Below are 144,179 nucleotides of genomic sequence, written 5' to 3' on the forward strand. Positions count from 1 at the left end.
TGTATGTATTTTCATATTCCTATAGCAGCGTTCCACAACTTTTAGTGCATGTACTTAAAAATCATTTAGGAGGCATATTTAAGCTGCTGATTCCAGGCTTCTATCCCCCATTAGTTGTTGATTCTTCACTAAGGTTCAGTTAGGATTTGGGAATACTTTTAGCAAGTCCAGGCTCCAATTCCTCCACCCCCAGGTCATAATAATTCATGGTGGATTGCTTGAGAAACACTGGTTCTAGAGCAAAAAAAATAAATAATAAATAAAAAGCTTGGGTATTTTTAAAAACTGAAGCACATTTCAGTGAGATTAAAATTTTAAAATTGGAAGTGAAAGCAAATATGAATCAGAGGCAGAGACCAAGAAAAGAGAGACCTTTTTCTTGCAATGCACCTGGACTCATTCTGTGGTTATTGCACCAGGACCTGAGAGGACAGACTATGCCAATCTGCTTCCACATGGCCCAGGAAAAACTGCTGGGCACCCGGGGCACCCAGCTAACCAGGGACACAGCCTGCTCTCTTTCCCCGAGGAACACAGCCTTTACTGGTGAGAAGGATGGAAACAGAAGGCTCCTCGCTGGTTCTAGATCAAGGAAGGGTCCCAGTCTGCCTGCTTGTCCAGCACAGGGCCACCAGAGCAGAGACCACTGCATCTGCAGTGTCACTCACTCTATCATTTTGACTAAAACCTCAGGGGCAGACAAAGCCAACAGTGGACAAAGAAATGGTCTTAGGCAACCTAGCAGGAAAAAAAGAATGAATAGCAACCAGAACACCCAGAATTGGGTTAGCTTCTATAGTAGTAATTGCTAGAGGAGACAGAAGACAATATAAATTTAATAATAAATCAGCACTCAAAGAGATTCTATTACACCATCAAGGGGACTTTCTGGGCCTAAAAGGGATTATTTTGAAGCTCAGTAATTCAGTGAAAAAATGGAAAAAGAGGAAAGGTGAAACTGATCATCTAATTAATGGTATGATAGTCAAGCAGAAGAGGCATCTCAAATCAAAGGACAACAGTCTGGTTTAAATAAAGACTGAAGTCATCACCTTGAAAAGGTGTACTGAGTTCCAGGCCATCTTAGAAAAATAAGTACTATGCCTATTTCTAGGCATATCTCAAAAACAGGAATTGGGAGAGGGTGGGAGATAAGAAAGGTAATTGCATTCTAAAGCTGTCATTTAGAGAGTGAGGAAATAAAAACGTCACCAGGTTAAATAGAAAGGCAATAATAACCCTTTGTACCTTGTTTTAAATAATAATACAAAAATATCTATTTTATTAGAAGTAGGAGAAGTTCGAAAATTACCATGAGCGGAATGGAAAAATAAGAACTTTTAAAATAAGGGCCATTTGCCAGGGGAATTTGGAGTCTCAGCTTTATGCCCAAGGGCTCAGTTTGCTGGCTCTCAGCATCAGAACAGATCAGCCTGAAGTCAGGCTACTCATCTGGTCTGCTCAAGTGTGAGAAAAACCTGCTGGAGAGGCAGGGCACACACTATGGAGTCAGGCAGAACTTGCTTCCAATCAGAAGTCTGCCACTTTGCAGTTTGCTCTGGGCCTTTGATATCTTTAGCTGTAAAATGAGGATTAAAAACACAACCTTACAAGGTTGTTGTGAAATGGGGTGAAATAATATGTGACCATGCCCTAGAGCCTGGCATAAGTAGCGGTGCCAGGGACTAGCTGGGCTCAGCTGGTCAGCCAGGGGCTTTGGTTTCCATCCCTTGGTCCCTCTTTTAGCTGTTCCCTATAGGACTTGGGTCTGCAATTCCAAAACCACCCTCTTATGCTGAGACTTTCCTGGAATTTCACCTCCTGCCTGGAGAGAGACTGGACTGGCTTCTCGGACTTCTTTTACTTGAATCTTTAAAATAGCCGTAGATAAATTTATTCATCAGTTTCTTCGCATTGTGTGAAGTGAAGAGAGGGTAAAGGAACCAAAATGAGATCATTTTATGACTATTCTGAAAAAGTATGTGAAAATTATAAAGTGAAAGAGTCCTACATTTCCAACCTGCAGACAGGCTGGAGCATAGAGAAGGAACTCAGAGATGCCAGTGAAATTGCTCTAGCAGTGGAGTGAAGTGCTTCATATGGAAAAACTTTGTACCTATAATAATAAAAGCATAATATGAAAATCAACCAAATGGCTGAACAGCTGAACGACCATCTGGACGACCTTCCAGATGACCTTCTGGATGAAGCCAGGGTTGCAAAGGCCTACTTTTGCATGATTTTCATGCATTGGGCCTCTAGTTGTCTTTAATGTCTTTAAACAATGTATTTTTTGCCAATACTTTATTATGAAAAATTTCAAACATATAGCCTAAAACAATTCAGTCTGTTTATGATTAATTAGAATTCAATGTTTGCTTACATCTATTTTTTTGAGATAAAATACAAAATGTATTTATATTAGTACAAGGTTGGTGGGTTTTTTTGTATTGAGATAACACTATGCTCAAGAGATTTAAGGACAGTAGCTTTATCCTTGCTTAGACCGAAGTGTTGCAGAAGGAGCAGCATTTCCTGGGGCCAGGCTGAGTGATGGTAGCAGGAAGTGGAGTGGAAGAGTCTCACGAGAAAGTAGGACGGATTCGGGGCACAGAATGAGAGCTGCTTGGCCTGGTCTCCTGCCATCTCACCTGGAGATACTGCCTATAATAAATCCAAATAACTTCTCACCAGCCTGCAGCTGTAATCTTAGATGACCACATTTCTATTAAATACCTTCATGATGAAGTTCCAGACCCCACTAGTAAGATTTTGGACCCCAGTCCTTGCAAAGAAACCCCTAGGTATTTTTGAGAACATGCAGGATACTGTCTTCTGTGGGTACAGCAAGTCCCCTTGGTTCTTCTTCGCTGCCTAGCCTAATGCTGCTGACCATGATTCTTGGAGATTACTGGCCCTTGGCCCCATCACTGCATCCCCAACTCTGACCTCAGGGAGAGGACTCCACAGCCTCTTTGCAAGCCCAACTCAAACCTTCCCTTGATCCCTCACAGCCCTGCAAAAACTAAGTGGAAATGAACAAGACATCACCGAGGGTTTGGGCACAGTGAAATAGACTTTACATGGTAAGGGCCTCATCGTACTGCTGCATGTGGCTCCCCTGAAACTCCAAACTCAGACCTGCTCTGAGGTCCCTTAGGCTGCCTCCTGCTTCCACCTGGAGGGAGGAAGCAGCCCTCTTCCCTACAGAAATGCTCAGACGTGCTCCGCATTTTATGCCCTTCTGCTGGGGAAGAAGAGATTTTTCACCCCCTTCTAGTCTATGCCCCACCTTGTCTTTCCCTCAGCTACAACCTGCCTCTTCTCAGAGTGACTGAGAGGAAACATACAGTCCCTTCAGCGAAAGCCTGCTGACCCCATCCCTCCCTCTATCTCCTGATGTGATCTGGCCTCTGGCTCCAGCAAGACACACAAAGAAACACAGTCCACCTGCATTACCAGAAGCGTGGCATACTCTGTCTTGAACAAGACCGAGAGAAAAATGCCTACAAAGTCGTGTCAAGCCAGGCCAGTTACCTCCCACCCTTTCTTCTACAGAGGGAGGTGACTGTGAGGCTGTCTTGTCTCTCCTATAGGCTCTGTAGCTAGTCTCCCATGGGCCCCAGCTTGACCATGCACGCCATCTATCCAGAGAAAAGATCCATTTATTCCAAAGAAACAACAAAATCTGCAGAGACATAAAATCAATTTTCATGATCACCCAGAGCATTTAGCTTATTTATCTCAACATCTGTATAGAAATAAATGATAGCATCCCAGTTTTCCCAAAAGCAGGGGGGGGGGGGGGTCCCTTGATTGTCACTTATGTTATTAAAAGACTGTCTGAAAATATTTTCCAAAATAAAGTTATTTTTTTTTGCAAAAGTAAATTCACAAAGTGCCTACATTTAAAAAAAATCATATTATTTTCTCATTTTTTAAAACGTCATCAAAGTTTCTAAAAACACCAAGGCATCCCATAACACTTACTCATCTCCTTACCTGACAAAGATTTGAAGGCTTCTATATTTAACATATGTTTACAGGAGGTATACAACTACTATATTTGTTGATGACGGTGTAAAATTTGAACCTCTGATAAGTGTCTATTGCCTGCCAGGGACCAAAAATGACTATTTTGTAAGCTGCCATAATGCAGAAGTGCACATTTTCAGAAGAAGGCAAGGCAAAGTGCAGCTCTCAGCTCCATAGCCTGCAGGGGCTCAGCTAACTCCTGGATGACATCATCCTCTGTTTTTATATTATTTGTCTGTGCTCTTGCTCACAATTCAAACCTTTTTGAGTTAGAAACCCAGTTGCTCCCAGCAGATTCTTACCCTGTGGTTCAGTGGAGTGTAAGTCTATGAATCGGAACTAAGCTTGAAAGAAAATCCCTTTTGAATCAACACAACAGCCGGGATCTTATGAAAGATTGGAAGCTGTATTATTTTATTTCTCTGTGAACCAGATTAATTCCAAGTCTTGGCTAATACCCTACCTGGTGGGAAACTCAATGTTAGTCTTTATTGGAGGGGCTTTCTTCCCACTCTCAGGGTTACACAAATGTCCGAGAAGCTTATGTGATGCTGAGGAAGTAAATGCCTCTAGGTCAGTTCACCTTGTAGACACAGATAAGCTTGTTGCTTAAGTCTGCGTGGTCCTTGGAAAGATCCTGCTTTGTGCCAAAGCTGACACCAGTTCTCAGTACAGCCCTCCGAGGTGTACCACAAGTTCACTCTTTTCCAAATACTTCCAGGTCCTTTCCATTCAGCTACCATCCACAAAGGCATCTAGGAGCCTGCCTCCCACCCTACCCAACCCCTGAACACCTACTATAATCTCTTCCTTTTAAGCTTTTGAAAAGAACAAAACAAGGGGAGTTGGGGTAGAAGAGATTGTTCAGAAGCCCCTGAAATCAGACAGGGAAATATAATCAGAAAAATTTTTTTTTCAATGGCCAGTATTCTTTTTGATTTCTCTAAAGTAGCAAAAGAAAAAAAAAAAGACACAAATTAGTACTCTTTAAAAAGATGTCTTGCTACAACACAATACAACAAGAATTAGCTGTGGCCCATTGAATGGGCTCTGTTTTGGGGCTGCCCAGCATCTGGGGCATCTGTTATATCAGCAGTTCTCAACCTGTGGATTGCGACCCCTTTGGGGGTCGAATGACCCTTTCACAGGGGTCGCCTAAGACCATCGGAAAACACATATATAATTACATATTGTTTTTTTGATTAATCACTATGCTTTAATTATGTTCAATTTGTAACAATGAAAATACATCCTGCCTATCAGATATTTACCTTATGACTCATAACAGTAGTAAAATTACAGTTATGAAGTAGCAACGAAAATAATTTTATGGTTGGGGGTCACCACAACATGAGGAACTATATTAAAGGGTCGCGGCATTAGGAAGGTTGAGAATCACTGTGTTATATGGTGGTAGATCAAACACAAATTTCTGTAACCTAGAGCAGAAAGTGGCAAGTGCTACAAGAAAGTTAAATTTCATGGAAGCCCCAAAATGAAGAGATTCCCTCCCACTGGGAACACTTCTGAAAGGATTTTTTTTTTAAAATATATTTTATTGATTTTTTACAGAGAAGAAGGGAGAGGGATAGAGAGTTAGAAACATCGATCAGCTGCCTCCTGCACGCCCCCCAGTGGGGATGTGCCCGCAACCAAGGCACATGCCCTTGACCGGAATCGAACCTGGGACCCTTGAGTCCGCAGGCCGATGCTCTATCCACTGAGCCAAACCGGTTTGGCAAGAAAGGATTTTTGAGCTGGGCCTGAGAGAGGAGTTGCTATTACCCTCAGAAGGCAGGGTACTGGGGCAGAGTGTATTTTAGGCAGGAGACAGGAGAACAAAACTAGTGAAGTGGGAAAGTGTTATTTGGCCAAAGCACCGGGAGGCCTAAGATCTGAATGGAAAATCTGGCTCAGCTGGGGAGGGGGAGGGAGGATTGGATTGAGGGGTGGGGGGTGGAGAGGGGCAGTGGGCAGGAGACATAAGAGGTGTGGTCATAGCAGGAGCTGGAATGTGATTCTAACAGGCTAAATGCAGTCATATAGATTCAGGAGAGGGATTTGAGTAACTCACAATGGCAATGCAAACTCCAACTCCTCAGCCCTATCTTATGCAGGCTGGGGAAGAGTGATGGGATAGGGTTGCTACTAGGACAACAGGTCTGCCAGCTCCTAATAAACCCTGAAGGGAAATTCTTACTCCAATCTCTTAGAGACTATGTCTATTCTCTTTAGAATATGGGAGTATTTGACATCTTTTATTTTTAACCTTATGATTTAGCTAGATTCTGGGGCAATGGGAAAGCCTCACTTGCCTCCTATTGCACAGAGCTATAATTCTAGTGGAAGAATCTTGACATGGGTTAGAACTGATGGTGGTTTCCTTGGGTGTGTAAAGTCCTCTGTTTTTTGGAGTGATGGGGTGTTTTGTAAGTTTCACCAGTAAGAGAAAGAAAAACTGCCCTTGAATTGTTTGAAATAGTGTTATTAGGAATAAAAAGGTGATTTCGTTTCTATGATCTTTGATTCATTTCTTCACTCATTAACTTAACAAATATCTATTGAGCTATTCAGTTCCTATGTAGTAGAAATCTATTGATTTTGTCTGCCTAGCATCTAATCTGCCCCTCCCTATTTCTTCTTATAAGAGAATTCTGATTTTCCTTGGTGACACCTCACACCAAACCATCTGATTTGGTAGGCTGTTTCCACTCCTGACTCCAGAGGCAAGCACATGACTTGGGCCAGGGCAAAGATCATACCCTGTTGGCCATAGTGAGTGCATCAGGGATGGGAATGTGATACAATCAGAGCCCTTATTGCTAAATTCCTAACTTCTATGAAAACACTGTGAAGATATAGCCCCTTATTGCACCCAAATTGAAACTAAAATTGTAAGCCTGAAGATATTGGGAGTCATCTTAACACCACAAGGGTAGACTTTAGAGTCAAGAAAGGTGGAGAGCAAGACAGAGTCCTAAAAAGATGTTTGAACCCCTCAAGCCACCCTTGCCTGAGAATCTACTGAACTTTATAGTTATATGAACTTGTTTTGGTCAAGCTAGTTTGAGTCACATTTTGTACTTGCAATTGAGTGAGTCCTAATCAAAACAATAATGAACTGGTGCCATGGGGTAGATCTATGAACATAGTCCCTAAGTTTATAACCTGTGCCCTGTCAAATAAGTAGGAATAAAAGCACAGGCCAGACCCAAGCTCTGCTATGACATAATAATTAATTGGATTCACTCAGGAAAAATAAGACTCTTCACTATTCCATTCAGCCTAAGTACTTCTTGAGGAATTTTTTAAACTATGAAGTCAGGAACCAAATGATGGATTTTAGATAGAAAAGCCATAGAGGTACCATTGCACTGGTAACATTGTTGACTTTCTGTTCCTACTTAATAATTTTTTCTCTTTTGCCAAAGGTACAGTGTGTCCTGGGCAGAACCAACATTTATTTGGGTTTTTCCATTACCTACTTGTGTGTCCCAGGGTAAAATATGTCATCTACATGTGCCTAAATGTTCTCATCTCTGAAATGAGGCAGGGAGAAATAATATCCCTGTCTTACCTCAAAGGATTTCTCTGAGGTGACAATAATGTATATCCATATATACGAAAGTAACTTAAAAATTCAGAAGTCCAATAAAAATTAAAAAATAAAAATGTATATTTAAATAGACCAGGCAAACCTTGTCTTTATTTTTTTTTAATGCATTTTATTGATTTTTTTTTACAGAGAGGCAGGGAGAGGGATAGAGAGTTAGAAACATCGATCATGATCAGCTGCCTCCTGCACACCCCTTACTGGGGATGTGCCCACAACCAAGGTACATGCCTTGACAGGAATCGAACCTGGGACTCTTCAGTCCACAGGCCGGCACTCTATCCACTGAGCCAAACCGGTTAGGGCACCTTGTCTTTATTTTGAATTGGTTGAATAGCCTTAGATAAAATGGTATGCTGGCAAATGTTTGACAACAGACTCCCTGGGGAAAGAGAATTACCCTGATCTATAGCAATGATAGTTTCCCACAGTGTAAGCCCTCCCAATAGGGCCAATTTTAACCTGCCAATCAGCTTGCAACATTCCTGAACATCACCTCCCATGGGGTTGTATGAACCTGCACTAGCACAACGTTGCTCAGGTATGTTGGTTTACCTTAACCTTACCTGCCTCAATTTCTTTTTTTTTTTTTTTTCATTATTCATTCATTCATTCATTTATTCATTAGACACTTATTGAGAAACATTTTTTTGTGTCAGATTCTGGAATTGCAATAATGTACAAAATAGTGTTCCTCCTCTTATACTCTTAGAGAACTTACAGCTAGTGCAACTTAAATAAGCAGACAAATAAGCAAGTAATTACATGTTGAGGAATCCTATGTAATAAAAGCCTAATATGCTAAGTGTCTGACCATTTGTTCAACCGTTCGACCAGTTGCTGTGATGCACACTGACCACCAGGGGAGCAGACGCTCTGACTGGTAGGTTAGCTTGCTGCTGGGGTCCGGCTGATCGGGACTGGATGAGACAGGCCAGAGATGCCCTGGATAAATCCGTGCACTGGGCCTGTTTTGGCTGATCCCTGCAGGCCAGGCCAAGGGACAGATTTGTGCACTGGGCCTCTAGTGCTTGCTATAAAAGAAAATATATTAGAATGTTAGGAGAGTATAATGAGCAACTTAACTTAGAATTGAGGGCCAAGGAAAGTTCTCTTTATAAAGGGGAGTTACGACTGGAACATGGAGGTTGATGAAGACTTAGGTAGGTAAAGAGCAGCCCTACACAGAAGCTCTAAGAGGGACAGCTTTTGGACCACTGGAGGACGTAAAGGAGGCCAGTATGGCTGAGCAAATTAGGTGAGGGCAAGAGTGGAACAAGACAAGGTAAAGAGGCAGGTGTGGCTTGATCACTAAATGTCTCAAAGGCAATGTCAAGGAGCTTAGATGTGATCCAAGATCAATGAGAATGTATTTAGGAGTTAGAGTAGGAGGGGGATAGTATATTTAAAGATGACTGTAATAGTTATGGAGAATAGATTGGAAGTGGACAAAAACAGTATTATGTAGACCTGTTAATGAGGCTAGTATGAGTCCAGATTAATGGTGAGGTAGACGAGGATGGTGGTAGTGGAAGTGAAGAGAACTGGGTGGAGTTAAGATTAGTTTGAGTATGCAATTGGCATAACTTGCTCTGGAGCTTCATGTACCTTATGGGGAATGAAGATATTTTTACAAATAAAAATAACTTAATCTTTTTTTTAGTTAAAACAGTGCCTTCCTTGTAAATAATTAGTGTCACTTGGATAAAGTTAAAGTTCACACATATTGAGGGGTGTTTCTTTCTAAGGGAAACTTCCTTTTCTGGCTTCTTGATCTTTGACCTTCTCTAGGACTCTGATTGTCCTTGAGCCTCCCTGCCCCATTCAAAGCTATTACTTCTGCATCACTATGGAGTTTCAAGGTCCTTCCAGGCTTACCCTCCTAAGCAGCTCCCTCATTTATTTGTGTGTTGTTGTTTTTTTAAATTTATCTTTAATGCTGAAAGTATTACAGATGGTTTCTTATGCCCCCCTTCATATAACCCTCTCCACTCTATACCCTCTTCACCCTTCCCCCTTCCAGGCCTTCACCACACTATTGTCTGTGTCCATGGGTTATGCATATATGCACGTAAGTTCTTTGGTTAATCATGAACCCCTCTTCCCCACCTCCACTTTCCCTCTGAGATTCGTCCGTCTGTTCTATACTTCTATGTCTCTGGATCTATTTTGTTCATTAGTTTTTTTGCTCATTATATTCCACATATGAGTGAGATCATGTGATACTTGTCTTTATCTGACTGGCTTATTTTGCTTAGCATCATACCTCATTTCTTTGTAACTCACCACCTGCTGCCACGTTGTCAATTTCTTCATTTATCAAAAGGCTTGTTTGGCTAAATGCTCACTCAAGTACATTTCATCTTCATGATTCCATAATATGATTATTTTCTATTTATCAGTTAGACGAATCCTGCATAAACTCATGATTATCCTACAGCTTTCGCTGAAAGGTACATCACAGTGATCTATTTTTGTAATGACAATTCTTCTTGCTATGATATGCCTAGGAGGGATCTTGGCATTGAAGGCTAATCAATCTTCAGTTTCATTAGATCATTTCCTAGTTCTATAATATTTCTACCTGTCATGTGCAAGGAATTTTTCTGGTTGTGCTTTTAGGTAAACATTATACATAGCACTATAGTGTATAGATATAAGTATTTTAAGTAGATGACCATTTCCTTGAGCTTATATATAGATACAGTGGGGCCTTGACTTACGAGTGTCCAGACTAACGAGTTTTTCAAGATACGAGCCATCTCTCGGCCAATTTTTTGCTTTGAGTTGCGAGCTAAAATTTGGGTTACGAGCCAGCTTCAGACACCCCACTGCTAGTTGGCGCAGCGAATGTCACAGTGAACGCCACAACATCAGCCCAGCATTACGTGTCTCACTTGTTCACTTTTGATTTGACATACGAGTAATTTGAGTTACGAGCTCCATCACGGAACGAATGAATTAAACTCGTAAGTCAAGGCCCCACTGTATCTCTCAGACTGATACAGGCTTAAATCAGTGCTCAGAACCATATTCAGTAGATCTCTGTGTCTCACAGCTTCTTTATTGTCTCTGTGTGAATTATTAAAAAAAATAAACAAATGCCCCTCATTAAGCAACCTCTGAGGCATTCTTTCAAATAGCACATGAAGCTGTCTGCCACATCTTCAACCACCCAAAAAGCTCAGTGATGAAAACAAAAACAGGAACGCATAACTTTTCTACTGAGCACGGGCAGAACTGCAAAGTGACCATGACTACATCATTAGTTTTGTCACAAACACATGGACTTTCCCTGGGCTTTCTTGCAAGCAATAACTAATCTCTGTGAGTATTAAGCTTCTGGCAGCCTTGGAGGGCTCACACAAACACACTTAATTAAGTAATAAGCAGAGTGGAAATGGTTGAATTTAATGAGAGATGACATCAGGTGATAGATTCTGCACAGAAGGGTTACTCTTCAGCCAGGATGGCTTGCCATGACCTTCTCCCATTACCTCATTTCCTGGGGCTTAGTTATCTTAGTGGTTTCATAATAAAGAAATGATCAACTGACATTTGTGAAATGACATTATGTATGTGGTTATTCATTGCAGAATTGTTTGCAATTGGAAAAGGTTGGAAATCACATCAAAGTCCATCAGTAGAGGACTGGTGAACCGAACTATGGTACGTTCATACCACACAGCCAGCAGTACACAAGAATGCAAAAACTGTTTGTATTCTGATATGGAAAGGTCTCCTTATAAGCATGAAGTTTAGGATGCTACACTTTGTATACACACTGGGAAAGATACACGAGGAAACACAAGAAACTGGTAATACAGGTTTCCTCTAGAGAGGGAAGCTGAGAGCCTGCGGAGAGGAGACTTTTCACCATATGCCTTCTTACCTATTCCATTTTCTATGATAGGTCTTTCCTATTCCAACACAAGACACTCACACATCATATGTACACTTTCTCCCACGTGTACCTTTTTTAAGGAAAGAACCTTTTTATGGTGGGAAAATATATATATATATAACATATTTATCATTTTAACCATTCACAAATGTACAATCTGGTGTATCAAATACATTCACAATGCGGTGGGCCCATTACAACTATCTATACCCAAATTATTTTAATCATCTCCAAAACTCTGCAGCCATTAAGCAAAAACTCCTCCCACCCCCCAACCCCCGCTGCCCCAGTAATCACTAGTCTACTTTCTGTCTCTATGGACTATTTTAGGTACCTTGTATAAGTGGAATCTACACTAATAAAAGAGAAACATGGTAATTGGCGTACGACCGCTACCCTTCCCATTGGCTAATCAGGGCAATATGCAAATTAACTGCCAGCCAAGATGGCGGCCAGCAGCCAGGCAGCTTGAAACTAACATGAGACTTGCTTGCTTCAGTGACGGAGGACTCCAACATTCCCCGCCTGCCGCTGCAGGCCTCTGAGCCTGCAGTTTCAAACATTGTAACAAATGTAGACGCTAAACAAAACCCCAGAAACCAGCTTTCAGCCGGCTGGGATCTCAGAGCTGGAGTTGATACAGTTTCGAGAACCAAAACAAACCAGATACCTGCTTTCAGGAGCGGAGGCCTAAGAGCTGGAGCCTCAGAGCTAAAGCTGGCCCAGAATAAAAAAAGAAAAAAAAGAAAAAAAGGAGCAGTTGGGAGCTTCAGTCCCAGCCTGAAAACAGCCCTCAGCCCCTCACCCAGACTGGCCAGGCACCCCAGTGGGAACCCCCACCCTGAAGGGTGTGTGACCAGCTGTAAACAGCCATCATCCCCTCATCCAGGCTGGCCAGGCACCCCAGTGGGGACCCCCACCCTGATCCAGGACACCCTTCAGGGCAAACCAGCCGGCCCCCACCCGTGCACCAGGCCTCTATCCTATATAGTAAAAGGGTAATATGCCTCCCAGCACTGGGATCAGCGGAGCTGAGAGGCCTCCTGGCACCGGGATCAGTGTGACAGGGGGCAGCGCCCAAACCCCCTGATTGCCCTGCGGCTCTATGTGTGACAGGGGGCAGGGCCACAACCTCCCTATCGGCCCTGGTGACAGGTGAAGGCACCCCAACCCCCTGATCGGCCCTGCTCTGTGGGTGATAGAGGGCGGCGTCCCAACCCTCCCTCCCCCAAGGGCCCTGCTCTGTGTGTGACGGGGTAGAGCCATAACCTCCCCATCGGCCCTGCCCTGAGTGTGACAGTGGCGGCGCCCCAACCCCCTGATCGACCCTGCTCTGTGGGTGATAGAGGGCGGCGCCCCAACCCCCTGATCCGCCCTGCTCTGTGTGTGACAGGGGGCTGTGTGCCAACTCCCCTATCGGCCCTACTCTCTGAGTGACAGGGGGGAGCTCCCCAACCCCCTGATGGGCCCTGCTCTGTGCATGAAGGGGGGAGCTCCCCAAGCCCCTGATTGGCCCTGCTCTGTGCGTGACAGGCGGCGGTGCCCCAACCCCCCAATCGGCCCTATCCTGAGCGTGACTGAGGGTGGCATCACAACCTCCCAATCCGCCCTGCTCTGTGCATGACAGGGGGCGGCGCCCCAACTCCCCAATCGGCCCTGCTCTGAGCCCAACCAGGGGCTGCACCTAGGGATTGGGCCTGCCCTCTGCCACCCAGGAGCAGGCCTAAGCCAGCAGGTCGTTATCTCCCGAGGGGTCCCAGACTTCGAGAGGGCACAGGCAGGGCTGAGGGACTCCCCCCTCCCCCCCGAGTGCACAAATTTTTGTGCACCGGGCCTCTAGTCATATAATATTTGTCCTCTGTATCTGGTTTATGTCACTATTCCACATACACTTTTTTAAAAAAGCATCTACTACGTGGATAAATAATATTATGAAACATTTTTTTCCTGAAATGGTTTTAGAAAGACAGAAAACAGATCTTGTGCAATGTGTGGACGTGCCTTGGACAAAGTAGCAACGGTCTCTGGTGTTTCCTAGAAACCCTGTTGTAACATTTAAAAGATTAACTAGTTGCCCAGCTTGCTAATGCCCTCCTATTTCAGAAAATGAACTGAAATAGCCACCAGGTACTTCCCATACATCTTGACTCATATACGACAGGGTTCTTTAAATGGGGCTCCTAATGGGTTTCAGAAGGTCCAGAAATCTCTTCTGAAATTGTGTGCACATTTGTTGTATGCTAGTCTTTCTGAAGAGAAGTTCTTTAGCATTCGGAGATTGTTAGTCAGAGAAAAAAAGGCTAAACACCATTGCTAAATGGGGTAATTAATGCTGCATCTTCCTATGAAATACACATAAAAGCCCAAATCATCAATTAGTTTGTCTAAGTATATGATTAATGAACCCATACCAAACGATAAGCTTCTGACATAGTCCATAGAAGAAATAAGTCTGTGACTGAAAACTTAAGTATAGACTTCTATACTTAAAAAAAATAACATGGCACACACTTTGGTAGTATGTAGAAGACAACATAGCATCAAGGGTTTGTTAATACAACTCTTACGTAAGTATATTGAGGGTTTTTCCATTCATTTCATAAATATCCATTGAATAGCCCCTTTGTGTCAAACATGGTCTCAGTGCTCAGGATATAGCAGTAAATGAAACACTGCTTCTACCCCCATGGGGCTTGCATCCTACTGTAGAATGTGAAAAAAGAAATGACAGTTTTCAGATAACCATAAGTGTGCCAGTGAAATTGGATGAAGATAGCCTGGAGATTTTATGTTCAGGTAGAGTAGTTGGGGAATCCCTTTCTGGGGAGATGGCATCTGGGCTGACATTGGAAGGGCAAGAAGAACCAGCCATGGAAAGAGCTTGGAGAAGGACATGCCAGGCAGAGGGAACAGAAGTGCTGAAGCTTGAGCTGTAGGTAAGATGGGAGGTCCTGAGTGCTCAGGGCTCATCACCACCCTTCATTCACTGTTTCCTCACACAGGGCTCATTCCTCCTCTTCTAGTCTCAGCTCCTTATCCTCTTCTTTTACATCCATTCACCTTTAGCAACAAGCAGGATTCCAGCCCTCAATGCTCCTTCTCCCTCCTACACCATCCCTTTGAGCCCTTGATGGCTCCACTGCCTTGCCGTGTGTGCATACATTTCATCAACCCAAGCATGTGCTGAGCTCCTCGAGGAGAAGGATGACTGCTTCTCTGTGAACATTGTCATGGGCAGCAGAGAACAGAGCCAGTCGTGATGTCAAGGTGGGCAGGATGGCCAGGACAGCCAGGACCACCAGTGCAGCCATTTAGGTTGAGCCTCACAGGCACAAGGATCCTCAAATCAGATTTGGCCATTACTTGTCACACATAGGGTATGACCACATTTGTGTGTTAAAAGTGCAAGATATTAAACATTTAAATATACCACACATACATAACATATACATATACCATAATAGCGTTGTTTAAAGATAGAAAACAAAAATTGGAAGTGGCCTAGGTTTCTCTTACCCTGAAAGGCTTGAGTTTAAAGAGAATGAGTTTTAAAGGAAAGTGGCTTGGAATCAAATTCTAGCTCTATAATTTCTTGACTGGATAACTTTGGGCAGGTTTTTAATTTATGTTGAACAGGTATAAATATTGGGAATAATTGTGTTCAGGATGGATTATAATAAAGGCTTACCCATACTGAATTTAAATGAGATATAATTTAGATAAGATTTTTGGAATTTCAGTTGACATTGTGATGGGATGAGACTTTGGGGATCTTGGGATGGGGTGAACCTACTTTGCATGTGGGATAGGCATGGCTCATTTCAAGCAAGTGGGCAAACTGTGGTAGGCAGAATGACCTCACAGAGGTCCTCATCCTAATCCCCAGAACCTATGACTACATGGCAAAAGAGACTCTATAGATTTAGCCCTAAGGTTATAACCTAGAGATGGAGACATTACTAATCACTTGAGTCCTTCAAAGTACAAGAGAAATAGGTCAGAGTGCTAAGAGATAGAAGAATTAAGGCTGCCTTTGCTGGCTTTGAAGATGGAGGAAAGGGATACCAAGCCACAGCAGTATCTAGAAGGAAAATCCAGTAAAACAGATCTTATCTACTGAGAACTTACAGAAAGAAACGGCCCTGCCGATATCTTGATTTTAGTGCAGTAAAGCTGCTTGACTTCTGAGCTATAGAACTGTAGGAAAATAAAATTTGCATTGCTTTAAGCCACTAAGTTTGTGATGATGTTGCAATAGCAGTAGAAAACCATTACAGTACCTAATTTATAAGGAGGTTCATTTTATTAACAAAAAAAGATGTAAAGAGGTAGGTAATTCCTGTGGGGAGCCAATATAGGGTTAAGCCTCGGACTGACCTGTTGGCAAAGTCACAAACAAGTCCCAGCTTAGAGGGCACAGTCCTCTTAAGCATAGTTAGGCTTGACCTTATCACGCTCCCTAGATCTTATCTGGGAAGCTAATGGGATGAGAAAAGTGCAGCAAGTGGCCAAAACAAGTGAAACTCACAAGAACAGTGTAACTATGGTCAAAACAAGTGAAACTCACAAAAACAGTGTAACTATGGTAACCACTACCTTGTTTACCTCTGACTATAAAATAAAGGCTCAGTTTGCCTTGGGATCTCTCTCTGTGGCCTCAACTAGGCACAGGAGATCCACGGAGACTAAAGAGAGCTAGAGAGTTCTGAACGCTGTCTCCGCTGTCTCCGTGTAAAACATTCTTCGCCGACTCCGTCCACACCTTTGGGAACCCCTGGACCCCCGGGGCTGGACCCCAGCAAATTCCGAGATGGTATAAATGCAACCAATGACCTATGTAGAACTATCTTCAAAGGACTTTATTTTCTAGAGATAATAAAAACTCCAAGATTATGACAGATAGTCCTAAGAAAACTGCCTAAAGCAGGGGTAGCAAACTCAAATGCATATGTGGGCTTTGCCGGTAACATGCATAAGGGAAATAGGCAAGTTGGATGCTGCTGCAGATTGGAGGAGTGGCCCCACTTAAGGGACAGACCTTAGCCTAGCTGACTGATGGCAATGAAAATGCAATGCAGGTCCAGGATTCTGAGATACTTCAAATTTTCAAGAAGCAGAAATCCACATCTTCTTCTGCTATGAAATCCCATGTTTACATGTTGGAAAACCACATTTAATCAGACAAGCATATCTTATTACAGGTTTGGTTCCAGGCTACCGATATAAAGCGAGTTGTACTAGTAATCTTTTTGCTGGTGGAGGGTCTTGCATTCAATTTGTAAAAGATGCGACATCTGTGAAGTGCAATAAAGCCAAGTACAATAAAACGAGGTATGCCTTTATAGACCCCCGCACACAATTTTTAGGCAAAATTTTGGTTATGTCTACATTTAGCCCCTCAGGTTAGTATCTCTAGCCAATTAGTGAACACATGAAAAGCCCAAAAAAGTAAGCTACTTTTTTGTTGTTGTTTATTTATCATCACCCAGGGGAGAGACAGAGAGATAAACATCACTGTGAGAGAGACGTCCATTGGTTGCCTCCTGCATGCACACTGACCAGGCTGGGGATCCAGCCTGCAACCAAAGTTCATGCCCTTGACCAGGAATTGAACTTGAGAGCCTACAGTTTGAGGGCCAGCACTCTAATCAGTAAGCCAAACACGCTAGGACAAGGTAAGCTATTTTTTAATGCATTTTTGTGGGCTCTCTCATAGTCTTACATCATAAAATCATACTTTGCACTGATTTTGGTAGTTTACCCAAATCTAAGAAACAATGAGTTTTATGAAATTAAACAGAAGACAACTTCAAAATGTGTTCAAATCCAGTTTTATTAGAATTTGAGACTAGTACAAAGTCTTTGACTATGACCACTGGACACACCAGACATGAGTTTATGTTTTTGGTTTGTTGCAGGTTTGGATACATCTACTTTTCTAAATCGTTTGCCCCTCATTTCATTACCAAATGTCAAAGTACTTTAAGTTTCTCTATCTACAAAACCCTATTGTTTATAGAACAGGAATTTGTAAAATATGATTGAAAAAATAAAATCCACAGATCCCAAAAATTCTCTTCAAATATTAAGAACATACAAAGTATACTAAAGACATCTACATTTAGTTATCCAAGTCACAAGGCAGGCATTTGATGTCTGTAGTTTTTATATGTTGTTAATTATAGTTCAGAGACCCAAGTGTTCCCAAAAGCTATAAAACCCTTCACTGACATTCCCAGTATGGTTCCAATAGATTTAGAACAGGGGTGGGAAATACTGGTCAGCGGGTTGTATAAGGCCCGCAAAATCGTTTGGTCTAATGCTAAGGCATTAGAGGTGAATTAATTAAATGTCTGACCAAAATATAGCAATCTAACTTTTAAGTTGATATTTTTATGGCCAGAGGATGATATTATAAATATCCAAATGGCCCTTGGCAGAAAAAAGGTTCCCACTCCTGATTTAGAGAATAACACCAGGAGAGTACTTGATTTGGCCTTTAAAATCACAAGCCCCTTTTTTTTTTTTTTTTTCCTTTAGTGAGATTTTTCTTCTGTAGTTGCTTAGGGAACTATTTGCTTCCTTAATGCCTTATAATTAGCATCTGCCTTACAGGAGATCTAAGTATTGGCTTTGTAAAGTGTATGACTGAACAGCAAATGGCGGGTGCTCGCTCCTTAGTTGTTCTCCAGTGATCCTGAAGTTGCCTGTAAGAAGGAAAAAAAGAAAGCTCTGTAAAAATCTTCATACCAGACATTTCAGCTTGTTCTAAGTAGTTCTGCTTTCTTATCAGTGTATGGAAACTCAGCTATGCAGTGGAGCCCTATTGTTTTGTTCCTGTCTTAAGAGTAGCTCTTGGGAATCAAAATACTGAAAACAAAGCAGGGCAATCACCTGAGAAAATTCTGCCCTGGCTTTTCTCAAAGGCTGTACTTTTGTAAGATCCATGAGAATTACTTTCGGTCTTTACATTCCCCTAAATAGCCAACTTATTTAGCCAGAGGTAGAAGAGTGCCATGCCATATTACCATTGGTTGCCTTATTATTTTTAGATGGAAACACCTGTTCCTCAAGGGGAACATGCTAGTCTACATGATCATCTACTGTCGTTTATTTGTGGTCTGAATAGCATCACTACTGAAAGAAAAGGCAATTTGCAATCAAAATAGGCATGTTTTTTTATTTGTATAATCGGAATAGGGTCTCAAACTTTGGAAAGGTTAACTCTGCAAGTTATTTGTGTTGTCCCAGCAAATTAGACCTATTAATATTAAGTCACAGCTGAAATTATATCAAATATATTGTACTCTTATTTCTCTAATAAATGAAAACATTTTCTTTAGAAATGAGCATACTTTTGAACTTAATAAATCTTTGCATCTAATTTAGATTTATTTATAAATTGAAAATATAGTCTCCAAAGTTAATGAATTAGGATATAAGGAGCCTTTCCCCTAAGTTAAGGTTCATTTAAACTTCAATTTGAGAATACTTAAAATATTTAAGTAATATCTAGAACAAAAAAAGCAATGAATACAGTGTAATGTTACCAACCCAGAAAACACTAAACCAAGGAGAGAAATTATACTTACAAATGGAGTCCTAATTCCAAATTTGCTATGGAATGTCATGGTAACTTTGTTTTTATATCCTGTTCTTTGATCAAAGGTTTGGCATGTATCAAAAGGTGGGCTGTACAAATGAAGGCTCACAGCAGGTTCCGTATGGCTAATATTTTCTACTCGATGTAAGCCAATGGAATCTAAACAACAACCAAGAAGAACAAATGAAGGATTTTAGAGGATTGCTGCAGGTAAATTTTTTGTCAATCACCTAAGATCATAAATCAATTGGGTACATTAGGAATGGAATTTCTTGTTAAAGAAATAAGGCACATGCACTCTGTTATTTCCTGAAAACATCCTACAATGTCAATAAAAGACTAAAAAAGGCATCAACATACGTAGAAAAAGAGAAAACATTAATTTTTCTCTTTTTAAATTTAAATTTAAAAAATATTTAAAAGCTTGAATGTACAGTTGACTCTTGAACAATATGGACATTAGGGGTGCCAACTCCCACACCCTATAGTCAAAAATCCACATATAACTTTTGACTCTCTTAAAACTCAAGTTGTCCCCAAGTATCGATGGGGGAATTGGTTCCAGACCCCCCTGTATATGCAAATCTGAGGATGCTCTAGTCCCCCACCCCCCTGTATAAAATAGCATTCATCAAAGCATACAGTCAGCACTCCACATCCGTGGACCTCCAACTCGAATTGAAAACATTACAGGTACTTATTGAAAAAAAAAAAAAAATCTGGGTATACATGGACCCGTTCAGTTCAAACCTAAATTGTTCATCATTAACTATAGATGAATAGCTTTGCAGGAGAAAGAAAGCTAAATATTCATTCCTACATGGAGATAGCCAAGAAATAAAGTGATTTATATTGTGAAACTCCCCCTCCCCGCCCAAACAGCTCAGGAATTGACAGCATGGGTATTTCTGAGTATGGGGAAGAAGATGGGGCTAAAAGTACAAGAACTGGTTAAAAGCCTATTTCAGTTTAGAGTCTTACATCCCTTTTACCACTTCTCCCTCTCCTTCCTTCTGGTAGAAGTCTGAGATCTGGTCTCTAGAAAGAATATAATAGATGAACTCAGGACAGGTGAAAACGAGGTGACCAAAGTGAAAATTTACATATTGAATGAGAAGAGCCCCACTTTCTTCACCACATAGCTGCCAGAATGCTTCCAGATAGGAATTTTCTTCTCCAGGAAGGAGATGGGAAGCAGTTTCTCAGGGAATCTGATTGGCTCAAAAACAAAGAACAACTGCCACTGGTTGTTCATCAAGAAAAAAAGCTCTGCCAGATTAGCCTAGAATGAAGTCCAGTGTTTAGAGCTACCAACTGATATTTTTTGTCCCTGGTTTTTAAATATTAGCACACAGCCAAGGTCACCAGACATTTGAGCAAGCCCCCTAGTATGAAACACAGAGGCCAGAGCAACCTAAAAAGAGCAGCTGGAAACAGACATAATTCAAGAGAAGGCTTAAAAAACAAACCTATCATTAATATCCTTAGAGAGATAAGACAAAATATTATAAAAGGACCAGAGAATAAAAAGAGCTTTTAGAAATAAAAACCCGAATAGAAAGGTTGGAAGAAAAACTAAGGAAGCTGAGGAAGACTCACAGAACAAAATAACAAAGATAGAAAATAGGAAAGAAAGACAAAGAAAATCGAGAGGAGGTTTAATATCTGAGCAATGGGAATTTCATAAACAGAGCAAAAAAATAAGTCAAAGGAATAACTATACAATATTTGCTTGAATGGAGGGAGAGACATGAGTTTCCAGATTGAAAGAACCCACTGAGTACTCAGCACAATGAATGAAAGTCATGCAACATGGTATATATCACTATAATATTGGAGACAGAGAAAATATAACAGAAGATATCTCAAAAGTCTCTAGAAAGGAAAAATAGGTTTCATAGAAAGATTCAAGAATCAGAATGACAGTAGATTTTCAACAAGAAGATTGAAAGCATTGGCTGGGTGTCTCAGTTGGTTAGAGCACTGTTCTGATATGCCAATATTGCAGGTTCAATCCCCAGGTCAGGGTACAAACAAGAATCAACCAATGAATGCATGAATAAGTGGAACAACAAATCAATGTTTCTCTCACTCTCAAATCAATAATAATTTTTTTAAAAAACAGAATATGATTATATTTAATGCACAAGTTTGATACAACCAAAAAGTAAAACAGCAGAGTAAAATAGTAACAAAAAACATGGTATATCATTTGCAATGCATGACAATTGGTTAACATCTTTAGTTATAAACAAGCTCTTAAAATCCAGTGACACTATAATAATGCAAGGAAGCTGGAAAAATGAAATGAAAAAGTACAAGTGATGATTAAGCAGTGAGCATATATGATTTTGCGGAGCAGTGATGAAGAATAACTTCTCTGCAGTGTCAGTGAGCAGAATAAAGACAATGACACTAATAATAATTTTTTAAGACCAAAAACTAAACGATACGGCATTACCTCCACTGTTCTGAGAGAATGTGATTGTCCGGTCAGAATTCCATATCCAGCTAAATTAGCAATCACATTGCAAGGGTTGAATACAGAGATTTTAGATACATAAGGTTTCAAAAAATTCCTTTCTAGAACCCTTTCTCATAGAGCAACTGGAAGATATGCTCCACTAAAACAAAGGCCTGAACCAAGAACGAGGCAGAAATGAGATCAGGAAACAAGGATATTAGCAAAAGAAGATGGCAAAGGAAAAGCCCGGATGATGTGAGGGGACCCCAGGATGACAGTGGAGCCGTGGCCTTGAGATCAACCACTCCAGATTGAAGCTGGTGTAAAGGCCCTGGAGGAGATGTCTCAAAGAAAATTAAAATAAAGAAATAATGACAAGATATATGATTTTGAAAAACTACGCTGAGAAGAAATTTATAGTTAGAAGAGGGTTTGAGGATGAGTCAAGGAAGGAATTTAGTGTAATTAGTGTAGCTAATGTAGGCACCACCCAATTTGGCCTTATGCTTTATGATCTAGCTCCACGAGGTTGCGTGATAAAGAGCAAAGCCTGGAAGCAGAGGACTTAGGTTCTACTCCCGGCTAGACTACCCTGAAACAACTCACAACTTCTAGAACCCTCAGTTTTTCTCACTTCTAAAAATGGGCCTGATTCTCAGATCCGTAAACTCTTTAATTCTATAGCTTACTTCTTTCATAAGATACTGGCTTAAGCACAATCTTGAACAAAAGTTCAATATTCCTAAGAACTGACTGCCCCTACACAAATTATTTGTTTCTCCAATTGCAAATACATACACCACCCAATGCACGCTGCAAAAACTAATGACCTGTCCGCTAGAGAAGTTCCTGAGGCTCATGTCTGATCCCAATTGTTAAGAATTCCAGCATTATTATTTTTGGTCTTTGCCTCTTTTTCTTTGCCCCCATGGTGCACCCTCTGTCACAGTAATTCTGAACTTGGTGATACTTATGGATGCCAGTTTGATCCTGGCCATATCCATCTTTTTTCTATTACAATAGGTAACTTGGTCTCCTTGCCCCAATTCTCCCTTTCCTCCACCCTATGTTGCACACTGCTACCATATTGATCAAGATATTTCCTCCCAAAATTCTGCTCACCAAAGCAAGCTCTTACTTTAGGCTGGTCTTAGAGGCCTAGGACCTGATCTCACTTTACTCTCCCCTACTCCTGTCCATGCCCATTCTTCCTTCTTCCCTCCAGGTAGACCATTCCTGACGAGTTTTTATTTTTCGCAGTGACTATGCCTTCACTCGTGCTCTTCCCTGTACTTAAAACATCCTTCCCACTGACCAGTATCTATCTGCACTCCTCCTGCACCTGTAATAATAAAAGGTTGTAAATATGTGATTTTTTAATCATGTGAGTAATTAGTCTACAGAAATATTTAGCTTATTCCACCCAATATTTTACCAATTGGCAAAATTTCCCATATGAACATCAGAATTTCCCACTTCTATGGAAAAAGAAGTCAGGATGATCTTGCTGCCCCGTGGCTTGCACACATCAGTCCCCAAGCCTTATTCCCAGCCTGCAGCACTCATCCACCATGTCTGTTTGGCTCCTATACTCTTCGCATTGTAGACTCTTCACCTGTTCTTCAAGATCTATCTAGGTTCACAAAGACTCTGTGACTTGCTGAAAGTAATTATTCTGAAAGCTTTTTTGCTTTTCTGTGAGTTATATGGGCAACAAACTTGTTCTTGAAAATCTGGTGTGCCTCATATATAGGAACCCTCAAGAGTTTTCTGCTATGTAAGAAACTAACACCTTGTGTTATGTGAACGAGAAGAAAAGCTTCCCACACAGTAGTCTGCAGTCTTATCTGCAGTTTCACTTGCTGCAGTTTCAGTTACTTGCAGTCAACCATGGTCTGAATATATTAAAAGGAAAATTCCAAAAATAAACAATTCATAAGTTTTAAATTATATGTTGTTCTGAGTAGTGTGATAAAAATCTCCCGCTCCATCCCACCCAGATGTGAATTATCCCTTTGTCCAACCTGCTGTATAGGCTCCCTGCCCTTTAGTCACTTAGTAGCTATCTTAGTTATCAGACTTACAGAGAGAGGCCACATTTACATAACTTTTACTACAGTACATTGCTATAATTGTTCTACTTTATCATTAATCATTGCTTTTACTCTTACTGTGCCTTATTTATAAATTATACTTAATCCCAGGTATGGGAAAGAAACATAGTATATATAGGGTTCAGTACTAACTACAGTTTCAGATATCCACTCGGGGGTGCGGGGTGAGAGGGTGTCTTAGAACGTTTACCCCTCAGATAATGGGGAACAACTTTGTAATCTGACCTTTCTAAATGTACTCTGAAACTAATGAACAAATTTAAGCCAGTACCAAGGCCAATATCTGTCTTTAAAGAAGATCCTGCTTTGCCAGAAAAATCTCTATAATATCTTATTATATGTAAGTGAAATAGCATCCAATAAGAGTATGGCCCTTGGAATCAAATTGCTTAGGTTTGAATACTGGCTGCCATTTAAAAGTTGAGTAATGTGGACAAGTTATTTAATCTCCCTATGTGTTGGAATTTCATCTGTAAATGGGAATAAATGATCTCATATAAGCATAACAAGCTTTCTGAGAAGTTATTATCCCCTTTAAGAATACAGATGTTAATCACTGCCTCCCCTAAAAAGCATTTGGCTTTCCATATCACATTCAGGGGAAAGAATGAATTCTTAGTGAGAGATCTATAAATCACTGCTGAATAATGTGCTTTGTTAAGTTTCCCTTGAGAATATGCTTTTAAGTATATCATTTTAGAAAAATAGGGACTAGCTAGCATTCATAGCTATTTCCAGAACATTGCTTTACATTTTCTTTTTTTAAAATGTTTCTTTATTCATTGATTTTAGAGAGACAGAGGAAGGGGAGGGGACAAAGAAAGAGAGGGAGCAGGAGAGAGAGAGAAACATCAATTTGTTGTTCTACTTATTTATTTCCACCTTGGTCTCACTCCTTCATTAGAAGACATAAATTCATATTCAGTTCTAACTATCCTAAGATTTGGCATGTAAATGACGTTTCAGTCGGCACTAATCTACAAGCATGTGTTTCCAATAAGTGCCTCTAGTTCAGATGCAAAACTTTAAAAAGCAAAACCCACTGCTCTCAGGCCCTTTTCCAAGCATTTGAAATTAGTGACTTTGTGATCCAAGTTCTACTGCACATGTGTAAGTAACCAATATTTCCGATGGGATTTACAGCTTTTTCCCACTTGCCCTTAGGAAAAGGTTTGGATGTTACCGTTGATGTAGGCACACTGGTTTTCCCTCAAGATTCTTTCAGACTTCTTGATCATCTCGTTGGACTTTTTGTCAGGCCAGGCAAACAATGTCTCCTTTAGATTTCCCTGCAGCATCTTCAGAAAGCAGTGGGAGTTGGTGTGGTCATGGATACTGCTATATAGACACAAAAGGACAACTGAACTCAGCAGATGGTCCAGTACCCAGACCTGCAGTAACAGTCAGCCCAGAGCTGAAAGCTGCACACTGTCAATAGGACATCTCCCAGGACAAAATCCATTTCAGCTGAATTTTGAAATGTCATCAATTTATAATTCAACATTGTGCAATATAGAGAAAATGTCTGCCACATCAATGTATATAAGAGGTTTTCATACATACCCCCTATTAAAGACCAGTTAATTTTTTTAAACCCTGTTACAATACTACTTTCACGAGAAACACAAAACCAGCAACCTTTTATCTTCTCCAAGATACAGCTTTTAATAACTCAGTTAAGTGACACTAAAACTTGATCATAAAACTACATTCGAGAATTTTTAGGAAGGACAAAAATAATCATCTATAATCATTGCATCACACTGAGAAGATCACTTAACATTTAATGATTTTTCCCAGGGTTTCTCTCTTTTATCCTTCCTTTGAGGGACAAAAGGTATATGTATCCATTGCCACCATCTTAAAATTATACTATAATATATATATATAATGTTAACATTTTGTAGATTTAGAGCAGCCATAGGCAAACTACGGCCCGCGGGCCGGATCCGGCCAGTTTGAAATGAATAAAACTAAAAAAAAAAAAAAGACCGTACCCTTTTATGTAATGATGTTTACTTTGAATTTATATTAGTTCACACAAACACTCCATCCATGCTTTTGTTCCGGCCCTCCAGTCCAGTTTAAGAACCCATTGTGGCCCTCGAGTCAAAAAGTTTGCCCACCCCTGATTTAGAGTATCCTACCTATGATTACATCCCAATATTTGCGGGGGAAAGAAAGTAAATTTGATTTGGGAAAATAATATATTCATATAAGCTTATAGTTAATAGTATTTAAGTTATTAAGTAGGATTAGTTGTAGGGATGATTAAAATATATACATATGTACCATAGGAAGAACTTGTTTCCTAAATTCACAGAGGCTAGTCCTACTCTTTATATGTAATCTGCTTTGAAAAAATATTGACTAAGGGAAAACTGTTCCACTCTATATGAATATATATATATATATATATATATATATATATATATATATATGTATTCTATAAGCCTAATTTTCCAAAACCTTATGAACTCCTGTTTCCTTTCTCCCATCAAAAATGGGTCTGGATTATTGTCTCGCCATTCTCAAAAGACTGAGAAGGATCTGTTTAAAGAGATACTAATACTCAATTGGTAATAATGCTGGCAAATGTTTAAACTAAGGATAATTAAGGAACCAAGTTTCAAAGAATTGGTATTAGTTTAAGTTGCCTTATTCTCTATATAAAGAAAGGAAACCATAAACTTGAAGTGAAAAGAAATTGTTTCAATTCGTGAATTGTTTTTCTAGCTCCAAATCTGGACACTTAGGTCTTTAGTCCCACCATTATTTACACACTTCAAAATACAAAAGTCAAGTTTTAGCACAATCCCATAAAAGTTTGGAGAGAGAATAAGTTAAACTGATTACCACCTATTTGATTTATTACTCATTTTGGGGGCTGGTTTTGATATTCATGGTGTATGCCTAAACCCTTCATGCTAATTTCCATGTGATTTTTTGTTAGGATTAGGGGACAAATAATTATAAAATGAGATTTGTTAGTTCTCTCAAGACTTGTGGCCAGCCTGGCACTGTACACTGCATATTCTGGAATAGACACTCTAATAAAAATCTGTAAATAGTTGTATTACCTGCCATGTCCTTCACCCCAACATAGAATCATCAGATTAAATTTTCCATTTCCTTGATCCACAAGATTTCGGGTGTACCTGAAAGGAATGTATTCAGACGTTTGAATTTGGTTGATGAAACAAGCACTGGTAAAAATAAGTGTGTCACAAAGTATCATTCATTTACAGATGCTATTATTTCTACCTCTAAGCAACTATGAATGTGGTTTTCTTTTTTAAAAAAAATATTTTTATTGATTTCAGAGAGGAAGGGAGAGGGAGAGAGACAGAAACATCAATGATGAGAGAAAATCATTGATTGGCTGCCTCCTGCGTGTCCCCTACCGGGGACAGAGCTCGCAACCCGGGCATGTGCCCTGACTGGGAATGGAACCATAACCTCCTGGTTCATAGGTAAACACTCAACCATGAGCAACGCCAGCCAGCTGAATGTGGTTTTTAAAATCCAGCACAAATGAAAAGTATTTTTCCCAGTTCATTTTAGACATTTTTATATTTTGAATCGCTGCATTTACAGCTGCTCAGTTTTAATTAATGTCATGGAAAAGTTAACAGGAAATAAAATAAATTCCTTTATTCTCCATGTGACTGCCTCAGATTCAAAAAGGTTTCTCACAGAAGGTAATTGCAAAGTGGATTAGTGCGCTAGGCAAGAATGTTGCTATTGTATTGTCATGTGTTTTCCCTGGATAGATAAACTTGAATTTGAGAAACAAGGTTTTATTAAATAGCTGTTCTAGAATTCTCCTTAGTTTTACTATAGCCCAGCTACAAACCACATTCAAAAGTACCCTTAATGAAAAGTCCTCCACAAACAGGGTGCATGCGTGTGTGTGTGTGTGTGTGTGTGTGTGTGTGTGTTGGGGGTTGGGGGGAGGTTGATCTAAGTACTAGAACGTAGGACACTATATTAGGAAAGTAACTAACACTCTAAATCAGTGGTTCTCAACCTTCTGGCCTTTAAATACAGTTCCTCATATTGTGACCCAACCATAAAATTATTTTCGTTGCTACTTCATAACTGTAATGTTGCTACTGTTATGAATCGTAATGTAAATATCTGATATGCAGGATGGTCTTAGGCGACCCCTGTGCAAGGGTTGTTCGACCGCCAAAGGGGTCGCGACCCACAGGTTAAGAACCGCTGACTTAGACTGTCACTTTTAAGGAAAGCAATCTTTACCCCATTTCTGGGGTAGTGTTTGTTCATGTGGTCATCTGTTCACTTAAGTCCTACATGCCTCATCCTCCGCCCCCCCAGCTGAAGGCCAGGTGATGGCAGAGCAGAATTAGTAAAGGGAAGTGATTAGTAAATGCTCTTTAGATGTCAGCCATCAACTTTTATGACTTAGCAAGGGGCTGTGCCTTTAATTCACAGTAAATTTGGCACCTGGACCAGGATCCTACTTCTCCCTCCACCAGTCTTAGGGCCATCCCTCTTGTTTCTCTGGGGCGTCTAACAGAGAATTCACTGTTTGGTCTACACTGGAACACTCTGTCTTGGTTCTTCTTGCACTGGCTTTCCCAAGGTCAGAGATCAGAATTCCTCAGTGTTTGGACTTGCATAGGCAGAAAATACTATCGAATTGATTTCTGCTGTCCCTTCTCCCTCCCTCTCTCTTCCACGGAACACCCACCCATCTATTATCTTAGTGAGCTGTATCTCAGATACCTGTGGAATAGATCAATCCAAGCAGTTGCATTTCAAATGGTTTAGAGCTTGTCAATCAATATAAATTCAGAGCCCCTGGAAATATCCTTGTTCTAAAGATTAAGGGCACTTACAGCCTGGTTAATTAATTTCACTTGATCAAGAATATCTTCAGGCAGAACAAGAAAACTACTATTATACTCCATATGTCTGCAAAAAGTTTAATAGTGGTTTAGAGTGTGGGCTCTGGAACAATAATGCTAATTTGGATCCTGGTGCCACTTCTTGACATAAGTATGACCTTGCACAGGTAATCCAAACTTTTTATTGCTTATCATTCTTGCCTGTAAAATAGGGATAAGAATGGTACCAATCTCATAGGGCTGCCGAGGTAAATGAGTTAACACACATGTAAAGTGACTGCAATAGCATCTGGCCCGTAACAACCCCTCAATTACTTGGAGCTAATGGCAAAATTAAAAACTAGACCCTGCCCTGGCTGGTTTGGTTCAGTGGATAGAGCGTCGGCCCTCAAACTGAAGTGTCCCAGGGCTCGATTTCAGTCAAGGACACAATGTTTCTTTCTCTCCCCTCTCTCCCACTCTCTCTAAAAATAAATATATAAATAAAAATAAATGGAAAAATATTCTCAGGTGAGGATTAACAACAACAACAATACAACACTAGACTCTGGCAACTTTATTGGCAGCCACAGAAGAAATGAGTTGATAGGAACAAAAGGAATTCCTAGAGACACTGCCGACAAAACTTTACCAAAAGCCCCAAGTATGTTTTGTGAAATGACTAACAGAATCGGCTCCCAGTGAAAGCTTAATCTTTCCTTATTCTTTTCTTTCAAGTATGCCCTTCAACCCAACTAACCATAAAGACTGAAGCGCTTGGCTACCTTTCAGAAAGAACCTCTCACTCTTCGGAGTGACTAAATTTCATTCCTGGCCCCAGAGGACTGGTAGAGATTCATTTTTACTTAATCACCAGGCCTCCCAGGGCATCTCACTCCAGCACAGCTGGGAAGCAGCGGCCTTCAATTTACATTCCAGATCCTCAGAATTAAGGATAAGAGAAAGCATATTGCTGGGGGTGGGGAGAAGCGAGAGACAGTCCTTTAATTCGCGAATCGATAGTGGGTTTAAATAAAGTCGTCATCTGGGAAGTTAAACTGGTTTGGGAGAGGGGTCACCACAAACTGAAAACGAGCAGTTGACAACCCCAAGACAGACAAAAAAAAAAAAAAAAAAAAAAAAAAAAAAATGCCTGTTGGCAGGTGCTTGCTTGCAGGCGACAGAGGGCGAAGTGATGGAGAACCAGCGGCGGGGAACCGTGCCTCCACCGCTACCCCTTTCTCCGGACGCTGATGTAGTTCTCCCCTGGGAGCATCAGCCTCCCTCAGTGCAGCCAGTCGGTTCCCCAGGGCCCTGCATCCGAGGCCGGGGGCAGAAGGAGTGGCGGTTTGGGAGCTGAGAGGTTGACACGTGAGAAGTAAATAGAAAACGGGCGATACGCGGCTGCCTCCCCTACGCAGGCTCCACCTTCGGCCCAAAGCGCGGAGGGCGAGCCGGGCCGGCGGAGGAGGCGCAGCGCTCCTGAAGGCCCTGGGGCGCTGGGGGCGTGGGCACCGGGGCCCGCACTCTCCCGAAGCAAGACCCCCGCCCTTCCCACCTCTCCCGCTTCTCCGGGGACTCCGAGAGGCGCACCCCCGGGCTTGGAGGCCCGCGCCCGCGATCCTCGGCGGGCAGGGCTAGAGCGCGCTCACCTGTACTGGTCGTACTTGGCGTACACGGACCACTCGGCGGGGTCGCTCTCGTAGGCTTCCATGACGGCCTGCACCTCCTCCACGTTGACCTCCTCGCTGGCGAAGAGCTGGTGCAGGATGCGGATCAGATCGGTTAGCGTCCGTGGCTTCAGCACCTCGGTCTGCTCCATCCTTTGCAGAGCTGGCGGCACGCCTTTCTCACTGCGGGGCTTCAGCGAAGGAGCTGAGAGAGCCTAGGAACCGGGGACGAGGGACCCGAGCTGCCAGCCAGACAGCTCCACACACACACACACACCGCAAACACTTGAGAGCCACAGATAAAAGAATCCCTGGCCAAGAGACCAAGACACCCACACCGGGGCGGCGTGGACCTGCGATCTAGTAGGACGTGCGCCGTACACAAATCAGGACCGAATCCGCTGGGTTTAGCCTCCCCGGCCCTTTTTAAGCTCTCGGAGTCAGCGGGAATGTACCAATGGCCCTCGGAGGGTGGGGAGAGGCGGGTGCAACCTGAGGAAGGTGGCGGCGACGGAGAGCGTGCGGGCCAGGCTCACGCACCCAGCGTCCGCCCTCCCAGCCATGCAGCCCCCCCGCGAGCCCTTCTCTCGCGAATCCCCGCACTCGCGGTGGGCGGCGCGCAGTCCCTCCCTCACATTAACAGGCTCATTTTGGCCTCCCATCCCCACCCCCTTGCACACGCCCCTCCGCCGGCGTTCCCGGGGAGGTTACTTTTGGCCACCGGGGTTTCACATCCTGGGACGCAGACCACTGGGTTCGGGAGAGAAGGGCTGGGGGTAGATGCTGAAGAAGGAAGGGGCCCTTCCCGTCAGAGAGAGCTGAGGAACTGTGAAGAGCTTGTGAAGGTTGAGGATGGATTCCACGTCCAAGATGGAGATCTGTTTTGATCGATTGAAACTATAGGTAATATGCTTTAGGCTAAGGTGAAAAGTCGAAGTCTTAAATTAAAAAAAAAACACACCTCCTATTGAATTTATTGGCGTGACATTGGTGTTAGGAGTACAATTCTATAGTACATCATCTGTATATTGTATTGTGTACTCTACTGAAAGTACATTTTGACAAAGGAGACTCGGCTGTCCAGCTAGATTAGCAAGTAGAACGATAGAAGGCCAGGTATCCCTCTTTGATTTTAAAATCAAACATTACCTAAAAATTATTCAGTGGAAAGACCTATTTCAATTCATGGTGAAAGGAAATGCTGTGTGTGTGTGTGTGTTTGTGAGTGTGAGAGTGTGGTATTTTTTTTCTCCCAATGCAGTATTTAAAGCGTTCTACTAGCCTATGGTCGGCAAACTCATTAGTGAACAGAGCCAAATATCAACAGTACGATGATTGAAGTTTCTTTTGAGAGCCAAATTTTTTAAACTTAAACTATATAGGTAGGTACATTGTTAAAACTTAATTAGGGTACTCCTAAGGCTTAGGAAGAGCCACACTCAAGGGGCTAAAGAGCCACAGTTTGCCGACCATGGTAGGCTAGACTATTTAAATACATTATTTCTAGAAGCAGTGCTTGGAGAACAAGGCAAATTAAGTATGAATGAAAATAAGAAAAATGTGAGGGACAGAAGAAATGCAAGTGTAGATTCCTTTTTTCTCATTAACGGACCCAGGGGATAACTTGGACTCAAGATTATTAAAGGTCTAAACTTCTGGAAGACTAGTCTTTTTTCTTTTTCTAGACGTTGCTTTAATGTATATATATACAGGAGTGGGCAAAAGTAGGTTTACAGTTGTGAGTACACAGAAATTTATTCTTGATTTTTCTATTCATTGGCATTATAATAATGATTTATTACTTATGATGTATCTTTTAGGTAATGATGGCTGGTAATTTAACCTATTTTTGCCCACCCCTGTATGTATGAGTGTATTATATTATGTACAAATGTACTTGTGCTAACAATGTTCTTCAGAAGTACAAATGACAGCTCAATCACCATTGTTCTGAAAGGACTTTGGGTAGAAAGCATGCCAGAAGCCAACCTTTTGTGATGTGTTGCAATTAGAGGATCTAGTAACTTAATACTTTAGATCCAGAGAGGTAGTTTTACTGTACTCTGCATTGATCAGGGCAATGACTTACACATTCTAAGACAGTCATTGACATGGGGTGGGTATCCAAAGGAGGGAACCAGAATAGAGGTCTGTAAATATACACTTATCTATCCATTTTTAAAATCATGCACTACATGCCAGGCACTGCTCACAAAACGAAGTCTCTGCCCTCACAGGGTTTATATTCTAATAGGGGGGAGGGCACAGGTAGGCACACCAAGAAATATTACATACAGTATACATGAAGTGGACACAAATACTGTATTCTATTTACAATGGAGGAAAACTAATGCAGGGGGAGGACAGTTGAGGGTGGTAGTATTTTAGAGGGCCTAGGGCAGTGGTGGGCAAACTGTGGCTCGCGAGCCACATGCGGCTCTTTGGCCCCTTGAGTGCAGCTCTTCCACAAAATACCGACTTCTGCGCATGGGCCACGAAGTTTCAATCGCACTGTATGTGCACGCCCGCACGTGGTATTTTGTGGAAGAGCCACACTCAAGGGGCCAAAGAGCCACATGTGGCGCACGAGCCGCGGTTTGCCGACCACTGGCCTAGGGGAACACTTTTTTTTTTTTTTTTTTTATAAAGCTCTCACACATTTATTACTGAACCAACCTACTATTTCAGGGGAAAAAAATCAACAGAGCAAAATCACAAGTTCATTAATCTTCCAATTAAAATGCCCCAACTGTCCAGACAGTAGCATCTTTTCAATCATTTAAGGGTGTAGGCAACCTGGATACAGCACAAATATGTGAGTCATCTCTCATGTGTGATTTCTCATAGGCCCAGTTTGGTTCTTCTCCAATGTCTCTTCGAGTTGTACTTGATTTTATTACCAGTTTTCATCCGAATCCATTGAGGAATGGGACGATTCTGCTTTTGTTTCTTGGCCAGGAACCTCTTGATCCTGAAAGTCGTGTGGGAAGACATGGTGAAGGAGAAGCGAATGCGCGCACCTCCATGGTGGAGAGAAGGAAGCGGAAGGACGTATTTAGTGGCACTGACGGGGTGGGGAGGGGAACACTCTTGATGATGATATTGGATCAGGGACTGAAAGATGTGAGACATAGTTTTCTGAGGGAAGTTTCCAAGTAGAGGAAACAGAAGTGCAAAAGCCCTAGAATGGGAGCAAGCTTAGTTTTTGAATAACACAGATGAACATGGATATGCATGGCAGGGTTTGCAAGTGGGGACTCATCACAGAAGACCTTGCTAGGTCTTCAGCTTTTGCTGATATGGGAGGCCATTTCATCATGCAGACATTGTATCATCTCACATCATCACAAGAAGGGTGAGAACTGTATTTTGAGATACCATTCACATATTACATCATATTGTTATAATTGTTCTATTTTATTATTGTTAAATCTTACTGTATCTAACTTATATGTATGGGTATATCTATGTATGGGAAACTTTATTGTAAGTATGTATATATAGGAAAAAACAATACCTATAGGGTTCAGTTCTATCCAAGGTTTTAGGAATCTACTGGAGGTCAGGGGTAAGGTGGGGACTACTCTAGACAAATTTCTTTTATTATTGTTTTTCAAAGTTAAATTATACTTTGAAAGCCACACTTAATTTCATTCACTTAATATATAATGAATTACTGATTAGGTATGTGTAAGGCAAAGCACTAAGTATTATGTGTGTGGGTACCAAATAAAAACCCCAAAATCCTATTTTTAGGGACATTACAGTCATGAAAGGGTATTGGACACAATATTTATAAGGTAGTATGCAGCAGTGCTTTAATAGTGGTAGTTCACTGTAACTGTTCTTACAAGACAGAGCATCTCCCCCTTGACTGACATGCCATGATATTCTTAATTTAAAAAATCAATTTGCAATGATTATAAAAATATATTGCTCACAATTTGGGTGTTCTTTAATAGTTTCAGCTGAAAATTCTCATGAAAAAGGATTTTAAAGTTGGTCAGGGCTGCCACTTAGGGAAAACATTTTTTTATAGACGCGAGTGGCTTGCGTCTACAGATGCTTATGGCATACAATGGGTTAAGAAACAGAAAAAACAAGCACATTCAGAGAATAGTGAGTAATCCAGTGTGGGTTGAATACTGATGTAGAGAAATAGTACTTGTACTAAACGTGCTGTACTGCTTTCTGAATACGTTTCCTCCCATTATGTGGTTTGTAGCTGACTTACTTGTTGCCAGAAGCTTATCCAGTATAATTCTTGAAAAATGAAGCTGTATGAAAGGTGACTGTCATACCCCTTCCCTTGAACAATGCATTTCCCACTTTGAGTTATACACAACTAAACTGCTATATAATTGAAGGCATAGTCTGCACTTTTCAGTTTTTTAACGTGCTTAGAGCAGATATTTAAGGTTCCTTCAGGGTTAAAACTTCTAGAAATTCAGATTCCAGGAAGTATCCAATCTTTCTTTAAAAAAATATATTTTTATTGATTTCACAGAGGGAGAGGGAGTGAAATAGCAATGATGAGAGAGAATTATTGATCGGCTAACTCCCTGCACGCACCACACTGGGGATGGAGCCTGCAATCCGGGCATGTGCCCTTATCAGGAATCAAACTGAGACCTCCTGGTTCAACCAGTAAGCATTATGAAGTTCTTGGTGTAGATATCTTCTAAGATGGAAGCATAATATTCTAATAATTACATGCCCTCTGTTGCACAGTAAGATAAAGCATGACATTACTGACAATGATTTTCTCATGAACATAAAAAACAAAATATAACCCTCTCCCCCCGCCAAATTTAATTACAGTTAACAGTTTAAACCAGACATCTGCAAAAAAATTTGTGAATTGTGTATAAGGTGCCCATCACCCAGCAATTTAGGGGATCCAGGCTTACAAGTAAGTGTTGCAAAGTTAGCACAGAATAATTAATTATTTGGCTAAGGATTAAGAGATAATAGTGTAAAAGAGATAATAGTGTAAATATGGTTTGTAATAGTGTAAAACCCTGTACTATATCTTCAAGGTTATTATGAAAAAAAACCCACAAGGTATATACATATTTAGCTACCCTTAGATTTAATTAATTAATAAGTTCTTTAGATTAAAAAGGAATAATTAAATTGATGTCACAAACTCAAACTCAAATAGCTTTGATTAATGTAGTAAATATCCCATCACTTAAAACCTTAGTGGCAAATATTAAGTTAAACACATTTTTGCTATTTGTTAAATACATATGTACGTATATACATTCACATCCTTCAGTAACTATTAATGGAGGAAGCTACAGAACAGATCCACATCCAACCTATTTGACTTGAAAATGATAGTACACTTTCCAGCTTCTAACATATATATAAATTTCTTACCTAATCTTACAAGATAAATTTGCACAATTCAACCTGTACTATTCCAGTGCTAACTACTAGCTGTATTCATTTATTACACCGGAACACTGGCATAAGGGGACTTAAGAATTTATTCTTGGACAGAAAATGAGAACTGAACAGCAATTTCATCACTATAAATGGAATTCTTCCTTAGCACCCCCTAATGCTAGTGTATGGCAGATCATTAATCATAAAGTACATTACTTTTGAAAACAAACACTTAAGAGAATTCTTGTACATACTTTAGATTCTGTTTGGACATTCCATTCAATTTATTGGAATGCTTTTTTAATGCTGCATTACAAATATAATACAGAATTTTTAAAAAGTTAAATCTCACCTCAAGCAATTACCAGTCTAATGGCATTAGAAAAAAAGGTACTTTTAGTCATGGCATGAAATACATGTAAAACTAAGGCTTTTGTTCAGTTTTTCTTTGAGCATTTTCAAGTTGAAAAATACATTATAAAAACTCAAAGATGTTGTCACATTTACTTGAGTGCTTTTGATACTGTAAAAGAGACAGAAGACCATCATAGCTATAAACATTGGGACTCCAGAATCATCAAATGTTAGGACTAAAGTAGGTGTATAATTCATTTGTCTAAAGTTTTTTTTTCACAATAAGACAATTAAATCTAAACCTTGCATATTCTCTAAAGCAGCCTTCCAGTGTGTCAACATACATGCTCTCTTGGCTAGATATTTGCTAGAAAGAGTTTTCTCCTCCATTATCATCTGGCAAAGATGTAAAACCAAATTGCTTATTTCTGCCATCTGGGCTGCCCTCTACTGGACTATGTAAGGTATAAAGCCAGCAGGTCAATGAGATTTTCTTTCATAATACTGTAGATATAAATATATACAAGAAAAAGTATATCCCATACCTCAAACTGAACTTCCCAGGAGCAGCACAAAAATAATCTTTTAGTAAACTAAACTGACTTTTACAGTGCTAATTCTACAAGTAAACAATTTCAGTCATTTTAAGAACTCATAAAAAGAGGTTTTATTGCCCTAACCGGTTTGGGTCAGTGGATAGAGCGTCAGACTGCGGACTCAAGGGTCCCAGGTTCGATTCCGGTCAAGGGTATGTACCTTGATTGTGGGCACATCCCGTTAGGGGGTGTGCAGGAGGCAGCTGATCGATGTTTCTCTCTCATCGATGTTTCTAACTCTCTATCCTTCTCCCTTCCTCTCTGTAAAAAATCAATAAAATATATTAAAAAAAAAAAAGAGGTTTTGTTGATTTGTTGATGGCAGCCGTTCTGACAGGTGTGAGATGGTATCTGTTGTATTAATTTGCATCTCTCTGATGATTAAGGACATTGAGCATTTTTTTCATATGTCTCTTGGCCATCTGTATGACCACTCTGGAGAAGTGTCTATTTAGGTCCTTTGCCCATTTTTTAATTGGTTTGTCTTCCTTTTGTTAAGTTGTACAAGTTCCTTATATATGTTAACCCATCAGATGTATCGTTGCCAAATTTATTCTCCTATAGTGGGCTCCATTTTCATTTTGTTGATGGTTCCTTTTGCTGTGCAGAAGCTTTTGATTTTGATGTAGTCCCATTTGTTTATTTTCTCCTTTGTTTCCCCTGCCCTAGGAGATGTATCAGCAAACATATTGCTACAGGAGATGTCTGTGATTTTGCGGTCTGTGGTTTCTTCTAGAATTTTTATGGTTTCAAGACTTACATTTTAAGTCTTTTAACCATTTTTTTTGAGTTTGTTCTTGTGTATGGTGTAAGTTGGTAGTCTAATTTCATTTTTTCGCATTTACCTAACTTTCCGAATACCACTTATTGACTAGACTGTCTTGACTCCACTATATGCGCTTGCCTCCTTTGTCAACAAATGACAAGTGCTGGTGAGGATGTAGAGAAAAGGGAACCCTAGTACACTCCTGGTGGGAATGAAGATTGGTGCAGTCATTATGTAAAACAGTATGGAATTTCCTCAAAAATTAAATATGGAACTGCCATTTGACCCAGTAATCCCACTTCTAGGAAAATACTCTAAGAAACCTAAAAACCCAATCAAAAAGAATATATGCACCCCTATGTTCATAGCACCGCAATTTACAATAGCTAAGATCTGGAAACAGCCCAAGTGCCCATCAGTAGATGAGTGGATAAAAAAAACTGTGGTACATTTATACCATGAAATACTATATAGCAGTAAAAAAGAAGGATCTCTTACCCTTTGACACACCATGGAGGGACCTGGAGAGTATTATGCTAAGCAAAATAAGTCAGTCAGAGACAGACAAGTATCACATGATCTCATTCATATGTGGAATCTAGAGAACAAAATAAACTGGTGAACAAAATAGCTCCAGAGACATAGAAGCATGGAACAAACAGTCAAATCTCAGAGGGACGGTGGGGTGGGTAGGAAGAGATTAACCAAAGAACTTATATGCATAACCCATGGACACAGACAATAGTGTGGTGAAGACCTGTGCAGCCAAAAGGGGTCAATAGGGAAAAAAGGGGACATCTGTAATACTTTCAACAATAAATTAAACAAACATACAACAAACAAATAAGAGGCTTTATACAATCTTAGTCTCCTTTTCAATATCCTGGAAGCATATCTGGAGCAATAGTTGTAATACTATATATACTCTAATGTCAATCTTTCACGATGATTCCTGTATTAATGCAAATCACATTTTTGTGGGTCAACTCTATGGATTTTTTACATGCATAAACATGGGTCTTAGCAGATAACATGCTGAGATCATATCCACAAGTATCTTGACATAAGTATCAAACTTTTCAGAGCTGTGTCCTTTGTGAAGATTCATTTTTAGTTATCAAGATCTTTTTCTCTGTCGTTCATCCCCATGCCTGAGATTTGCAGTAATGTAGGACCAGTTTACCATCACTGCCAAAACACTACAAAAAGAAAATAACAGCAACAAACTTAATTCTTTGATGAAAGAAAAAATGGTATACGTATCATAAATATCCTTATACATGTAGGTGTAAATTATCTACAAAGCTATTTCTTTCAAAAGATGCAAGTTGCTATTTTAACACATCAGTAATCATCCTATGTAATAAATAGGTAATATGCAAATTGACCATCACACCCTCACACAAGGGGGGGGGGCCCAGGCCAGCAGGGGAGGGCAGTTGGGGGTGACCAGGCCTGCAGGGGAGGGCAGTTGGGGGCGATCGGGCCAGCAGGGGAGCAGTTAGGGGCGATCAGGCTGGCAGGCAGGTGAGCGGTGGGGAGCCAGCAGTCTTGGATTGTGAGAGGACTGTCCCAGATTGGAGAGGGTGCAGGCTGGGCTGAAGGACACTCCCCCCACCAGTTCACAAATTTCGTGCACTGAGCCTCTAGTAATCTATATGTATGAGCTTAAGTGACCGTTAAACTGTTCACCTGGTAGCTATGATGCTCCGACCAGTAGAGGAGGGAGCCTCATGGAATCGGCCGTGGGTTAGAGATTGTAGATGGGGCACTGTCAGCCCTGATTCTGCTTCACCTGTACCTCGGACTCAGAGAGGAGGGAGCCCAATTCCACACAGAATCAGCCATGGGTTAGGTTGCCGCTGGGCACTGTCGGCCCTGAATCTGCTTCACCCGCACCCTGGACCCAGAGAGGAGGGGGCTTGATTCTGGGGTGCGTTACCCAAGAACTGCCCACTCATAATCCGGGACACCTTGGGGGATGTCGGAGAGCTGGTTTCAGGTTGATCCCTGCAGGCCAGGCCGAGGACCCCACCAGTGCAGAATCTGTGCACCAGGCCTCTAGTGTTGAATAAAACCTGTCCTTTAAACATCATAGGCATGGATGGGCTTACATATTTTAATCTTGCCCTTTCTCTAAATCTTTTAACTGTAATGTATATACTGTTTTCTACTAGCGGTGCTAATGTGTATACTATAATAATTTTTGTCATGAAACTGTTAGTATGTTGAATACAGTCATTTTTATGTAGACTTCTTTTAAATTTCTTAGAAGCAAATCTGGATTACTAATTATATAAACAATGTAAAGGAAACAAATTAGGCAAAAAAGAAGGCCTTATTTTCTGGACATCTTCTGTTTGTATTATTCATTCCTTAATTCTTTAATCACTGAGTAATTTATTGAGGTAGTAAATGTTCAAGGTGTTAAGAGATATAACAGAAAGCAAGAAAGTAATCTTTTTTCCTGAGAGGCAATTAAGAATAGCATCTCTTAAAATAATGATGTTAATTAATAATACTATTCACAGATGTGCATCTTTTATTAAAAAAATAAAGCAGTTATGTTTTACCTCATAGAGGGTTCCAACTTCCTGGTCAGGGGAAGGGGCAAATGACTGATTCACATAAATAAACTGCAAAAGAAAAAAAAAAAGGCGATTCATTTTTAATGGTATCCTGATTAATCTGTATTTTTCTGGGGTTCAATCAGCCAGCTCTTTCAAATTCTTTGTCTTCAGAATTGAAAGAAATTTCCTTAACCTCTTTTTCCTACTTCTCATAAATCAGTCAACTAACGAGATCTTTATGAAGATTAGTTCCTACCTGGAGGAATAAAACCAGATTTTTTGCTTCTAGAGCAGTGGTTCCTACTTATTAAAACTAATAACTTTTAAATGTTTTTACAAATAGCTTTTGAAGATTTATTCAAGAAATTATTAAAAGTATTACTTTTTCCAACTACTCAGACAGAATTTTTCCAAACAAAACTTCATCCACAGTATAAAATCAGGAAAACTCTGAGATAAAAGTTGGATTTTTTTTTTTACCTTTACCACCACTGAAAACTCATAAAAGTACTGAACTCCAGGCTGGGTGCCACTACTGTAAAGTCACTTGTAGCTAAATAAGATGGTAACATAATGAAACCTAATGTTCTTATAACCTTGTTCTTTAAAGGATTCATTGTTCAATGTTCCAGTTTAGTCTGTTTTCATTAAAACTCTCTAATACATGTATCCTCTGCTTTTTGAAAGTTCATGTTATGAATGACCTACATTAGTACCTGTTTTAACTGAGAAACCCTAAGAGGATTTTCACTTTTATGAAGAAAGCAAAAATAACATTCAGCATGTTTTGCAGGGAGCCATTATAGAAACGGTGAGATTAGCCCTGCCGCCAATCTCTTTCAGTGGGAACTACACTCTGCATCTTGGCAGTAAGCCAGCATAGCTTTGGACTGTGTCTGTAAGCATCTGTGCTTTATCTCAATTTTATACATCTGTTAGCAAGATGTGACCTAAAATATCAGAATGCCTAAAAGAGCTCATAAGGGTGTTATGCTTAGCATAAAACTGGATATAATTAAGTGTATTATGGTTTGGTGGGTTATTTGAGGGGATCTTGGTATGCACAAAATTTTTTCACATAAACTAATGGTAATTACTTTTTTGTTTTATGCCATTTTGGCTTAGAAAAGATTTCATAGGAATGTTCTTCTTTTATATAGTGGGGGAAACCTGTACTTAAAAAAATTACTGCAGATACAAAAGGACAGTGTCTTAGTAGCTTTTGATAATTTTCCTTTTAGAAAATAAAACATTTGCAGGTAACATATCAATTTACCTTTGTCTATAGTCAAATTCTAAGACTAAAATTTCCTGGACTTAATATAGCCTTTAAAGCCCAATAATATCAGAATAAACAGTTGGTTGATAGACACTATTTGGGTCACCAACTGTAATAAAAACAAATAAGACTACATTTCTCCCTTGAGTGATTCAGTGTGGTAATTAAAAACAGAGGCTCTACTGAGACAGATCCAGGTTTAAGTTCTGGCTCTAAACACAAATACCTTTTCTCAGCTGGTTTCCTTATTTATAATATGGAAAATAATAGCACCTATACTTCTTGGAGCTGCTGGGAAACATAAAATGAGATAGCACCAGTGCCTGGTATATGTACTCAATATACATTAGTTTTAATTATTTAAAAATTTCATGTATAAATATCAATTAATGGTTAAGGCTGAGTAATATTTTTTTTTTTTTTTTATTGCTTAAAGTAATACAAAGGGTATTACATATGTGTCCATTTTTTTCCCCCCACCCTAGACAGTCCCCTAGCCTCCCCTATCCCCCAGTGTCTTAGGCTGAGTAATACTCTTAACAAAAACTTCATAAAGTAGAAATCAGTGTGCATTTAAATGTGAATTTCTATAATCTATATACTGGTATATAAAAGCCTAAGTGACCGAACAACCAAACAACTGGTCGCTATGACATGCACTGACCACCAGGGAGCAGACACTCAATGTAGGCGCTGCCCCGATGGTCAGTGTGCTCCCACAGTCAACCTCCCGCAGCCCGCCCTCCGCCCCGGCCGGCCAGCCAACCTCCTGCGGCCCCTCCTCCCCGGACAGCCAGCCTCATGAGGCCCTCTTTCCCCGGCCAACCTTCCGGCCCTGATTGCAGGCCAGGCCGAGGGACCCCACCTGTGCATGAATTTGTGCACTGGGCCTCTAGTACAGATATAAGACTCTGTATTTAGATCCTAGCAGTTTAACTGTGAATGAACATAGATATTTTATTCTTCTGGTACATTTTAAATGAGAAGGGCTCTTGATGACAGTTTTTAGTTCAGCAAACATATACTATCTATTATGTGGTAGGAATTTCCCAAGGTGTGGAACTGTGAAGATTAATATGACTCCCATTAATGAGTTTTCAATCTACTAGAGAGGCAGACATATGCAGATAAGACTATAGATGAAAAAAGTGCATCTGACAAAGTGTGTAGTACACAACAGATGTGGCATTAATTTAACCTAGCAAAAACATCAGGTAAAGCCTTCTCTAAGAGATAATAAATAGGATTTAACTAGGTGGAAGAATAATTAGGACTTTGTAGCTAAAAGTAAGATGGTTTTAGTGTTAAGGGGATAGTAGAGTAAATGTAGCAGAACTATAAGAATTCATTACAATTTATAACAGGAGTCAGGAACTGAAAGTGACTATAATTAAAAAAAAAAAAGCAATTCAGCTAGTTTAAAATTCCATGGAAGTATCAATTTCAAAATGTAATCTTGCTAATAAATGCTAGAACTTGGGAAGATAGTTATTTTAGTTTTAAAGAATAATGATTTTGTTTTTAATCCTCACCAAGGATACTTTTACCATTGGTTTTTAAAGAGTGGAAAAGGGTGAGGGAGAAACATCGATGTGAGAGAGACAGATTGATTGGTTGCCTCCTGCACTGTCCCAGGGATCGAAACCTGCAACCTAGGTATATGCCCTTGACTGTAAATCAAACCTGACATCCTTCGGTCCATGGGCTGAAGCTCTAACCACTGAACAACTCTATCTAGGCAAGGTCTTCTGCTCCTGAGGTTTTAGCTCCAATATGCATGTGAATGACACTATAACCTTCTTGCCCATCTCTGACAATTAAATTCTATATGGCACTGTAATAACACAGATGCTTTTCTCACTCTGATTACAGAGGGAGATGTTCAGCTGCAAAACTCAAATATTTCCACACTTTTTCTAAACATCTTCCTTTGGAGGAATCCCAGGCTCTATATGCTATTCTTCCTCAAATTACTTCTAGTGATTGATCTATCTTATACTTACTTTTGCAACTATGTTCATTTTGTGAGAGGTACTTAAAGCCAAACTACTAGATCAGTATTAATACTGTCCAAGATGTGATCTGCCAATAAAGGTGTCTGCTATATTAATTAAAATGCAACAATATTCCAAATACAAGTAGATATTTAAATTTCTGTAGCTGAATGCCAAGTTAAAAACCAGTGGCATTTAAAATATTAATCTTTCCAACTGCTACCATGAAGTGTTTAACATCTACTAATATGAAATAAGAATATCTCTTAGTTCTTCCATAACATATGGCAAGGACATATTGCTTACCTTAATAGGAACACAAAGGAAACAACATTAATATCAAAACAAATTATAAAACCTAAATACTTCCGTATGTTCCCTGACAGATCTTTCTGCGTGGGCATTCAGTGACTTTTTTGAGAAAAACCACCTCAGTGGTAAAAAAAAAAAAAAAAAAATCCGTTCACATTGTAAATGTAAATCTAAAATTCATTTCACCTCAGAGTTCCCCAGAGAATCCTTCAATAAAGTACAGAAATCCCACCAACAAAAGAAATAAAAGAACATTACTGAAGTAAAAATATATGGCTCCATATGTATTTCTATATACAACAGTTATTCATTATTGCCTAGTAACCATTATAGATAATTGAGGGAAATAGTCAGCACTGGTTTCATACCAACTGTTCTGAAGCCACAAGTTTAAGGAACTTTTTGATGAAGTCAATGAGTCCTTGGATGGTTCGGGTTCGCTCTACAGCCCACTTCTTTGTTTTCATTATAGGGGTGTCTCCCACAGCCTTTAGCAGGATATCAACTGTAAAAGGAAAAAAAAATTAACAATTACACTACAACATACAATGACTTTAGAAAAGTTAAACCTTTAATCTACACATAGTACATATATTGGATACTGGAGGTATGTCTAAGATATACAAATGTTAGGTTTTAAGATTCTTTTTCGTCATTTTTCTCCCGCCCCTGATTCTACAGTCTCAGAAAGGACTCTCCATGAAATATAATTTTAAATTTTATTTTAATAATAATAAAATAGAAATGGTCAATAAATATGTAAAAATATATAAAATGTCGCTGGGCTGGTGTAGCTCAGTGATTGAGCGTCAACCCATGCACCAAGAGATCACTGGTTCAATTCCTGGTCAGGGCACATGCCCGGATTGCGGGCTCGATCCCCAATGGGGGGTGTGCAGGAAACAGTCGATGGATGTTGACATTTCTCTTTCATTGATGTTTCTCTCTCTCCTTCTCCCTTCTGCTCTCTCTAAAACCAATAAAAATGTATTTTATGTATATATTTATGTACACACACACACACACACACACACACACATATATATATATAATGTCATGGCTTTTTACAACCAACCAAATTAGCAAAAATTAGAATAATAATACTGTAGATGACACTACTGTTGGGAATAAAAAAATGGCACACCCTTTCTGGAGAACAATATGGTAATATATTACCAAATACTTAAGATATGCTTTGATCCAATAATCCTAATATATATCAAGAGCTAGGTGCCGTCACGACTGAACGGGCGACCAGTCACCATGAAGTGCCTCTTGGTTCTCCCCCTGACCCTGAGCCCCTCACCATGAGGCGGGGGCTGGCGGTGGGGCGGGACTGGGGACTGTTGAGCTGCGGTGGCGGGGCTGCTTCACGGGGTGGCTGTGAGCTTAGAGGAGCAGTCACCTGGGCGGCCAGCGGTGAGCTTCACAGGGCGGCAGCAAGCTTCACAGAGCAGTCGAGGGGTTGGGGGGAGCCTCGCAGAGTAGTCGAGGGGCTGCGAGCATCACGGAGTGCCCCGGAGCGGGGAGCTTCACGTAGCATTGCAGGGCGGCAGAGGCCATGCGACTGAGGCCAGGCTAGGCCTAGGGACCCTAACAACGCACGATTTCGTGCACGCTGGGTCTCTAGTACTAATAATAATAGTACTAGGAATCTAGTCTCATAAAATATGAGATGTAAAAATATTCACTTAGAAGGATTTCACCTTTGTTGAAACATTTATTTTTATAGGAAAAAAAAAAAAACACCTGGCAAATCTAAATATTCAACAATGGTATTTAGAGGGGATTGGTTGAAAAATGATATTATTGTCTATAATAGAATTTATATAATTCCATAAAGAGTACACACTCTGAAGTCCCTGGGTTCCAAATCCTGGCTCTGCTACTTGCTATGTATATATTCCTGGATAAATTCTTTTAATGTTTCTGTGCCACAGTTTTTCCTTTTATAAAATGAGGACAATAGCATCTACCTCATAAGGTTGTTTTGAGGATTAAATAAGTTAATACATGTAAAGCGTTTAGAACAGTATCAGCTCCTAACTCATACTTTTTTTTTTTTAAAATATATTTTATTGATTTTTTACAGAGAGGAAGGGAGAGAGATAGAGAGTCAGAAACATCGATGAGAGAGAAACATCCATCAGCTGCCTCCTGCACACCTCCCACTGGGGATGTGCCCGCAACCCAGGTACATGCCCTTGACCGGAATCGAACCTGGGACCTTTCAGTCCGCAAGCCAACGCTCTATCCACTGAGCCAAACCGGTTTTGGCCTAACTCATACTTTTTGAACCTTAAGATTATAAGTTGCCATTAAAGAAAACATGCTATAAAAGCATATTTAACAGCATGAAAAAGTTATCAAAATGTACAAATATAAAACAGCATGTATATTTAATAGCATGCTATTCAGCTTCCAGGTGTTTGAGTATTTTGGTTTGTTTTTATTGTAGTTTATGTCTAATATTATGCCATCGTGGTCTGCGAAGAAAAACAGCATGTATAATAAGACCTCAATTTCATTAAAACCATCACAAACACACATTCATGTAAATGTGGAATGTGCACCAAAATGCTATTTCTCAGTAGTGACATTATAGGTGATTAATATTTGGTTTTACTGGTACTTTTTGTAACCGCCAAGTTTTCTATAATAACATTTCTAATAAAGAAACATAATAATTATTGGGGAAAAAACAACTAGGGGCCAAAAAGTTTCAATTAGAGAAATTAAAGGTTTCAATAATCCAAAATACAAACACAACCTATGAATCTGCCTCCTAAAGTTACTATACTTAAAAGGATGTGTGTGAACACACAATATACAGATGTAGTACAGAACTGTACACATGATACCTGTATTATTTTATTAATCAATTTCACCCCAATACACTCAATAAAAAGGGGAAAAAAAGAAGTCTCTCTCAATCAAAAGCAACACTGAAAGCAAAATAGTGTACTGCTGCCCCCTAAAGTTAATTCTAGTATATTACATCTCTCTTGTCTCAGTCTTTGGTGTTAAAAATTGGGATCCAATGGAGTCAGAGGTTAATTTATTCAAGTTTACCCTGGGAATGAAGGCACCTGGAACACATAATGCACACTGTGACATAATGCACCACTGTTCAGTGGTTAGACAGTTTACCTTCCTTCCTCCACTTAAACTCTAGCTTCAGTTATCCAGGAAACAGAGATGAATTGAAAGATAAATGAGGGGATTTTGAGTAGCTCACCTTCTATGCCCCCTTCAATCTCCTGAGGCTATCAATAACTCAGTTGCAACTGAGCATTTCAAGAAAGTGAAGGAGAAAATATTATGAGCTGTACTACTGCAGAAAAAAAAATTGGAAGGGATAGGAGCTAGAGGACACAATTTATTTAAATTGTAACTTTTTCTTTTAATTTCTAAAGGTGATTTGCTTTATAGTTCTCAATCCTAGCTATGCATTAGGAGCAACGGGGGGAACAAATTTAATTTACAAGAATACAGAATGTTTGGAAGCAGGGTCTTGGCACAGGTATGTTCTAAAGCTCCCTGAGGTGGTCCTAATGTGAGGCCAGGACCAACAACCCCGGTTTGCTGCAACACTCTTTGTTCTTCTGTAGATTAAACCAGAAGTGAAGCATATGCAACAGCTAAGCTTCTTTCCTCAGAAGAGGTCCTCGCCGAAACCGGTTTGGCTCAGTGGATAGAGCGTCAGCCTGCGGATTGAAGGGTCCCAGGTTCGATTCCGGTCAAGGGCATGTACCTGGGTTGCGGGCACATCCCCAGTGGGAGATGTGCAGGAGGCAGCTGATCGATGTTTCTCTCTCATCGATGTTTCTAACTCTCTCTCTCTCTCCCTTCCTCTCTGTAAAAAATCAATAAAAAATATATTTAAAAAAAAAAAAGAAGAGGTCCTCAAAAAAGGATGACAATGTCAGGGTAGAAATCCAATAGCTAGAAACTAAGTTTTATAACATCAAAGAGGCAAACTCAAATGCTCATGGGAGCCAGAAGAAGAACCAATTTTTAAATGACGGCTTAAAATATATATATATAGATATATATATATATATATATATATATATATATATATATATGAACCAAGAGACCATGCCATATAACCCCAGGCTGTATCCCTGTTGCAGGTCATTCATCTTTAGCCACTGTTTTTGCAAAGCTATCTTCGGGGAGTAGCAGTACACTTTTGAGACTGTTAGAGCTTAAAACAAGCCCTTTGAAAGTCTGTTCCTGCTTACAATAAAAATGGAAGAAAAAAAGGAACAAAACTCGGTAAAACTCATGGAATTCTTCTCAAGAAAGATTCTAGTGGTTATCTATAAAAATAATCAAAGGTTTGTTTCTCCAGTAGTGCATCATGTGGGGACAACAAGAGATTCCCCCCAAATGCAGAAGCCACCTAACTTGGGCCCCCGGGGAGCAGGGCCGGAGGAAACAGCTACCTCCCGCGGCAGAAGAAAATGACGTTCGACGCCGGGCTGTGAGGTCACTGAGCAGAAACCCTGCCAATACCTGGGCTAAGCCTCTGGACTGGCAAAACGTGTCTGCGGCCCCGGGCCGACCTTTCTGAATTATAGGTGCCGACTTGCTGCTTTTTCTCATAAGCGACTCTACACAGAGTGCTGCTCCAGGGCAAGCCAACTTAGGAATGTCTGGATTTTACCATGGCAAACGAATTCTCAGGCGATGACAGCTAGTTCACACAATGACATGACTCACAAAGGTTCCAAAATGGCTTGTGTGTTTTTGTTTTAGAAAGGCGATGCCTGTGCCTTTAGTATTCCTTTAAACATTCTTCATTTTGGGTAAAATTTCAGTTTTTCGGTTCAAGAAGTGAATTCACACGCAACTGGTATTTTAAACAAAACAAACCCCTGCGAACTAACTAGCTGGAAGGCGTGAACTAGCTCTATCATCTTCAATCATTATTCTATTTAGCTACCGGGCTAAGTACCTGGAGCTCCCGAGATCCCCCTCGCTCCCACCCTGAGAAAGTTTGAGGTCAGGCCAGGGCCGCACCACATGGCCAAGCGTCCAGCAACGGCCTCCGGCAAGGCCCTCCACAGGAAGGTCTTCAAAGCCGAGACGCACAGGTCCCTTCCTAACCGTCAAAAACCACGCCGGGCACGGGCCTTCCTCTCAATGTTGCTTCTTCATTGGCCGCCATCCCGTGGGAAGCGACCTACACCTCCCGCCTCTGCCTAGAAACCACTCTCCAAATTACTTTTTTTCTTGGTGTCGCCGGCAGGTTCCTCCGTTCCCGGGGAGACTGCGGCGGAAGAAGGGGGCTCCGGCGTGGCTGTTCCTGGGGAGACGTCCGTAGGCCCTTCGCCGTCCGCCGCACCCGAAGGAGGGAGCGGGAGCACGGCCTCCGGCTGCTCAGCCATCTTGCTCGGGGGGAGGCGAGATAGGAAGTGGGGGGCTCAGCGTGCAGTGGGCGGGCTTTGCGCCAGGAAGTCGTCAGGCTGGCGACGGCGAAAGGGGACCCAACTCTGCAGGGAGAGCTGGGATTTCCGGCTACCTTCTATGTCGAGCCTATCGTAGAAGCCTGACCATTAATACCGCGACTGCTGTTTTTCCACAGCTACGCGCCTCGGGCAGGGGACGACGGTCTGCGTCGCCACAGACCCGGGAGCGCGCAGGAGCCCCTCCGGCCAGTGGGCGTGGCCTGGAGTGTTTCCGCTTCCCTCCGCGCCGGCCCCGCCCCGGCCCCGCCCATTCCCGCCCAGGGCCCGCCCCGCGGCTCGGGGGCGCGCGCGCGCGTGCGGGAGGGGGCGGGTTGGGAAGGATCGCCGGCGAGATCCCGAGGCGAGGCTCGCGCGCCCGCCCCCGCCCTGGCCCCCAGCGCCCACCCGGTCCGCCCGGCTCAGCCATGATCAAGGCGATCCTCATCTTCAACAACCACGGGAAGCCGCGGCTCTCCAAGTTCTACCAGCCGTACGTGAGTATCCCGCCGCCGCCGATGCGGGCGAGGGGGAGTTGTGGGCTGCAGGCAGCGCCCTCAGGGCGACTCCCTCAGGCACGCGCGGCCCTTCTCGCGCCCCGGCTGCCTCCAGCTCCCGGGTGGTCAGCCTCCCTCCCGGTGGGTGTGAGCGGGTGTCCACCTCCCGCCGCGCTCGCATCCTCCGACGTGGCTCTGCCTGGGTGGCTCCTCCGCCCGTCTGTTGCCTGAGTGGTTCCCGGCGGCGCGGGCGAGGCCCGGGAGACTTCCCGGCGCGGGCCCTCGCGGGTGGGGGCTGCAGCCCACCTGCGCCCGCGAGCCCACCTGCGCACCTGTCTCCCCGACACCCGCGCCAGCCTGCGAGGAAGACGGCGGAGCTCGCTGGTCTCGCAGCCCCACCTCCCCGACTCCCAGCCTTTCCTGGGGGACTTCTTTCTCCTCCGTGGACAGACGGGCTGGGGCTTTCCTCTCACCCTGCAGAACTTAGCTTCCTGCGCGCTGGGAACCGCACGCTTTGGGCAGTCTCTCTCTCCCCCCTCTATGTGGTGATACGTGGTCCACTGCCCAGTTTGACTTCCACGTGTCTCTTTGTTAAAGAAAAAAAGATAAGTGAGGAACTAACACTTTCATGGGGCTTTTCTCTTAGTGGCTGCAAATTGTTTAATTATTATTTAAATTAATTATTATTGACGTTTGTGGGTGACCGGCCAGACCTGTGATTCTGTACTTGGAGGTCAGGATTTTAGCTGCTGGTTTGGTGTCTCTCTAATTTGTAAGAGAATTTGTCCTCATTTATAGTTTTTCCTCCACTTATGAAGAAGAGTAATGTTTATAAAAACGCTTTTAGAAGTGTAAATATTGTTTAAAAATGCAGGAGATCTTAAGGTAGGAAAGATACTAGTAAGTAATTTAGTAACGATGGAGGGAGGGTTCAGTGCCTATCTGAGGGCAAAATTCTCTGTTTAGATAAAACACATAAAGTTGGGCTATCATCGGTATGGTTTATGTAAAGATATAAATATTGTGCAGTATTGGGGCTGTTTGCTTATAGCCAGAAATAAACCTTCAGTTAAATATTTAAATTGAGCCAAAGCTAACACTTTTATGCAGGTTAGTCCCAGATAGAAATCATTCCTGCCATTAGAAATTAAATGTGAAAATGTCACTTTGCCTAAAATGATAATGCAGTCTGTGGAGGTGTTAGTTGACGTGAGAAATCTTGAGCTTATTCCTCATTTCCTTAGTTTTGCTGTTGCTAGCGATAAAGAATATTTTCTACTACTTTGTGGCTTGAGTATAATGCAACTTAAATGCTAATGCTTTATTTAAGAATTCTACATCATTCCTTAATCCAGGATAAAATTCTAGTTGATCCTTCTGGGTTTAAAAAACATGCCTTTAACTTTACAGTGTTACCCATTTGCCTAAAATATAGTGCTAGTCTTTATTGAAGGAACTTTCTCTTAACCATTTTGCTTGTGCCATTCATTCACAGTATAAAAAAAGTATGTTCCAGCGATGAAAGAGAATTCAAACATTTGTTTTTCATGTCTACACTTAGTAATTAAGCAATATTAAAAGTAGGTTTCTTGCCTAATCCATAATATCAGTGTAACCATTCTTGCAGTTTATAATTTAACCATCTACAGAAAAATGAATTTCACTTGGAAATGCAGGAATACATCTTTCTCTTGTCTAGCAATGGGAATAGAATATGTTTAACCTTTAACCCAGGAGGTCGCAGTGAGGGTTAATGTGGGAAGAGGAGGTTCTGGCAGCAGTGACAGCTATGGTGTCATTTGGCCATTGGGTAAATGACAGTGTTCTTGGGGTCAGGGGGCCGAGGGGTGTATAAAGAAGGATCTAGTGGTCACTGGCCATGTAGAAGTAGGGATGCCAGAGCTGTTTTTGTGTATTAGTCTTTTATAAATTGAGTTTTGCCAACTGTATTTTTGTTATTCAGAAAATAATGGAAGGTTATTTATTTGTTTATATATTTGCTTCCTTCACTAGACCATAACCTATTTGAGGGCAGAAATCTTTTTCACCCATTTATTTCAGTCAGTTTGTCAACAGATTTTTATTTTATGCCTACCAAGTGCAGGCAGTGTTTTAAAATCTGAAGATGAACAAACATAACATATTCTTTCTGGGGTTGGGGATACACAAAACTAATCAGTAGTTATTAGTGATGTGGAAAAAATAAAGCAGGACAGGGTGACAGGGAGTGCAAGGATGATAATTTAAAATAGGATAGGCAGGCCCTGGCCTGTGTAGCTCAGTTGGTTGGGCAGTATTCCCGTGCACCTACAGGTTGCTAGTTCAATTCCTGGGCAGGGCACAAACCCAGGTTTCAGGCTCAATTCCTAGGAGATGGCGTGAGGAGGCAGTCAATCGCTGTTTTATACTCACATCGATGTTTTTCTCTTCTTCCTTCCTCCTGCTCTAAAAATCAATGAACTATTTAAAAAGAAAAAAAAAATAGGGTAGGCAGGTAAGTTCTCACTGAGAAGGAGACATTTGGGCAAAGACTTGAAGGAGGTAAGAAAGCCCGCTTGCAGATATCTGGGGAAAGATCATTCCAAGCCAAGGAAGCAGGAGATGCAATGGCCCTGAAAAGGCAATGCCTATTTGAAGCACCTGCCTAAATGTTAAAGAATACCAGGAAACCTGGCATGGCAAGAGCAGAATATGTACCAATAAGGGAGGAGTAGTTGGAAATGGGTGTATTTGTATAGGGCAGGGGTGGGCAAACTTTTTGACTCAAGGGCCACAATGGGTTCTTAAACTGGACCGGAGGGCATGGATGGAGTGTTTGTGTGAACTAATATAAATTCAAAGTAAACATCATTACATAAAAGGATACGGTCTTTTTTTTTTTTTTTAGTTTTATTCATTTCAGACGGCCGGATCTGGCCCGCAGGCCGTAGTTTGCCCACAGTTGGTATAGGGAGTCAGAGTGTACTCTATCCTCACTGCTTTGGAATATTCTTTTCTTCCATTACCAATTGTCTAGATTCAACCCTTTGTTCCAGGCCTAACTCAGATATCACTTAACCATTCCCTGAAGCCTCTTTGTTCTTAGGATTTTACATTATATTTATTACAGTCTAATATTCTGTTTCTCAGCCTAGAATTCCTTTGGGGCATTCTATAGATTCCCTGAGGCAGGTTTTAGATTTATTTGTGTCTCCCTCAGCAATCAATAATGAGTCTTGAATATACTAGTAGAGACCTCTCAATAAATCTTTGCTAAATGTTTCCTAGTTTGGGATAGAGTTTGGGTTAAAAGTGACCTCCTAAATTTCCTTCCAGTTCTTAAAATTTAGTCCTTCATTGATGAGAGGCTCTCAAAATCCATGCCTTTACAACAAAAGTAGTGATGGAATAGCTGTTACATCAACTGTTTCTGTTTTAAGTTGAAAGAAATTTCTAAGAAGTGCACATCCAATAAGATTGACAGTTTGTGTTTAATTTATTAAGCAATATTTAGGGGTGTGGTGGGTTAACAGTTTCATATCCTGATAGAGTACTGAGATTTGAATTCAGTAATAATGGTTTAACACTGAGCAATTTGAAAAGTATTTAACAACCCACTTCCTCTACTGCATTGGATTTTCATTCCTCACTTTTCCTCTCAGATAACAATTTATATGTTCATCTTTACCTTTTAATAGTGCAGATTTCCATTTCCTGCTGTAATAAATTTTTAGATTTGATTGTGCCTCCAAGCTGCTATTATGTGTGAGACACATGGAGTCACATGCATATTTGGCTAAACTGAAGTTTTTGGTTCATTCTGCAAGACTCAGAATAAATTCTCTTTTGTTTTTGCCTTCTATATCCTTAAGCTATGACTGTACAAGTTCAAATGTTTTTAGTCTTTTAATATTTGCCTGGCAATAGTTGTGTGTTACTATAAATGACTAATGAGACTAATATTTCTTAAAGCAGATATATTTTTACATAGCCATCAATCAAGAAAAAAAAACACCTGTTTATGATTCCTGTGTTTTTAATGAACCATGGTATATCCTTCGGTGAATCACTTTAATAAAGCAAAAAATGTTTTCCTTTTATATAAATTATCTTAGTTATTTCCACAGATTTAAAAGATTTTATATGTAGCCCTGGCTGGGTGGCTCAGTTGGTTGGAGAGTCATCCAGTACACCAAAAGGTTGCTGGTTCAATTCCTGGTCAGGGCACATACCTAGGTTTCTGGTCTCTCTCTCTCTCTCTCTCTTCCTCCCTCCATGCCTCCCTTTCTCCCTCAAATTAATAAAAACATATCCTTGGGTAAGGATTAAAAAAAAAAGATTGTGTATGTTTGCGTATGTATACTCATGATCAAGCTTATATACACATACACAAATACAAACAGGAAAGTTTTCAAATGGTTACATATACAAGTTGCCTCAATTTTCATATAAACTGTATCTAATTATTCAGTTGTTTGGCAACCATATGCAGATCCTAGAAGGAACTCTAAGATTGTTCTTTTCATTTTTGAATTTTTTTACATAACAGATATAAAGTATTGAAAGTATGTATAACTTTTTCTTTTAAAAAATCTTTAAGAAAGATGCATCCGTATTTACTGATGTCTTCTTTAGTGGCTGTTAAGACAATGTTTCAGATGGGATGGTTAAAATTATTTTTATGATCAAGATAGAATTGTCAGCAATTCTAAGTATTAATTAAGGTATTAACACATATTATATATTTTTATTATAATTTTTTTTAGTAGAAACAGACTTACAGATACAGAGGGGAAGGGATCGAGCTCGAAACCTGAGCAGGTGCCTTGACCTGGAAACAAACCGGCAACCTTTGTATGACCCAACCAGCTGAGTCACACTGGCCAAGGCAACACATATTATATAAACACATAGTATTTGAGCTGCTTTATTAAGAAGATAATCCCAAGTGATTTGGTTTCTTTTCACATTAGTTAGGATGCTTTTGGATACATAAATTGAGTTTTATGTAGTCTGACTCAAATTTTGCTTTAAAAGAACTGTTAGTATACATAATAGGAAGTGCAGAGTAGTAGACAGATTCCACAATTACTTGATTTAGCAAATCAGTGACTTCATTATAGATCCAATTTCTTACTCTGTCTTGCTCTTCACAAAGTTGATATCCAAAAACTGATTTCTTCCTTGAAGTCATTGGTAATCAATTCAGTCCATAAGGAGTGATGGTTCCTGCAGTGCTAGAATATGTCTTTCCCTTCAGTCTGGTTAGTCCTACCCAAGACCAATAATAGCTTACACTAATCAGGATCTACCCTTGGAACTGAGGATGAGGATGGAAGCATGAATAAAATTGGTGTCGCCCTGACCAGTTTGGCTCAGTGGCTAGAGCGTCGGCCTGTGGACTGAGGAGTCCCAGGTTCGATTCCGGTCAAGGGCATGTACCTTGGTTGTGGGCACATCCCCGGTGGGGGTTGTGCAGGAGGCAGCTGATGGATGTTCTCTCTCATGGATGTTTCTAACTCTCTATCCCTCTCTGTAAAAAAATCAATAAAATATGTTTAAAAAAATAAAATTGGTATTATGTTGGAAAGGTGAAAGAGAAGAATGGACGTTGGGTATGCAAACAGGTGTCCACTATTCTCGCTGTATTAGCTCATGTTATTACTTTTGAATAAATATTAATGTTTTCTTCTCTGTAATTTTAGATTGCTTCTGAGATTGTTAATATCAGGAGTGGTCCTTGAAATTTGTGATTCTGAACAGGTCACACAAAATATCTTAGTTCATGGTATTCTTATATCAAAGGATCATTGAAAATTTCCATTCTGATATGATCACAGTTTTTATAGGTAGTATGCTTGAAGACTTGCTTTTAAAAAAATTAAGATTAAACCTATCGAAAATTAAAGGAAGAATTAAAATACTTAAAATTACAGTGATTCTTGGCTTTAGGGGGAGGATTATAAATTGGGCAGTGGGATAGGTCATTCCTTGGACTTTATAAACAGAGAAAGGCCTTGTTTAGGGTGTTTATATTTATATTTCTTTAGCAAAGTTGTTGATTGTTAAAGTATTTATTGTTTTAAGTTTTTATTGAATTTATTGGCTAATAAAATTATATAGGTTTCAAGTGTACAGTTCTATAATTCATCATCTGTATATTGTACTGTTGTGTTCTTCATCCCAAGTCAGGTCTCCTTTCATGAGCATTTGTTTTATTTTTTAAATGTATTCTTTTTTGTGATAATGTAGAAAATATTGAAGTATTAAGATCTGAAAGGTCATCCTTGATTTCATTTCTACAGATAGCTATTAACATTTAGTTATATTTTCTCCACTCTTTAGATTTCCTTTCAGAATGTCCTAATGAAGAGTATATACTTTTTAGACATTAGTATCACAAAATGAATGCATCAAAGCTGTTGCTGGATTTATTAAAAATTTGTGGCTTTAAGATAACCAGATTTGTTAATGTCTGGGTACTCTATTGTTAGAATCTTTAAAAATACTTTAATATAGCCCTAGCCGGTTTGGCTCAGTGGATAGAGCATCGGCCTGTGGACTGAAGTGTCCCAGGTTCGATTCTGGTCAAGGGCACATGCCCAGGTTGCTAGCTCAATCCCAAGTAGGGGGGTGTGCAGGAGGCAGCTAATCAATGATTCTTTCTCATCATTGATATTTCTATATCTCCTCCCTTCTTCTCTGAAATCAGTAAAAATATTTTTTTAAAAAATAACTTTAAATAATACTTTAATAAATGTTAATAGCACTTTAATAATTTGCTTATGTTTTTTTATCTGTGTATATCTTTCTTTTTTACAAAACTGAACTTATATATGTAAACTGAGTGTATTAGGGCCCTACCCTTTTCTGATCCTGAAGGGAAGTATTTGCTAATTTTTGTTGGAAAGTTAAGAATTTATTCTTGTCTTTAGCACTTGTAGTTGTCTTTGTACGTGTGGGTTATGGAATTCTTATCTGCTGCCGATAAGCCAAGGTGATTCTGACTTGTAGACCAAAGAGGAACCAGTCCCTTTCAAGCATATCTATATATATAAAAGTGTAAGTGACCGGAATGACTGGAACGACCAGTTGCTATGATGTGCACTGACCACCAGGGGGCAGAGCTCAAGCAGGAGCTGCCCCTTGGTGGTCAGTGCGCTCCCACAGCCAACCTCCCGCAGCCGACCAACCTCCCCTGGTCCCTCCCTGTGGCTGGCCAACCTCCCATGGTCCCTCCCCCGCACCGGCAGGCCCCAGCCAGCAGCTGGCAGGAAGGCCCAGGCCGGTAGCCAGCAGGAAGGCCCCGGTTGGCAGCCGGCAACAGGCAGGAAGGCTCTGGATGGCAGCCGGAAGGCCCCGATCGGCCTTGATTGTGGGCCAGGCCTAAGGACCCACCCATGCACGAATTTCTTGCACAGGGCCTCTAATTGTTATATAAAACTCACATTTCTTGCCCATTCTGCCCTTTCAGCCTTCCCCTTACCAAATCATTTGACTGCGGGAAGAATAAAAGACATCATTCTATTCAATAGAGTATTAAGTTCTTAAGACTCCCAAGGAGGCACTTATGGACAGTTTCTTAAGAAGAGAAGTGGCCTTGTTGCATATTACCTGACCTGAGCATTACACTCCCTTTTCTCTTTTCATATTTTTTCAACAAATATTTGTGTTTGTATGGCCTTGTTTTAAGCATTGGTAATATTGTGCTAAGTAAAATAGATGTTATCCCTGTCTTGTGAGTTTACATTCTAGTGATAGAAGACAGACAGTAAACAAATTATGTAAGATTGTGATTAGTCTATGAAAGAAGAAAAATGAAACAGTGTAATGGGATAAAGTATGATGGGGGAGAGGCTGGGGTCAGTGCGCTCCCACAAGGGGAGCACTGCTCAGCCAGAAGCTGGACTAACGACTGGGGAGTGCAGCAGCTGTAGCGGCAGTGCTAAGGCACCGCTAAGGATGTCCGACTGCTGGCTGTGGGGAGTGGGCCTAAACCACCAGTCAATTCATCCCCCAAAGGCTCCCGGACTGCGAGAGGGCTCAGGCCAGGCTGAGGGACTGCCCACCCTGAGTACATGAATCTCGTGCACTGGACCTCTAGTATTAGATAAGATCATCAGGGAAAACTTTGTGAACCTGACATATGAAAAGAGAACTGAATGAGGTAAAGGAGTGTATGAGAGAGAATACCTGAGAAGAAAATGTATGGGGCATGAAAAGGTACAGGATCCCTCAAATCGGAGCAAATTTGGTGTGTTCAGGAATAGCAAGAAGGCAAGCTGAGTGATTACAGGAAAGAGTGGTAAAAGATGAGGTCCGAGAGAAAGACAGGGCCAGATTGGGCCTGCATGCCAAATCATGCAGCCCCTTCTTCAGACCTTTCAGTCTGATGACATTATCCCCAACACTCTACAAGAAAAGATACTTCTTCTTGAATCTTACTTGTATTTTGCACAATTGAACAGTGCCTCTGGCCTCTGCAGGAGAGGCAGTGATGCTGTCTCTGCTCCGTTATTTTCTTTTCCACCTACTTATCTTAGGCTCTGGAAAGGTATGAATAAAGGTAAAAGTGAGTGCTCCAGTTCTCTGAAGCCTCTGTACTGAGTCCAATGATCAAGCTGGCTCCATTTTCTAAGACACTTGTAAATAGCACAAGTCAAGAGGAAAATAATTTATTTTTCCTAGACATCTCACATTCTTAATTAGAGGGATGCAGAGGTTATGTGAAGCCCACTAGACCAGTTCTATTATTACTAAGAAGCATTTCCATCTTTCCTGCCTTGGATGAAATCTGATGTTAATTACAGGAATCAGTAGCTGTCAGTCATTGTTCTCTTTGTTGCCCAGGAAGAAAGGGCTCCTTGCCAGTCTGCCAGAACCATTGATCATTTTGATTCCTGTGTGCTACCTAAGTGAGAAAAATTGTTAGTTCATCCCACCATATATATGTCTTGCTATTTCTTGTCATTAATGTATCTTAGTGTGATTGATTCAAATAATTTTTTGCAGAGGTAAATATATATATAACAGAATTTACCATTTTAAGTGTACAGTCCTGTGGCAATAAGTACATTCACATTGTGTACAATATCATCATCATCTATCTCCAGAACTTTTTCATCTTCCCCATTTGAAAATTTGGAAGAATATGTAGCTAAAGGAACTGTAGAACATTCCAGAGATTGTTCTCAGCTATTCTTTGTATTTCCTCAGACTGAATTGCCTCTTTTATTTTTATTCTCAAATACTCCAGTGTTTAAATTATCTGAGTCTTATTTAGGAATGAACTTCCTTCTTATTACAAAATGCAATATCCTCCTCTATTATTTCTGAGAATATATCTATAGGGAGACTTTTTTAGGAAAGAGTGTAGCTATAAAACTTGCCCCAGCTTTTTCTTTTTAAAGAATTACCTAATTTTATTGTATTCACCATTGTGCAGCCATTACCATAATTTAAGTTTAGGACATTTTCATCAATCCAAATAAAACCTAGCCTGGCTGGTGTTGCTAAGTGGTTGAGCTTCAACCTGTGAGTCAGGAGGTCCCTGTTGGATTCCCATTTAGGACATGTGTCTGGGTTGCAGGTTCAGTCCCCAGTAGGGGGCGTGTAGGAGGCAGCCTGTCATTGATTCTCATTATTGATGTTTCTTCTCTCTCTGCCTCTCCCTTCTTCTCTGAAATAAATAAAAGTATATTAAAAATTAAAAATAAATAAAACGTAGTACCTATTAACAGTCAATCTGCAACCCCCACTCCCCACAGCCGTTGGCAACCACTAATCTATTTCCTGTGCCTATAGATTTGCCTATTCTAGATATTTCATATAAATGAAATCATGAAATATGTAGTCTTTTGTGACTGGCTTCTTAGCATGATACTTTCAGGAGGCATCCATGTTGTAGCATATACCAATACTTCTTTTTATGGCCAAATATTTCATTATATAGATATACCACATTTTGTTATGGATGTTTGGGTTGTTTCTACTTTTTGGCTACTATGAATAATTCTGCTATGACATTCATGTGAACTCATATGAAATTTTTGTGTGAAAATATGTTTTTATTTCTCTTGGGTATATATCTAGAAGTGCAATTGCTAGGCCATATGGAAACTCTGTGTTTAATTGTTCGAAAAACTGCTGGATTATTTTCCAAAGTGACTGTGCCATTTTACATTACCATCTGCCATGTATAAGAGTTTCAATTTCTCCATATTCTCATTAATTCTTGCTATTGTCTGTCTTTTTTATTCTAGCCATCCTGGTGGATGTCAAGTAACATGTCATTGTGAATTTGATTTGTATTTTTGTAATGACAGGTGATGTTGAGCATCTTTTCAAGTGATTATTGCTATTTCCATATCTTCTTTGAAGAAAAGTCTATCCAAATCCTTTGTCTATTTTTAAGTTGTGTTATTATTATTATTATTGAGTTGTAAGAGTTCTTTATGTATTTGGGATGCAAATCTCTTATCAGATATATGATTTGCAAATATTTTGTTCCCATTCTGTGGGTTGTTTTCACTCTCCTGTTGATATCATTTGCAGCACAAAGATTTTAAATTTTGATGTCATCTACTTTATCTCTTTTTTTTCTTTGCTCATGCTTTTGGTGTTATATCTAAGAAATCTTTGTCTTATCCAAGGTCATAAAGATTAATTACTGTTAGTTTTAGTTTTTACATTTAGGTCTGTGATCCATTTTGAGTTTTTGTATAGTATGAGGTAGGGATCTAACTTCATTCTTTTGCATATCCAGTTTTCCCCGCACCATTTGTTGAAAAGACTATTCTTTTCCCCATTGAATTGTCTTGGAACCTTGCTTCAACTTTTGGAATTTAAGGATAGCCCCATCCTGATCACGTGAAGTGAGGCCTACCCACATACACCAAGTCTCTAGCCAGACTTCCTACCTGGGAGAGGCCTGGCAAAAAAATTACATTTGTGGATTTTCCCTGATTCCTCATTGTTGGAGTGCTTTGAAGCTTAATCTTCAGACTTCTATTCTTTTTAATGCACAAAGAACTAATTATTTCCCATGTGATTTTTGTTTTCCTGATTTTAATCTTTTGCTCAAATTTTTCTTTATGCGTCAAATGTCATGCAACTTTACTCTGTCTATTCTTTGTATTTCTGAATTCTACCTATTCTTTATGGACCTTCCTAAATATATGTCACTTTTAAAATGATAACCTTGCTGCTGAAAGTCTTTGTTCCCCTTTAGTTCTTATGACATTATTTGTACTATTCATATGTCAGGGATTGCCCTCTAATTTTGATAATAAAGACATCTATTTCTTTTTTGGTATATAAAGGCAATATATAGAACATTAAATAAAAGTTTAAAAAATAGTTATATTCATGTTTTATTTCTTGTATTAAGCTTTGAGAAAGGATCTGTTTCTTTTCATCTTGGTAATCCTTTATATTCTAAAAAAATTCTTCTCTGAGTGTACATGGGAGGGAGGGATAAGGATAATGACTTATTTACTGTTGGATTAAGAGGGAAGTTTTGGTTCTGACATTGCCTTTTATGATATGCCGTAGAGCAGCATTTGCCAACCTTTTCAGACCTCACAGATCTGAAAAGACCGCCAGTTGGCGACTGCTGCACTAGAGGCCCGGTGCATGGATTCGTGCACTGGTGGGGTCCCTCGGCCTGGCCTGTGGGGATCAGGCTAAAACCAGCTCTCATCCCCGAGGGGTCCCGGATTGCAAGAAGGCGGTTCTCGGGTGATGCACCCCAAAATCGGGCTCCCTCCTCTCTGGTTCTGGATGAGTCACCCGAGAACCGCTGCTGCCAAGTCACTGCAGCTCAGCAGCTCCTGCGTTGAGTGTCTGCCCCCTGGTGGTCAGTGTGCATCATAGCTACCAGTCAGAGCATTTGCCCCCAGTGGTCATTGCTCACCATAGCTACCAGCCGGTCGGCCGGTCGCTTAGGCTTTTATATATATAGATAAGGTCAGGAAAGGAACATAGGAAAAGAGAAAGTTTTACTAGTGGGTTACTGAATTTTTTAAATTTATTTTTCATTAATGCATTAAGAAGTATTTATAATATAGCCTTTTGTAACTAGTTGTCTTTAGACTGATGTAATCTAGGAATTGTGACTAACTGAAATATATCTCTTTTGACTTCGATTATGAAACAGTCGTAGGAAATCTGATCACCCTGCATTTTGATTCCCAGTTTTATAGCATTGCTCCATACCTTTTAGTTTCCAGTATTGCTATCAAAAAGCCGGTAATAATTCTGAGTACTTATTCTTTGCATGTGATCTGTTTTTACTGTCCAGAATGCATGTAAACTCTTGTTTGCAGTTTCTAAAGTTTCACAGGTCCTTGCTATCAGTCAATTTTCATCAATTGTGCTGGGTACTTGATGGGCCCTTTTATTCTGAAAACTCTTGTTCTCCTTGCTTGAAAAATTTATCAGTTTTCTGTGTTCTCTTTTTGAAACTTTTATTCAGCATTCCTCGGCTCTGTCCTACTTTTTTAATCCTTTCTCTTCTGTTTTCTATCTTTTACCCTTTGATTCTATTTTCTGGATGTTTTTCTCAAGTTTATTTTTCAGTCTTTCTCATGAGTATTAAAATTTCTCCTTATATTTTTAATTTTCACGAGCTCCTTTTTGATCTCTGAATGTAACTGTTTACTAGTATGCCTTTCTTTTCTTGTTTCATAGTTGTATTACCTTTCTTATCTCTCTGATATTAATGGTATATATTTTAAAATTTTCTTCTCCCTACTTGGTTTGTTTCCTCTGAGTTGCTTCCCTCCTCCCTGCTATTTCGTCCTTAGTTTTTATGTTAGATGTCCAATATCCTTGCTTGTCTGCTCTTATCTAAGGCTAGGATACTAAAAGCTAATTGGAAGCTCTGAATCCATGATTAGAAGTTGTCTGTATGAGCTTTACTTGAGTTGATCAGGCAGTTTTAGCTAGTATAAGAATTGCAATTGATGTAACAACAATCCCCAAATCTTAGTGGCTTAACACAATAAAAGTTTATTTCTTACTCACATAAAGTCCAGTATTGGTCATCCTGATCAGATAGAACCTTCCATGTGAGCGTTTGTTTGTCATTCTTGAGAAGGAATCAAGAGAACTTCTGCATCTAGCCAACATGAAAGATTGTGCAGGAATTTTTATGAATAAGGCTCATATTTTTAACTACTACATCGTATTGTTTTTACTTCATTACCGCTGTGTGTGTGTGTGTGTGTGTGTGTGTGTGTGTGTGTGTAAGATAACCTAGATATTTGATAAGATAAAGGGATGTGGATCCTATCTTTTAGATTACATATTCACTTATTCAGGACACTTTTATTGGTTACTCTATGCCAGCCACTTGTTGAGAATTTCATATTCAAAGAATACCTGGAGGAGCTCAGAGTCTGGTAGAATTAAGATATACACAAAGGAAATTTGAACACTTCTTATAAGCGTATAACAGGAATAGAAATAATGCCAAGGAAGCAATGAAGAAGAAGGAACTAATTTTTCCTGAGAAAGTAAAAAAGAACTTCATAGAGTTATCATGTTTCAGCTAAGCCTTAAAAGGATGTTGTTAGAGAATGGAGTGAGGATGTAGGAAAACAGGAAGGGAGTAAATGGCAAGAACTTCAATATGGTTGGAGAAGATTGTATAGGGAAGAAGAAATAGATGAATTTTGAGACATAAGTCTCAGTTAGATTTTGGAGGGTGTTTTATGTCATGGTAGGGAGTTTGGACTTTATATTAGATCAAATGGAAACTTTTTAGATCAAATGAAAGGGCTTTAAGAAAGTAGGTAAAAATGCTGTTTTTTTGGGAAGTAATTCTGGTGGCTTGTAGGATGGAGTAGAGAGAGGTGACAGAGTGAACATTTAGGTGGTTCTTACAGTATTCTGAGTAGGAATACGAATCTGAGTTGAGGTAATGTCTTTGAATCCGGCTTTCCTATTTCTGAAATAGAATTAACAGGTCTTGGTGACTGAATGTACATGTGAATTGAAAGGAAAGGAACCTTAAAGATTTTTGCCTCAAGAGTCTGGTGAATGGTGATGTTATTAACTGAGATTAGAATATAGTAAGAAAAATTGGTTTTAGAAAAAAATGTAATGTTTTTAGTCTTCAAAATGTGGGTTTTAATATGACTTTTTAGCTATAAGTGGAGCTGTATAGTTGGAAGCTGGAAGTACTATCCCAATTCAGAAAAGAATGTTGCCTTCTTTTAGGCACTGGAGATATGGGAGAATTAAAGATTCGGGAGATAATAACATGGTTGAAACCACAAGAGTAGATAAGGTCATCCAAGGGCCACCATTTAGCTCTAGATCAGTGGTCTCAACCTTCCTAATGCTGCAACCCTTTAATACAGTTCCTCATGTTGTGGTGACCCCCAATTTCATTGTTACAAATTGAACATAATTATAGCATAGTGATTAGTCACAAAAACAATATGTAATTATATATGTGTTTTCCGATGGTCTTAGGCGACCCCTGTGAAAGGGTCGTTCATCCCCCAAAGGGGTCGCGACCCACAGATTGAGAACCACTGCTCTAGATGAAGAGTAGAAGGAGGTGACAATAAAGCAAACATCATAAAGGAAAAGGGCAACTGTCTTACACATGGCTCCCCCCTTTCAACTTTTTAATGAAATATTGAATAGGTACAAAAGAATATTTATATAATAAATATCTGTAAAATGTGATAAGTAGTGCCCTAATTACTATGCGTTCACCACCCTTTTTTCAGGAAAATTGCCAATAACTTTGAAGTCTTTCTGTATTTCTCTTTTATTTCATCCTGTTTCCTCTCTATAACTACTATTTTGAATTTTTAAAATAATATTATGTTTTTGTTTTGCCACATATTTTTGTCTTTAGACAATTTATTGTTTAGTCTTGCATGTTTTTGAACTAAAAATAGAATGATGGTGTTTATAGTCTTCTGTGACTTAATTTAAAAAAACAAACACCAATTCAACATTTCTAAGATCACCATTGGCATTATATCTACTGTAATCATTAATTTTCATTGCTGTGAGTATTCCATGCACAAATAAACCACAGTTTATTTATACATTCTACGATTAGTGGACGTTTACATTGTAGTTTTCTTACTGTTACAAACAGTGCTGCTATAAGCAGTCTTGCAAACATCTTTTATAATTTCTCTAGGACATAACTAGGAGTTGAATAACATTGTCCTAGGGTACTTGCATGTTTAGCTTTACTAGGTAATGCTGATCTGTTTTCAGAAGGGGTCGTACCAATTTACAGTTCTTCTAGTATTGTATAAGTACTTTGTTGTTATGCATTCTTGACAATACTTGATATTATTAGACATATTTACATGTCTTCATCAATAGTATGGGTACTTGATGATGTATTGTAGTTTAAATTAGCAGGGGATTCCCCTCACCCCCCCCCCCTTTCTCTTTTGTTCCTGTGAGAACATGAGCATCTTACATAGTTTATTCTTTATTCTGGTTTCCATTTTTCTTTTTAAATTACATTTATTGGGACATTAGTTAATAGGATCTTATAAGTTTCAAGTGTACATTTTTATGATACATGATCTGTATATTGCACCCTAGCTGGGTAGCTTAGTTGGTCAGAGCATCATCCCAATATGTCAAGGTTGAAGGTTTGATCCCCAGTTAGGGCACATACAAGAACCCATTTTCTGATAACATAAAAAGTTGAGTAAGATGGATGGCCTCTTACCTCAATTTGCATTTAGTTAAGCTTACTTAATTAGAAGCTCCAGACTTTGTTCCATCAAAAAATAGATTAGCTATATGAATTATTTATAACTTCTCTATTTCAGTTTACTCATTTATAAAACAGTGGACTTTAACTATTTAATATCTAGTGTCCTTTTTACTAATGTCTGTAATTCCCTTGTCTAATATTTTTCTTGTTGGTCTTGAAACTTAGAAATAAGCTAGTTATATTGTAGTGGTAAACTATAAAGCATTGATTTTTGTTTTGTTTTGTTTTTCATAAGAAAATGTTGGGTTCTGTTTCTGTGAGATGTGATATGTAAGTTCTTAAAGGAACTATCAGATGAATTTCCCAACAGATATCACTATCTTGCATTTTAAAAATTATTTTTATTGATAATTTTTTTTATTCCTCAATTACAGTTGACATAAAATATTGTTAGTTTCAGGTGTACAACATAGTAATTAGACATTTATATAACTTACAAGGTGATCACCCCAATAAATCTAGTACCCATCTGACATGATACATAGTTATTACAATATTATTTATTATTATTTTAAATCCTCACCTGAGCTTATGCTTTTTATTGACTGTTTTGTAACTAGCAATTTGTACTTCTGAATCTCTTACCCTTTTTTACCCATTCCTCTAACCTCCCTCCATCTGATAGCCATCAAAACGTTCTCTGTATCTATGAATTTGTTTCATTTGTTCATTTATTTTGTTTTTTTAAATTTCACATATAAGTAAAATCATATGGTATTTGCCTTTCTGTGGCTGACTTATTTCACTTAGCATAATATGCTCTAGGTCCATCCATGTTGTTGCAGATGTCAAGATTTCATTCATTTTTATGGCTGAGTAATATTTCGTTGTATATATGTACCCTTCCTTTCTTTTTTATCCATTCATCTATTGGTGGAAACTTAAGTTGCTTCCATATCTTGGCTATTGTAAATAATGCTGCAGTGAACATAACGATTTTTCTGTCTTTTTGAATTAGTGCTTTGAATTTCTTTGGATAAATACCAAGAAGTGAAATTGCTGGGTTTTTCTTTGTCTTTTGTTATAACCTTTGTTTTAAAGTCTATTTTGTCTGGTATAAGTGTTGCTACTCCAGCTGTTTGTTTTTTTCAATTTCCATTTCCAAAAAATTTATTTTTTCATCTCTTTATTTTCTGTCTCTGTGTGTCTTTCCATCTGAAGTGAGTCTCTTTAGGCAGCATATGTAAGGGTCTTGGTTACTTATCCACTCAGCTACCCTATGTCTTTTGATTGGAGCATTTAATCCATTTACTTTTAAAGTAATTGTTGGTAGATATGTACTTGTTGACATTTTATTATTCATGATTTTGATTTTTCCTTTCTTCTTAAAGACATCCCTTTAACATTTCTTGTAACACTGGTTTGGTAGTGATGAATTTCTTTAACTTTTTTTGTTTGGGAAGCTCTTTATCTGTCCGCTGATTCTAAATGATAGCTTTGCTGGGTAGAATAATATTGGTTGTAGTCCCTTGCTTTTCATCACTTTGAATACATTATGCTTATCCTTTCTGACCTGAAATGTTTCTGTTAAGAAATCAGCTGACAGTCTTATAGTTAGGTAACTATCTGTCTTTCTCTTGCTGCTGTTTAGAGTCTCTCTTTGTCTTTAACCTTTGGCATTTTAGTTATGATGTGTCTTAGTGTGGGCCTCTTTGGGTTCATCTTGTTTAGGACTCTGTGCTTCCTGGGCTTATATGTCTATTTCCTTTGCCAGGCTATGGAAGTTTTCAGTCATTAGTTCTTCAGATAGGTTTTTCAATCCCTGGCTCTCTCTCTTCTCCTCCTGGTACTCCTATGATGCAAATGTTGGTGTGCTTTAAGTTGTCCCAGAGGCCCCTGAAACAATACTTGTCTTTTTGTTTTATTTTGTTTTTGGGTTCTTTCTACTATACTGATTAGGTGTTTTCTCCTACCTTATCTTCCAAATTGCTGATTCAGTCCTTTGATTCATCTAATATACTGTTAATTTTCTCTGATGTATTCTTCATTTCAGTTATTGTATTGTTCATTTCTGACTATTCTTTTTTATCTTTTCTTTCTCCATTTTTATGTTTCCTGTCTTTTTGTTGATCTCACTGAGATAATTGAGCATACTTATAACCAGTGTTTTGAACTCTGCATCTGGTAGATTGTTTGTCTCCATTTTGTTTAGTTCTATTTCTGGAGTTGTGTTCTGTTCTTTCATTTGGGACATGTTTCTTTATTCCCCTGTGTTTGCTTCTGTGTATTAGGTAGAGCTGCCATGTTTCTTGGTCTTGATAGAGTGACCTTATGGACTAAGTGTCATGAGGGGCCCAGTGAGCCAGTCGTGTAGGTTGTGTGTCCCTCCTGTTGTAGTTGAGCCTTGATTACTGTTGGCACATCAATGGGAGAGATTGACCCTCAGGCTGATTGGTTGTGAGGACTGGCTCTGACCACAGTGGAGGAGCTGTTGTGCAGAGGTTGGCCCTACAGAGCAGGATTTGCTTTAGGATTCTGACGCCTGCAAAGTCTGCACTTCGAGTGTGTCCCAACCTTTAAAGTTGTTGGGAGGGACTCTGGTGCAGGCCAAAGTTAGCTGTTGGCTTTGCCCTATCTGGGCTACTTGGTATGAGCTGCAAAGTGATCTACAGATAGTTGCCCCTTGACTGGGTTTGGAGGTGCCTGGGAGAGGCTAAGGTGACTGAGGCTGGCTACCACTATTGTCAGGCTTGGGCTGCTTTGCAAGAGACACAGGGCACAGTAAGGACAGATGCTGCTTTGGAGTTTGTAAATCTTTAAGAGATTTTGGGAAAGCCTGAAGCATGAGCCAAGACAGGCTGTTTGTATGGAAAAGCCACTGGGAGCAGCTTGGGTGTACTTGCAAGTTGGGTGAGGTGGGGTCTCAGGGAATCACCAGGGTTGGGTTAACTCTATTAGCTAGGTGGATGGAGGCTCAGATGCAGCACCCACCTGCAAGTGCAGGCTGGGTTGAGGGAGGGATCAACAAAGGAACAGTGTTCTCTGCCAGCACTTCTGTCTGGGCAAAAGCTGCCCCTCCAGCCCTCATTCTGAAGCCAGATAAATCAGTCTGCTCCGTATGTCCCTGGAACCTTTTGAGTTGCCTCCCCACAGCGAGTGAATCTGTCAGCAAGTAAGTCTGTGTGCCAGCCCTTTAAGACAAATGCTTGGAACTCCAGCAACCCTCCATCTCACTCAGCCACAATCCCTCTGGTTTTTATAGTCAGAAGTTATGGGGACTTCTCTTCCCAACCCTGGAATCCTGGTCTGGAGAGCCTAGTTTGGAGCTGGGACCCCTCGCTTCTCAGGTGGCACCTAAGCAGCCAAGATATCCCTCTCGATTTTTAGCCCCCACATGTGGGTGTGGGACCAGCCCATTTGGCATCTTCACCCCCCGCCCCCTTGACTCCATGTGGCTTCTTCAGTATATCCTTAGTTATGGAACTTCAGTATATCCTTAGCTAGCCTTCAGAAGGTTCTCAATGATGGTTTTCCTATAGTTTCTTTGTAATTTTGATGTGGTCATGGGAGGAGACAAGCACAGTGTTTACTACTCCACCATCTTAACCAGAAACCTATTTTTAAAAATTTTAAATGCTGTTAAACCTACAAATCCAATCCTAACATATATGAATTATTCTTTCTCAGAGTGAAGATACACAACAGCAAATCATCAGGGAGACATTCCATTTGGTATCTAAGAGAGATGAAAATGTTTGTAATTTCTTAGAAGGAGGATTGTAAGTAAAGCATTTCATAGACAATTCTAATCTTTGTATGTTTAGAATATATACTGTTTAATCTGTTTATGGTAAAAGTTTTTTTAATTTTAATTAATTTGATCAGGTGAATTAATTGCCACCTATGTTAGCTATAAATCTAACTTAAAGAATTTTTTAGCCTGACTGGCATGGCTCAGTGATTGAGCGTCAACCTATGAACCAGGAGATCACGGTTGAATTTCTGGTCAGGGCACTTGCCTGGTTTGCGGGCTTAGTCCCCCATGTGGGGTATGCAGGAGGCAGCCGATCAATGATTCTCTCTCATCATTGATGTTTCTATCTCTCTCTTTTTCTCTGAAATCAATAAAAATATACTTTAAAAATTTTTTTAAAGATATGCAATCTTGTTTATTCTTTTTAAGAATTTTATAAAAGTACTAGTAGCCCTGCACATGAATCCATGTGCTAGTAGCTCGCTGCTGCCCTCCAGTAGCTCTCTGCCCGCTGCCCCGCCCTCCTGTAGCTTCCCCCGCTCCCTCATAGCTTGCTGCCCTGCCCCCTCCTGTAGCTTTCCACCCACTGCCCTGCCTTTCTGTAGCTCCCTCCGCCCTCCACTCCCATAGCTTGCTGCCCTGCCCCCTCCTGTAGCTCGCTGCCACCCTCCTGTAGCTCTCCAACCACTGCCCCGCCCTCCTGTAGCTCCCTCCACCCCCTTGCCCCTTCCCTCATAGCTTGCTGCCCTGCCCCCTCCTGTAGCTCTCTGCCCGCTTGTATCTCACTGCCCCACCCTCCTGCTGATCCCTGATCCGGTCCTTACACGGTTGGTCGTTAACCCTTCACAGTGTAACAACCATTTGCATATTACATCTTTATTACATAGGATTTTATATAAGGCAATATATGTATATGGTGAAAATTTGAACATTATAAGGAAGTATAAAATGTAAAATGTAAATTAGAGTCTCTCCGAATTTTAGTCCTCCTTCCCAATTTCTTGTGTGTCATTCTAGAAAATTAATTTTGCATTGACTAACATATAAAAGTGTGATCTTAAGATCAAACTATGTATGCTAGTTTGCATATTTCTTGTTTTCACTTAGTAATTTGAAAAGCTTTGCCATATAAACGTATCTAGAGCAACTTCATTCTTTGTAATGACTACAGGCTATTCCTTAAAGCAGCGGTTCTCAACCTGTGGGTCGCTACCCCTTTGGGGGTCAAACGACCCTTTCACAGGGGTTGCCTAAGATCATCGGAAAACACATATATAATTACATATTGTTTTTGTGATTAATCACTATGCTTTAATTATGTTCAATTTGTAACAATGAAATTGGGGGTCACCACAACATGAGGAACTGTATTAAAGGGTCACGGCATTAGGAAGGTTGAGAACCACTGCCTTAGAGTGAATAGATCTGTTCATTAAATTTTAGATTACATACTTTATTTTATTATTACAAACAAGACTGAAGTCTGCTTTTTAAATCTATGACTGTGTATATGTATAGGCATTTCTGTATATAGATTAGAATTCAGCTAACATATTTTTCTATTTTAAATGAAAAACTAAGAATTACTTATACTTTGTAGTGTTACATGTCACACATACTGCAACAAAAATAACTTTAAAAAATAAAATTACTTATAATTAACTTGCTAACTATTATAAATACTTTTAAATTAATGGGGTTCATGAAAATAATGTGCTCTCAAATAGTTTTATAAATGTTCCCCCATGTTTATATCATTGATTTCTTTTTTAAAGAAATATATTTTATTGATTTTTTTACAGAGAGGAAGGGAGAGGGATAGAGAGTTAGAAACATCAATTAATGAGAAACATTGATAAGCTGCCTCCTGCACACCCCCTACTGGGGATGTGCCCACAACCAAGGTACATGCCCTTGACCGGAATCGAACCTGGGACCCTTCAGTCCACAGGCCGCGCTTTTCCACTGAGCCAAACTGGTTAGGGCTATCATTGATTTCTTATTAAGAAATGTCCTCATTGACAATTCAAAAACTGAACTTTAACTGAGTCCCACTGTAAATAATCACAGGTTTAGTCAAAGAAGCCTACACTTTTGTATTTTAAGGTACATAATGCATATTATGAAAAATAGGATAATAGAGAAGTCATTCTTATCTGAACATAATTACTTTTTACCATGTAGAAAGTTTACTTTTATTTCATAAAAGGTTATATCATGCTGCCCTTAAATTGATAAATATTTATAAATTTTGCTATTAACTTATGGCTATCAATTTAATAGTTGAGACAGGTACACCTGGTTTCTGTTTTTATATTTTAATTGTATTTTTTTATTTCTCTGTACACCTTTATAATTTAATGTCTTTGTCATCACTATTACTTTCTGTCATATCAGTCTCTTAATCTCTTATCCCATAAGAAACTACCACCCACCATAGTGCACTGCTTGTGATAGAAATGCAAAAACTTGATTGATCTAATCAGGCACTGTTTCAACTATAAATTATGGCCTGACTTTGTGATTATTCTTTTCCAACCTTATAAAAAGTAGATAGCAAATATTGCATTAGAGATGAGAATACACATCTGGTTTAGTCCTAGTTTTGTCACTAACACGCTGGCTTTTTTGGTCAGGTTACTTAAAAATCTTCTATCGCAGTTTTTATCTGGTATTTGGACTAAGAAGATTTCTAAAATTCTGTGGTTTTATATGGTGTATTGCATTCCATATAAGAATTTGTATCAGTATTTATCTGTATTGTACTGTAGTTTAAAGATGAAATTATATTTTTAAAGATAAATATATATATTTTCTTTCTTTTAATAACATTCATAGCCATTTTTAACAACATTAATAGTCATTTAATAACACCAAAAGTTTGGTCTTTTCTTAAAAACAGCCAAACAGAAGTTTAAGACAACTGCTAAATTGCTGATTTCTGATGAAGCGAAACCTGCTGCTTGTGCTCTTTTTGTGTCTTTCATGGAACAATTGCAATAATCTGCACTAATAAAAAAGAAAGATGCAAATTGCTGTACCTTTGTGACACCCACCAGCCAATCAGGAGTGAGTATGCAAATTAACCCAACAAAGATGGCGGGTTAAGTTGCATACACAGGCACTGAGCGGCCCGGGGCAGGGCAGGACGCTTGCACCATGGCAACAACACAGGCTTTCCACACTGCCCCAGCCACTCCTGGCCTCTGGGCAGCGGGGGAAGGCAGAAAGACAGCTTCGGGCCGGAACCAAGGCAGAAAGGCGGCTCCGGCCAGAGTGAAGGTGGTGCCAGCAGCCAGGGGAAGGAAGGCCTATTCTTGCATGAATCTTCGTGCATTGGGCCTCAAGTAACCTATAAAAATAATGTCAGATAATCTTTAAAGTATACATATTTTCTAATTGAATCTTTTCTATAAACATATCTAGCATAGTTAAAAAATTTTTGTCAAAAATTATTTCTCCTTTTGCTATTAGAGAACATAAGATAAATTGTTTCTATAGAACTTATAAATTCAGTATTACTTTTTAAATTTATTTACCCATTTTATTTTATTTTTCTGTTAATCCTTATCCCAAGGATATTTTTTCATTGAATTTTTAGAGAGAGTGGAAGGGAGGGGGAGAGACAGAGAAAGAGAAACATCGATGTGGGAGAGTCACATCCATTGGTTGCCTGACTGGGACCAGGGATCGAGCCTGCAACTGAGATATGTGCCCTTGACCAAAATTGAACCCACAACTCTTCAGTCCATGGGCTGATGCTCTATCCACTGAGCCAAATTGGCTAGGGTTTCAGTGTTATTTTACTGAGTAAGTAATATATGCCATTTTCCCTTTTTTGAGTGTTCAGTTAGCTTTTATGTTAGTGTTAGAGGGTCTTTTGAGAAGATGAATAAACTAATTATTGTAAACTTAACTATGATAGTTAAACTGTACTTAGAAAAATGTAAGATGTTTGGAAAGATTATTTATAAAATGCTGTAATTCTAACAAATATAAATAAAAACATTTGATGAAAGAATTGAGTATCTCTTAGCTCAATTGTTGTTGTTTTGCATTTATATTTCAAAACAAAATGTGTTTTTGGAGATTTTGTTGGGAAATCTGTCCAACTTAAGAGAAATGTCATTCTTTTTTTTTTTCTCCCCTCATTTCTAATCAGTCTTAAGCTTGTGACTTATGTAATTAAATTTAGTAAGCACTTTCAAATGCCCTGTCATCTGATTTCTGCCCTCTTTCTGACCTCATTGCTTACTAATCTTTCTTTGTCTATAGACCGTCTTTCTCTTCCCTGAACATCCATACTTTGTTCTTGATGAAATGGCCTTTTTATTAGTTGTTACTCTGCCGGAAATGCTCTTCTCTAAATTCTGTCATTGCTGCCTCATTATTATTAGATCTTGGCCTAAATATCACTCTTAACATCTAATCTGAAGTAATGAACCCATCAATATGGTATCGTCTTATTTTGATTCTCTATGTAGTGCTTTCCACTCTGATAATGTTTGTTTATTGCTCCTTATCCACTATCAGTGTCTGACACATAGTATATACTCAGTAGATAGTTTAATGAATGAATGAATTAAAATGAAGCAGCAACATCTTTTACTTGACATTTTTTAAGAAAACAACCACCTAATTTACTCAGTCTGATACAAGATCACTTGAATGCTATGCCAGTAAATGTTACCTTTTATTTTATAAAATGTTTTTAAGTAAATTATCAATTTGCTTGAGCTAATGAAAATGTTTTTCATTTTCTTCTTATAATTTTCCAATTGTTTTGTTTTGTCATTTAGATTAATTGGAGGATCTGACAACAAACTAATTTATAGACATTATGCAACGTTATATTTTGTCTTCTGTGTGGATTCTTCAGAAAGTGAACTTGGCATTTTAGATCTAATTCAAGTAAGTTAACATTTGCCTCTATTTAAATAACAATTTTGCTATTTACATTTTAAAAAATGTGTATGTTACAAATTTTCTAAAATGATGTTTCGTTTAGTAAGAAATGAAGCATTCCATAGTAGTATTGGGTGGGTAAAAGAGGGAGGAAGGATGCAAAAACACGTAGACTAACTTAATCTGATTAAGACTAATCACAACTAATTTCATCATGCTCCTTTTTTCTTGTTCATGTAAGTCACCATAAGAAGCCCAAGAGTCATGAATCTCTTACCATGTGTATCCAGATTTGACCCCAAAACCCACTCCTCTCTGTCTCCTGAAAATCTTTCATAATGTCCCTGGAGCTCAAGGTCAGTCATCAGGAAATTTCTCTTTATCTTCAACCTCTTCTGTAACATTGCCTCTCATGCTTTCTTTATAACATTGATCCTGGAGGTCTTCCCTTGCTTCTCTTCTCATTGCTTTTTCCAGATCATTATCTCTTCTAAAACATCTCCAAACTTTATCTCACGTTATTAAACTATACCACCTTCTACCCATCCTGTTGCAATAATCTTTTATTCCCACCTTCCATTCATTGGAGATTCTATGAAAAACTTTCAAGGGTCTGAGATTTTATCCTACTTGCAAGCTAATAAGTTAACTATCACAGTTTCATGGATGTTAGCAGAAGAGGAGAGATTTCTAGGCCAGAAGCAAAGGACTATTACTAGCAGCAAAAGCAGTAGCCAAAGTAAAAGCATTTGCTTATACTGGGTCCTCAAGTCCCAGTTTCCAAAGTGTGACTTGAAAAGGGCCATGTGATACCTGCATACACAGTAGATTGAATGATAGCAGAGGAACCACAACCTTAGGGAACTTGAATCTTTGATAGTGGGCACTAAGCATGTCTGCCCTTGAAGTGGAGGAAGATAATATATTCTAAAGGTAAACCTACCCTTTGCTTTGGAGAGAGACGTTCTCCATTTTCTAAGGCTGTTTGCTAGACAAGGTTGCTTGAAAAGGTAGTCCACAATAAAGACAGTAACTCTGCTCACATTATATATAGAAATGAAGAATTATTCACTGCCTCTGCTTCAATACTGCTTGTGATTTCAGTGTTCGTGTGGATAATTCTTTCAGTACACTGGTGTCTTCAAACATTGGAATTCCTCTTCTCCAATAAATTTTGCCTTTTACCCTATCTCACTACTTACTTCTTGATCTTGTCTTTATTCAAACTTCAGTTCCTCCGTCATTTCAACTTCACAGTTTGCACTCTCTGCCACCTCTTACCTTTCATATCACAATTTCTATTACTCCTACAAATCTTTGAGCCTGTTGGGATCTTAAGTCTTTTAAACCTATTTTATTTTCACTGTCCCTGATCCTTCTGATGTCTAACTTTCCTTACCCAGCTTAAATTCTATAGTCATCATGGTAATCATAGCCTTGTATATAGTGCTCAATTGCTTCCTTATACCTATACATTTCAACATACAAAGAGGGGGGAAAAACATAACCATACTTACTGTGGCTTTACTTTAAATTCATAATCCCTAATCTCCAAGAGTCCTTAATGCTACTCAGTCCATTCACTGGTCCATACTCTAGGCAACTACTGATAACACTCTCCTTTCTCCTTAAACCTCTAGCACTTCTAGCATCTTGCTTTCTAGTTCACTGAGAAAATTGAAGCAATCAGAGGAGAACATCTGTGTCCATGTGCTCTGTTCTTTCTTCTATGAGAGGTGAACTCACTGTACTCCTAGCTAAAGCCAATTCACCCACTTATATACTAGTTTTCTCCTCGTTGCTATAGCAGTTCTTCCTCTTTCTTCTGTGTCATTTTCCCTCTCTTTTATTTATTTCTTGATCTGTGATTTTTTAAAAATTATCTTAAGCCTTATGATCACAAAATTCACAATTTTGTGTTGATAATCTATTCTCTACTTTAATCCTTCTAGTAAGTTGGCAACAGCACCATTACCGATCACAAATATATACAGTAATTCTATAGTTGTTTTTGAATAACTGGTTCAAGACAATCCTGAATTATAACTTAGTCTGACTTAAAGAATTCATAAGCAAAGTTTGCTACTATATATTGTCATGTTGAAAATTTTTTGTTAATCCTCACCCGAGGGTATTTTTCCATTGACTTTTTTTTTTTTAGAGACAGTGGAAGGGAGGGGGAGAGACAGAGAGAAAGAAACATCTATATCAGCGGTTCTCAACTTGGGGGTCGAACGACCCTTTCACAGGGGTCGCCTAAGACCATCGGAAAACACATATATAATTACATATTGTTTTTGTGATTAATCACTATGCTTTAATTATGTTTAATTTGTAACAATGAAAATACATCCTGCATATCAGATATTTACATTACGATTCATAACAGTAGCAAAATTACAGTTATGAAGTAGCAACGAAAATAATTTTATGGTTGGGAGTCACCACAACATGAGGAACTGTATTAAAGGTTCTCAGCATTATGCCTGGCTGGTTTGGCTCAGTGGATAGAGTGTCAGCCTGGGGACTGAAGGGTCCCAGGTTCGATTCCGGTCAAGGGTATGTACCTTGGTTGTGGCAGCTGATTGATGCTTCTCTCTCATCTATGTTTCTAACTCTCTATCCCTCTCCCTTCCTCTCTGTAAAAAATCAATAAATATATATTTTTAAAAAAAAGGTTCACAGCATTAGGAAGGTTGAGAACCACTGATCTATATGAAAGAGACACATCGATTGGTTGCCTCCTGTACAGGCCCTCCCCAAGCGGAGGATCAAGCTTGGAACTGAGGTACATGCCCTTGACTGGATTTGGACCAGGGACCCTTCAATCTGAGGGCTGACACTCTTTCCACTGAGCCAAACTGACTAGGGCTCATGCTGAATTTTAAAAGCATCTGACCCTATAGATCATCTATAAAATGTGAGAAGTGTTAAGTGTTCTTTATTTGATATTATACATAAATAACACTGAAATGCCTTTTATTAAGTAAAAGGCAACAGTTTAGATAGGGAATTTTAATTGAATTGGCATAGTTAGGACCAAAATGATAAAATGGACGTTGCCAGCATATCTTGCTAATGAGCACAACTTGAAATACAAGCAAGTCTTGCTGGTCTAAGAAATAAAAAAGGGATTTCCTCAGAATTTAAACATATTAATACACCAGTTGTAGAAATCTAAGTATAAAAGCCAATCCCCTACAGGGTTTTTTATGGCATTCACCATCTCTGTGAAAAGTTAAACATTATGAATCAAGGCCAGTCATATTTTTGGAAGCGGGAAACAATGATAGCACTTGCTGAACCAAAATTACCATCAAGTTTCAAAATGCTGATTATATTAATTTAACCACATGCTAATCTTATTTAAATCAGAACTACCCAAAAGAAATGCTTTACCAGCTGTTCATGATCTGATTCCTGGTGTATAAGATCAATTTAAATATGGTACAAATAAAAAGTGTCATAAGACGTTTGTTGTAATAAGGCAGTAGCCACCTATTACTCATTAGTAGCTTTTTTTGAGATAAGCTACCAAGTCTGCCCTTTCTGCACTCCTCTTAATGCCAGCAAAGATCATTTTTTGTTCCAGGGATATACTTCTTGGGATTCTTCAAATACTCCGTCTCTCCCCAGGTGATGCCTTTGTTCTTATTGGCAGAAAATTTAGGGATCCGACCTTTCTTTCACCCAAATAGACCATGGAGATTTGGCCCAGTCTTGTGCTTGCCTCCCTTTCCCATAGTATGGCACCAGGCACACTTTTGAACAAAAATCTTCTTGCCCTTTTCAACATCATTCATTTTTAAATTGCTCTTTGGTCGCATGTTACACAGAGGTTCCCACTCACCAAGCCAGATGTCCTGCTTTCTAAGTCCAAGGACATGCCCCATCTGCGCCTACGTATCCATATTGGTGCAACTGAACTTGCTCCCATTTTTCCTCTATTTTTAGATCATTCCCACTAGCCCATAATATTTTCTCCCATCTTAAAAAAAAAGATCTCTTTCTACTTCCTTCTCCAGACACTGCCTCATTTCCCCCCACCCCTTACAGCAAAAACACTTTTAAGATGTCTGTATAAAATGTCTCAATTTTTTCTTTTTGTCTGGAACACACTTTAATCAGGTTTTCAGCTCTATAGTTGCTGATCAGTTTCATCAGTCCTTTATTTGATTAAGATTGTTGATCACTCTCTTCATGAAATTTTTCTTTGCTTGGCTTGTAGGACACCTTACTTGCCTGGTTTTCATCCTACTTCTATAGTTGCTTTATTTTGGTTTTATGACCTCTCCCATCTCTTTGGCAAATCCTGTTGGATATACAGAATATAACCACTTATTACACTCTGCATTGCCACTACATTGATCCAAGCTACCACTAGCTCTTGCTGGATTATAACAGTAGTTTCCTGACTGGTCTTTCTGCTTCCACTGTCTTTTCCCTTTGGTCTTATCTCAGTAAAACAGCCAAAGTGATACTATTGAAATATGTCACATCTTACACTCTTCCATTCTGAATTCTTCAATGGCTTTTCTTCTCACTCAGAGTAAAGGAAAAGCCAAATTCCTTACAAATGACCCATGAGGCCCCACATAATTTGACTCCCCTCCCCATACCCTGCTAATTATCTTACTTCATCTTCTACTCCTTTTCCTTTTTCTCTACCCACACTGACCTCCTTGCTGTTCCTCAAACATACTGGCATGCTTCTACATCAGAGCATTTGTGCTTGCTGACCTTTCTACCTAAATTGTTCTTCCTTTTGATATTTCCATGGTTGGCTTCATTCTTTCAGGTCTTGACCCATATGTTACCTTCTCAATATGTATTCCGTAGCCCTTTTCTTTCATATTTTCTAACCCCTTTTCTGCTGTATTATTTTCCTTAGTACCTACCACTATTTAGTATACCATATATTTGACTGACTTTATCTTGTCTTTTGTCATTTATCCTTACAAGAATATAAGCTCTGTGATGGTCAGGATTTTTGTTTATTTTGTTCACTTATTTATCCCTAGTGTATACAAAGGTCCAGGCACGTAGTAGATTCTCAATAGGTAATTGTTTAATGAATGCATGTAGTATTGAATGCTTAATATTTGCCATTTTTTTATAAAATAAGTGACAGCAAAACCCAAAGGTTAATTAAGAGAAGAGTTAGTTAGAAAGATAAAATATAGTGGTTGCTATGTAACGTATTAACTAACAGTAAAAAAAATGTAGTTGCTATAAGTAATTTTATTGAGTTAAGATTATCATGAGGGAATGCTCATGCATGAGTCAGTCACTTTAAAAACATTGAGTGAACAAAGATGAAAAGAAGTAGCTTATTGTTTCTGCTTCTTTCATGAAACAGCTATTCAGAACTTATTTAGAACTGATTTTCTTGCTTTGTCCAACCTCTAGTTTTGAGAAAGGCAAGTGATATGTAAAAAGTAAGTGTGGAAAATTATAAACCAAGAGAGTTTAGGTCAAAATCTCTTGGTTTTGCATGTTCTTTAGAAAGCGGATTGAGAAAACTTATTAAACATCAACATATAATTACTAAATATATGTTTAATTTTGGTATTTTGAATATTAAAAATGACCATTCAAATGATCGTGGATGCATATTTTTATGCAAAGATTTCATGCTTCTAAGACATGCATGCTGTCCCAGATTTGACTTTATATCTTATATAAAATCTGAGAAAGGCATTGAATTGAATTAAAATTGAATAATCAGCTTCTGTTTTCTCTTGTTCCTTTTTTAATTCTTTATAAGTTGGGGAAAAAGTAACCTTATTTTGTATCTGATGTGTACTATTTTAGTGTGATATTGACTGCCAAATAAGCAAATTTCAGAGTTGATAGCTAGCTTTTTTTAGAGTCCTTTCTGTTGTAGCATATCTTCATTGGGAATGTTAAAATATTTACAGAGTGAGAATAGAAGCTCATTAAATATTAATGTTGGTTGTTTGAGTTATTTATAAGCAGTCATATTGTCCTCAATTAATTTGTTATGCCAAACTAAAGGAGGCATAAAAATTCACTAGGTGATTTCAAATTCTGTAATTGTTTTCTGGACCCCATGTAGCAATTAAATCACCATCAGTCTTGTTCAGTTGTAGTTTAGAAATAATTGATAAGTAACAGCTAAACTTTTCTATAGATATAGAAAGATAAGTTTTGGCTATGTTAGAATAAACATACAAACTAGAGCTCCATGTATAGCATTTGTTATTACTATGGTGCCAAGTGTGACTAGCTTTTGTGAAATTATTTTAGTTACTGGAGGAGGGGGTCCCTCACAGTCCAGGAGCCCTCAGGGGTGGGAGGCGACCTGGCGATCAAGGGAAGGCAACGCCCCCATCACACCTCTGCTGCAGCCGCCATCCGAGGCTTGCCTGTGCCTTGGGCCGGCCCTGGGCAGCTGTGGGGCTGAGGGGACTAGGGGACTCCAGTGGCAGGGTGCCGACAGGGCTGAGGGGACTGGGTTCTGCCATCTTGTGGCTGTGGGTGCTGCCATCTTTCAGGGCAGGGTAGTCAATTAGCATAGTCTCTCCTTATTGGCTGTGGGCACCACCATCTTTGTGATGGTGTGAGGGTCAATTAGCATATTCCCTCTTTATTAGATAGGATGGCTGCTAATACTAATTTAGTATGAAATTGAGCATATCAGTTAATCTTTATAGACCTTGACTTTTTTTTATCTGTAAACTATGCCTGTTTCAATTTGCTGTCTACAACCTTGTGAGATTGTCTGAAAGATCAGTGAATAAAAGCAAGCTAATAGTGGTTAAAGTCATTCAGACTCCACTTTGTACTGGTATATAACTTGGGACAAGTTGTTTAACCTCTTTGATCATTTTTTTTTTTTTTTTGCAAAATGGGGGTAATGATAATACCAACTCATAGAATAAGTACACGTATTAAAAAAGATATTGTATCCCTGGCTGGTGTGGCTCAGTTGGTAGGAGCGTCATCCTGTACATTGAATCTCATGTTTGATTCCCAGTCAGGGCACATATCTAGGTTGTGGGTTCAATCCCTGGCTCTAGTTGGTAGGCATGCAGGAGGCAAGTGTTCAGTGTTTCTCACATCGATGTTTCTTTCTCTCTCCTTTTCTCTTTCTCTGTCTCTGTCTCCTTTCTCTAAAAATCAAAGAACATGTCTTCAGGTGAGGATTAAAAAAATGATATTGTACATGAAGCTCGTGGAAAAAATGACTGACATAATTGTCAGTCATTTTTAGCTAACATCATTAAAGCATATACTTTTAAGGAAGTCATATAAAGTATTATTTTATTAGTATACAAATTGAATTCAGATAAGAAGTCCTTTTATCTTTTTCACTTTTATAAGAATTTGTGAATCTTTTTATTCTATATATGTGTGTGATGGCTTTGGATAAATTCTACATGATGATAGAGTTATATGATAAGAAATAGACTTAGTTTGTAAGCCAAGAATACTTAGGTGGAGAAAGATCACCTAATCTTCCCAGTATCACGTAGGAAATTGTGCTGAGGTAGGTGCTACCTAACATAGAATGGTGTGCCAGTGGAGGCCTTGCCCCACCCCACCCCACATTATTATTCTGTAGGCTTGAAAGCACCCTTGTCAGTGAGGTGACACATATACACTACTTAAGCTTTAGGTTGTATAGGTTCAGTTGCCACCTGTTTTTAAGTGTAATCTGGGAAACTCAGCTGATTAGCATGTGGGAGGTTGCAGCTTTCTTATTGGGCGGTTGTGGGATGGGGGTGTGGATATAACCCTGATCCCATGGGAAGGTGAGTTCTGGTGCAGTTCCTCCTGCTGGCGGAAGAGGGAGCACTGGCCCAGTTGGTTTATTTTCCAGGTAATCCAGAATGAGTGCCCAAGATCATTTTAGGAAAATTCTGCTTGCTACACTATACTATATTACCAGAGTATTAAAAATTTTAATTTTCAGTAAGATTTATCATATATATATATATATATATATATATATATATGAAACTAAACAATGTTTCTGTAAACAATTGAATTAGAGACTGTTAGACTGATTCAGCATTTCTAAGATTTTTTTTCTTATCTTTTTGTCTTGTTGAGAAGTCTAATTTTCAATAATTAGAAATGTAAACTTTACTTTTCTGTTATTTGCATTGCTGCTTCTTCATGATACATCCTGGAATCAAATTGATGATACTTGCTTTTGGAGTTTACATGTTTTGTTGACATCTCAACAGTTCTCTTGGGAGGCATCATAGTGTGAAATTGGTGTTTGGAGTCATATGGTATGGATTTGACTGTTGGCTCTGTCATCTAACAGTTATATGACTTTGAGCAAATTACTTAACCTTATCCATCCTGAATATTCTTATCTGTAGGGGCTGATATTCATACCTACCTTGCCAGCATTGTAAGAATGAGAGCTAATATATGTGAAGCTGATGGCATAGAGCCTAGACCAACCGTGGGCAAACTACGGCCCACGGGCCGGATCCGGCCATTTGAAATGAATAAAACTAAAAAAAAAAAGACCGTACCCCTTTATGTAATGATGTTTACTTTGAATTTATATTAGTTCACACAAACACTCCATCCATGCTTTTGTTCCGGCCCTCTGGTCCAGTTTAAGAACCCATTGTGGCCCTCGAGTCAAAAAGTTTGCCCACCCCTGGCCTAGACTGTAGTAGACATTGTTATTATTCACTTAATAGTGGTGAAGGAAGTATTTTGGAACTCAGGTACTTAAGGTCAGAATTTTGGAGCTGGAAGCAACTTAAAATTTAATTGTTACCCTTCAAAATATGTTTGAGAGAGAGGAAACAACTTAACTTATAGTGTTTCTCTTTAAGATGAATTCTTTATTTCCTAGTGTAGAATGGTAGGTTTTCAGGAAGGAATTGGATGTAGAGCAGAAGAGTTCCCTCTGAGCTTGGTTATTCAAGTTTTGGGGTTCCTTAAATTTTTATTTTTTAGAAATTAATTTAGATTTACAAAAGAATGGCAAATATAATACAAATAATTCTTCCCTATCCTATCTTCATCCAGATTCCCCAAATTTAACATCGTCCATATAACCAAAGCACAGTGATCAAAATCAGGAAGTTAACACTGATACAATACTATTGTCTAACCTGAAGACATTATACAAAATTTGCCAACTGTCCCATTAATATAATGTTTTTTTTTTCATTCAGAGTTCAATTCGGGTCCTATTGCATTTAATTTTCATGTCTCCTTTACTCTGCAGTAGTTCTTCAATTTTTGACTTTTATTCATGTCTTTCATGCCTTGATTCTTCGAAGAGTACTGGCCAGTTATTTTGTAGAATATTCTTCAATTTGGATTTGTTTGATATTTCTTAATAATTAAATCATGTTACGTATTTTTGGCAAGAATACCATAGAATTGATATTACTTCCTTTTTAATGCATCATATCAGGACGTACATGGTATCATTTTTGTCCCATTACTTGTGATATTTATTCTGATTTCTTGGTTAAAATAGTACCTGTCAGGTTTACTGTAAACTTCCATTTTCCCTTCGTGCTTAAAAGTATTTTTTAGGGAGTAATTTAGAGACTACATAAATACTCTTTTCCTAATCATGTTTTTGGTCATTAATTTAACTTCTTGATAACTCTTGCCCAAAATAATTATTATTTGTAGTATTTGCCAAATAGTGATTTTCCCATCATGCCTTATGTACTTATTAGTCTAAATTGTATAGTGGAAAACTTTCTAAGATTTTTGTTCATTTTATTTTGTTTGAAATCAGTGCTCAAAACATCAAGTGTACCATGTTTAATTATAGGTAGACTATCTTTCAAGGCCATATATCATATTTATTTATTTATTTATTTATTTATTTATTTATTTTTAATATATTTTGTTGATTTTTTACAGAGAAGAGGGGAGGGGGTAGAGAGTTAGAAACATCGATGAGAGAGAGAAACATCGATCAGTGCCTCCTGCAAACCCCCTACTTGGGGATGTGCCCGCAACCAGGGTACATGCCCTTGACCTGAATCTAACCTGGGACCCTTCAGTCCACAGACAGCCGCTCTATCCACTGAGCCAAGCCAGTTAGGGCCACATATTATTTTTAAAATCAACTTTTGCTTGGAAGTTTAAATATAGTTCTAATAATTTATATCAGTATGTGTTTTTAAATGTTCTCATGATTGGCTTTTGTGCAGAAAAAGAAATAATCAGAGGCTACTTTCATTTTTAAAATTAACATTTGACATATTAGTCTTACAAACTCAAAACCCCAGTTCTTCCTTAGATTTCTAAATCCAATGTACAAATCATATTAAATCACTTCAATGCAGGGGCTACAATGTAATTTCCTGTAGTACAAGCAGTTTTTGTTTTGCACAATTCTAGGTTAATGTGGGTGGTAAAAATATGGAAACTTAAAAATCTGCTTTATGCTTTTCTGTATTTTCCAAATATTCTAAATAATTACTTTTTACTACATTGAAAACAAAGTGCTGTTTTTTATTGTTGTTGAAAGGATTATTCCTAGTAAATAAGAATGTTGGTTCTGCAGTGAGACTTTCTGGAATTTAATAAAGACTTCACTACATAACTGTGTTAGTAGTTAACTTTTTGTTTAGATTACTCCTCAGTAAATAGTTGTTAATAAAAGTACCTGCCTTATGGGATTACTGTGAAGGGTTAAAAATAATCTACTTAAAGCACTTGGAACAGTAACACTGCCATAATAGTATAGACTCAATAAATGATAGTTTATCATTACTAACCTTTTCTAAGAGAAATAATCGCACAAAAAGAATCAGTGATGTGATCTCTTTCAGAATCATTATGACATGAATATAAAATACAGGTAGTCCCTTCATCAACTCTTAATTCCTTCATACTGAAATTGAAAATTTAGCCCTGGCTGATGTGGCTCGGTTGGAGTGTTGCCGTATACACGAAAAGGTTGTGGGTTCAATTCTGTTCAGGGCACATACCTAGGTTGCGGATTTGATCTCTGGTTGGGGTGCATACGAGAAGCCAACTGATTGAAGTTTCTCACATCAATCTCTCTCTCTCTCTCTCTCCCTCTCTCTCTCTCTCTCTATCTCTCTCTTAGTATATGCACAATAAATGTCTCTATTTTTACTAGGATTATAATCATTGGCACATTAGTGTCCAGGTCAGGTTTAGTGCAAATCCAGTCATACCTTTAAGGTTATGAATATTATTCAGTGGTATACATTGGAGTGTGTACCTAGGCTAAGTCATAATTTTTCTTTAAAGGTACTTGATCTGATTTTTAAGTTCAGTCTCTCTTCCCTAGCTTTATTGGTATATTTTTAGTGGCATATTTTATTCTTGGTTTGAGTGAAACCAATTATCTCTCTGGAACAGCGTTTCTCAACATGTGGGTCACGACCCCTTTGGGGGTCGAATGACCCTTTCATAGGGGTCACCTAAGACCATCGGAAAACGCATATATAATTACATATTGTTTTTGTCATTAATCACTATGCTTTAATTATGTTTAATTTGTAACAATGAAATTGGGGGTCACCACAACATGAGGAACTGTATTAAAGGGTCGCGGCATTAGGAAGGTTGAGAACCACTGCTCTAGAATATCTTGCTGCTAAGAAAATATTTTTTTTAGACCATTTGCCAGTCTATTTGTATTCTTAAGTTTATTCCTACTATTCTTGGGCTTAAAACATTTTCTATCTTATAACTTGTTAGTTTTACATTTATGTACTTCATTTAATATTATAGCTTAGAAACAGTAGGATAAAGTCCTCCTAAAATTTAACAGAAGTCCCCAAACTCAGAAAGAAATTTTATATATAGTATTCTAGTACTAGCTAATGTATATATAGTACTTTTTTTAGTGAGACACTGTTCGCAGCCCTTTATATTTATTCATTTAATCACTAAAACAACTCTATGGGATAGGTGCCATGAATATGCCCAAATGAAGAAACTGAGACTTAGAGTTAAATCGCTATTTTGTTTAAACTAGGTATTATTAAAATGAAGGAAAATGTAAAACACAATTCTCTTAGTAAATTAAAAATAATTTTTCTTGCACTAGTCTTTGAATTCCTTGAAGCCATAGATTAATGAGTAGCTATTTAGTAAATAATTGTTATATTGAAATTGACTTTAAACTTTATATTATTTTAAAAATGAAACACAAGAGGGTGCTATTTACTATTCACTACTAGTGTTTTGCTTTTAAAAAAATATTTCTCCTTGTGAAATAGAGTGCAGTAGCAACTTTATTATTATTTTTTTTTGTTCTGGATAGAACCATTAATTTATTTTCTTATATTTTTTACTTCAGTTTATAAATTATTAGTTTTGTATTGGCCTTCTCCGTGTAACAGATTGGCAGTGTGTATCTATTTGGGGGGCACTGGATTTCTAATTATATTAAGTAATTTTGCTAAATGAAAAGAAAAGTAATGGAAATTTTTTTTAAAAAAATCTTTATTGTTGAAAGTATTAGATATGTCCCCTTTTTTCTCCCACTGACCCCTTTATTGCCTGCCCCTGCCCTCCCACCCCATACCTCCACCACCGTACTGTCTGTGTCCATGTGTTATTCATATTGGAAAGTTTTTTGAAGAGGGCTTTGATTTATTTAAAGCCAAATTTAACATTTGAGTGCATTAAGTCTTGGGAATTATTTTCCTAAATTAAGAATATGTAATTATGACATTTTACTGAAGAGCAGTTATAGCAAGAAACCTGCTATTTAGAATTTACTCTTTGTCCCATTGGATCACCTCTGAATAGGGTGTCCATACATTTCAATATGCTAGGAACAGTTCTGCTTACATCTGTTGTTGCAAGCTGTTGTTTTATTACGATAACATCGCATCTATTATTATAACTAGAGGCCTGGTGAATTAAATTCATGCATGGGTACGGTCCCTAGGCCTGGCCGGTGATTGAAGCACGAGCGTCTGGAGTGGAAGGGCAGGTTCCAGCTGACCTCTGGGCCCTGGGCAGCACCTGGGCACCCGCTCACACCCACCTTAGCCTGGCGCCGCCCACTCACCTGCTTCACTATCCCGCTGCGGTCCCGCTCTTGTCGGACCTATCACTACCAGCAGTGCCTCCACTGCCGCTTGCTGCCAGCACCACATTGCCAATGACCGCCATGTTCTGTGCTGCCCCTGGTAGTCAGCGCACGTCAAAGTGAGCGGTTGAATTCCTGGTCTCCTGGTTGAACTCCCAGTCTCCTGGTTAAATTCCTGGTCTCCTGGTTGAACTCCTGGTCTCCCAGTTAAACTCCCGGTCAAACAAGCGCCCAATGGGACAATTTGCATATTAGGCTTTTATTATATCCTATATAATAAGAGAGAAATATGCAAATTAGGCTGAGACATCATGACCAACTCAGAGCAAGCCCCTGGCCCCAATTACACACACCACACACCAGGGCTGGGGGCGCGGCTCAGACCCCCCCACCCCCACCCTCTCAGCCCTGGTGCCGCCCAACCCTGAGGCCACTCCTACCAGGGATTTGAAGACAGGCACACTGCACTGCCTGCCCTGGGAGCAACACCCCCAGTGGACCCACAGACTTGCCCAGGGGGGCGTGCTCTGAGCTGCCGTGGCCAGACTGTGGCTTAGGCCTGTTCCCCACAAGCCGTCAGTAGGACACCCCCTGAGGGCTCCCAGACTGTGAGAGGGGGCAGGCTGGGCTGAGGGACACCCACCCAGTGAACAAATTCCATGCACCAGGCCTCTAGTAGGATAATAATAATTAATGGCTGCTCTTTTTTACTCTTAATACTGCCCCTCCCCCCCAATTTGGATGATAAATTGAATAGTTACTCTGTCTGTGAAAGCTGCCATTGAGAAAGGTAGTGGGAATAGAAATACAAATAGGTAGAATTTTAGAAATTGTTTGTATCAGAGGTCCCAAGGTCATCTGAATGATTTACTAGGATTCACAGGACTCAGAAGTTGCTAGGCTAATGGTGAGGGTTTATTGTGAAAGGATACAGAGTAAAATCATAAAAACATATGAGGAAAAGTCTGATGGAACCAGGTGCAATCTTCCAGGTGTCCCTTCCCACTGGAGTCACACAGATGTGCTTAATTCCCCCAGAAGTGATATATGATGATATGTGCAAAGTGTTCCCAACCAGGGAAGCTCATCTTAGCCTGGGTGTCCAGAATTTTTATTGGGGGCAGTCATATAGGTATGTAGCACCTGTGTGACTGACCTTGATTGTTAAGTTCCTGAACCTCAGAGAAAAAGAGATGTTTGCCATAAATCATATTGGTAGCATAAACTGCTCATACTGTACAGTGTGGCCCAAGACCACAGGCCCATTAAACACTCTTGTCAGAATTTTCCAAGGGCTCGGTTCCCAGGAGCTAGCTGAGGGCTAGTCTGAAATCAGATCATTTCGGGGAATGTGTAGGTTTCAGCAAGCCAGGTTGGCTGAGTTAATCCTTTCACATATATGGTAATAGAAGGTATTCAAGCCAGAGTTTGAACCCAGGAAGTCTGATTCCAAAGACTCTGTTCTTTCCCTAAGTAATTTTTAGAGATCTTTTATATACTGATTTGCTAATTGGAAATTACTGGTTACATTAGATGTGATAGTGACTTGGACTATGCCCATCTATCCTGATAAAATTCTTCTTTTTAAAAAATATGGTTTTTTGTCCTAACTGGTTTGGCTCAGTGGATAGAGCGTCGGCCTGTGGACTGAAGGGTCCCAGGTTCGATTCTGGTCAAGGGCATGTACTTTGGTTGTGGGCACATCCCCAGTGGGGGGTGTGCAGGAGGCAGCTGATCGATGTTTCTCTCTCATCGGTGTTTCTGATTCTCTATCTCTCCCCCTTCCTCTCTGTAAAAATCAATAAAATATATTTAAAAATATATATAAGTTTTTTATTGATTTGAGAGAGAGAGAGACTTCAGTATGAGGGAGAAATATCAATTGGTTGTCTCCCACACACACACCCTGACCGGAGATTGAATCCACAACCTGGGCATGTGCCCTGACTGGGAATCAAAACAGTGACCTTTTGGTTCATGGGACTATGCTCAACCAACTGAGCCACACAAGCCAAGGCCTGATAAAATACTAATAAGCTTTCTTTTTTCTCACATGAGGATAGGGAGCTTGATTTGAGTATTTTCCGGTGCTTTGTAGGTAAAAGGTGCTAAGAATTTCTAGTTCTTATTTTCAGCAAAGTTGTTTTATATATTAATGTATTGAAAAGTAGTTTACATGAAGAATAGTTTATAATTACTTATTTTGCACTTAATATAATGTTTTAATTAAAAACAGATACCCTATATAATAAAGAAGTAATATGCAAATTGACCATCATGCCCTCACAAGATGGCTGCCCCCATGTCGTCACAAGATGGCCAGCAGGGGAGGACAGTTGAGGGCGATTGGGCCAGCAAGAGAGGGCAGTTGGGGGCGATCGGGCCGGCAGGGGAGGGCCGTGGGGCAATTGGGCCAGCAGGAGAGGTCAGTTGGGAGCAATCGGGCTGGCAGGGGAGGGGGTGATCAGGCTGGCAGGCAGGCGAGCGGTTGGTAGCCAGCAGTCCCAGATTGTGAGAGGGTTTTAAATGGGCAGTCAGACATCCCCCGAGTGTTCCCAGATTGGAGAGGGTCCAGGCTGAGCTGAGGGTCACATACACCCCTCCTGTGCACGAATTTCGTGCACCGGGCCTCTAGTGTAATAATAGATTTATAAAAGTTTTTGTCACAAGATTGTCTGCCTTGTAGATAATAGATTTGAATGAACTTACACAGTTCTCAAAAGCTTTTAACTTTTTCTCTTTTCTTTTTCCTTAGGTATTTGTGGAAACATTAGACAAATGTTTTGAAAATGTCTGTGAACTGGATTTAATTTTCCATGTAGACAAGGTACTACTTCTATATTGTTAAATCTTCTAAGCTTTTTACCTGAGAAAAATGTTGTTTTATTTGCCAAAGTAAAAATGGATTTAGTGAATAAGGCTATTTTTATTCTCTTCCTAGGATTGTGTGAATGGAGGAAATTACATTTAACTGGATTTTTAAAGATTAGTAGATATTTTTCACAGACAGAAAAGGAGAGGTGGCTCTTTTTTGGAAGTTGGATTGTTAAGTGGGAGATCAAAAACAGAGAAATCAATTTAGGAACCTGTTGCAGTAGTCCAGAAAGAAATGAACTAAGACAGTATAGTAAGGATGAAAGAGAGTAGAGTAGGACCCTGATAGCCTATTGAAAGCTGGAGGTAAGAGAAGGGAAGAATGACTGAGTTTTCTAATCAGTATTATTGGGTATTGGTAATACAGAATTTAGAAGAAAGAGATTCCACTTTTACTATATATAGATTTTTTTCTGTATTAAGTTTATGTTAATTTGAGTTATTAAGCCATTGAATAAAATAGTCTGAAATAAGTGGCCTAAATTTTTAGCAAAAAAGTGATTTTAAAAAATTACCTTACCTTCGGCCTGGTCGATGTGGCTCAGTTGAGCGTTGACCTGTGAACCAAGAGGTTGCAGTTCGTTTCCCAGTCAGGGCACATGCCCAGGTTGTGGGGTGTACAGGAGATAGCTGATCGGTGAGTCTCTCTCATCATTGATGTTTCTATCTCTCACTTCTTCTCTCTAACAAAATCATTAGGTAGCTAATATTTATTGGTCATTTACTTTGTTTTGGGTACTTCCATGGATGACCTCATTTAATTTTTTCAGCAATCTATGAAGGAGATACTATTATTATCTCTGTTTTATAGCCCATTAAAATAAGACTTAAAGAGGTTATATATAACTACCTAAAGCTTCACAGTAGTGATGAAAGTGGGTTTTAAGCCTTCATTCCAAATTATTTTATTATACAGCTCATAAAGTAGACACAGCAGTATTTAAACCAAAAACTACTGGAATTATGAAATGTTTTTGTAGTGAGTTTTCTCTATAGGTGTGTATTATTTTTTTCCCTTTAGGTTCACAATATTCTTGCAGAAATGGTGATGGGGGGAATGGTATTGGAGACCAACATGAATGAGATTGTTACACAAATTGATGCACAAAATAAACTGGAGAAATCTGAGGTAAGAACGGAAAGTGCTCTAGTTAGTGAAGGTGGTAAACATGGTCATAAATTATGCATGATTTGTAGTTTTCACTGTTTGTCCTTTAGTATCACCTTTAGGTACAATTGGTATGCTTGTCCAGTTTTTAAGTGGGATATACATATTGTAGTATGCCAGATGTTCTGTGGCTACTACCCACCAAGTAGTTGTGCATCCTTCTTTTAGCCATGGTCATACCTGCCTTGGGTAATTAACACAATTCCAAATTCTTACTGCTTAAAAATGAAATTATTTACTTGAAAATGGAATATTAGCTTTCTAAAACATTAGTCAGTAATTATCAAGGACATCTTAGGACTTATATTTTAAAGATATATAAATTTAGCATTATAAAACTATTTCTGGAAGAGGAGAGAAAAGGCAATGGAATTCTCATGAGGAAATAATAAGTTATAATAGGTGCTTAGCAAGCCTGAGTACATATTGAAAAGGGAAATTCAGTACCTTAATCTTTTAATTCTGGATCTTACCCAAAGGTTACTGACCAGTTTGCTAAATCATATATTTTATTCGTTGATACATATATTCATGGCTTTTATTGCATTCTATAAAGGAAAGATTTGGTTAGTTATGCAGTGCTAACTTTGTGCTGTTAGGTTAGGTGAATGGGGACCAGCCAGCACTTTAGCATTGTATAAAACCCTACTGTAGATTTAGTGACTCCTCCCACATGTACTAGGCTGAATATTAGTGACAGGTGCTTTAGCAGAGCCACTCAAGTTCACATTATTTTGGTTATTTATTACTGTAGCAGAAGTTTAGATAGCTAACATCTTAATATCTCATTCAGTGATGTGTATGTTTGAGGATACTCTTACCTTTGGTATTAATAGATTAGGAAAATATATTTTATAATTATTAGGACAAGTTCAGATGTTTGATTGTTATAAAGTACTATAAAAGCAACAAGATATTAAAACTGTTAGCATTAATTTACAACAGGTGAGTTCTGAAGAATTATTATTTTATTGGTACTTTAAAGGATCAGTTTAATACAAATAAATACTATGCTCATTAGAACTGAGTAAAACACAGGATGATGGATAAATCTGAAATCTGAGGGTTAGAAACAGTTGAAACTTTGATAAAAACATTTTCCAGTGTTTTATTTAAAATTTCTTCTTATCTCAATTTACCATCCCTATTGGTTTTCCAAAGGAGAGACTTATAATAGTGAAGAGCTTAAAATTATGGCTCTTTTAAATAACTATGTATTTTGTGTGTTCTATAGCCAATTTTTCAAGTATTGTTTTTGAAAGGGGAAAATATAAACTAGATTAAACTAGGACAAGGAAAACAATTCAGAATATTATTTAGTGTGGTTGGTTTGCAATATATAATGTATAGTAAAAGATTTACTATAAACTCTAAGCTGTAGTTTTTTAAAGTCTTAAAATTATAATTTGAAAATTTCTTTTTACACACAGTCTGGTTTATTGGCTCATTTTACATGCACACCAAATATATATGCAAACATAAATATTTCAATGTACAAATTTACATGGGACTCACAAATCACCCCCTTGTCTTTCATCCAGCACCCAAACCTGTGCTCTATCCCGGCTCCACTTTGGGATGAAGTTCACAGGGGGCTGGCACTAGAGGGTAGGAATCTGGAGGAGGGAGAGGTCCTGCTCCCCTTTCTTCACAGGTACCTCCGAAAGGTCCTGTCCTTTCTCAGTGGCACCATAGGGCAGAAGGCTAAATACCTCCACTCCTTCTCTGCCGCAACTCAAATCCCAGATGTCTTCTCTAATTCATCTCGCCAATTTATATCATCTGTTAAACTTTTCATTACAAAACGATGGTTACAGATTTTAAATGCCAAGAGACAGACAGTGACACAATCCATTAATCACTATAAAATGAATGGATTTGATAATTTGTCAATTCTGTGTAATTATCTGTAAAAATATATAGACTTCTTTTCTGGAATTTTCACATTGAAAATTTCTAGGTATTTAAACTCCTTTCCATTGGTGGTGTCCTTTTCTTTCTTTATTTTCTCCTTAGTGTGTGATGTATGTAATATTGACAAAAGTCATAAAAGACCTATAATAATTGTATAATGGATATTTGTTTTTTGGTTATTCAGTGATATTTTGTTAAGCAGTTTTTTAATTTATAAAGAGCAGTGAAATGCAGAATTTACATTTTTGATAGAAAGTTATAAGAATATTATACTATTTTAAATAGTTCTGAATATTAGTGAATACTCCCATTTTTCATCCACTAATAATCTTTTAATATATAATTAGTTGTTATCTGCTACCACATTAGTTTTGTTTTGTTTTTTGTCTCCTTTATAAGAAAGTCTATTTTAAATCTGATTGGGGATAAAACCCAACATATGTTCAGTAAGTGTTTCTCTATATGTGATGTCTGCTAATATTTAGTTATAAAAAGTCAAAGTGAGGCTATTTAGTCCTGATCATATTTTAAGAAATTGTGTTGAAATATAATTTTGACTTTTTGTAATTTTTCAGTGATTTTCATATATTTTAAGTATCTTTGGAAGTCTACCAGCTTTATTTTAGACACACTGAAATGTCAGAAATTTTCATGTGAGTTCTATTTCCAGGTTACTTAAATTGGTTATATCTACCAAACATATGAATGCAGAATAACCCAAAATTACTAATTTAATTAAGATCTATTATGTAAACAAAAACTTACCATGAAAGGCTTAATTAAAATTCAGAGTATCATAATTGATGACAAGATCTGGTTATCTTTTTTTTAAAGTTAATTTGAGTGATATGTAGAATAGCATTTATCTTTTAAAAATCAGCCTGGGTTTAATTTAAGATAAGCTCTTAAAATATAACATAGATCTACCTAGGTGCCTTTACTTTGTCAGATTTAAAAGATTTTATTATTTTGGGTTAATGGTAGTATCAATCAAAAGAGAACAATCAAAAGTGAACCAATTTCATTCCCAATACCTAGACAGGTAGGAGCAAAGATCACCCAGATCTTTAACTATGTGTACGCAATAAGCTTCTGTAGACACAAACAGCGGACCTTTTTCATCAAATTCAAAATATTGTGGCAATTAACTGGTTAAAGAGAGAAGAAGCAAAGATATGCTTTCAGTGTATTTTCAGCTATCCTGCTTTGATAGAAAAATGGTTTGCTTGTAACACTGGGATCTTGTGAAAGGAGGGGTTAAGCTGGGAAGTTGGTGGGATTTGGGAAAAGTCTAAAAGGCACCCAGGAAGCTGCCTAGGAATGAAAGGACTCCCTGTGGGTGGAGGATGGGTTGGGGAGACTTGTTAGTTTTTATGTATTTCATGTTATTTTTAAGATGAAAAATGACTCTGATTTTAGTTACTACTTTTTTAAAGTTAGTCCTCTTTTTTTTCCGAACATCCTGATCTTTCTAGCTCTTTCCATTCTTCTCTTTACAGACCTTTATCTTTCAATCTCCCAGACAGGACAGGTAGACAAGGTATTGCTGACTTTGAGAAAAATGTACTTTAACAAAAGGGAAAGCAAAATGATGTCAAAGGCAATTAATTATGTAGGCCAGACTCAAAAATTCTTTGTGTTAATGAACCCATATAGTCCCTGTAGCCTATTTTTCATTCTAGTTTCTCCTTGTAGTTTCCTCATCTTTTATTGGACTTAGTGTATTTTTCTAGTATATCATCGTCATTTTTGTTCTTTTTTTGTCTGCCTGCATTGTGAAAGGAAAGATTAAGTTTTTTGTTATTATTTTTAAACATTGTCATTTAACTGACAAATTACATTTTGTAGAAATGACAATTTATTTGGTATGTTAAATTTAGAATTTATTTTGAGCATCATGTGGCAGAACCAATCTTACTTTAACACTCATAGATTTTTTCCCCTCATCTTTCTAAATTAGGATTCTAACACAAAATTGCCTTCTAGGTTTTGGAAACTGTGAATTTAAAACCCAAAAGCTGAGCCTTCAAAGTTTTGCATACAAAGTAGGAAGCAGTGAAGGCTTAGAACAGTGTCTGTTAAATAGTACTGCAATTCCAAAGTCTTAACAGAATTGCTTTTACTAGTTTTGACTAATAGGTACATATTAAAAGTAGCCAATAAAAAACAAGATCAGAAATTATTAAAATTGAATTAAATGTTCTAAAAAGTGGAATTAAATGTATTTACCAAAATAAAGTGGATTTCTACTGTAGGAACCTTCTAACATCCAAACATGTCGTAATAAGACAAAAAATATTATAAACTTTGAGTGTTTTTGTGAAGCATATTGGCAAATATTAGAAATGTTTTTAATAGACTCCTAGCTTTATGAAACTAAATTTTCTCTGAAAAAAATTTTTTACACCATAAGTTAACTGTTTGAATTACTTTTTAAATATTTCTCTGTAGATGAGCAACAACTTTTTTGTACAAAGCCATTTCAGGAAAAATGAAAATGTTTATAGGACCCCATTTAAAAACTTCAAAATAAAAATACTTTATTGAACCCCATGAAGGAAAAAAATCTATCAACTTAACAAGTTAGATTACCTACCTTATAATTAGGAAAATCTCATTGAGAATATGGCATATAGCTATTTAGCCGCTAAATTATTGCTTTCTGGATGTGTTTGAGAAGCAGCATCAGATAGATGATTTTCTAAGATCTTATCCCAGGATCATAGGCTATATCATGAAGCTGGGTGTACCACATTTGGTCCCTAGATCCATATTACTTTATCCTTGCAATAGAAAATAAATAAATCATTCTATTGATCCAAATCACTGCCAATGTTCCAGCTTTTAATTTATATTAAATTGCTATTTTCTAACAAAGAACCATCAACCACTTGGGTCTTTTAACTTCCATACCTAGAACTAGTAATTAGCTTTTTTACTTTTTAAAATCAAGTTTCTATTTTTAAAGAATATAGAATAAGAAAAGGGACTTAAGTAACAGATGTTGGGAAGTCAACCTGTGAGTTGGTTCTGCCCCTCTATGTTGACATGCAGTCATTCTGTTCTACAAAATTACAGTGGGGACCCCTGAGGTCAAAACTAGTTATATTAAATCCATGAATGGCATTAGTCTACTATATTATTTTCACACAGGCACTTCCTGTGCTAGAAATTAAACTATAAATGAAGATCATATAAAATATTCTAATGTTGATAAAATTTTTAATAAAATCCCATATTCTTACTCACTAGAGGATTGTCATCAGTATTTCTCATCTCTTTGTTTATAATTGCAGTATTAAAGCACTGCCCTTAAAGCAAAGAGCAAGCCTCTTATAAGTTCCCAGATTAAAAGTTATTTTACCATACATTCAGAAATTAAAATATTGGCATTTTCTATTCCATTCAAAACATGTTTAAAAATCTGCCATTATTTTGTTAATGATTTTGAGTCTGAAACCATTTAATATTGTGTTTATTAATGTTGATGTTCTTTCACTTTGCTGTTAGGTCAAAATTTTGACTGTGCATATACCAACTTCCAGCAGGAAGGGTGGGTAAAGGTTTTAGTATGTACAAATTATTCCAACTACCATCTTCTTATGCTATATTTCAGGCTTAAAAATATTTTAAGATGGTAGGTTGGTATTTTATGTCTTAGATAAAATAAATATTTAGATTCTTTCCTTTCCCCTTCAAGAAAGTTAATTGCTATTGCATGAGGAAAAGGGAGCTTTCAGATTTTTTAAAAATATATTTTAGTAATGCTGCTTTTTTAGTTTTGCTTGCACATATTTTGTTTATTTTTGGGTCTGGCAATTTAAAAACAAAATTAAAAAAAATCATATCCATCCATTATTATCTTTGTGATTCCAGTGCTTGAAATTTCCAAGAGTATGTCTGTATAAGTCTTCTATCTGTTTGGCCTCATTTTGGTATACTTGCAGACTTCATTTTGTTTTCTTTCTCTTAATTCTGTTAATTTATTTAATCTCATGGGAGAGAAAACATGACCATTCTTTTATATACTGTACTTCATTCCTTCATCTAATTCATACTCTTAACAGCTTTGGGTTCATATATTTGTTTTTGTTAGTGGAATTGCTGCAGTTTACGTGCCATGGTGGTGCTCAAGTAAAATAACATAGATGGAAACAAGTTATTTCTCCAGTAGGATTTCATTCCTTTTTTTTCTGCTTGTGTCAACTATGTAATCCTAAATCTTTAAGAACTATGTTGTACTGTCATTTTACATTTTAAATTGTATAAATTACTAAGAAGTCAGGTAAACTTCATTTCTATAAATTTGAGTGTAAGTTGTCTTGTTGCTTTGAATATATCTTTACTGAGAAAAAAACTAAGATGAAAATTATATTTCAGTGTTGGCAAATTGATTTTCTAATGGCAAATTATGATTTATTCTTTAATAAAATGTTTCAGACTTCACTTTCATGGAAGTCTGAAAATGAAATTGATTATATAGCAGTTAGGATGTTGACTACCTGGTAACATGAAGTTTGTTTTTTTTAAGCCCTAAGTTTTTGTATATAAACATTAACAGCTCATATAAGCATCTACTTAGTAATCAACAGTCCTTCTTGTATTTTTCCTTAACATTTTATATTCTGTAGAATCTGCTTTCTTAAAATGTTTCTTTAATTAAAACCTAATTGACATACACATCACAATTTTAAAATTTTGTACCATTTAAATTCATGACATTCTACACAAAAGTATTGAACATGCTTGAGAAATAATTTGATTCTCTTAATCCATTTGCGTGTTCTGAGTAGTTATCATCCTTTGCATGTCTATGGCTTGCTGCTTATGTTTAAAAGAATTGTAATTTGTTGTACTTAGAAACTTCTTTTGGTTTTACATAATAAGAACTTGGCACAAATATACTATTTAAATCTACTGCTCTATTGATTTTATATATTCTCATTAGTAGCCAACTGTTGACACCATCTTTGGTCACAAAGAAATTACTTAACCTAATGAAACCTAACAGACTGCATTTTTATTCTCATTTTCTCTGCTTAAGTTCAGTTTAGCTGTTCATGATATAGGGTATTATGGAAAAGAAGGCTTCTTGACAATTATATTTAGTTTAATACTGAAAACAATTACTTTAACTATTTATAATATAAATCATAGCGTCCAGTAAAATACACACATATTTACCTTTTCTCTTTTTCACAAAATCCTCTAATAATTTATACCTTTAAAAATATTTATATTTAAATATCTTAATCAATACTTTTCTATAGCCTAGTCATCATTTGTACCCTGTATAGAAATTTCAAAGTAACAATAGTGGCAAATTGGTTTGTTATTTAGAAAAATTATAAAATTTATTCTACCTGGAAAAATGATACTAGTTCCAGGATATCTGTGATTTTGTAAAATAATTTTTGTGCCCTTGGCAGACAACATACTTCCTGTTAAAAGGAAGAGAGCCTATAACATGGGAAAGCTATTTGAACTTAATTATTCTTTGATTCTCTTGAAATGATCAGCTTAAAGACCCTTTTCAATATGATTTATGCTACCCTAAGTAATATTCATATATATCTTTGTCTTTGGGGGCAATGGGAGAAAAGTAAGTTGTAACAAAATCTGCATTACTTCAGGTAGGTATAAATGTAGAGGTCAATAAAATTTTTAATAATACATCAAAACAACTAATCCCTATTAAATTATAGAAATTGAAGACCCCGCTCTATTAAGTCTCTAATAGCGTATGGAGTGTTTCGTCCATATCACCCTTAGCATTGCCTGTGTGAACCACCTCTATTAATACTACTTTACTGATTTTTCTATTATTTCCAATTCTGACTTGATAATCCATGGCTTTTATTTCATTGCTTAACAATGTTTGTATCCTTTATTCAGCAAATAGTTTACACTGGCCTATTTTGTATCAGTCAAGATTTTTCTCAGGTAACAGCTTTATTATTATTTTTTTAATTAACAAAAGAGGTAGGATTACATAAGAAAAATGAGCTAAAATTACAAAACGGGACTTTAAAACTAGTGTCTCTAATAACATGAACATTGCTTCTTATATAGGAGTGGGCTAAATTAGGTTTACAGTTGTAAGCAAAGTAGAGTTTATTCTTATATTATTATTATTATTTATTAATTATTGTATTATTTGTATTATTTTCCATACAAACAACTGTAAACCTACTGTTGCCAACCCCTGTATATATGTAATCTAAACAAAGTTGAAGGTTTGTTTTTGTTACTTAATTGTCATCTTTGTGCAAGACAATGTATGGCACAGAATTGAGATGTTTGTTGGCTTTATTATATAGCATGACTAAAAACTGATGAAATTGAATTGGTATATAAATTAATCCTTAAAAATACAAATACTGTTATTGTAGCTACTTGAGAAAAATGATATGTGTTCATTTTTCTTTTATTTTTAAGCACATTTTCTTTCAAAATTACTTCACAAAATTATAAATTTTCCTACTAAGATAAAAGCCAAATATTGTACAATAATGGTACTGAGAATTTTAAATTTTATTTATAAATTTTAAATTTTATATATGCTATCTTTTACATTTATGCTATTCTTTAAATTTGTATTTTGTAAACTAAACATACGTTGTTGAATCCACTTGTTATGACAGAATATTTTTAATTGTTATATCTTTACTAATGCATCAAAGGTTGGAATGATCCTCTTGTTGCAGTTTCATTTTTCGGCAGACCTGTTCTCTTTGGATTGGGGCTTTACTTTAAAAGCCTGATTTTTTTTAAGTGTCCTAGAACTTTCTTTAAGTTTAGAATAGCCTCCATAATTTAAAATATATATATTGTTTTAAGGCATTAGCCTTAAGTAAAAAAACTAAACAAGTATGATCTATTACTTTTCATTTTTATTTCACAGCATGTATTGATAATAAATGTCATTTTAAAAGCAAAACCCCCGAATATATCATGATTGTTATGAGATGTTTAATAAAGAACTAATGTAAAATATGCTTCATGCTTATATGTCAGTTATATCAAGATATTAGGTAGAGATCTAGCTTTTAGTCATTTGAATATTATGTGTAATATACAAGTGGTACAGTTTAATTTGTGTTTAAATCTTTACATTATCATCGCATGTATTCACTGTATTTTTTAATGTGTCAACTGTTTTCTCTTTATAGATTAGTATTTCAATGTAACCATCCCATATCAATTCAAACTTACCATCTGGTCTCTAGCTTGTTATATGAAAATCTTTTATTATTGTCCTCCATTCTTAGTGTTTTTTGGTGAGCTACACCTGAGTTGTACATCTTCTTTTTCTTTTATTTGCTTTTGTATACAGGCTGGCTTAGCGGGAGCTCCAGCCCGTGCTGTTTCAGCTGTAAAGAATATGAATCTTCCTGAGATCCCAAGAAATATTAACATTGGTGACATCAGTATAAAAGTGCCAAACCTGCCCTCTTTTAAATAAAAAAAATTTAAAAGGCCACTCCCAGGTAAAATCCAGGGGGAAAAGTCATCTAAGTTTACCATGCAGTTGTTTACCAAAAATAGAGGAGGAGAGTCTTACCTTTTGCTCTTGGATTTGTCAAGGTACTGTATAGAAGTTGTGTAAACTCAGTATGGCGGTTCAATGTTGTTTTTCTTGTTCAGTGATTTTAAAGAAATTGAGTAGTTTCAGTGTGATTTTTTTTTAAAATTTCTTTTCTAAACTGCATTCCTATGCCCACCTAAGGCATGGTTCTATGTATTGGCAACAATAGTATTTCGAAAAGTGTTTGAAACATTTCTTTAAATTATGTATTACTCAAAATGTTGCTGGAGTTTTGTATGGATCACAAGTATAGCATTCCTTAATTCTTTCTGTTATTTGTCACAACTGTTATTTAAAGAATCAAGTATGTATTGCATGAAAACGTTATGACCTTTTCCTCTTAGTTTAAATAAACTCCAAGGTAACTGGACTCTTAAAGCACCTTTCTGTTCGCCTGATATCTACTTTAGCAATAATTTTTTTATGACCCTCTTACTCAACAAAGTAAATAAAAGTGTATTTTATCACTGTTAAGCAGCTGTTAATGACAGTGTGTTAAATTTATACTTATGTCTTTAATACAGTCAGACCTCAGTTCTCGAGCCTCTCCCATCTCGAACAATTCAATTCTTGACCAAGTTGTTCACGGAAAAAATGTCTCGGTTGTCAAACAAAACTTCAGTTTTCATCTGGACAACCCTTTCATGCGGATACCTGTATAATCAGTCACGTGTTTCTCAGGTGGCAAACAAAGGAGAGAATATGCAAGTCTGAGTCAGTTTACCACTAAACCTCACATTGTTAACATCTCAGGAAATTGTGCTGTGAATATTTTTTGTTTTCTTTTGTTGCTGCTTATTATTATTAAATACTTACAGTAAGTCCCCGTGGGTCCTAGGAGGTTAGTGATAGCAGCAAAATGAAAAGGGAAGTTGTGAGAACAACGATAGAGCTTAAAAAAAAAAAAATTGTCTGATCTGGCTACTGAAAATGGCATGGCAAAATTGACGATTAGCACAATTTTAAACTGCTAAGAGTATGAAAGTGCTCAAAAAACAATGCAACTGAGAAAGGTTGAAATGGAATCATTTGGGGGTCTGGAATGAATGAATTCAATTTACATTATTTCTACTGGGGGCGGGGGGAATGATTCAGTTTTCAAACAAATCGCTTCCGGCATGAATTAAGTTCAAGAACTGCAGTCCCAATGTATTCGGAAACTCACTGAATTATTCTAAAGCTCAATTATTTCACAATCAAAAGTAGTGTATCTCGTAACACATTGTCTAGGATGAGTTCTGGAATGGGACATGACATCTTTTTCTAAAAATTGTAGAATCCATTTTATACATAAAGGTTTAAACCTTGTGTCTGCTCTCTTCTTGCTCAGATATTGAAAAATAATTTTAGCAAATACTTAGTTTCTTTTGAACACAAAACCCTTTGGAACTCCTCTTGATCAGCCCATCCCAAAGTCAAAGCTATACTATTTTCCTAAGTCCTAACATTCGTATTCTGATTTCTCAGAATTGGCCCCCATTTTCTTATTTGGTCTTACCTTGTGAACAGTGTGTGGGGTTCCTCTTCCAATTAGACCAAGGTTTTCCTTACCGTGCTAGTCTTCCCTCCCCAAATGTTCTCTGAAACATTTTGTTAGATTTGTGGGATGTAAGCAAAGTCACTTTATTTTTTTCTAAATAAAATTAATCTGTCTCTAAGCCTCTTCCTGTTGAGGCAACAGGAAATTCAGTCGGTGATTATTTCCATCAGTTCACAGATGTGTAAAATTCTTAGAGGATGGTTATACAAAGCAACATTCGGGGAGATCCCTGGTCTTCAGTTATTCGACAAATGTTTAAGTGCCTGCTGTACCAGGTGAGTAAGTCCCCGTTCTCATGGAGCTATATACAATACCACACACAGTGCCTGGCGCCCTGGCAGTATTTCCTCCTTTCTCTTTTCTTTCTTTTTTTTTGGGGGGGGGGGGGGGGTGGAGGGGTGGAGGGGGCGGTGTGTGTGGGGATTATGGGAAGATTAAGTTTTGTTTGTTAAGGATGTGCCCTTATTAGGGAAACCTCTGGGCAAGATCATACTTTAATCTAAAGAAACAATCAAAAGTGTTTTATTTCCATTATATTCTATGAAATACAATGCTCAAACAACCAATCAACATTCCTCCTCTTCCCCTTCCTTTTTCCCTTAGTAAATACTTACTGAGCATCAGCTATGTGCCAGGCTTGTTCTAGGTACTTGGATATAGCAGGGAACAAATGAGTTTATATTGTAGCATAAATTTAAATGGCCACAAACAAACAAATATATAATATGTCAGGTGATGATAAGTACTGTGGAGATAGATAAAGCTGGAGAAAAGGGTATAGGGAGTAACAAGTTAGGCAGTGAGTTGGGCTGTTACTGTGATCCATAGAGTGGGTAGGGGAAGGCATCACTGATGAAGTAATATTTGAATAAAAACCTGGAAGTAGCAAGGAGGGAGTTGTGGAGATCTGTGGGGCAAGAGTAATCCAGACAGAGGAAATAGCATTGGCAAGGCCCAGATATGTAAGGGCATGCTTGAGATGTTTGAAAAACATCAAGGAGCCATAGCAGAAAGGGCAGAGGGAGAGTGAGTTATTTAATGGCCCTAATTATAAATCATTTACACTGTTTATTCATGAATGGTGCACAATAAGGGATACTATTTAAAAATATATTTTTGATTTCAGAGAAGAAGGGAGTGGGAGAGAGAGAGAAACATCAATGATGAAAGAGAATCATTGATTGGCTACCTCTTGCACGCCCCCCACAGAGGATAGCGCCTGCAACCCAGGCATGTGCCCTGACAAACGTGATCTGCTGGTTCATAGGTCAACATTTAACCATTGAGCCACGCCAGCCAGGCTATTTGTGTATCACTTCAGAAACCTCAGTCCAGACATTGCTGCAGTAACTACCTCTTCATGGTCAACTACAACTGGACCTTGCCATGTTTTTGGCTCTAGCTACAACTTTCTGTTCCCTGCCCTGGACTTCTGTGCCACCCCAATTGGAATGTAGTAACCTTGACACTCTTAAAGCCTTTTAATACTTTGGGAATTAACAAGTCAGAAACTTCCAGTTAAACATTGATTATTAAGCACATTTATGTTTGTGTTCTCTCAGACCACACTGAAGTGAATGACGGTAAAGAATTTTTAAATAATATAAATCCAAAAGGTCAAAAAAAAAAAAATCAGAGAGATGATAACAGGTGTATAATTTTGGAAACTGGAAAACATAAATGAGAGGTATATAATTGAGGTAGCTGAAATTTAAGTTGGCAGTAAAATAACTGTGGAGGTATGTGGATTTGCACTGCAGAACCCTGAAGATTTTAGGAATTGGAGGTACAAGTGAAAATGGGAGAATTACCTAGAGATCTATATTCCATTCACCATATCACAAACCTTAGCAATTGCCTTAGCCTTTTATTCTCCCCTACAGGAGACTACAGGTATAAGCACAGTTGAGGACAGGGGAACTGAACTAGGAGCCAGGTGATTACCCTAAAGATACATTCTCATTGGTGCTTTGTCCCCACAGCACTCAGATTGTTGGCAGTCAGGCTTATACCCTATTCTCAGCAGGAAATCGTAGCCTATTCTTCCACTGGGAAATTCACCCAAGAGAAAAGACCTACAATTAATGATGTTTTAAATTTTCTTACTGATATGGGCTATCCATTATCATCCTTCACTAGAGCTCTTCTGTTGAAAAGCCTCTCCCATGCACACATAGCTTGCAGACTGGTTTTTAGGGCCTCACATATGAGCATGCAGCACAGATCATCATCAAACACTTGAGGAGAGCTGCTGATTTGAAAGATAGAGATCTACATAAAACATAATGAAACTAACAGGAAAGACCTTAAAAAACTAAAAGTAGTCATTACTAGTCCCACTGTATCAGACACCCTTTGTGTATCACTTCAGAAACCTCAGTCCAGACATTGCTGCAGTAACTACCTCTTCATGGTCAACTACAACTGGACCTTGCCATGTTTTTGGCTCTAGCTACAACTTTCTGTTCCCTGCCCTGGACTTCTGTGCCACCCCAATTGGAATGTAGTAACCTTGACACTCCTATATGCACAATTTGGAGTTGAGGGAAAATTAACTCCAATCTGAGACCCGTGAATTGAATAGGCATTTCTCCTTTTTGTACCTTAGAGTTCTGAGAATATTTCAAAAAGATTTCTCAGGAAGTCCTCTGGGATTGAGAGCCAGTTATCTGCATCCTCTTTTTACTTTTAAATTTTAAACTTTGTCTCCTCCATTTAGTGCCCATCTTCTACACTTTCCTGGGATTACATTCTTCTCAAAATTGCCTGTGTATAAGCCTGCTTTCGAGGCTCTGCTTTTAGGGAACCCAGGCTAAGGTCAAGAATAGGAGCAAGGAAGGAACATTTGGGGAACAAGATGAAGCTCTTGGGCATATTTTTAAGTAGTATAACATGGAATATTTAATGAAGGAATGGATGAGAAAGTTGAGAGGATTCCCAGAAAGTAGGAAAAGACAAATAGATGGATAAGAAAAGAAAAGGTAAAATTAGAGGATCACTCTCTGTCCAGTAGGTAATTCACTCTCTGACCAGTTCCAGAAGAGGAAGAAAAAGAAAATGTAGGGGAGACAATTATAAAATTTTTTTTTGAAGATTATGTAGATCATAAGAATATGAGTTCCCAGATTGAAGCCCCCATTGGGTATTAAGCAAGTTCAGTAGTGGCTGTCTTCTTAAGGCCAGGACTTATGGTAGGAAATGGTGTTATAGATCTGGGTGTCCTAATAACAATGGGGGTGATGAGATCCTGAAATAATAGGTACCAGCTTGTGGCACTTAACTGGCAGGAACAAAGTAAGTAAATAATGAACTAACTGCAAGGTCAGGGTGGCAGCCTCAGTTCCTGATCTGCAGAAAGCTATAGAGATGGTTAATGGAACCCTAGGCACCAGGTAGATGGCCAACCAGTAAAGGCATTGCCCAATCTTATAATCAGAAATAAAATTTTTAAAAAAATGGATGATCAGGAGGCTGAGAACAGCCATCACAATAAAATGTTATGAACTCTTGTTCAGTTTCTGTTCCTGAACCAGTTCTCAGACCCAGAACTCATTGATTGACAGAGGAAGGACCCTGCACACCACAGCAAGTGCATGTTAATTATTTTCCCACTGCTCTAAGGAGACTTGAGTAACCATACACTGGGAAATAGAAAATACCCAATATTTTGAGGATTATTAGGCATAGTTTCCAAGTTGACGTTGATGACTAGAGACCAAACATTATGCCCATTTGTCCCTATTAGCGTGCATATAGGAGTGCCAAGAAGGTTACTATAACATTCCAACTGGGGTGGCAGAGAAGTCCAGGGCAGGGAGCACGAAGTTGTAGCTAGAGCCAAAAACATGGCAAGGTCCAGTTTGTATTAGAGTGGGAGCATAAGGGGGCTGAATAATAAATTCAGTCTTGGCCCACATCTAGCTCAGCGAGTCCACTGAGTCCACAGGTCCACCTAGAGGTAATTTTCCTCATCACTCAAATATCTGTTAGTGTTTGGGGGAAATTCTATAGTGGTTCCTTTGCCTTTGAGATAAGAACTGTTGTAGAGAAGAAGATTAAGAGGAAGCTTAGAAATTGTCCCCATACTGTCAGCCACAGTAAAAAGTATATAGCAATATGCATCTTGGGGAGGAGAAAAATATTAGTGCTACACTTAAACACCTAAAAGATGCTAGAATAGTGGCCTCCATCACATCCCCATTTAATTGGCCAGTCTGTTCCCTAGAGTTGGATCCTGGAGGATGACAGTGGACTGCCCCAAATTTTATTAAGTTGTAACTCCACTTGTAGCTGCTGTGCCTGATATGGTATCTTTGAGCAGATCTACAAGGTAGACTCAGGCAGTAGCTAATGGCTTGGTTGTTAACCAAAGACCTAGAAGAAGAAAGATTAGAAGATCAGGAACAAGAAGTTTAGGGAAGAGGCATGTGGGTAGATCTATATGAATGAACATGAAAATATGAAGGTTTTTGAATCAATTGGATGTTACTCATCAGCAAAGACACCACCAAGTAGAATGACTCAGTAAAGTGTTAATGTGGCTGTTATTGGCCACTGCAGTGTTTGGCACAATGGGAATTTGAATGAAGTAGCTAGGAATGGAGGATACCCATGGTCCAACAGCATGGGCCTTCTACTCATCAAGGCTGATTTAGCTACTGCTTGTGTCAAATACAGGGTGGGGCAAAAGTAGGTTTACAGTTGTTTGTATGGGTAAATTATCTTAATGAACTAACTGCAATGTCAGGGTGGCAGCCTCAGTTCCACAATTAATAAATAATAATACAAGAATAAACTATTTTGTGTACTTACAACTGTAAACCTACTTTTGCTCCACCTTGTATTTTATCTACCAATAACAAAGATCAATGGTGAGCCCCTGATACAGTACCTTCCCTTGAGAAAACCAAGCAGCCACTTGGTGGCAAGTAAGTTTGGACCCCTTCCATCTTAGAAAGGGTAATGAATTAATCCTTACTGGAATTGATACAATTTGGGTATGAACTTTTCTTTCCTGGCTGCATAACCATAGCCAACATCTCTATTCAAGCACCTACCTGGGATCCTACATAGCATCACAAAGGGCTTCATAGCAAAAGGGGTGCAGCAGTGAATTCAGAACAGAGAGATCAACTGATCTTGTCATTTGCTGCCCAACTCGGAAGCTGCTAGACTTATAGAGCAATATAATATCTTTTAAAAAGGCACACATGATGATAGATACCCTGTGAAGATGGGGAACATTCTCCAGGATGTAACATACCAACCCTTATATAGCGCTCTGTTTCCAACAGGTGGACACTAAGCAGTAGAGTAGAAGTACTCCGCTTGCATAACTCCCAGTGACCCATGTAGGGGAGTTTGTGCTTCCTGTCCTCACAACTCTAGGATTTATAGGTGTAGAGGACTTGGTTCCCAGAAATGAAATGCTTCCTTCAGGGGCACACCATGAATTATCTTAACCTTTAATGTACAGCTGCCCTCCAGTCATTTCAAGCTCCTCATACCAAAAAAACAGTTGACAAAGAAAAGAATCTCCATCTTTTATCCCTCCACATCTCATTGAAGTCTAACCCAAAAAGTGTCTTTCAGAGCTAAAAAAAAAAAAAAAAAAAAATAGCTATCATGCTAACTAGTTGGGAAATAGATATCATTAGGACCTTGCTGCTGGGCCTCCAGATGCTGACTTAACTCACTCAGACTCCAAAATCAGAAGTTAAAATAGTGTATTGTGTGTGTGGGGTGGGGGGGAGAAGGGGAGGATCAAACTGAAGAATAACCTATTGCAAGTGAAGAAGAGGTGAAGATACCTCTTAAACTACTATTCATGTAAGATCACAGATTTTGGAGGATATAATTTCTATATTAGAACTAGAGGCCTGGTGCATGAGATTTGTGCACTGGCAGGGAGGGTCCTCAGCCTGGCCTGTGCCTTCTCACAGTCTGGGAGCCCTTGGAGGATGTCCAACTGACAGCTTAGACATCCTCAGCGCTGCCATGGAGGCAGGAGAGGCTCCTGCCACCACTGCTGTGCTCACCAGCCGTGAGCCCGGCTTCTGGCTGAGCACCGCTCCCCCTGTGGGAGCGCACTGACCACAGGGGGCAGCTCCTGCATTGAGCATCTGCCCCCTGGTTGTCAGTGTGTATCATAGCAACTGGTCATTGTGCCATTCAGTTGATTTGCATATTGGCCTTTTATTATATAGGATTACCTTCTGTAATAGATTTCTCCCTATGAATTGATAGAGAGTGATATCAGATCATGTCGATGTAGAATGTTTCTACTTTCCCCTTTTTAAACAACTAATTAGTCATCCAACCACGAACAAAAGTGCCTCATTGGGAAATGAGGGACCCAACAACCTACACTAAGGTAGCTGAGAGGACTCTCACCTAACTGTGCTTTCAAAAATAGACTAACACACCTGGTAAGGGTTGAGAGTCAGAGGGTGTTAGTGAACCTGCCCTATCCCTGCTCACCTCAGTAGGAGGAAAAACCTGGAGAGTGTTTGTTCAGATTCAGGCAAGAGAGAATTTGTAGAAGTCCAGCCTGCCTGAGGGAAGATTTCAGCACACCATCAGAGTGGAAAAGATAAGAATTTGTGCACAGTGGAGAGGGAGACTGGCAGAGCCCTACATCACCAGCACCACCCACCACCACCCCGTGACAATGCATGGGACTAAGCTGTCAAGTGTTGTGGAAAGCTGTGAGTGAATGTCTAGCTATCTGTTTTGTGGGTTGTGACTGGAGAAATCTGTTTCTCTCTAGCAGCACCCAGAGTACTGAGGTGGAACCTCCATGACTTGGGGGATGGAGGAGAAAGGGAAGGAAGCAGATAAGAATATCAAAGGGAACTGAATAAGTGGTTCCTAATGACTGCTTCAGGACTTAAGCAGGAAGTTCACCCACAAATATCCCACTTGAGAATCTCTCCACTGGGTCCATGGGCTCCCACATCACCTGAGGTTGCTAAACTCACATCTCTCTTGACTTTGTGGAGGATCTTTGTGAGTGCTTCCAAGTGCAGCAGTGAGAGCAATTCTGGGGTGCTCAGAAAAATTCTGGTGAGCAAGGGAGAAATCACGAACTGGAGCTACAGTGCCACCTTCTGGGAAACAAATGAAAGGTTTCCAGCAGTCAGCCTAGTTATAAAAACTAAAAAAGATGTAAAAGCTTGAGAAGTCTGCTACAAGAGGCAGCAAGAGTGGGGCCGGTCTACCCATTCAAAAGCTGAGGAAACCCCAAATATAGCAATACCAATGATCACTACTCATGGGAAAACAACCATAGAGATTTAAGGAGGTGTCTGCCGCTTCAAATGGGAAAACAGTAATGCAAAAATACAAGGAACGTGTGAAATCAAAATATGTCACCCCCAAAAGATATAATTCTCCAATAACTGAGCGCAAAGCTGGAGAATACTACAATTTAGCTGATAAAGAATTTAGAATAGCTGTTTTGAGGAGATTTCAGTGAATTACAAGAAAACTCAGATAAATAATACTAGGGGGGAAAGTACATGAACAAACAAAATGAACTCTTTACTAAAGAGATAGAAATTATTTTTAAAAGAACCAAAGAACAACTCTGAAGTTGAAGTACTCATTGACTGAGATGAAAACTACAACAAAGACAATCTGAAGTAAAATAGAGCTAATAGAAGACAGAATAAGTGACAAAGGATAGGAATTTAGAAATAACAAGAGAACAAAGAAAAAGAACAATAACAACAAAAAAGAGAACAAATAAAAGAAAGCCACAGTGATCTAAGGCTTAATCAAAAGAGAAAGTATTAGAATAATTGGGGTTCCAGAAGGAGATAAGAGAGAGAAGGGGACAGAGAGTTTATTTTTAAAAAGTAATAGCTGAAAACTTCCCAAACCTGGGGAAAGATTTTGACATCTAAGGTCATGAAGCTGATGAGTCACCAACTTCAAAAGGTAGGCATAAACAGAGAAAAAGAAATAATGGAAATAACAGAACAACTGGAAAGCAATTGATAAGATGGCAGTAATAAGTCCTTTCATATCAGTAGTTACTCTAAATGTAAATGGATTGAATCCACCAATCAAAAGGCACAAAGTGGCTGAATAGATAAAACAAGACCCACTATATGCTTCCTACAAGAGAACAACTTTAGTTTTAAGGACATACATAAACTCAAAGTAAAGGGATGAAAAAAATATTCCATACAAGTAGAAACCAAAAGAAAGCTGGGGTGGCCATACTTACATCAGACAAAATAGACTTTAATCCAAAAATGGTAACAAGAGACAATGAATGCCATTGTATAAGGATAAAGGGGCTAATACACCAAGATATATAAGATATAATCATAAACATATATGTGCCTAATATCTAAATATATTAGGCAAATACTAGCAGATCTGAAGGGAGACAGAGACAATATAGTAATAGTAGGGGACTTCAGCCATGGATAGATAGATCATCCAGACAGTCAACTGGGAAACACTGGAATTGAATCATACTTTAGATCAAATGAACTGAACCGAGATATATAGAACATCTCATCCAACTGCAGCAGAATACATGTTCTTCTAAAGTGCACACAGAATATTCTCCAGAATAGACCATGTGATAGGACCAAAAAACAAGCTTGGCAAATTTAAGAAGATTAAAATTGTACCAAATATATTTTCCTACTAGAAAAGATGAAACTAGAAGTCAGTAATGAGGAAAACTAGAAAATCTACAAATATGTGAAAATTAAACAACGCACTTCTGAACAACCAATGGGTCAAATAAAAAGTAAGGAAAATAAAAAATATCTTGAAACAAATGAAAATGGAAACACAACATAGGAAAACCTATGGGATGCTGCAAAAGCAGTTGTGAGACAGAACTTTATAAAAATAAGTGCAAACATTAAGAAATTAGAAAGATCTAAAATAGCATATTTTTACATCTCAAGGAACTAGAAAAAAAAATAAAAATTTAAGCCCAAAGTTAGCAGAAGGAAAGAAATAATACCAGAGTAGAAATAAATGAAATAGAGACCAGAAAAACAACAGAAAAGATCAACAAAACTGAGAGCTAGCTTTTTGAAAAAATAAAGAAAATTGGTAAACCTTTAGCTAGAACCAAGGAAAAAGAAAGAAGACTCAAAAATGAAAGGAGAGACATTGCAACTGATACTACAAAAAAACCCATCCTATCTAATAAAAGAGAAACATGGTAATTAGCCATACCTCCGCTACCCTTCCCATTGGCTAATCAGGGCGATATGCAAATTAACTGCCAGCCAAGATGGCGGCTGGCAGCCAGGCAGCTTGAAGCAAATATGAGGCTTGCTTGCTTCAGTGACGGAGGACTCCAACGTTCCCGGCCTGCCGCTGCCGGCCTCTGAGCTTGCAGTTTGAAACATTCTTACAAATATAGAAGCTAAACAAAACCCCAGAAACCTGCTTTTAGCCAGCCGGGATCTCAGAGCTGGAGTGGAAACAGTGTTTCGATTATAGAACCCAAACAAACCAGATACCTGCTTTCAGCAGCGGAGGCCTAAGAGCTGCAGCCAAGCCTCAGAGCTAAAGCTGGCCCAGAATAAAAAGAAAAAAGGAGCAGTTGGGAGCTTCAGTCACCCGCCAGCCTGAAAACAGCCATCATCCCCTCACCCAGGCTGGCCAGGCACCCCAGTGGGGACCCCCACCCTGATCCAGAACACCCTTCAGGGCAAACCAGCCGGCCCCCACCCGTGCACCAGGCCTCTATCCTATATAGTAAAAGGGTAATATGCCTCCCAGCACCAGGATCAGCGGAGCAGCGAGGCCTCCCAGCGCCCAAACCCCCTGATCGCCCTGCGGCTCTGTGTGTGACAGGGGGCGGGGCCACAACCTCCCTATCTGCCCTGCTCTGTTCGTGACAGGGGAAGGCACCCCAAGCCCCTGATCAGCCCTGCTCTGTGCCTGATGGGGGGAGCTCCCCAACCCCCTGATCGCCCTGCGGCTCTGTGTGTGACAGGGTGTGGTGCCCCAACCCCCTGATCGGCCCTGCTCTGTGTGTGACAGGGTGCGGTGCCCCAATCCCCACACACACACACACGGGCCCTGCTCTGTGTGTGACGAGGTAGAGCCATAACCTCCCCATCGGCCCTGCCCTGAGTGTGACAGGGTGCAGCGCCCCAACCCCCTGATCCGCCCTGCTCTGTGTGTGACGGGGTGGTGCCCCAACTCCCCTATCGGCCCTACTCTGTGAGTGACAGGGGGGAGCTCCTCAACCCCCTGATGGGCCCTGCTCTGCGTGACAGGGGGAGCTCCCCAACCCCCTGATCGACCCTGCTCTGTGCGTGACAGGGTACAGAGCCCCAACCCCCTGATTGGCCCTGCTCTGTGCGTGACAGGGGGTGGCGCCGCAACCTCCCCATCGACCCTGCTTTGAGTGTGACAGGGGCGGTGCCCCAACCCCCAATCGGCCCTACCCTGAGCGTGACTGAGGGTGGCATCGCAACCTCATGATCTGCCCTGCTCTGTGCATGACAGGGGAAGGCGCCCCAACTCCCCAATCAGCCCTGCTCTGAGCCAGACCAGGGGCTGCACCTAGGGATTGGGCCTGCCCTCTGCCACCCGGGAGCAGGCCTAAGCCAGCAGGTCGTTATCTCCCGAGGGGTCCCAAACTGCGAGAGTGCACAGGCCAGGCTAAGGGACCCCCCTCCCTCCCAAGTGCACAAATTTTTGTGCACCGGGCCTCTAGTAGGATTATAAGAGACTACTATGAACAAGTATATAATAACAAATTAGACAATCAGATAAATCCCAGAAACAACCTACCAAGACTGAATCAGTAATAAATAGAAAATAAAAACCAATAACAAGTAACAAGATTGAATCAGTTATCAAGACATCTCAACACAGGAAACCTCAGGACCAGGTAGTTTCACTGGTAAACTCTAAAAATTTGATGAACAATGCAAGTCCTCAAAATCTTCCAAAAAATTGAAGAGGAGGGAACATTTCCAAAGGCACTCTACAAGGCCAGCATTATCCCGATACCAAACCCAGATAAGGACACTACAAGGAAAGAGAACTCTATATCAATACTCCTGATAACTATAGATGAAAAATTCTCAATAAAATATTAGCAAACAATTCAAGAACATATAAAAAAGATTATAAGCATGATGTGCTGGAGGGTGGGGGAATAGGAGATATGTTGCTTAAATGTGCAAACTTGTAACTTATACATAAATAAGTCCTAGAGATCTAATGCACAGTATGGTGATTATAGACAACACTACCTATAATAATAAAAGTGTAATATGCTGCCAAAACCGGTTTGGCTCAGTGGATAGAGCGTCGGCCTGCGGACTGAAAGGTCCCAGGTTCGATTCCGGTCAAGGGCATATACCTGGGTTGCGGGCACATCCCCAGTGGGAGATGTGCAGGAGGCAGCTGATCGATGTTTCTCTCTCATCGATGTTTCTAACTCTCTATCTCTCTCCCTTCCTCTCTGTGAAAAATCAATAAAATATATTTTTTAAAAAAAAAGTGTAATATGCTAATTAGACCAGGCAGCCAAACGACCTTCCGGACATCCTTCCGGATGATGCCACAGTGGCCCGGGCCGAGGCAGAGGTGGTTAGGGGAGATCAGGCAGGCAGGCAAGCAGTTAGGGGCATCAGGCAGGCAGGCAGAGTGTTTAGGGGTGATCAGGCAGGCAGGCAGAGGCGGTTAGGGGAAATCAGGCAGGCAGGTGAGCAGTTAGGGGTGATCAGGCAGGCAGGTGAGTGGTTAGGGGCAGGCAGGCAGGCAGGCGAGCGGTTAGGTCCCAGATTGCGAGAGCGATGTCCGACTGCCGGTTTAGGCCTGTGGGATCAGGCCTAAACTGGCAGTCGGACATCCCCCGAGGGGTCCTAGATTGTGAGACGGTGCAGGCCAGGCTGAGGGACCCCTCTTTCTCCCCCACCCCCCATGCACAAATTTCATGCACCGGGCCTCTAGTGGTATTATAAACATCAAACTTGCTAAAAGACTGGATCTTAATTATTTCCCCCTCCAAAAATGAAATGAGAATTATGTGCTGTGATAGAGGTGCTAGCTCTCATGGCAACCATACTGCAATATTTAATGTATCAAATCAGCATGCTGTATACCTTAAACTTATACAATGTTATATGTCAAATATATTTTAGTTAAAAAAAAAAAAAAAGAGAGAATTGATATGACTGGAAAATGTAAACAGAAACACATAGACTTTTCCTATTTCAATCGATACCTTAACCATTCCATTCACTTTGAGCCCATAATAAAATCTATGACAGGGCTTGAAAGAATCCCATGCGCCGTGTGTTCCAGGATTATTATTTTCGTGACCTCTAGAATCAAATCGCCTGATTCTAATCCTGGCCTGGTCCCTTGTTAAGCCAAATAATCCCCTAAGCCTTGGTTTTCTAATGTATAAGTGGGAATACCAATGTTGCTTACCTCATAGAATTACTGTGATGACTACATGAACTAATCCATATAATGTGCTTAGCATAGCGCCAAACACTAGGTCAGTACTTAATAAAATGGTCACTTAAAAAAGTATGTGTCTTTGCCATAGAGGGAAATGCATACATGCAAATACAGAAGGGTCCTGACTGGTTAGCAAAGAATATATTTTACTTTAAAGGGCTTGTTCTTCTTGGAACAGTGCCCTTCTGGAAACTTCTTTTAGACACCTTCCTTAACTATTCAAGCTCCTGAAGTTTGGTTTCCTAGGATCTCTCCTCATTAGGACTTCAACCTGCCCCGGGGTTCGGGGTAGATATTGCAACACAGAAATTAAGATCAGAGTATTTTCCACAGTAAAGCTCTCTTAGTTTCAGAAGGCAGGAATTCTAATTATTATGTTTAAAACCTTCTTTGTAATGTAGCTTTCACTTCCTGGAGTTTATTTTTATAGGTGCTTTTCTGTTCCTGTGACAGTAGGAGAGACAATAATACCCAAACTGTAAAACCATTCATTCTGGAATTAACAATAAATGTGATATTTTTTTCCAAAGACCTCCCCCAAAACATGAAAGATAAAATAGATTATTTTCACAACCCACCCTTGGACACTAAGTACCACTACTTGCTCTATGTGTCACCGCCCACCCCTACCCCAGTGAGCTGGCCCTGTGACTGTGGCCTGTGCCTGCCTCAGAGAATTGCCCCAGTTCGCTTTAATTAGATACTATTTCCTAAACATCTGGTATATTTTATATGAGTTATTTGTAGAAACAACAAAAGCTGATTATTGACTATTCCTTCTTCCCTTAAGCTATTTTCTAGTGCCCTATAATGGAATATTTAGAGTTAGGGACTGGTAAAATTGTGTTTAGAGTGAAAAAAAAAACCCTCCTAAATGGCTTTATAATGTGGAAGTCATTATCTTTTCAGTTTTCAGTGGGCCAGTGCTATCTGTATCCCACTCATAAGATTTTCAGATGTACCTTAAGTCTGACTGTAGTAAAATCTCACAACCTACCGTAAAGCAGCTCATTTTAGATGACTAGATGAGCTACATACTTTGTAGTTTGGCAGTTTAAAACAAGTTGCAGGTGTGGTAGTTTAGTTCCCCGAGAGCAGCAGCCTGGAATAAGCCACTGTGTGTCAAGGAGATTCTTGCACATTTCACCAATCTCTGCTTTCAGATTTATTAATAAGCTTTTTAAAATGCAGCTGTCACTTATGATGCACTGCTATGCTCTGAATGTGTCCCTCCAAAATTCATATGTTGGAATCTAACCCCCAAGGTAAAGTTATTAGGAGTTAGGGCCTTTGAGAGGTGATTGGTCATGAGGTAGAGCCCTTATAAATGGGTTCAGTGCATCTATAAAAGAGGTTCCCTAGAGCTTGCTTGTCTCTTCCAACATATGATGATACAACAAGAAGTCTGCAACCTGGAAGAGGGTTGGACTTCAGCCTCCAGAACTGTGAGAAATAAATTTCTGTTGTTTATAAGCTACCCAGTCTGTATATTTGTTATAGCAGCCCAAATGGACTAGAACACAAATCTAATTCACAAGAACTTGTGAATATTTTATGCTGGGTAGGAAAGGCATAGTTTTGGACCATACGACATCATAAAGGAGGACAAGCCTGCAGAAGGGCTTCAGAAGAGATTAATACAGTCTGAACACAGCTGACAAAGAGGCAACTGGAGCTTAGTTTCTCAACCTTGGCACTGTTGACATCTGGGGCTGGATAATTCATTGTGGGGGCTGTCCTGTGCATTGTAGAGTGATTAGCAGTAGCATCCCTAGTCTCTACCCACTCTATGCCAGCACTGGCCTACCTCCCAGTTATAATAGCAAAAATATTTCTAGACATTGGCCAATGTCCCCTGGGTTGCAAAATCACCCTCAGTTGAGAACCATTGAAATAGAGAATTCAGAATTCCTGGGGAAAACTTTGCACTGTCTATATTTTGTTGAGGCAATGACACCACCTATGAGCTGCTCAGAAGCATTTATCAAATGCTGTCAGGAGGCTGACATTTAAAGTTAACTCCGTGGATCCCAATCTTCCTTTCTTAAGATCTAGTCTATTTTCTGAACTGTAGTGTTTTTCAAGATACTCAGGAGATTATGAAATCAATCTAGTGAGCACTAACCAGCATTTTCTTTAAAAAATGAAATAATGGCCCAGCTGGTATGGCTCAGTGGTTGAGTGTCTACCTATGAACCAGGAGGTCACAATTTGATTTCTGGTGAGTGTACATGCCAGATTGCAGGCTTGATCCCCAGTAGGGGGCATGCAGGAGGCAGCTGATCAGTGATTCTTTCTCACCATTGATGTTTCTATCTTTCTCTACCTCTCCCTTTCTCTCGCTCTGAAATAAGTAAAAAAATAAATAAATAAATAAAAGAAAAAAGAATTAATGGAGTAGAATAAAACAGTACAGAAAATATTAGAGTATACTTTGTAGAGTAAATATAGACTTGCAAAACTTTTGATTGTTTGGGTGTATACAATTGTGGATGCTTGTTCATCTTAGATATTGATATAAAATGTATTACTTACCAGAGTTGGCCATTAAAAGAGTTTGAGAATTCCTACTGTATTTTAGCATATCCTCTGGATATACACTTTTCTCCTAATGTACAATGTATTAGTTTCTCATTGCTGTTGTAGCAAATTACCACAAATTAAGTGGCTTTAACCTTAAAAATTGCAAGTTTATTCTCTTACAGTTCTGGAGGTGAGAAATCCAAAATCATTTTACTGCACAAAAGTCAAAGTGTTGACAGGACAAGGACCTCAGTCCTATAGCTTCAAGGAACTGAATTCTGCCAACAACCAGTGAGCTTAGAAGAGCATTGTGAATCGCAGATGAGATAGCAGCCCAGGCTGACATGTTGACTGCAGCCTTGTGAGATCCCGAACAGAGTACTCAGCCAAGCTGTGCCTGGATTCCAGACCCATGGAACTGTGAGTTAATAAATAGGTGTTGTTTTAAGTCCCTAAGATTGTGGTAATTTCTTATGCCACAATAGAAAACTAATACAGGCATTCAAGGGAATGACTAGAGCAAAAATCTAAACTATGCTGATTTAGTATATTGATACTAAGTTATTTTATGCAATAACATGGAATAATCTCAAATGCATTTTTGCTAAGTGAAATAAGCTAGAGCCAAAGGGCTGCTTCCTATAAGATTCTATTTATACAACATTTTGGAGAAGGCCAAACTATAGCAATGAAGAATAGGTCAGTGGATAACAAAAACTGGAGATAGCGGGAGAGGTTGATGACAAAGGGCAAGAGGAGGGAATTGATTCATAACAGTAGCAAAATTACAGTTATGAAGTAGCAACGAAAATAATTTTATGGTTGGGGGTCACCACAACATGAGGAACTGTATTAAAGGGTCTCGGCATTAGGAAGGTTGAGAACCCCTGCTCTAGAAGAAGCAAAAAGGAAAGAAGTGCCATACCCTAGAGCAGTGATGGCGAACCTTTTGAGCTCGGCGTGTCAGCATTTTGAAAAACCCTAACTTAACTCTGGTGCCGTGTCACATATAGAAATTTTTTGATATTTACAACCATAGTAAAACAAAGACTTACATTTTTGATATTTATTTTATATATTTAAATGCCATTTAACAAAGAAAAATCAACCAAAAAAATGAGTTCACGTGTCACCTCTGACACGCTTGTCATAGGTTCGCCATCACTGCCCTAGAGGCAATGAGCACAGTCAGCACCCAGATCTTGGATTCTAAATGCCATTCTTCAGTAAAGGGAAACAGGGCTCTCTCATTCTAGGATGGAGCATCTTAAGGTGCCAGAAAGTAAAGGAGCGCTCACAAAACAAGACAATGAGTACATATCAAAAGGACCCAAGAGCCAACTGAAAGAACTCTCAATGGCCATAGCTTAAAACAATTTGAGGGACAAAATAAATAACATAGTATTGGATTATAATCCAAAGTATAAAGTAAATATCTCTGAGTCCATACTGACACAAGTAAATGAGTAGGTAAATAATAAATAATCGACAAATCTGTACAAAAGAATTTCAAACAATTTATGTAGATTCTATACTCTCGACTTGATAGAGCATAACTCTCTATCCCTTAAGTATGGACTTTGCATAACAATGTCCACGCAAACAGTACCATATAGAAAGAGGAACAAGAGTGGAGAAATCTGACAAATACTGCTTCACCCTACAGTTAAGGTTAACCTTGTCAGGGATGAGTCATGTTGATAGCATGTTCCCTGGTATGCTGTGGTAAGAATGGCCCTTTACCTTTGCAATCTTTCTTCCAAGAACCCTAACCCCAGTCATGAGAAAAAATGAGAAAAACCCAAACTGAGGACCACTCTGCAAAGTTACCTGACCTGTCATCAAAATCAAGAAAATTCTGCCGAAACCGGTTTGGCTCAGTGGATAGAGCGTCGGCCTGCGGACTGAAAGGTCCCAGGTTCGATTCCGGTCAAGGGCATGTACCTGGGTTGCGGGCACATCCCCAGTAGGAGATGTGCAGGAGGCAGCTGATCGATGTTTCTCGCTCATCGATGTTTCTAACTCTCTATCTCTCTCCCTTCCTCTCTGTAAAAAATCAATAAAATATATTTAAAAAAAAAAAGAAAATTCTGAGAAACTGTCAAAAATCTAGAGGAGCCTAAAGGGAAATGATGACAATGCAATGTGGTGTCTTGTTGAGATCTGGGGACAGAAAAAGGACATCAGATAAAAGTTAAAATTCAACTAAAGTATGGACTTTAGTTATTAACAATGTTTGTTTCATTTGTTTGGATAATTTTAGCGAACTAATGTAAGATTAACAGTGGGGACAATTGGATAGTTGGTATAAGGGAACCCTTCGTGCTACTCTTGGAATTTTTCTGTAAATATAACACTACTAGAGGCCCAGTGCACAGATTTGTGCACTGGTGGAGTCCCTCAGCCTGGCCTGCGGGGATTGGGCTGAAACTGGCTCTCCAACATCCCCCAAGGGGTCCCAGATTGCAAGAGGGCGTAGGCCAGACCAAGGGACCCCACTGGTATACGATTGGGGCCAGGGAGGGCTCCAGGGTGTGTCTGGCCTGTCTCGCTCATTCCCAATCAGCTGAACACCAGCAGCAAACTAACCTACCCGTCAAAGAGTCTGCCCCCTTGTGGTCAGTGCACATCATAGCAACTTGTAGAATGGTTGAATGAATGGTTGGACACTTAGCATATTAGGCTTTTATTATATAGGATTCTAAAATTTTAATATTTAAAAGAACATTTTTAAAATCTGAAAGCATGTATAGTATGATTTTCTTCCCTCCTTTCCTTTCTCCCTTCCTTCCTTCCTTCCTTCCTTCCTTCCTTCCTTCCTTCCTTCCTTCCTTCTTTCTTTCCACTCACCCATATATCCATCTGTTCTTCCATCAATTCTCTCTATATATACATAGAGAGATGCCTGTAATGCTGTCCACCACATTTAAGGACTCCTGTATATGACTCTTAGAATTTGTGGTAATTTTCTCAACTGCTTGAATTATTTTGAATAATTATGTTCTTTCTATTAAAGTATTAAAGACACTATGTTTTTTACATGAAGATGGAGAAAAAGTGCTAACTATCAAGATCTTTTTATCTTGATAATATTCTAGTTATGATAGGAACCAACATACTGTTTCATTTTGTAGGGATTTGTGGGATAAAATTTGGTCCAAAAGAGGGTTTACTAAATTACCATAATCCATCAGTATATTTATATACAATTAACTATATTAATTGTATACAAAACAAACAAATAAAAAAGATGTTCTCATTTTTCCCCCCTGTGGGAACTCCGAGAGAGAGAGAGAGAGAGAGAGAGAGAGAGAGAGAGAGAGAGAGAAAAGGACCTTAATTGTGTGATTTTGCTGTTATGATATATAAGATATTTTACAGTTAGCCACTGCAGGAAGGAGGAATGCTCAAGTGTTCTCACCTTGGCTCTGGAGAGCTCAGTTCATTTGTAGCCAAGAAGTAAAGCATGTATAAGAGCACACAATGGATTTAAGCCATAGTAGAGCTCTGCCTAATGTGAGAGGTGGGTCTGGCTCAATACAAATAATTGTTATTTCAGACGAATGTAATTGCAATAAGGGGTTAGTTATGAATAAAAGAAAAGAAGACAAAACATGAGAAGAATCATTCTATTCTTTTTTCTCCCTATCCCTCAAAGCAGAAAAGATGGCCTAATCTCTCAATTTCTAATTTAATGTTAGTTGGAAGTCATCCGAAAACCTTATAATTTTTAAAAATATATCTTTATTGTTGAAAGTGTTACACATGCCTTCTTCCCCTCCCCATTTCCCCCCTTTACCCTGGCCCCTAAAACCTTATAATTTTAAAAAAATCTTTATTGTTGAAAACCTTATAATTTTAACATTGGAAGAAATATCCAAAATCACTGAGTCCACTCCCTCTTGTTACAGATGAAGAACAGAGAATCTGTGTGCTCATTTGTGTGTGTGTGTGTGTGTGTGTGTGTGTGTTTTAATTTTTTTATTTCAGAGAGGAAGGGAGAGGGAGAGATAGAAACATTGATGATGAGAGAGAATCATTGATCGGCTGCCTCCTGCATGCCCCCTACAGGGGATCAAGCCCGTAACCCAGGCATGTGCCCTGACAGGGAATTGAACAGTGACCTCCTGGTTCATAGGTCAACACATAACCGCTGAGCCACACAGGTTGGGCCTGTGTGCTCAGTTATAAGAAAACCTGATAAACCCAATTCTGCTTACAAAACAGATATATCAGGAGGTGGGCATTAAATTTACAAATGACCCAATGTAGTATTCCATTAAATGTGCTCCCCATATGTTTTAAAAGTATGATTCAACTTATAAAAATGGAGGTCACACACAACCTTTAGGAACTTACCTAAATTTAGCAAATGCATATTACTGGAATGTCTTCCGTGTGCAAGTAGAAATGGCCCCCATCTCTGCTGTGAAGTAATATGTGACCTTAGAAAAAACTTCACTTATCTTGGAAACTGACATTCTTCTTTAAATATACAAAACAGGTTGCAACAGTTTTTAGAAATGATCAGAGTCCAGTGACAAGCAACAAAACCCGTGGTCTGAGTCTCACTCCCATTTCCTGGTATCTTCATCTTCCTCCCCATTTGTCTTCCCATCATTACTGTTCTGTGTACCAAGCCAAGAGCCCAAAAACACCTGACTAAAATAAGTCATGTTCACATATGTTGATTTCCAAAAAAGCCAACCAAAACAGAAATGAACTAAAAAGGACAAAATATTAAAAATTCTTCTAAATCATTTACTTTTCAATGGGCCTCCATTTTAGATTTCTAGTATATGGTGAGTATGTAATATTAATGCTTTAATTCATCCAGATTACTGGGTTGTAGTTTTCAGGAAATCATACATGTTTGTCTTATTAGAGGAGTATGTTAAAATTTTACTAGCAAGGGGAATGTTAAAGCCTAAGTATCATCAACACACTATTCTAAGGCTCCACTCTGAAGAAGGTATTTGGCTATAGACAATTACAGGCTGTCAGAGTTCTTAGAGAATTTGTAAGGCCTACAGACCAACTCTAGGAATAGGAATAAAATGAAAAGGAAACATAATTTAATCCTTCATTTATATCAGAAAAGCAGTTGTGTGCAAGTCAAGGTGATTATTTGTAAAGGGATAGTCGTTGGGGCAGAAATGATAAAAGTAAAACTTTACTTATACCACACCAGTGTTATCCCTGAGCAATTATGGCAACGAAAGGATCCAGACAAAGCCAACAGGAGATACGTGGAGAGTAAATTCAAATGTATGTGAAACACCTGGATCCATTTCTAAGTAATTGATGTTTAAAATTTGTTTCTAGTTCTTTCTGAAGCTCCTGTCTTCCAGGCTCACAGAATCTGCAGTGGCAGCATTTATCTTTTTGAGTGTGTCCAAGTTTAAGGTTTGAAGTAATTATGAAGAACATCTGACTAGGAGAAAAACAAAATCCAATTAAGAAAACAACTTGTGAAAAGGGGAGAAAAGTCAAGGTGAATTTAGGTTTCTCAAAAGGCTGTGTTTCTGACTAGAGGAAATAAAACATTTGCCAGTTGGCTTCATGGGATCCCAGGGTGGGCCCAGAGACAGAGGGAACAGATGTTGGAGCTTCTTCCTGGATTGTGTGGCCAGATTATATCCCTTAGAATTCACAGATGTAATTCTCTGAGAGATCAGAATTTGTCCATGTCCTCTCAGTTTTATGAACATTCTCATGCAGAGGTAATAATGCTAAGGCTGTGCTCTCTCCTAGTGTAAATGTGGCTAAAAATTGCACCATGTTCCTGGCAGGCCCTGTGTCCCAATATGTCCCATGGCAAATTCCACCACTTCTGGGAAGACCAGACCTGCTCCTGCTTATGTTTCAGCCTTGCTCATTCCCTCCCTCTTCCTGTCAGTCAGACCTGCTTTCCTTACCATGCAGAGAACCCTCCCTTGGCTTCTATTGGAAAGGGTCAGGGCACAGCTAACATTTATGGGTCTGGCCCACATCCATATGCTCTAAGGAAACTAGAAATCTTGACAGGCTTGAGGGAAGTTAATGAAACACAAACTAACCACCCTAACATTTCACAACCAAGAAAGGGACTCACAGAAACCAAATGTAAAATGAATTAAAATGTCAAGATTGAGACTTAAAAAAATTGCCAGAGAACATTGACATCATATGTGGAAAGCATAGGGATCTGTTTGAATTGTTTAGAAAGAGCCCACAATCTGAGAGAGATGCTCACATCCAAATGTTTCGAGCAACTTGCACACTGGAACAGGGAGAAGAGGAGCAAGGAGATGTGAATTGCTAGCCCGAGCATTTCATAGCCATTCAGCTCACAGAAGAGCTTCTGGACTGATAGGAATCTTTAATTCAAGTTTAGCTGGTTCTTTTAAAATATATATGTATTTTTATTGGTTTCAGAGGGGAAGGGAGAGGGAAAAATAGAAACATTGATAATGAGAGAACCATCTATCAGCTGCCTCCTGCATGCCCCCCACTGGGGATCAAGCCCAAAAACCAGACATGGGCCCTGACTGGGAATCGAACCATGACCTCCTGGTTCATAGGCCGACACTCAACCACTGAGCCACACTGGCCGGGCTAAGCTGGTTCTTAAAATAACAACTTATATGAGGAATATTGCACTTAATTAAGTTTCAGTTGCTTATGTAAGCTCTTTTAAGTGACCTAATCTTTTTAAGTAGACTATAAATTGCAGAAGATCAGAGACGGAGCCTTAAGACTCCTGTTTCCTCAGTCAGTGCCAAGGCCACTTAAGCAACAAGTAGTAGATGTAAAATACAGTTAGTCATGAAACTAAAAGAGCCCTAAATAAAAATATTCTTCTCCAACCCCTAATTGAAGTAGGTATATTATTTAGCTCTCCAGAAAAGAGTTCTCTCTCCCCTTCTTATACCTTTCTGGAAATAAGAGGGCATTTTCAGTCAGGGACTTTAGCAATCCTTTAGACCAGTGGTTGGCAAACTGAGGCTCACGAACCACATGTGGCTCTTTGGCCCCTAAAGTGTGGCTCTTCCACAAAATACCACGTGCGGGCGTGCATGTACAGTGCGAAGTTGACTTAAAACTTTAAGTTTATTAAGTTAATTTTAGGGAACGTTGTGGAATGAAAGAAGATGTAGTGTCGAGGATTGAGAAAGGTATGCTGCGATGGTTTGGACATATAGAGAGGATAAACGAAAGGAGATAGACGAAACAAGTATACAAGACGAGTGTGGATGGGAGAGTTGGAAGGGGTCGACCTCAGCGAACGTACCTCAATCAGATTGAGGACGTTTTTAGCAAAGGCCAGCTTAGGAGTACCCTAATTAAGTAAATAACAATGTACCTACCTATATAGTTTAAGTTTAAAAAATTTGGCTCTCAAAAGAAATTTCAATCGTTGTTCTGTTGATATTTGGTTCTGTTGACTAATGATTTGCCGACCACTGGTTTAAGGCTTCCATAACTTTAGGCTGCCCTGGTAAGTCCTGCCCTCAGTCTCTTGAGTTCCAGCTCATCCCTATAGGGCTTATCACTTTTTGCCTGAGGGTGGTATCAGGTTCTAACTAATCCTTATGGTACCTGGAGGTGTTCTGGGAGTGTAACAACCTTGGGCTCTAAAAGACTAATCCTGCTCTTTCTCACAATGAGACTCTAGCCCAGGGGTGGGCAAACTTTTTGACTCGAGGGCCACAATGGGTTCTTAAACTGGACCGGAGGGCCGGAACAAAAGCATGGATGGAGTGTTTGTGTGAACTAATATAAATTCAAAGTAAACATCATTACATAAAAGGGTACGGTCTTTTTTTTTTTTGTTTTATTCATTTCAAACAGGCCGGATCCGGCCTGTGGGCCGTAGTTTGCCCACGGCTGCTTCTAGCCCTGTTTTAAGGGTTGCTACCCAAACACTTCTGCCTTCAGATGTAATAGCTTTCACTATCCTAAAGAGGGAGAAAATATACACTTAATCTCTAGCAGGTGATTCAGCTACATTATTGTACATTTATGTGCAACTCAACTGCTGAACTGCGAGTGACACTCAAAAATAAACCCCTTTGCTAAGAGGCTCCATTTGGTCCATCACATTGGTCTGTGAATAATCTATTTGGACTTGTAAGCCACACTGCTTGATGTAATAGACTTCAGTTTTCATTTGGCCCAGTTCCACCATGGCCCTAAGGAATTCTTCATAAAGGAACATCTGAAAGTGCTCTTGTAGGTGTGTCAGAGGCCGGACGTTTGACTGAACAATGGCAGCAGTGTTTCTATATTGAACTCCAGATATCAGATGAAGGTTCAAGATGTAGAAATGTTTTGTGCTCTCTCTGTTTTTGAGTTCCCCATCTTAAAAGAAGAAATACAAGAACACTTAATAGTTCCAGCATTCTGAGTTGCAGGAGTGGGGTATGACTTAAGTACTTCCCTGAATTTTCCGTTTTTTGGTCATAGTAAAAGGCAAGGGATTAGGACAGATTTGCATGTGTCTGATTACAAGAGGAAATGGGGAGGGGACAAGATCAGAATCTAGATTTCTTTTCCCTTGATGGGTGGGGGTGGTGGGGGGAAGGTGGGTTGGTTGGGAGTTTCTTTATGCACAGCAACAGTCTTCAGGTCCTGGGCCACCCACTCATTTGCTCATAACTGGCCGTTTTGCTGAGTGGGAAATTTTGATCTTGAGACATTTAGCCCTAGCCTAAGAAACAAACCAGCTTAGCCTGGGTTCTTCAAAGAACAGAGTTTCAGGCAGAAGTTTATGTGCTATAGCTTTATTAGAGAATGCAATCCCAGGGAAAGAGTGGGGGAAGGACTGAGATGGAAAGGTAGGAGAGCCAACATGACAGTGTATTACTCACTCCACAGCTGGTGCCAAACTAATTGCTCAATCTCACAGCACTGTTTTCTAAGAGAAAGGCAAATTTCTTATTCTGCCTCCTATTGGTCAATGGAACAATAACTGCCCACTCCCTTAACCCTCACATTCTGATTGTACAAGTGTTGACACTGAGTGGCATCATGCCCCATCAACATTAAGGAAGTTGAGAATTGAGTTGAAAGAGGCAAGGCCTATCAGGTTGTTGGGGTACTCCATGGAGCTGGTCATAGTAGTGGAGGCTGGAAGGGACTGCAGACTCTAGTGCAGGGGTGGGCAAACTTTTTGACTCGAGGGCCACAATGGGTTCTTAAACTGGACCGGAGGGCCAGAACAAAAGCATGGATGGAGTGTTTGTGTGAACTAATATAAATTCAAAGTAAACATCATTACATAAAAGGGTACGGTCTTTTTTTTCAATAGTTTTATTCATTTCAAACGGGCCGGATCCAGCCTGCAGGCCGTAGTTTGCCCACGACTGCTCTAGTGTCTTCCCCGACCCAAGATTGAGAGCAGGATTTGACCTCACACTCTAGGTGGCTCCAGCTTCTTCACTCCTTGCCCATTCACATCTTTTTATTTTCTCATCTCTTTTCCCTCCTCTCTGGTTTGGACTAACCCATCAGTATGGTCGACCCTGATATGCACCATGAAGAGCCCTCTTCAAGGAAAGATTTGCTGACCAGCAGTAGGAAATGCAACCAGTAGACAGCCTCCAGCTGTCAGCTTCTTCAGGATCTGCCTCAGCTGCAGAGTCTCTGCCTAAACCATGCCCATCTTGGGGCAGTCTGGATCTGGTGACTGAACATGGGCTGGTCATTTTTTTTCAGGGATATAAAGTCCCAGGCAGTTATTTTGGGACAATGCCAAAGGACATTTTTCACTCCAGAGCTCCCCACCAGGCTGGCCTATGTTGCAGTTTGACTTTTCCCTCTGCCAATCCTGCTCCCCCCACTTTCTGTCACAGGTGTTGATTTTAATAAACATCTTGTGCCCCAAACTTCATCTCAGCATCTACTTCTGGTGAACCCACCCTGCCACAATCAGCTTACAATATTTCATGCCCAGAATGTGTCAAATTTGTATAATGAATTGAAAAGTTAGGCCATTCAAGAATCTACAACTTGGCTTCTACATCCCACCCCTGAGCCCCACTGGCCTCAAGGGAACTAGTCCTGAATCTCTTCCAGAAGCGGGGATGTCAGCGACAGCAGTACATTTCTGATTCACATTTGTAACACCATGTGAAGATTGTGGGGCCAGAGAACCCCTTGACAGAAACTTCTGCTACTAAGTGCACAAAGCAGTGTCTTTGAAGCATTACCATACATGTGATGTCATATATATTCAAAGATTAAGTCTATTCAAAGGCCGGGACATATAGGTACATTTATTTCAGTATTTAGTGGTTGTAGAATACTTGAGCCCTCAATTTTCCACTCTAGGTTATTTACCACTGTCCTGGCTTCCATATTTATTAGACCAAATGATAGGCAGAGAGCCCCATATCCTTCTTTTTTGCCCCCTCTCTGCTCTTTCAGGGTGGCTCCATTTAGCATTGTAGCATATAGGTTGAGGGGTTAGGCAGTAGTAGAGCATTTGTCCTGATGACCCATTATTTTGTTTGCTAACATTAAACACTGTGGGTGGCATCATAGGGGGCATACCTTGTGTAGCATTACAGCCTACCTCCTCCTATGAATGAAACTCACACAAAACATGTAGGGCATGGTTATGTGCTCTTGTACCCATACGCTCCCACACACCCTCCTTGGAAGGGTCATCCTCCCTTCCATCAAGTTGTACTTGAACCCTCTTTGTCAGTCTTCTCTCCCAATAAAAATAATATATCTTTCTTTAAAGACAAATGGAAAGGGTAATTGAGAATTGAGCATCTGTTGAAACCATCTCTTCTCAATTTCCATGTTACTCAATTTAGAAATAGTGTAAATAATGCAGAAACACTGATAGGAAGCTCTTTGTTTGTTCCATATTATAGCTCAGGCCTAATATGATGTATGCATTTCCAATATCGAAAATTCCTTACAGGTACTGCCCTAACTGTTGTGGGTTTTTTTTCAATTTTTATTTTGAGAAAAACTATTTTAAATATAATAATGTTGCATTCAATAAACCTTAATGTTTCAAGAAAAATGATCTTAAGTATAATAATATATGCAATAAACATTAATATCTCAAGAAAAACAATTTTAAATATGATAATGTTACATGCAATAAACACCAATTATTCAGGAAAAATGATCTTACATATGATAATATGTGCAATAAACATTAATATTTCAAGAATAAAAATTTTTAAGTATAATAATATTACCAAAACTCTACTAACAGATGATATAACAAAAGTTGTAGAAAATATTAAAAGTCTTCAAATAACAGGATTACTTCTAATATAGTCTAGATTCCCCCCCCCCCCCCCCCGCCTTCCGCCCCCCGGCTCTCTTTTGTTCATCATTTTATGTTGTTCATTATAGTCCACAAATGAGTGAGATCATATGATGTTTATCTTTCTCCGACTGGCTTATTTCACTTAGCATGATGCTTTTAAAGTTTATTTTGTCGGATATGAGTATTGCTACTCCAGCTTTTTTTTCTTTTCCATTTGCATGGAAATATTTTTCCATCCCTTCACTTTCATCCTGTATGTCAGCGGTTCTCAACCTGTGGGTCGCGACCCCTTTGGGGGTCAAACGACCCTTTCACAGGGATTGCCTAAGACCATCGGAAAACACATATATAATTACATATTGTTTTGTGATTAATCACTATGCTTTAATTATGTTCAATTTGTAACAATGAAAATACATCCTGCATATCATATATTTACATTACAATTCATAACAGTAGCAAAATTACAGTGATGAGGTAGCAACGAAAATAATTTTATGGTTGGGGGTCACCACAACATGAGGAACTGTATTAAAGGGTCACGGCATTAGGAAGGTTGAGAACCACTGCTGTATGTGTCTTTCGTTTTAAGGTGGGTCTCTTGTAGACAGCATATAGTTAGGTCATGTGTTTGTATCCATTCAGCTACCCTACACCTTTTGATTGGGGCATTTAATCCATTTACATTTAGGGTTATTATTGAAAGGTACTTATTTATAGCCATTTTAATTCTATATGGCTAGGTTTCTCTGTTTCTTCTTCTCAGCAATCCCTTACAGCAATCCCTTTAGCATTTCTTGTACTGCTGGCTTGGTGGTGATGAACTCCTTTAGCCTTTTTTTTGGTCTGGGAAGCTCTTTATTTGACCATCTATTTTGAATGATAGCCTTGCTGGATATAGTTATCTTGGTCTCAGATCCTTGCTTTCCATTACCTTGAGCACTTTATGCCATTCCCTTCTGGCTGTAGAGTTTCTGATGAGAAATCAGGCATCAGCCTTATGGGAACTCCTTTATAGGTAACAGTTTTGTTTTCTCTTGCTGCCTTTAAGATTCTCTTTAATTTTTGGAATTTTAATTATGATGTGTCTGGGAATGGGTCTGTTTCAGTTCTTCGTGTTTGGAGTTCTCTGGGCCTCCTGAACTTGTGTGACTTTTTCCTTTACCACGTTAGGGAAGTTTTCTACCATTATTTCTTCAAACACCTTCTCTATACCTTTCTCCCTTTCTGCCTCTTCTGGCACACCTGCTATTCTAATATTGTTACATTTCACATTGTCCCACAGCTCCCTTAAGCTGTCCTCCTGTTTTTTAATTGTTTTTTCTTTTTGGTTTCTTAATTGAGTAATATTTTCAACTCTGCCTTCTAATTCAATGATTCGATCCTTAGCTTCCCCTAATTTGCTGTGTATTCCTTCCAATGTGTTCTTTATTTGTGTTATGTCATTCTTTATCTCAGACTGTTCTTTTTTCATAGTTATTATGTCTCTTTTCATACTGTTGAGCATTTTTAACATCATTACTCTGAGCTCTGTTTCAGATAAATTTTTTATCTCTGCATTTATCTTTTCTTCTGGAGAATTTGCTAGTTCTTTTATTTGGGGGTTGTTTCTTTGTTTCCTCATTTTGGTTGTCTGTTTGGGTTTGTGACTATGTACTAGGTAGATCCTCTACACCTCTCAATCTCTAGTGCAGGACAATATTAATGGCTGTTTCTGACTAATTGGATCAGGCAAAGACTCAAAGCCTTCAGAAACCACCTCTGTCTACAGACTAATAGGATTCTGACTTGAATTGCCCCCAGGCAATCATCCTCAGGTGTGAAGAGAGTTTTTTTTCAACAGGGTGGGGCAGTTGCTTCTGCCTGGAGGCTGATTGTTACCTTTAATCTCTTAAGTGGCCTCAGGGCCAGGTGTTTTCCAATAGGGTGTGTTTACTGTCTTCCCTCCAGGCAAGGCAGATGTCTATATGGGAAAGATGTTCTCTGCTGTGTGAGGGAATGACTCATCCCAGGAAACTTGGGGTGTCTGCCTTCTGAGTTCTATCCCCTGAGTCCCCAGTCCTGGCTTCTGCCCTCACAGCTCCAGTCCACTTCACCCTCCCTCTGCCAGAGCACAAGGTGGATGGCTCCACAGGAAATTTTTGTGCATTGGCCCTTTAAGAGGGTGCCCGAACTTTCAGCTGCCACTCCCTAGAAGACAGCACCCCACTGCTTTTCACAGCTAGATGTTATGTGGGTAACCTCCTCAGTTTGGTGCTCTCTGCTGGGGAGCACAGCTTTGGGGTTAGATCCCAGGGTTCCTAGTGGCACCCCCCATAGCTGAGATATCTCTCAGGGACTTCAGTTGCCATCTGTGGGTGTCTAGCCAGCCCTTTCATGCCTCCCCCACTCCTACTGTTATGGGTTGGCTCAACGAGATAGACCACTGACTCAAAATTTAAATTTAAGAGCCTTTTATTAAGCTGGCCAGCTGACCACAGCACCTATCTCCCCCTCTGGGAGATTCGGAGCATGTGGCGGAGACCAAGGGTGCAGTATGATCTTTACATAGCAAAGCAGTGTTAAAAATCAATCACAAAGCATTCCATTAAAAGTTCATAAAGAGTTCACAAGCACAAAGGGGGTAAACAGAGTCACACCTGGCTGGAGCATATCATAATTCATTGCTTTTCTAAGACAATCTAACAATTTTTCTTCCACTGTTACCCTGACACAATCCTGCTTCCACGGTTACCCTGACACAATCCTTGAACACCGTCCTCCCTCGTACATCCCCCTCCCTTCGAGCACATTCAATTTCTCATGTCTCATTTCCTCCCCTCAGCACATTCTGTAACATTCTGTAACCCTTCTATGGCTCCGTCCCCTACCCTGTAACACTACCAGTCTCCATGTGCTCCCCCCTCCCCCCCCCCTCAGCTATTGATTCACTTTTTAAAGTTGGGAATTATTGGGAAATTGTCAACTTAACTCAAAGAATTAACAAAAAACCTGGCCACAGAGACGCAAAAGAAGTCAAAGTATAGGCACAGATAAGCCAGGTGTTTATGGTAGAAACAATTGGGCTCACCAACTGTCCATGTACTTCTCTACATTTCCTAGTCTTACTTGTAGTCAGGTTAGGTCATATGACAAGTTATGCCTAATAGATGAGCAGAAGGTATATATGGCACTTCTGGATTGAAGTAGTTAAGAGCTGATAGGTTTCCACCATAATATCTTTCTATTGTCCCAGTGAACTTGAAGACCACAACTTCCAAGTGGTGAAGCAACGAAATGGATAAACACCTCTCATGCCACAATAGGCATCTTTACTCTTCCTTGGTTTCTAGATTCTCCTTGGGCTTTCTGGAGTCCCTACTCTCCAGCCCTCATTCCTTACATTCCATCTTTCCTTGGTAAAGAGGCTAGCAGTAGCAGTTGACAGATATATGTGTGAATAATCTGAGACTCAGAAACAAACCAACCAATGTAGAATTTGTCTATGAGACAATAAGTTCATGTTCTCCTATGTTGCCTGCGTCTCTGTGAGGCCCATGATGTCACAGAAGATTCCCATAATGCCTTTTATATTGTTACTTCCACAACTAGTCCTTTAACTAAAAATCATGTTATTTTTTTTCTCTAAGAGAATGCCAATTGAGTCAGATTTCATACAGTACAAAGTCTTTGTTCTCCATTATCTACAATTAATAATAGAAAATATTTGTTTCAAAAAAATTTTTTTATATATTTTATTGATTTTTTACAGAGAGGAAGGGAGAGAGATAGAGAGTTAGAAACATTGATGAGAGAGAAACATCGATCAGCTGCCTCCTGCACATCTCCTACTGGGGATGTGCCCGCAACCCAGGTACATGCCCTTGACCAGAATCGAACCTGGGACTTTTCAGTCCGCAGGTCGACGCTCTATCCACTGAGCCAAACCGGTTTCGGCTGTTTCAAAATTTTTAAGAATAATTTTTCTCTTCTTTTTTCAAGTTAGCTAAATTTTATTTTTGATGTTTATTTACAACTGAGAAAATCCTTAGTCCTTTCTAAATCAAGATCAAAATCAACATAAAATAAGGTGCTACATTATATAGGTCTCAGTTAATTTTAATCCACTGTTTATGAAAACAGCTTTCTATACTTTCTTAATTATATTCCAGACTAAGATTCTGCCATAGCCCAGTAGAAGTAGAGAACTTTTCCTATGACATTTGAACAAATAGGAGCCTCTAGGCCCAGCCACAGATGTTTAGTTTTATATAAAATATGGATCTAGTTCTGGCTCTGTTTTCAACCATGAATTCCCTCATGGCTCTTAGTGTGTTCTGGCTGCTACTGCCACTGCTAACTTCACAACAAGAACATCAGGATTCCAAGGACACTGTGTCTCCTGGATTTGTCAAGGGACCCTACCCTGGCCAGGCTTCCTGATGGCATCCATATCAATCATTGTCTTCTCTTATTCCACACTCAACCCCCTTCTCCAGCTGTTCATGTACTATGACTTGCCAGCTCCTTGTTATTATTATTCTTTGGGGCTATTTGAGAATAAGGAGTGGGCCAGTTTACAATTTAAACCTTATGGTATTACATTTTCAAGTTGTGAACCTAAATCTTTCAGTGATTACTCTTGTCCAAATGCAGCTTCCTGCCCTCATGAAAAAAATTGTCTCCAAAGACATTTGGACATCTAGTAGCTATTGCAAAAGAATATATTGTTGATGAGTTAAGCGTAAAGGAACCAGAAACATATGGATTACATTTCCTTTTAAATGAGCATGGTCTCCAAAATTAAGGGAATGAATGAATTATTTGGCAATATCTAGTTTAGAAATGGTCAATATTAAAGTATTTGAAAGGTAAGGTGGAGAACAAGGCCTACTTTCGGGACTTCCCATCCCTGAGTAGCAAGGAACTGCTATTATGGTTCTGCTGAGGCCACTTTGCAGCTGTGAGATCTGTCATGCAATGCAACTACTGGCATGGGCTAGGACAGTGGTCGGCAAACTCATTAGTCAACAGAGCCAAATATCAACAGTACAACGATTGAAATTTCTTTTGAGAGCCAAATTTTTTAAACTTAAACTATATAGGTAGGTACATTGTTATTAACTTAATTAGGGCACTCCTAAGCTGGCCTCTCCATCCTCTCCCTCATCCTTCTCTCTCCCTCTCTCTCCCTCTCACCCTTGACTGGAATCGAACGTGGGACCCGTCAGTTCGCAGACCAACGCCCTATCCACTGAGCCAAACCAATCAGGGCTTTTCTCCTCTCTACTTTTTCCCTGCAAGAAGGAAAGGAGAAAGGCAGAGGGTTTTGAATCCGTACCAAAAGGAGGGAAAAGGAACTCTACATGGACACAGAGCAGCCCACGTAAGACCCCCAGAGGCTTGAAATAGTGTACAAGTTTTGGGATTATGATGTGTTCCAACCATAAAGTGAAAGAAAGGATGGAAGGAGATGAGGTTGGAGAAAGGGGTTTCAGGGTGTCCTCACATGGAAGTCATTACAAAGCCTCTCTTTCCTGCACTCCCTCTTCACTCTCTTTCTCCCTTTCACCAGGTTCACCCATTTGCTTTAAAATAACCCCTCAACTGAAGATTGAAAACAATTCAGGCCTTAGTCAGGATTTTCACCTTTATCCTGAGAACAATAGGAAACCATTTGGCAGACTTCATTAAATGAGTGGTCAGAGCAGGTTTTCTTTTTAAGTTTATTGTTGCTGCATTGAAAATGGTCTGAGAAGGAATAGACAAGAAAGATTTGGACAGAGCAGTCAGGTGGTGATAGGTAAGAGAGATCATGGTGAACTGAAGTGGTGGTAGCAATAAGATAGAAGGAGTATTGGACAGGTGTGGAAAGTATTTCTAAGGTAGAATTGATAGGTCTTGGTGATGGGTTGAATGATCTTTTACCCTCTCTGCATCCATCCCCTTGGGCATTTAACTTTGAAGTGTCCTCTGCCTCTGTCTCTGGACTTGACCATGTGCCTGGCTTTGGGTAATAGAATGAAGCAGAAGTGCAAGTATGGTGCTTCTAAGTCTACAACTCGAGAGGCCATGCTCTTTCTTGTGTTTCTGTCATCTCGATGAGGACATTCCTGAGGTAGCCTACTGGCATGGAACAGATACGTGGCAGAGACTTGAAGTGCCCAGTCAGCCCAGTTGAGACTCGTCTAGCATCTAGGAGAACATCACTGTTCAAAGGCATTATTGGGTGATGGATCATCACTTAAATGTGTTGAACACTCATAAATATGTGGTTCATAAATGCAGGACATAACACTAATGGGGGTATTAGACATTTGAAGCCATTGTAATATATCAGCCCAGTCTTTGTAAAAGAAAGAGCTGGTTTTAAATCCTAGCTAAGTGATCTTGAGCAAATAAATCCCTTTGCTATTCTGGGCCTGTGTCCTCCTCAGTATGAGTATTAAGTAAGACAATGTACATAAAGTGCTAGGTTCTGACCTTGAAAGATACATTATTCTTCAGATTTATTTGATTCTCAGTAGAGGGGAAAGTGAGTTTTTTGTCACTGTAGCAAAAACAATGATTATAGCATATCTTGTGTATCAGACCTAATCTGCAATAGGTGTATGCTTCCAAGTTTTACACAATGTGTAGAGATTGGTCAGTGATCTGATGTAACAAGCATCTTCAGATCATTAAGGTTGGGCTTACCATCTTTCTCTTTATTTGTCATCAATTATAGGTTTTCCTTGGATCATTTTTCTTTCTTTTTTTGTCACAAAAAAGACAAACCAGAAACAAGGAGGCCAAAAATGTCACAAACACAGAAGATGAAGTCATCCAAAACAGGTGATACTGTTCCACAAATACAAATATCTCTGAATAAGCAAGAACAATTGTATAGAGGATGTAATATCACAAAAAGGCAACTGAAATGTCTGTGCAGAGTTGTAGGGGAACACAGATGGAGGGGTATGGGCTGATGGTATGGACTGTCTTTGTATTTCAAACATCTGGTAGACTAGTGGAAGTTAAAAATCTAAATTTGAAATTATTATAAGAATTATTTAGCAGCTCTTAAATGCAGGACAGTGAGCTAGTTAGGGTGGGGAATGCATACATTGAGATGAGCCAGCCACGACCTGCAATCAACAGAAAGTCTTGTAATTCAAGAAAGTCTTGTAATGAAAGTAGCATTATATTATGAATAACCTGCCATCTAACTTTGTAAGGAAAATGAAAATTTTTCATCTATTCCTAAACATGCATGAGTTGGCAGCCTTTTTGACTTTTGGCCCCAGTGTATTCCTCTGTCATTCTAAAATATGCCCAGGTCCCCAGAAAGAGGGACCTTAGCTAGCCCAGAAGCGTTCTCACATCCTCTGTTTCTTGGTTACTTTAATTACCTACATGGTTCTTTCACAGTCACTGCAGACTCAGGCATAACAGGCAATATAATATTTCTTTCTGCTACCCAACCAGGTTCCTCTCCTGTCTTCGTTCTCTTTGTCATTATGCTACCGTCTCCTTCTGACCCAAGTAGGTTGTCTTAGAACTATCTTGAACTCATTTCTCTATTTCATTTCCCATGATAGTAAATTGCTACATCCTGTTGACTTTTAAAAAAACACAGTTTTATTGAGATAATTCACATATCATACAATTTTCCTGTTTAAGGTGTACAATTCAATCATTTTTAGGATAGCCACAGATGTGTGCAATCATCGCCACAAACAATTTTAGAACATTTTCATCACCTCAAAAAGAAACAGTTTCTTTCTAGCTATTATCCCTGTACTCTCCTGCCCCCCTATCACCCCCATCCCATTCTCTACCCTCTAGCCCTAAGCAACCACTACTCTACTTTGTGTCTCTAATAGAGTTGCTTATTCTGGACTTTCATATGAATAAAATCATGCAACATGTGTTTTAGTTTTGTGTGTGTGATTGGCTTCTTTCAATTAACTTAACGCTTTTAAAGTTCATTCATGTCATAGCCTATGTCTTCTCCACTGAGTGCCTTATACATTCTTTGGTATTGAGGATAGTTCCCGTTGTTCTGATGGCACTCAACCACACTCTGTCTTGTATTATCATTATTTGTGTACATGTCTTAACTTCCTTAGCCCAGAATCTATATATGAGGTAAATAATAAATATTTCTGAATGGGTAAATAAACATATAGTTGCATTTGTAGAAGACCAAGTGAAATTTCCAATTCCTTAGCAGAGCAAATAGAGGGACCTCACCCTGGCAAAGATGGCAGCAGCCACCCTTTTCCCATGAACATATTTATAATTTTTCTTTAAAAAGCTTGTATAATATTATGAAATACTGATCCCCTTTCCAGTACTTTACACATAAACCTTTAATAATGGATTGTGGTTTTGGTCACCAAGGCTATTTTAATTAATTTCAGTAGTTAGCAAATACTTATGGCAAAATTTCTCCCACGTTCTCTCATTGGCCAGTGCAGCAAACTGTTGTTTTTTTGCCAGGGTCTCTATGCTAGGATGTTTTCACCTTAAAAAAAAATTTTTTTTTAATTTCTTTCTTTTCTTCATGCTTCTGCTAGACTTTCATTATGGCCTAGCTGAACCAGTTGCCTCTCTGCTTATAATGGTAAGGTTACACCTGGAAAGAATTGGAGGAGAAACAGTTTCCCAAGTGATGACTATTTGATAAGGACAAGAACGGAGGGAGGGGAGCAGCCCAACTGGGATGAACTGATGTCAGACTGGTTGGCTGATCCTGGGTAGAATTAAACCGGTGGCTCAGACCAGCACAGATATGTCAGTAATAACCCTGTAATGTTCCCACAAACTGTATGAGTTGTCTAATTGTGTCCATTTTTAAAACTACCATGGAAAATGTAACTTTTCCTTTTATATATCCCCAGCTGCTACCATTCATTCTCTAGGCTTCAGTGGTCTAGGATTTCTGCCCCCTTCTTATAAGGGCCATGTTTCATGCCCCCTATGATAATATGGAAGGCTTTAAGATGCCCCTAATGATTAACTCTGTGATAGAAAACCAACTAGACCTCTGCAGAGATGGGAAAGTGGAGCTGGTCCTGTAATGGAGACTGACAAGAAAGGCTGAGGCAGACCATAGAACCAGGGGCCTTCAAGGAAAGATGAGATGAGTTAAAGATCAAGAAGCAGAACTAAAGAATTGAAGATAGCAGGGAATTTCCTTCATTTCAAAAAGTGAATCTATGCATAAAAGCCTGAACAACCGAATGACCGGTTGACCGGTCACTATGATGCGCACTGACCACCAGGGAGCAGATGCTCAACACAGGAGCTTCCCCCTGGTGGTCAGTGCACTCCCACAGCCAACCTCCTGTGGCCCCTTCCCCCCTCCCTGGCCAGGCTGAGGGACCCCCACCCGCACACGAATATAGTATATTCTATAAACTTGAAAAGTTTATTTTTGTTTCGTTTAAATGTTTTTCCCCAACATTAATATAAGCAGAGTAGTTCTTAAGAGAGGAATGCTAATAATAGAAATATCTTGGCCGAAACCGGTTTGGCTCAGTGGATGGAGCACCGGCCTGCGGATTGAAGGGTCCCAGGTTCGATTCCAGTCAAGGGCATGTACCTGGGTTGTGGGCACATCCCCAGTAGGAGATGTGCAGGAGGCAGCTGATTGATGTTTCTCTCTCATCGATGTTTCTAACTCTCTATCTCTCTCCCTTCCTCTCTGTAAAAAATCAATAAAAAATATATTAAAAAAAAAAAAAGAAATATCATGGACTTTGGGACTCAAAGACCTGGATTTAAATCCCAGCTCTGCCACTTCTTAGCTCTGTGTTCTTGAGAAAATTGCCTTTGTTTATACAATGGAGATTAAAAACAACTGCCTACAGGGCTATAATGAGATGTATTTACATAAAGTACTTGCTTCAGTAAGTAGCACATAGTAATTGCTCAGCATATGTAGCTATATATGTTCTTCCACTACCACTGTGCTGACCTACCTGATCACCAGCCTCTTCATGATGGATGATGTGAACATGACAGAGTAACTATGACTGATGCAAAGAGAGATGGTAAAGGAAGTTAAAAAGATTAGCTAGTAAGAGATTTCTATGATAAAGAACATTAAAAAAAGACAATATATTTTCTCTAGTGAAAAGTATTTATGACACTGCAAAAGTATTTGAACAGCTCTTATGTAAAACTAGAGGCCTGGTGCACGAATTTGTGTACGGGTGGGGTCCTGAGCTGGGGGCAGGGGGGCGGCTGGGATGTGATGGGCCCACCAGGTGGGTGATGGGACACTCTTGCTGGCCTGGGATCCAGATCCATCCCACTGATATTCGCACCGGTTGTTGGGAGCCACCTAGTGGCTGCTTTTATATTGTTTCTTCCTTGCGGAGTGTCTAGGGAGGGGAAGCGGCTGCAGTGCCCGAGGCTGACTTCCAGGAGGCTGGCGGTGCTGTCAGGATTGTGCCAGCAGTGCTGGCCCATCAGTGCCTGGCCCGTTCTCTGGAGATTGAACCAGTAGGACTACTGAGGGAGTGAGTGGCTGCTGGTGGGCTAATGGGCTGGTGGGCTGCTGGGATGGGTCTCAGCTGAGTGGCTGTGGGAGCACACTGACCACAGGAGGCAGCTCTTATGCTGAGTGTCTGCCCCCCTGGTGGTCAGTGTGCATCATAGTGACCAGTCATTCCGGGCGTTCCAGTCACTTAGGCTTTTATATATATAGAATTGATGTGACTATACCTTTCAAACAGAATTACAGGCACATAAATGCATCAAATAAGTGGATGCTGCCCAGTTTCTGATATAAATTACCTCAATACAGTTCTAACAATTTTAATTCTTGCCAATTTAAGCTTATCTGAAAACTCAGGAAAGCCAACTGAGTCCCAGAAAGAAAAAGAATGAAGCAATGGTGAGTTTATATTATGCTGAAAATAAAAGGGGCAAAGTAAAATGAAAGTTATTATTTAAACCAAAGATCTTTAATAACCTTCAATATAAATCACCACTCAACCTTATAATATGAGTTATAAAATTACTAGATAATAATCAGAAAAACTGGTTACATAGTCATAGCCAAAAATCACAGGAAATCATAGACCTTTGATTTTATCTTGAAAGACAGACTTGATTTGGATTTGAATATTTAAATTATATGCAATCATTTCATCTTCCCCAGTGCTCTAGTGTTCAGAAATGATTCTTGGCCTTAGTAATAACATTATATATATATATATATATATATATATATATATATATATATATATATATATACTAGAGGCCTGTTGCACGAAGAGATTCATGCAATAGGCCTTCCCTTCTCCTGGCTGCCGGCACAGGTTTTCCTCCGGCACCCAGGACCCAGGCCTTTGCTCCGGCTGGAGCCACATTCAGTCTTCCGTTTTTTGCTGCTCCAGCCGGAGGCACCTTCCGTATTCCGGCTCCGCTGCTCTGGCTGGAGCCACCTTCAGTGTTCCCTCCGCTGCTTGAAGCCTACGTATGCAAATTAACCGCCATCTTTGTTGGCAGTTAATTTTCATATCATGCCGATTAGCCCATGGGAGGTGTAGTGAAGGTACGGTCAATTACCATGTTTGTCTATTATTAGATAGGAGATATATATATATATATATATATATATATATATATATATATATAATAGATTTTTTATAAAGAGGAAGGGAGAGAGATAGTTAGAAACATCAATGAGAGATTAACATCGAGCAGCTATGTCCTGCACACCTCCTACTGGGGATGTGCCCACAACCAAGGTACATGCCTTTGACCGGAATCGAACCTGGGATCTTTCAGTCCGCAGGCCAACACTCTATCCACTGAGCCAAACCAGTTAGAGCAGTAATAACATTCTTAAAGCTGCTTATATGCTAGTAAACATAACTTCCCTGGGAACAGAGTTGGACATAGAGGAAGAAGAACTCTTTAAAATTGTTTATCGAATTTGCAACTCTTTTCATTAATTTATAATTTATCAGGCATTGCCATAGAATGAACTGTTCTACATAAATTTTGCAGGCAAGAACAAAAACAATTTTTTTATTCACTTGATTTTTAGATTCACTTGTTGATAGATATGTATTTGTTGTTCATAATTTTTATTTTTACCTTTTTCTTCTTCTTCCTCTTCTTCCTCTTCTTAAAGAATACCTTTCAGCATTTCATATAATACTGGTTTGGTGGTGATGAACTCCTTTAGCTTTTTCTTATCAGTGAAGCTCTTTATCTGACCTTCAGTTCTGAATGATAGCTTTGCTGGATAAAGTAATCTTGGTTGTAGGTTCTTGCTCTTCTTCACTTTGAATATTTCTTGCCACTCCCTTCTGGCCTGCAAAGTTTCAGTTGAGAAATCAGCTGACAGTTGTATGGGTATTCTCTTGTAGGTAACTGATTGTTTTTCTCTTGCTGCTTTTAAGATTCTCTCTTTGTTATTTGCCCTTGGCATTTTAATTATGATGTGTCTTGGTGTGGTCCACTTTGGATTCCTTTCGTTTGGGATTCTCTGTACTTCCTGGACTTGTAAGTCTATTTCTTTCACCAGGTAGGGAAAATTTTCTGTCATTATTTCTTCAAATAGGTTTTCAATATCTTGCGCTCTCTCTTCTTCTGGCACCCCTATAATTCAGATGTTGGTATGCTTGAAGTTGTCCCAGAGGCTCCTTGCACTATCTTCATATTTTTTTATTCTTTTTGCTTTTTGCTTTTCCGGTTGGGTGTTTTTTCCTTCTTCATATTTCAAATCTTTAACTTGATTCTTGGGATCCTCTTGTCTGCTGTTGGACCTCTGTATATTATTCTTTTTTTTTTATTTTTAATTAAATCTTTATTGTTCAGATTATTACATTTGTTCCTCTTTTTTCCCCCCATAACTCCCCTCCTCCCAGTTCCCGCCCCATCCTCCGCCCTCACTCCCCACCCACTGTCCTCATCCATAGGTGCACGATTTTTGTCCAGTCTCTTCCCGCATCTCCCACACTCCTTTCCCCCCCAAGAATAGTCAGTCCATTCCCTTTCTATGTCCCTGATTCTATTATAATCACCAGTTCATTCTGTTCATCAGATTATTTATTCACTTGATTTTTAGATTCACTTGTTGATAGATGCATATTTGTTGTTCATAATTTGTATCTTTACCTTTTTCTTCCTGTTCCTCTTCTTAAAGGATACCTTTCAGCATTTCATATAATCCTGGTTTGGTGGTGATGAACTCCTTTAGCTTTTCCTTATCTGTGAAGCTCTTTATCTGACCTTCAATTCTGAATGATAGCTTTGCTGGATAAAGTAATCTTGGTTGTAGGTTCTTGGTATTCATCACTTTGAATATTTCTTGCCACTCCCTTCTGGCCTGCAGTTTCTGTTGAGAAATCAGCTGACAGTCGTATGGGTATTCTCTTGTAGGTAACTGAGTTTCTTTCTGTTGCTGCTTTTAAGATTCTCTCTTTGTGTTTTGCTCTTGGCATTTTAATTATGATGTGTCTTGGTGTGGTCCTCTTTGGATTCCTTTTGTTTGGGGTTCTCCGCGCTTCTTGGACCTGTAAGTCCATTTCTTTCACCAGGTGGGGGAGTTTTCTGTCATTATTTCTTCAAATAGGTTTTCAATATCTTGCTCTCTCTCATCTTCTGGCACCCCTATAATTCTGATGTTGGTACGCTTGAAGCTGTCCCAGAGGCTCCTTACACTATCCTCGCATTTTTGGATTCTTTTTTCATTCCGCCCCTCCGGTTGGGTGTTTTTTGCTTCCTCACATTTCAAATCATTGACTTGATTCTTGCGCTTCTCTGGTCTGCTGTCGGGAGTCTGTATAATATTCGTTATTTCAGTCCGTGTATGCTTAATTTCTAGTTGGTTCCCCATCATAACATCGAGGGTCTCATTAGTTTTCTTGTAGATCTCATTAAGTTTATCGGCAGCTCCTAAACAGTTCTTGGGAGACCTTAAAAGTGTGGTTCTGAACTCTATAACTTCCATTGACAATTTTGTCCTGTTTCTTTGTCTCCGCATTTTGTTATGCTTCCTTGGTGCACCCCCTAGTGGTCTTTGTGTGCAGTCTTGTAGTTAAGCCTTGATTGCTGTAGCTAATACCAGGAAGGGTTTGACCTCCAGGCCAAGTGGCTGTGAGAATCAGCTGTGTCTGCAGTGAGAGAACTTCTGTCCTCTAGGGAGGTGTTAATCTAGCCTTTGCCTGAGGCTATCCAGCAAATGCCTCTGTGCAGGGCTTGGGCAGGGCGGGTCGCACAGGATCAACAGGGTGGGCCGGAGAGAGCAGTTATGGCAGCTCTCAGTCCTGTCCCCAGGGGCTCTGCCTCTCTGAGTCCCAGCCACCGCTGCAAACCTCGGAGAGAAAGCTGCACTCGCTCTGACCGAAGCCAGACAGTCCCGCTTCTCCCGTTTGAGTCTGGGTCCCTAAAGACTCGCCCGTATCTGGAGCTCAGAGTCTGCGACTCCCTCCCGATTGAAAATGCCAACCGCGCCCTCCGCCGCCAGCCCGCTCCGCACACTCCGCATCTCAGAATTTGACTTCAGCACTGCACCTCCTCTGAGTGTCCGTATGCATTTCTCTTTCCTCCTAGTTGTAGGACTTCCACTCAGCCAGGGTTCCTGTGGTTCTGGGTGATGTCCGTTCCGTCTTTTAGTTTCACTTTTGAAGTAGTTGTTCAAGGCAGCAAACTCCGGCGTTAACCTATGCCGCCATCTTGGTTCTGGACCTTTGTATATTATTCTTTATTTCAGTCAGTGTGTGCTTAATTTCTAGTTGGTCCTTTTTCATATCCTCCAGGGTCTCACTAAATTTATCGGCGGTTTCTAGAAAATTCTTGAAAAACCTTATAACCGTGGTTTTGAACTCTATATCCAGTAGTTTGCTTTCCTCCATTTCTGTTATTTGTGATCTGTTTCTTAGTCTCTGAATTTTGGCTGCTTCCCTGTGTTGATAGAGTGGCTTTCTGTGCTAGGTGTCCTATAGGGCCCAGTGGCTCAGCCTCCCCAATTACCTGAGGTGGACACTCTTGGTGCACCCCTTTGTGGGCTGTGTGCACAGCCTTGTTGTAGTTAAGCCTTGATTGTTGTAGGTATCACTGGGAGGAATTGACCTCCAGGCCAATTGGCTGTGAGAATCAGCTGTGTCTGCAGTTGGAGAACTTCTGTGCTGGAGACACCCTTCTGGGGCAAGACTTGCTTCAATGGGGCTTTGGTGCTCACTGAGTCTGCCCCCTGAGTGTGTCCCTTATGGATATGAGGAGTTGTAATCTGGATGGTTCCACTCTGACCACTGGGTACACTGGCTCTTGGATCTCTAAGGAGGTGGTAATTTAGCCTCTGCCTGAGGCTACCCAGCAGGACCTACGGAGAGATCTGCAGGTTCCTCTTCCTTGTTTGAGGTTTGGAGGTGACCAGATGAGGCCCAGCTGTGAAGCAATGCAAGGTGCTGTGGGGCCTTGAGCCTTCTTTTGGATGTTCTGGGTCTCTCTCCAAAAACAATTTTTTAACTTAACTACTTATTGAGGAAATCTATTACATTTTCAGATTCATTAAGCAGGATTGACAGAATATAATCATTGTTGACTTTTTGATCTGGATGACTCAGGGTAATCATTTTGAAGATCTAGAAGGTAGAGATATGATACAATTGAAAAAGCACAGGATCAGGAGATCTAGATATAACTAGCTAATTCTGTAAACTTGGACAAATCATTCATCTGGGTCTTGATTTTCTCACATTTAAAATTAGGGGTTGATTTCTAAGGTCTGTCTAGAATTAAATCCTTTACTTCTGAGATCAATTATGAGATTATGTTTTGAAGCTACATGTTGTATCCAAGTCCTCATTTTACTTGACCCATCAGCAGCATTTAACACAATCTATCACTCTCTCCCTCAAAACACTTCCTCCTATGGGTTCCCGGACTCTACACTCATCTGGTTTTCCTCTTACTTCAGGGCTTCTCCTTTTCTATGTCTTTTGTTGAATCCTCTTTCTCTTCCCAAAGTGTAAA

General features: G+C 39.2%; 4 protein-coding genes and 1 pseudogene across 7 annotated transcripts; 1 reads left to right on the forward strand and 4 right to left on the reverse strand.

The window, feature by feature from the left end:
* Positions 1-17,367: 17,367 nt before the first annotated feature.
* Positions 17,368-30,718, reverse strand: CDO1 (cysteine dioxygenase type 1). Its single transcript, XM_036310178.1, is given in 7 exon segments — positions 17,368-18,259; positions 19,145-19,314; positions 24,917-25,071; positions 26,814-26,891; positions 29,740-29,836; positions 29,839-29,942; positions 30,239-30,718. Coding segments are annotated over 7 exon segments (804 nt in total). The 5' UTR covers positions 30,409-30,718; the 3' UTR covers positions 17,368-18,229.
* Positions 30,719-32,971: 2,253 nt separating this feature from the next.
* Positions 32,972-36,795, reverse strand: LOC118656668 (60S ribosomal protein L39-like). The gene has a single exon (XM_036310184.1). It carries the CDS (start codon positions 33,386-33,388, stop codon positions 33,098-33,100), a length of 291 nt encoding a protein of 96 aa, XP_036166077.1. The 5' UTR covers positions 33,389-36,795; the 3' UTR covers positions 32,972-33,097.
* A 1,402-nt stretch (positions 36,796-38,197) lies between these two features.
* On the reverse strand, positions 38,198-49,206 carry ATG12 (autophagy related 12). 2 transcript variants are annotated; one of them, XM_036310182.1, is made up of 4 exons: positions 48,755-49,204; positions 43,890-44,026; positions 39,940-40,002; positions 38,198-38,565 (listed from the first exon to the last, which is right to left on the reverse strand). In XM_036310182.1, exons 1-4 carry the CDS (start codon positions 48,915-48,917, stop codon positions 38,506-38,508), a joined length of 423 nt encoding a protein of 140 aa, XP_036166075.1. In that variant the 5' UTR covers positions 48,918-49,204; the 3' UTR covers positions 38,198-38,505. The 2 variants fall into 2 exon arrangements, with proteins under 2 accessions (XP_036166075.1, XP_036166076.1); XM_036310183.1 differs by lacking the exon at positions 39,940-40,002 and having other exon boundaries at positions 48,755-49,206.
* A 73-nt stretch (positions 49,207-49,279) lies between these two features.
* Positions 49,280-100,878, forward strand: AP3S1 (adaptor related protein complex 3 subunit sigma 1). 3 transcript variants are annotated; one of them, XM_036310180.1, is made up of 6 exons: positions 49,282-49,471; positions 68,844-68,935; positions 73,710-73,821; positions 89,616-89,687; positions 90,756-90,863; positions 94,316-94,716. In XM_036310180.1, the coding sequence occupies exons 1-6, from the start codon at positions 49,403-49,405 to the stop codon at positions 94,349-94,351; spliced, it is 489 nt and encodes a 162-aa protein (XP_036166073.1). In that variant the 5' UTR covers positions 49,282-49,402; the 3' UTR covers positions 94,352-94,716. The 3 variants fall into 3 exon arrangements, with proteins under 3 accessions (XP_036166074.1, XP_036166073.1, XP_036166072.1); XM_036310179.1 differs by lacking the exon at positions 94,316-94,716 and adding an exon at positions 100,153-100,878 and having other exon boundaries at positions 49,286-49,471; XM_036310181.1 differs by lacking the exons at positions 90,756-90,863; positions 94,316-94,716 and adding an exon at positions 100,153-100,878 and having other exon boundaries at positions 49,280-49,471.
* LOC118655901 lies at positions 77,324-77,618 on the reverse strand (annotated as a pseudogene).
* Positions 100,879-144,179: the final 43,301 nt, after the last annotated feature.

Source organism: Myotis myotis, unplaced genomic scaffold (assembly GCF_014108235.1).
Source record: "Myotis myotis isolate mMyoMyo1 unplaced genomic scaffold, mMyoMyo1.p scaffold_m19_p_5, whole genome shotgun sequence".
Classification (NCBI taxonomy): domain Eukaryota; kingdom Metazoa; phylum Chordata; class Mammalia; order Chiroptera; family Vespertilionidae; genus Myotis; species Myotis myotis.

Bases quoted from the DNA above. Each gene is read 5' to 3' on its own strand.
- LOC118656668 (XM_036310184.1), bottom strand. From the start codon at position 33,388: ATGTCTCACATCTTTCAGTCCCTGATCCAATATCATCATCAAGAGTGT.
- ATG12 (XM_036310182.1), bottom strand. From the start codon at position 48,917: ATGGCTGAGCAGCCGGAGGCCGTGCTCCCGCTCCCTCCTTCGGGTGCG. The intron at 44,027-48,754 runs GTAATTTGGAGA...TTCCTTTTACAG, and splicing joins CGGCGACACCAAGAAAAAAA to TTGATATCCTGCTAAAGGCT. The intron at 40,003-43,889 runs GTATGAAACCAG...TTTCTTTTGCAG, and splicing joins TTGTGGCTTCAGAACAGTTG to TTTATTTATGTGAATCAGTC.
- AP3S1 (XM_036310179.1), top strand. From the start codon at position 49,403: ATGATCAAGGCGATCCTCATCTTCAACAACCACGGGAAGCCGCGGCTC. The intron at 49,472-68,843 runs GTGAGTATCCCG...ATTCTTTCTCAG, and splicing joins CCAAGTTCTACCAGCCGTAC to AGTGAAGATACACAACAGCA. The intron at 73,822-89,615 runs GTAAGTTAACAT...CTTTTTCCTTAG, and splicing joins GCATTTTAGATCTAATTCAA to GTATTTGTGGAAACATTAGA.